Raw genomic sequence first — 141,939 nt, forward strand, 5'->3', positions numbered from 1 at the left:
AGGCTCAGGGGGCCCTTGTGGCTCTGCCCAGCTCCTGCCAGGAGGGGACAGCCGGGGGGGCCGGGCTGTGCTCCAGGGAACAGGGACAGGAGCAGAGGGAACGGCCTCAGGCTGGGCCAGGGCAGGCTCAGGGTGGGCACCAGGAGGAATTTCCCCATGGAAAGGGGGCTCAGGGATTGGGAGGGGCTGCCCAAGGGGGTTTGGTGTCCCCATCCCTGGAGGTGTCCAAGGAAGGGCTGGAGGAGGCACCGAGTGCTCTGGGCTGGGGACAAGGTGGGGATCAGGCAGGGTTTGGACTCGATGCCCTGGGAGGGATTTTCCCACCTCAGTGATTCCATGGTTCTGTGTTTCTCCAGCACACTCAGTTGTTCTTTGAAGCTGGAGCTTAAAAATGTGACTTCAGAAGGAGGGAGAAATCCAAGAAAGAGCCCAAAGGCAGGTGGGCTGTGAGTGTTACCTGGGTGCTCTGAACACCTGAGGCAGAGGAAGGACAGCCTGCAGCAGCAGCACCCTGCCCTTAACATCCCAATTCCAGAACCCCAGGGTGTTTTTTTAAGAAGCCTTTTCTACTCTGCTTCTTGGGCCAGCCAAGGGTCCTGGCTCCCTGGGCCTGCCCTGACCACTGGCTTCTCCTGTGGCCAACCCACGTGTGTCCCTGGCAGCCCAGGGAGCACACAGCTCCTCCCACAGCTGGGCAGGCAATTTGGGAGGGACATATTAATACCAGGGCTTTTAAAGGATGCTTTAAATCCCCTCTCAGCAGGTGTTGCTTAGCTGAGACTCCCCAAGGCTGAGCCTCCACCTTCCATGGGAACAGCAGGATTTGGGTGTGAGGCTCTTGGCCTGTTGCTGCCACACTGGGGCTTGTGCAGAGTTATTCCTGGGGGCTGAGACTTCCAAACTTGTGCTCTGCCTCACACAGTCTCTGATCTGCAGCTGTGGCAGGTGGGACAGCCTGGCTTGTTCTCCATTCTCTGGATTCCCAAATTTTGGACATGGGAGGTTTCTGCTGAAGCAGACATAAAAGTGATGCACAAATCTCACACTCTGTGTGACCCAGGTAACACAGAAGTGATACTGTTCAGCTCTTGGTGTAGGTAAAGGCATCAAGCTGAGCTCAGCACTAAATTAAAAATATAAAAATAATCCCTTCAGTTGGTGCAGTCAGGGGAAGGTGCTGCCTGCAGAGAACTGCTCCTGCAGCCTCCCCATTTGGTGCAGCCAGGGACGTGTGTGTGTATTGCTTAATAAAATCCCAGGTATTTCTCAGTTGACCCTTTACTGGCAGCACCAAGCCTGTTTCTGCTTTCCAGTTGTGCAATCCAAGAGGAAGCAGGAGCAGCAAGGCCTGGCTGCTGTGGAGAGATGCCCAGAGCTCTCCTCTGCTGTCACAGCTGTGTTTGAAGCTGCTCTTTCCCCGTGGAGCTTGGCTGGTTCCTGGCTCTTCCCCTGCACGTTTCAGTGAGAGCACAGCTGTGGCTGGGTGTGCTGGGTCACCTCAGTGCCTGGCACCTGGAATTCTCCCAGCAGCTCCTCACCCATGGAAGAGCTTTGGAGAGAGACATGGTGAAACTTTTCTTCCTTTCAGCTGCCAGGATCAGGTCACTGGGTCCCTCTGACATTCAGAAAGCAGCTCTGCTGCAGCCTGGCTTTTGTTCCAGGTGCACTCGGGCTGCTCTGTATCCAAAAGTGCCTTTTTTCACACTGAATATTGCAGAGCATCAGGTGGGTTCTCCCTGCCCTGTCCATGTGGGCACCACCTGGCAGGGCTCCCCTCCAGGAGGCTCGAGTGCCTCCAGACCACGGGATTGCTGCTGGAATTGAGAAGGGAGTTTGATGGGGCCATGTTTGGGCACTTCCAGCAGGTTTGAGATTGGAAGCTGGGTAGGATTCTGTGAGGAATGACTATTTTCCCAGAAGGGATCCAGTCTTGGTTATCTGGAACTGAGAGAAAAAGAGTCACTTCCAGGATGTCACATGGAGTTTCCTCTGTGCACATTGGAGAGGTTCAGAGGGCCCATCCCTGTGTGCTCCTGGGTTTTGATGTGGGGCTGGAGGCTCCTTGTCAAAGTTCATCAGCTCCTTCTGGCTGTCTGAAGGGTTTTTTTCCCTTGTGCCAAAGGCTTCAGCTTTTCTGAAAGCTCCAGCTGCATGTGCCTCCCCTCCTGGGGAATACCTGAAATTTGGGGTGTCTGTGTGGTGAGGCCACCCCGCTCCCTCTGCATTCCCCACTCGGTTTCCAGCTGGCACTGCATGCTCAGATAGTCTGATAATGCTCTTCTGAAATGCTCCTTTTTGTCTGGCTGTAATTAAAGCCAGAATTTGCCCTTTCTGAGTTGTTATTTCGGGAGCTGGAGCTCGGCCTGTGCTGTTGTCACTCGTGGGTTACAAATGCCATTGTCCCGGGCAGCCGGGCCCGGCCGGTGCTGCTGGAGGCAGCTCTGGAATCTCACTCCGCTATTTTTAGTCGGTGGTGAAAAATTGCTCTTCCAACACTTTTGAATCGCTGTCAGTGCTTAAATAAACCAAAGGGCAGGTCCTGGCTGCTGTAAAGAGCAGGATGAGGAGGTGACCTGGAGCTGCTGCAGGGCTGAGCTGCCAATGGGGGAGCTGGGGGATTGCTGCCCTGCCACAGCTCTGCCACTGCCTTGACACACCCACAGCTCTGATACTGCCACTGCCCTGCCACTGCCACAGCTCTGCCACTGCCCTGCCACTGCCACTGCCACAGCTCTGACACTGCCCTGACACTGCCACAGCCACAGCTCTGCCACTGCCACAGCCACAGCTCTGCCACTGCCACTGCCCTGCCACTGCCACTGCCACAGCTCTGACACTGCCCTGACACTGCCCTGACACTGCCACAGCTCTGACACTGCCCTGACACTGCCCTGACACTGCCACAGCCACAGCTCTGCCACTGCCACAGCTCTGACACTGCTCTGACACTGCCACAGCCACAGTTCTGACACTGCCACAGCCACAGCTCTGCCACTGCCACTGCTCTGCCACTGCCACAGCTCTGACACTGCCACAGCCCTGCCATAGCCACCTGTCTGTCCCCTCTGTGCAGGTGTCCCATGGTCACTGCTATGGTGGGGTGGCGCTGGGCTCCTTGCTCATCTCACTGTGCCCCTTTTGGGGTCAGTTCTCCCCCCTTCCCTCTGTGTCCCCAGGTGTCCCCGTTGGCGCTGCTGCAGCTGCAGCTCTGTGGCCATGCCCTGTGTGCAGCTCTGCTCTCCCCAGAGCCACCATGGGGCCCACCCTGGACGTGGCAGCTCTTGGACAGCTGGGATGGAGGCAGGAGCTGCTGAAGGACTCTGTAAATCTGGGTGAGTGTCCCTTGTGTGGGAGTCTCCCCTTCCACCCCAGCCACCTCCAGAGCTGTGAGACAAAAGCTGTTGCTCGCCCAGTTTCTCCTTTTCAGTGCCAGGGCAGGAGTTTCCTGAGAAGCTGCTTCACCTGTTTGGCCACCAGGTTCCCACATGGGCACAAACCCCTCCTCCCCAGCTAAGGGATCCTCACAGCTGAGTTTCCCTGCCTGGTTGTTCCCTGTCATGTGCCTGGAGAGCCCAGGTGGCTGCTTTGCTTCCCTGCTTCGGCTCCAGGACTTGCTTGGAGTGGGGAACCTTCAAATCGGCTTGGCTGAGGCTCCTGGGATCTCCAGTGTCCCTTGAGCTGCTCTGCTGCCAGCCTGTGGAGGAAAGAGGGGCAGTGGCTCCTGGAAGGACCCTGGTGAGACTGGGCTTGTCTGGGCAGTGCAGCTGTCAGGGAATCTTGGCCAGCCTCAGGACAGCCCAGTGTGGGAGGGTGTCAGGAGAAATAGTTCAGCTCATTATCCAGAAAAGATGTAGTGAGAGAAAATCCAAGGGCATCACTCCCAAAATCCTGCCCCAGGTGTGTTGTGCTGGTGCCAGGGCACATGACAGACAGACAGACAGACAGACAGACAGAGCCTGTGTGGGAATAGAGGTGGGGATGACCAGGGAGCAAATCCTTCCCTGGGACAATGAGTGGACAGAAAACATGGACAGAACCGATGGCTGAGTCCCACTGGAATCAGCCCAGGGGAATGGGGGTTCCCAGGGTTTTTCTAAGCACAGGATTACTTTGCTTCCATACAGTGAGGCTGTGGTGACCCTCCAGGAATCCCTGCCCTGTTGCACAACACGAAGATATCTCCAGGTTGGTGGCGCCAGGACTTTCCCTTCCACTTCCCCCCCATCCTCATCCTCTCCACTTCCCCCCCATCCTCATCCTCGCAGGAAAACTGGCAGAGCAAGTTCTCTGGGACACGAAACGGCCCCACCTCCCTGTGTGCCTCCACCTGAGCAGGGGCCTCATTAGCATTAATTAGCAGCTGTGTCCCTGCACGGCTGCTGTGCAGATGTGACACAGATCTGTCACACACTGGCACAGCCTTGTCTGAGCAAGGCACACCCAGAGACTGCTCCTCAAATTCCTGCAGCCAGGTAGGCATGGGAATATTGTGCTTGAATCATGGAAACATTTAGGGAGGAAAAGACCTCCAGGACTGAGTCCAAGCTGTGCCTGATCCCCTCCTTGTCCCCAGCCCAGAGCACTCAGTGCCACCTCCAGTCCTATCCAGAACCCCCCTGGGCAGCCCCTGCCAATCCCTGAGCCCCCTTTCCATGGGGAAATTCCTCCTGGTGCCCACCCTGAGCCTGCCCTGGCCCAGCCTGAGGCCGTTCCCTCTGCTCCTGTCCCTGTTCCCTGGAGCACAGCCCGGCCCCCCCGGCTGTCCCCTCCTGGCAGGAGCTGGGCAGAGCCACAAGGGCCCCCTGAGCCTCCTTTGCTCCAGGCTGAGCCCCTGCCCAGCTCCCTCAGCTGCTCCTCCTAGGACTGACTCTTTCCCAGTGAGTTTCTATCTCAGAACAAATTTATCAAAACCTGTTTTTTCATCTTATTATGCCTTGGACATGTTGCTCAGTCCTCATGAGGTTTTAAGTTGTGAGTTGGTCAGAAGCAATTTTAATTTACAGGCATAGGGGTTGATATCCTCACTCCTGCTTTCCTTGGTGTTCCACACTAAGGGCAAAATATTTGATATTTTTATAATGCTTTCCTTAATTATTTTCTGTGTTTTTCTCCTTCTCACATCATAGGAATTGCTTTTATTAACCATTAAGAGCAGATTACAGGAACTCCAATTCCATCTGACATCTCCTGCCAGAGTGAGGCCCATCCTGATGTGCAACATCCATTGCTGTGCTGCAGGAACCCTCAGAACTGCCGGGGTGGCCACAATGATTTACCCTTTGTACAGAATCATGGAAGATTTGCCCCCTCCTTTTTTCTCGATTTCATTTTCTCCTCATTTCCTTTGCCCTAGGAATCCTTCCCATACTCAGAACACCAGGCTGTGCTTGGGAAAGCACTGGGAGCCTTGTGCTGTCAGCAAATCCCTGCCCTGGGTATATTTAGACTGAGACATGCTGATTTTTTACTTTGGTGTCCCAAACAAATCTCTGCTGCCTTGGTTGATGTCCAGAGCCAGGGACAGCAGAATGGAGCTGGATTTTGTCCCACCTTTCTCAGTGACACCTGTGTGGGGGTGTTACACAATGGGTATAATTCCACTGCAATCCTTCCTTAGGGGTTCTGATCCAGCCCAGCTGCCAGCAGGGCCCAGTGTGGCAGGAAAAGGAAGGATTGTCCCTGGCAGGGGGGTGTCAGGGTGAGGGGCAGTGCTGCTGGGGGCACCCTGGGGGGTTTGGGGAGCCTTGCTTGAGGCACTTTGGGCAGTGGCATCTCCGCGTTTGGCTTTGTCCCCACAAATGGAAATAGGGCAGCTTTTGGGGCACTTCAATTTGTTATCCCCAGTTGAGCAGCAGCAGGGGTTTGATGCAGAGGGGCATTTGCAGTTCTTGTTTTGCCTTTTAAATGCTCTAAAAAGAGTTTAGACCTCATGGTAAGTATTGTTCTAAGGGATTTTGTGTGATGAAGGACATTTCTGACTCCATGTCCTGTGGAGCAGGTGAACTGTCAGTAAGAAAGGACTTTGCACCATTTCCATTTGTTCATCCTCCATCTCTTCACCATTTGGCAGAGATGTGAACAGGTAACAGAAAAAAATGCTTAGCAGGAAGCTGCAGGTCCATTTTCATGGCAAGCCCAGTGCTGTGCTGTCACAGCAGACTGCTGCTCAGCACAGGTTTGCTTCCCATTTCCAATGCCTATGGCTGCAGTTGGTCCCTGCTGCGTGGCCAGAGGGCAGCCTGGGTGTCCTTGGTCCCCAAAGCACCTCTGGATGGCTCCTGGATGCTCTGTGGCTCCTGTGGCAGAGGCACAGTTTGCCAGCAGGATCCAGACCCTAAAGGCTGAATAAGCTGCTCATTGCCAAGGGTTGAGGTCAGCTACATGGAAATGCTCTGTGGTGCCAGCAAGACCAGGCCTAAGGCACAGATCAGGACTTGTTAAATAGAACTGTTTATTAAGTGAACAGTACAACATGCAGAGCCATCTCGTGAGTCCATGTACCACAGAATCCCAGACTGGTTTGGGCTGGAAGGGACCTTAAAGCTCATCCCATCGCACCCCTGCCATGGCAGGGACACCTTTCATCATCCCAGGCTGCTCCAAGCCCCATCCAGCCTAGCCTTGGGCACTGCCAGGGATCCAGGGGCAGCCCCAGCTGCTCTGGGCACGGCAGGAGCCGATAGGGGCGAGTCCCAAAGGCGCTTTCCAAGCTTCGGGTCCCGCAGCGTCCGGCAGCAAACCCGGCCCTGGCCGTTCCCACACGGCTCTGCCCGCTCGGCAGCCCCGGCAGCGCGGGACAGGAGGCCCCGGGCGCTTCCGCCGCCCCACGGAGGCGCTCGCTGCCGCTCCGTTCCATTCCTGTTCTGTTCTGTTCCGTTTCCGTTCCCTTTCCATTCCCATTCCCGTTCCATTCCTATTTCCATTTCTGTTCCCGTTTCCGTTCCCGATCGGGCCCCTCAGGCCGCCCCCCCCCCCCCCGCATTCGGCGGCCGCGCGCCGCTCCCGGCACCCCCCGCGGGCGCCCCGTGGCCAATGGGCAGCGCGGGGCTGTCCCGGGGGGCGGGGCCGGGCCCCCGCTCTTTCCGCGAGCGCCGTGACATCACGGCGGACGCAGCGCGCGTGCGTTTGCGCGTGCGCGCGGCGGGGGCGGGCGGGCCGCGGCGGGGCCTGGCGGGCGCGGGGCGGCGGCGGCGGGGCCGAGCCGGGCCGGGCAGGCGGAGCGGAGCGGCCGCCGCCGCGATGGAGCCCGACTCGGTCATCGAGGACAAGACCATCGAGCTCATGGTGAGTCACCCCCGGCCCCCGCGCACACCCTCCCGCCCCCTCTTCCCCCCCGGCTCAGGCCCCGACGGCGCGCCCGGCCCGCGGGGTCCGACGCCGCCGCTGCGGGGGCTGTGCCGGGCCCTGCTCGGCCCCGGCCCGGCCGCGCTCTCCCCGCGGGGGGATCCGCTCGCTCGCGCCTCCGCCGCGGCCCCGCGGCCCGCCCGGGGCGCCACGGGCGCCTCCGTTTCATTGAAAATAAATAAATAATTCCAATTAACCCCCGCAGCGGGCAGGGCCGGGCCGGGGCACGAACCGAAAGCGAAATGCCCCGGGCGGGGGGGCTCCGGCTCCAGCCCCGGCCCGGCCGGACCCCTCCGCGCCCCCGGGGGCGGATCAGACCCCGCAGGGGGGGTTCGGGGCCCCGGGCCGGGGCAGCACCGGTGCTGCAGCTCCGGTCCAGCACACACGGAATTACCTAACGAGACCTAATTGGTGTATTGGTTATACTCCTAATTAACGCTTACGCCGCTAAATTCGCGTTAGTGGAGAGGCAGCCAGGTGGGAGCAGTAGAAAGAGGTGTTGATTTTTTTTTAAATATAAACAAATAAGGTTTCTATGGGCAAATATTGGAGGCCTATCATTTTACTGTTTTTAGGCATGAATAAAATTAAGTTAGGAGTTGACATAGAATACTAATCGGTAAATATATCCTAATTTATTTGTTATAAACATAATTGCTTTTTCTCCTAAGCATAATTTGCTCTCATATACAAAATTTCATACAGTTCTCCAGAACTGAGGGGCAAAATGCAAATAATTTCCCTTTAAGGCACTCTGAAGGTGAGCTGGGTTCAGTGGAGACATAAATGGGTTTTTTAGCCAGTGGAGTTGTTGCTAAACTACCTGCTCCAGAATATATGAACTTTCTTTAAGTGTGCCATCTGGTCTCAAAAAGCAGAAATAAGATGAAAAAGAAAAAGGGGAACCTACAAAGCCTTTGTGTATCTTTCATTCTTTCTACTGGTTACTGGGGGCAGGGGCTTAAAAGTCATTCCTAGGAGCCTCCTCCCCTGGTCTGTGATCTCACACTTGCCCTGGGGGACATCAGAGCCATCAGTCCCCTCAGCAGGAAGGGCAGGGCTGGGGCAGCTCTGTGGGCAGCCGGCTCAGGAGCAGCCTCCCAGAGATGCCTCCTAAATTGCCGAGGTGGGAAGTGTGCTCTGGTGGCTTTCTCCTTCCGTGGAACAGTCACCAGCGCTCCTCAGCTTTGGGTTCTGTGAGGTGTTCAAATAGCATTTGGAGCTGGAAGGTTTGGCTTCCTCAGCTTTCAAAAACCCCCACTTCTTTGTGTTTTCACAAGTGCTCTCCCATTTTAGTCTCTCCTCTTTGTGGCCAGGTTGTATGTATCAGGAGGAAGCAAATGGGACTTTTGCTGGTGAGTGTTGTATCCTCCACTTGCTGGAGCTGGGAAATGTGCTAATCCATGCAAACATCAGTGGGGCTTGTAGGAGTTTTAGTCTGTTGTAGGAGGTTTTAGAAATACACTTTTCTCTCTTTCACAAGAAATGGATAAATGTAAAAATTGAATAAGATGAACAATTAATTCTGTCATTTCAAAGAGAAAATGGTGCTCTCTACGATGTAATTATTAGTTGAATTTAATGTTAACCTTAGTAGAGGCTTGCACGGGATCACTTATGTTTGAGTGAAGATGTTTCCCTAAAAGCTTTGCAAATCACTGCTGGATGCAGATGTGGAGGTTTTGCCTTCTGGTGTGGTGCAGAAGGGGAGATTCTCCAGGAGATTTGTTTGAATCCACAGGGCAGAAGCTGTTTGGGCTGTGTGATCTGGAAACGTGGGAGTTGGTCTGTGGGAAACATCCCAAACCCAGGATCATCCCTGGCAGACTTAGGGGGATGCTGCTTTTATAAAGTGTTCCACATTCCTAAAAGCAGATGTTTTATACCTCTCTCTGATCAGGGAGATGGGGTTTGGTGCATTGCTTCCCTCCAGTGCCAGGGATGAATCTGTAGTAAATGCAGGAGCAGAGTGTGATCTGAAAGCTCTGAGGAGCAAATACACCATAATTCTGAGGGGCTGATGGACATGAGGTAATGTGTCAATATGTTAATTGCATGTACGTTTCAGAACATGCTGCTCTACCCATCAACTGTGCCTTCCCTGGATTGATCATTTGCATTTATTTAAAGGAAAATCAGTCATGGAAATAAAACTGTTCTATTTTTAAGGCTGGAATCTCAGAGAAATATTTCAAGGTTTCAGAGTGACAACTTTGATTTGCTGTGTGAAGTTTTAGTGAGTGTTCCAAGCCACTGTGTCCCTCAGGACAGCTGAAGGCTTCCCGTGCCATGTGCTGCTTCTGTGGATGCTGTCCTTAGTCATTTCCAGGGAGATGAGTGTTGAGTGATGCCATTCCAGGTGCAGGTGGTGCCCACCTGTAGGGTGGGATCCCCAAGGGTAACTGGGGCTGACTGGGCTGCCCAGGCTGAGCTCACGGTGTCTGGCAGGGTTGGGGCTGCTTCACTGTGGGCTCAGGGAAATGCTGGGTGTGAGGAGGTAATCCAGAACAGATGGAGGGTCACTCACTGAAAGGGCTCTTTCTGCCCCTGGTTTTGGTTTTCTCAGTGAAATTAGATAACTGTGACCTTTTTGCTCTTTTAAAGAACCAACTGCAATGCTTTGTGAAATAAGTTTTGTTGCCTGCAGATCCAAGTTGTGTTTAAAATCCATGTTCAGTTGCATCAACCCTATGATTTGCATTTACCTTCAATATCTGCTGAAAGCCTTGTGCTCTTCATTTCCCCAGGACCCTTCCCATAATTGTTATTTAGTCTTACCAGCAGCTTTCACAGTGTGGAGGGTTAGCTGCTTAGGTTGTACTGAGGTGGTTGTAACCGAATACAGCAGTGTGGCGAGTAGTTTGGGGGGCTTTTTATACATTTGTGGGGTGGACTGTGTGCACCATGAGATGTGGATGGCATAACAAAATAAATCTGCTGCTCCCTGGCTCCTGGACCTACCAGCCACCTACGGGAGATGGCTCCTGAGCAGGAATCCAGCTGTGTGGAAATTCTCCCACTCACTGAGCTTATGCCCCTCATGTTTCACTGTGGCTTTGCTGCCCAAGCTGCTCTCCAAACACAGGTCCCTGTGCTGGCAGGTTAAATTCAGCATTCACTGCTCTGTGGTAGGAGCATGAAAAGGTTTGGGAAAGGCCATGCCTGGCAATAAAATGGGCAAGCACTTGTTCACACTGCTATCATTTGTATCTTGAAGTTGTATATATGGAAATAATCTTCCTAACACATGGCCTTCAGTGTCAAGAATGCTTCTCTGGCTCTCCTAAAAGCATCCAGTGTTTAAGTACCTTGGTAAATAATAAATGAAGTATTATAATTTATTATCTTGCCAAAAATCTTTCTGTTTCTCCTGGTAGGACTTTGATGTGAGGTGGGGGTGTTCAATTCAGAGGTACCAGTCTGGGAAGGAAGTGTTTCACACAGGCCTGCTGAGCAGCAGCAGCTCCTGCTGTAAATCACTCCAGGGGTACCTGAAGTTCCTTGGGTCACTGCAACTGGAGATGGTTGTGCCCCCAAACTATTTAAAGCTAAAGTGCAAAATAAATCCCAACATTCTGCTTGGAAGCTGAAATACAGCTGCTGTATGTATATATATATATCTATCTCAGTAGGGCTGTAGTGCTCTGGCTTTTTTCTTCCCTGTCTCAGTCATTGCAAGGTAAGCAGGCAGTTGGATTTGTGTGATTTTTTTTTTTTTTCACATACTCTTGGAGGAATCCTTCAAAGAGTTGACTTTTGTAGCGACACAGATACAGGAAATGATCGTCTTTGCAGCTGAAACAAAGGAGATACTGTTCTAGCTAAAATGTGACTGGTTCTTAATTGAAGCCTGGGAGTAGATGGAGTGTTAGTAAGGTATTTGTAAACCTGTGTGTAACTTGGATGTGCTTTCTTCAGCAGGATAACAATCCGTTTGCTTTGCTGGCATCTTTTTTTAATCTTCAGTAGCTAAATGAGCAGAGTTGAGAGCTGCATGTTGGACAGTAAAGCATGCAGGGTTTTATACATGGGGAAATAAGCAATGGCTGGAGCATACAGCTAAAGAGGTGGTGGTGGGATGGATTTGAGGAAGGCACAGCCTTGGGATTAGCCTTGGGGCAGGGGATGTGAGGTATGTGCTGCTGCCAGGCTCTCAGAATGACAGTCCCGTTTCAGAGAGTGCCTTGCAGAGGAAGGATGCAAATCTGAAGAGATTGCTGTGACTTTGGCAGCAGTGCAGAAAATGGGAAGGAAGAGCTTAAGAACATGAATTAGAGCAAGGCAACTGCGCTCAGAGCCAGCGGAGTGGTGAAAGGAGGGAAGTGGACAAAAGAGTGTGGAAAGCTTTATCTTGGGAAGGGTTAGCTGGAGCAATGGCCTGATTGGGGAAATGAGATGGCAGAGAGAAGGAGGCTACAGAGATGCAGAAGTGTGTAAAGTTACCTGAGGTTTCTGATGATGGTGGCAGTAGCCATCAGATAATTCAGGTGAAGGAAAGCTGCAGATGTGCCAATTATGGGGGAACTTCTGAAACTAAATTGCGTTTGGTTCTTAATGAAAGGAAGTTACCAATTATTGTGGAGACTAAGCCCTGGTGTTTAACCAGAGGCTTTTTAAATCTCATTCCAGACTCAGAGATTTCTCACTTCACATTGCAGTTACATTTTCTAACATAACAAAGTTCTCCAAGCTTTGCCTGGTGCTGAGCTAGTGAGGTGCAGCAGAGGAAGTTCCCTGCAGTCTGGAACACGTGCAGGGCTCATCTGGGGGAGTGTGACTGGGCAGCGCTTGGCTCCATGGCTGCCCCAGAGCTCTGCTTGGGGGCCAGCAGCTCCCAGAGTGAATCCCTGTCCAGGTGTCTGTGTGGAACGAGATCCTGTCTCTGCAGGCAGCTGCTGTGGGTGCAGCTGCCCTCTCTGAAGTGCTCTGGGGCTGCTGCTTTGAAAAGCCCATCTGCCTTTGCTGCGTGTCAGACAGTGCCGGCTGTGTCCCTCAGGATACAGAGCTTTGAGCACTGCTAAGATTTGGGTCACTGAGGAGTGTTGTGAGCAGCATCGCAGCAAAACAACCTGCCTTGTTACAAGCTGTACCCTCAGAGAGACCTGGGAATGTTCTTTGAAAGGTGGATGTACCTTTTCATTTCATGGTTTCTAAAACACCTCTGCTGCTTGTTAAATCAGCTTGCCGTGTGTCTCTGGGTCTGCTGGATTTATTGCCTCGCAGTTTAGAGGTCGCTGGTGCTTTGGCATTTCCAGTTGCCCAGCCCTGGGCAGCTTGGAGTGCTTGTGCAGCAGTGTGCTCAGGGAGATTGCTGATGGCTTTCAGATGAAATGGATGTTGCAGCAAATGTGCCAATGCGAGAGGAATGATGTGTGGGAGAGAACAAGAGGCCGTGCTTATGAGAGGGCTGCTCCGTGACAAGGAATTTTTTTTTTGTTGCAGGGCAGAAAATGAATTGAAGGGAAATGAGAATATTGACTGAGTTGTTTAAATTAATGCTGATGGATAACAATTCTTTCCTTCTAGCTTTTTCCTTGGGCGACGTCTTCTTTATACAGATGCCACTGTTTATGTTGTTACATAATCTAATTTCGTGGTTTGATTTTTATGGCATCATTATTCACAGAAAATCCACTTTTTCTGGAAATTCCCTTCCTTCCCCAGTTTGATGTATTTATGAGCTCAGTGGTGTGACATCTGACAGCCTACTCCATTTTCCTGTACCACTTCCATACGTTTCCCAATACAAGCAATGCATGACCCGAGAGCAGATAATGCAAAAATAATGCAATGCCATTGGTGTTTTAACAACAAAAAGCATTGACTCTTTCTGAAAACTCAATTTGCTCCTCATGCAAGCTAAATTAACAGTGGTAACATTTGAAGGCATGTTGGTTCTTTGGTGCTTTGTTAATCCACATCCCCGCAGGACTTGCATCCTTGTACTTCCACCCCAGGAAATTAACAGTTTTGTGTGGGATCAAAGAGTAGTTCAGCTTCCTGGACCCATTTGTAGGGTGAATACAGATGGAAATTTGTAAGATGTAGGTAGGGACCCATTTGCTAGGAATAGGGAGTGATGTGTTTTCTGGGTAAAATGACAAAAAAAGCTTTTTGGGTCAACTTCAAGCTGTTGGCAACACTACAGAATTTTGGTTTACTCACTGACTTAGAGGAGAAGAGGAGAATCACTATATATATATAAAAATATATATATTCAGTGTTACAAGTTTGCTCTGAGTTTCATTCTGTTGAGTTCTAGAATGTGGAGTTTTGGTACAAAAGTTGTGCCAATCTGCACTGTTTGCCTTTTTGAGGGGTGTGAGCTTGTGTATTTCAACATGGTTTGCATGATGGGGCTGTTTTCAAGTCTTCCAGCCTTTGCAGTGAAACCAGTTTTTGATTTTCAGACAAAAATGCCTAAATCTCTTTGAAAATCTATACTCAGAATTTGCAAAACTTAGTATGTTCCAGCTTGGACTTGATAGAGAATCTCATTGGCAATTCTCTTAGGGCAGGGGAGGACTAGCCAGGGAAACTTGTTATTCAGGCTGTCTCCAGCACGCCAGGCCTTCTGGAGACAAAAATCAGACCTGTGCTGTTGCACTTGCAAATAATGTTAAGGTTTGGCTTCCTGGAGAAGTGCCTCTCCTTCCAGCACCCTGCTGGCTCTGCAGTGACTTGGCAAATCAGTACATTTATATAATTTGATAGCTGGCTTCTTGCTGAGCTATATTGTACTCTGAAAATTCTGAGTCATATGCCTTGACATCCTAGCACTTTCCTTGGCAGCCTTAAAAATCATGCATTGGACATGGTACTGGGCCTACAACGCTGCTTTGTCCTTGAAACGCTGCCCTGGGATTGACTGCCTTTGCCAGTGGCTGAAAGCAGGAAATCACCCCACCATGAAGATGCTCCTTTCTTTAAGGAGCTGTGGGCACTCAGGACAGTCCTGTCCTCATGGAGACGGTTTCTTGGCACACCTGGAGACAGTGGCATTTTTTCCACCCTTCTGTGACTTGCTGGAGCTCGAGATGTGGGGTACAGCAGTGGAAGCTGAGGTTCAGCTCTCTGGAGGGGCTGCAGAGCAGAGAGGGTGAGAGGTGGTGGTGATGTGTTCCTCTGGGGATGTTGCAGCATTTTGTTCTCACTGCTGGTAGGGGAAGCTCCATAGGCCATGGCCTGAAGTTTTTGAAGGTCTCGGTGCAAGTTGCATGGTTTGGTCTCTGCAGGCTGAGCTTTCTGTTGCACATGGAGTATGAGTTTTCTGCGGACCCCATCTTCTCTGAGGTGTCACTTCCTAGCTGTTTTAAAGTAGTCACACTCTCACTGTGCTGCTGGCAGGACTGGCTGGAGGCCTTTTATCTCCCTGCTTAGCGAGAGGTGACTTGTCTCAGGAGTAGTGTACAGTGTCTTACTCTCTTCTGGTTCTAGATTGTTTTCCAGAGACACAGCAGTACTGCAAATGTACTGAATACAGTGCTGTGTTCCAATCAGGAGTGTCTTGACAACTCCATCTTTGTGCTGCAGACGTGTAAGGCAAATGAGGTCATTTTGAGCCTGGAAACAGGGAAATAATCATTGGAGTAAAGTGCTTTAGAGGATGTTTATGGCAGACCAGGAGAACTTCATTGAGCTGTCGTGCAAACCTGTGTTCCTGGAGCAGGCCTGTGAGGTGTGAGCTGGTGGTTGAAGCTTTAGGACTTGGCTTTGTTATTTGCATTGTAGCTTCTTCTCATCTTCCTTAATCTTAGCAAAGTGAGCTGTACCCAAAACCACTTGTTTGGGTGACCAGGGTAAGGGAAGGAGCAATTTCTTGTCTGTAAATGCGTTTCTCTGTCTTAGATCCACCAATCCAACGACCCCACTAACGTAGTCGGTCCCGGGCTGGGCAGGTGCCTGGGCTGCCTTGTCTCTAACAGCATTAGCAGTAATTGGGATTTCGTTCAAGAAAGAAGTAGATACACCAAGCTGAAGATGATTGGCTGCTCTCTTTTAACAGACAAGTCTGAGAAGGAAAACCCATTCGAATCCCCTTTCATTCTGGATTGGTGGATCTGAAGCCCAGAAACAAAGTTTCAGGTAAGAAGTCACCCTGTACTATATCTTGCTGCTTCTGCTTAGATGAGTTTGTCCGCACATTCAGTCCCTCGCTTTAACTGCTTCATGTCCCCAAGTGTTAGGGCAGAGTCAGACAGGGCATGGCCCAGAGATACAGGAGCAATACTGGAGGGCATTGCCAGTCTGCTGTGGAGCATCAGTCCGGGAGCACGAGGTGAACTTCTGTGTGTGCAGGAACAGGCACAGAGCCATTGGCTGCCACATCCTGTTTGTGGAAGGGGAGAGCAGCCTTGTCAGTGACTGTCTTGGGCTCCCTGTGAAGTTCAGGGAGCTCTGAGTTCAGTCCCTATCCTTCTGATGGATCCATCAGAACTGGAGAGAACTTCTCTGGTTATTCCTAGGACAATTTCCTGCAGCTTTTCCTGCTAAAATACCATTTGAAATCCTGTTGTGGGCAGCACTTGGAGTCAGTGTCCTAAACCCTTCCTGAGCTGTCAGTGTGAAGGTTTGGCCTCAGCTGTTTTGGGACAGGTGTAGGGCTGGGGTGGCAGGAGAAGTCTCACAGTGACAGTGGGTTTATTTCAGAGTAGGGGAGAGCCATTTTACTTGGAGTCACATTCCTCTGAGATTTGGGATGGCTACAAAAAGTTATCTTAGAGATGGGTTTGGAAGGTGTTTCTGTGCCTCAGGAAGGCAAGCTGGGTCCCTGACTGGCAGGAAAAGAAAATTATGTGGGTTCAATATCATATCTGGTGTGAATGGGAGAGCTGCACCTCCCAGTGCCCAGCTTTACTGTAAGCTGGTGCTTTGATGGACTTGGCAAGTTATTTCTAAAGTCACTGTGAAACAGTGTACCTGGATTCCTGTGGACAGTAACAGCAGTAATGCTCAGCCTTTGTGTGTTCTCCTTTGTAGGCAGTTACTGCAGTGACTGGTGAGGCCTCTGTATTTAACCTCCTGTAGCAGAAACTCTGTACGTGCTGTCGATCTCATGCATGGTTTGAATTCTGCATTTGTTTTCCTGGTGTGGTGTTTTGTGCCAAAGTTATATTTGAATTTAATTGATAAGTACATTTATAATTAATTACTTGTGCAAAGGTTTCCTGGTTTGATTTTTTTGAGTAGTCGAATTTTATTTGGTTAGGGTGGAGAAGTCTGTTTTAATGTGACTCTATTAAATAAACCAGAGGGAGAATGTAAGGGCAATACTTATTAACCTTAGACTGACACATTTCTTGCATTCTCATCTATATCAAATTGAATTTGTTCCACACAGCTATCAGACTCACTTTGGAGTTAAAATTGTAAAATAGTGTCTCTCTGTGGAATATTTGCTGTTCAGGGTGTGCCTTTTTCTAAAAATGAGAGAACAGGGAGGTAGAAGCAAACTTGGCATCTTTAGTGATGAAAACTGAAAAGAGGAAATAATTTAAAATACACTGAGCAGGGGAAAAAAAAGAGGAAGCATAAATGAGTGCTCCTGCTGATCAAGATCCTCAATGTTATTTAATATTGCTTAACTTTTGGAAACATCAGCCAGCCCTACAAAGGCAGCAGTTGAGCTGAACAGGTTGGAGGCTTTGCTCTTGCCTGTGTTTTGAATGTTACATTTCAGAAAGTGCCACGTGAGGCAGAGCTGTGGCAGTATTCCTGTGCAGCCCTGCCTGGCAATCCTGGGTGGTTCTGGCAGCCCAGCCTCCACAGGCATCAAAACTTGAGTGCTTCTATCCTGCCTTGGCTGTCGTAGGATTTATTGTTAGCTCTGTTAGGCCTCAGCCTTGAAAACCTAAGGGTCTGAGACAGCTTTTAACATCTTAGACAAGTTTCAACCATGTTTTTCTCTGTGTTTGATGCCCTGCAAGTTTCTCTGTGTGATGGGCAGTGCTGGGTCTGTGTTGCCCTCTCAGGATTTGCCCTGAGCTGCTGGCTGGAGATGTCTGCAAGTCCCTGTTCTGCTGCAGGGGAGCAGAAGAAAGTGTTTTGCTTTAGAAATGGCCTTTTTAATGTAACACAGGGGATGTTAGTGCAGAAAGGTGTATCATACAACTGTGGGAGTTGGGGTGTATGTACATGAAGGAAGCAAGGGCTAATCTAAATGCTGTGTTTTGGAAAATTGAGATTATTTCAGTTAATGATCAGAGTGGCTTATGCAAACATCTTAGAATTTTTTCCCAGTCCTTTGTATCTTCTTGAAAACGAACTGCTGCATCTCATGAGTCTTATCCTGATTAATAAATTATAATGGAGTAAGATGGTTATTCTATTCAAAGAAAGCATTTAATCTTCTCTCCACTGAACCCATATTCCTTTTGTAGCATTGACTGTGTGTAGCAAACACACTTTGATCTTCAGGAGCAGAGTGGGACAGCGTTATCCATCAGCCTCCTGTGAATTCAGTGTCCTATCTAGAGCATCGCTGTGGTAATAAGGAGAATTTCTCTGGTCAATTCTTTTCCCTTGTCTTGCTTTAAGTTTCCTGATTTCTCACTTAGTGTTTTTCCCCAAATGCAAGAGCTTACGTGCAGATCTCGAATGGCTGTTGGAAGGTTATTCCATTGAGCAGTTTGAAAAACTATTGTGAATGGCAATGATTTGGCTAAATTGATTTTCCTAGTGGCACTGTGACTCAGCTATCGGTTACCTATTTTTTTAGAATTATCTAATAACAGAATAATAAAAGAATAATAAAAAAAATTCACAAGTTAAAATTAGTTTTCCACTCTGTGGGTATTCATTTTTGAGAAATTAATTTTTGCTTTTGTAGCTCATGGAAAGAGAGAAATAAATGCAAGAGTAAATTACGTCTGAAACAACTTTGTTGACCTGGGAGTCCAGTTCTGCTGAAATTGAAGCAGATTGCTGGAATGCACATGTAAAACTCCCCTGGAGTGTGGAAATGTGTTGTATGGATGGTGCTCCAACAGCCTTCCGAATCCCCCCGGCCCGGTGGGGTTGCATTTGGCCGTGGGAAAGGCAGTGATGTGATGGCACCGAGTCCAACAGACTGGTGTGGAGCACGTGGGCACAGGGCATGTCCCCGGGCACAGCCTGGCTGTGGGGTGGCAGCAGGAGGAGCCCAGAGTGCTCCTGTTGGTCAGGCAGCGGTGTCTGTGCCTCCAGAGGTGTGCAGGGATGTCCCCTGCCAGCCGGGCTGTCCCTGGGGAAGCTCGTGTCACCGCTCCCTGCATGTCCCACCCAGTGTTCACACGACCCTTGGATGTTCTGCTTCCCCACCTGTGCACACTCATTCCCAGCCCAGGGCTTCACCACTGCTCTGCTTGGCACTGTTTGAAGCCTGAACAGGAAAAGCACCAGGTAAGATCTGGAGGAAATCCCAGCCTGCAAACTGGGAGGGAGTTGGAGTTGGCTGCTATTCCTGCCGAGTGTAAAATAATAATGAAGGCCTTGAAACAGTGTTACTGCTCATATTTTTTATGTCTTAGTGTGGTTAATGCTGATTTTTGAGGAGATCTGAACTTGCCATTAAGTTGGAGGTGGGAACATAAGGCTTTCCCAGACTGTCAGACTGCCCTCAAATCCAAGTTGGCTTTTCAGAGCACCTCTTGGGCTGCATTAAAGTGAGCCCCCAGCCATGGAGAGGGGTTTAATTAGCACCACTTACCCATAAAATTATCAATATTAAATGTTGGTGGAAATAAATACCAATTGTGTTGGTCCAGGCCAAAGTAAACTAACCAGGAAGTCACCATTGTTGAGTAGCATGTGAATTTCTTATAGCTAAAAAGCTGGAAATAATTGACAGTGAAGGCTGAGGTTATTTGGTTCTACCTTTTTTGTATGTTTTTGCCTTAAGACCAGAATTTCCCAAGCTGTAAACACACCAATAAATTTGGATTCTCTAAATTATCTTGTATAGATAAAATTAATGCAGTGAAAAATTTCGAGGTCATAATTTTAATATTTTATAAAATTTGCAGCATAAGTCTGGGTTATATAAATGCTGTCATTCTTAGTTATGACACTGCAATATTGCCATGCCTGGGTTGCAAAGGTGTTCTAATTCCATCAGAAATACAGGCTATAGGCATTTCTTGGGTAGTTTAAAGGGCTTTAGAGGATAAATATGTGAGGTTTTTTTAAGGGATACAAAAGTGTGAGGATTTCTGTGTTACAGTATCAGATGCATTGGAGGAAATGATTTCTGGGCATGTTACACTGCTTTAACCAGGCTGTGCTGTAACCTGGGAGAAGTCCAGAGTGAAGGAAAACTTTAGGATAGGATAGTTCAGGGCCTGAGGAGGTGTTTTTTATACCTCCATCTAAAAGTTCCCAGCTACAAAGTTGGTTTATTGGATGCACACTGCTGTGTGCTTAATTAATATAAGAAGTTCTTAACATTTGAGTAAAGACATTGAAGCATCTCCCCTTTTTACTGAGGATTTACAGGTTTCTCTGGGAATGCAGCATTTTGTATAGGCTGCTTCAGTTTGAGATTTAAGATTGAAATGTAAAGCTTGAAATGTAATTCCTGGGGCTAGACCACCAAAGCAGTTCTTTGTGTATGGAATTAGCATCAGTCATCTAATAATAAAATTAAAGTACGAATCTTTGCAAGCACAAGGCATTGAAGTGATCAGAATGAGAGTTTGTGTCTGTTCCTGCCTTGCCTGGGGCTCAAAGCCCCTTTCAGCTCTGCAAATAGGGCCTCCAGTGGATCCACTGCCCTCAGAATGTGAGGCAGTTAAAGCTTGCATTGCTAATTACCTTATTCCTTAAAATCTGAGTTTCACTTGGCCTTACCTTAACCTGTGCAGTTCTGATCTCTGTGTTCTCATTTAATTCTGTGCCTGTTGGCCACTGGCACTTTCTCCTCCCAGACTTTATTAAACAGTGCTGCACCTCCCTGGGCTCCTGGTGAAAGAAGGACAGTGCAAAGTGAAGCCTTTGGAACACTTTTAAGCTTTTATTCATGACAGGGTCAGGCAATAACATGTCAGGGAAGCACACAAATATTTGCACGTTGCTGTTTTGGTGTGAAGTGGGACACAATATTTAATTTGTAGCATTGTGCAATAGCAGTGCTGCAGCTGAGTGTCCAGGGAGTTTGTGTAAAGCCTTTCATGCAGGTTTCGTAATGCTGTGAAAAGGTTTTTGTGCGGCTTAACCTTGGCATGGAAATGGCCTCAGTGTCTAATGCATTTTGAATTAAATTTTTAAAAATGTTCTCAACTTACCCATTTTTCTCTTAAGCACTTAAAATTCAGTTTGTTTAGCTAGAGTAGTTCCTAAACTCCCCCACATGACAACCTCTAAACCAGTGATTTTTAGCTTATAATTTGTGGACATCTACAGGTGTAGATTCATTATAAACATTATCCTCAGCTTTGTGTACCTAATCTGAACATCTCAGGAGAGGAGTTTGCTGTGATTTTTATCAATGACTTTTATTAAGTCTAGTGAGCAAAGTGACTTTTTTTGATCAGGCCTGTATGTTTAAAAATGTTTTTGGGCTTTAATCAACACCTGCAGAAATACCCTGAATTTTGCTGGTTCAGTGTTGCAGAATAACCATGAAGGTATTGTCCTAAATAGGAACAAAGAACAAAACAGATTGGAAAGGGAGTTTCTTGAATTATACACTCATTTTTGAGAAACAGATCTATAAAAGTATGTATCTTCAATCAGTGGGTTCTAACAGTACATCCCATCTTTTTTGAAAATATGAAAACCTCTTTTTTTGTGTGTCTTCTTGAAGTTAAGGTAGTTTCCCTATTGTCACTGATTGACTGTCTTAGAAGTGTCCTGCAAACTAAATTTCCAATGTTAATGTGAGGACATATCAAAGTTAAGTAATGCAAAGTAATGACAGATACAGTGGAGTAATTACTTTATAGCTAAATCCCATTTCTCTATAAACATTAAATAAACTTAAAAACTTGTAGTAATTGAAAACTATGGATTTGTTTTGCTATTAATGAAAGAATAATACAATAAAACATAGATATGACTATTTTTACCCCTGTCCATAAGAGATATGCTCCCACTCTTGCCATTCCAAGTGTGTAGCACAGGACATCCCTGTGGAATCAGCACCTTCCTGCTGGGTAAGAGAGGGAAATTTGATGTGTTTTGGTGCTGCTAGGGCCATTCTTGTGCTGGTTTTGCTATAATTTCTCTCCTTGGCATGGAGATGAAAATATGAGTCTTCCTTTTGTTTTATTCATAAGATAGGAAACAAAAAAAAGTTTTTTACCCTTCAGGTGCTCTGGGCTCTCTCCCCCTCCTTGATCCTGGCACAAACTGCTTTCCATGAGGCTTCACCTCCAGTTATTCCACTTTCAGCTTTGACCTGTGTGGGGCTTTTCTTTCAAAGTTTTGGTGTCCATTGTAACTAAATTGGAAGCCTGTGTGGAAAATAGTGAAAGCTCAGTCTCTGCCAAATATTGCAGCTGGGTTTGTGCTCTGCTTGATGCTGAGAAATTGAATCCTTTTCCCTAACTTTATTTGGTGTATGTACTGCTCTGTCCTTAAAAAGAGCTGGGAAATAATATTGGGGAGCTACAGAAGTTTTGGGGAGTCTGTCTGCATCAAATTTCTTCAGCTTTCTCCAAACTTTTCCTAACTTCTCATGTCAGCAGTGGGGAATTTGGTAGTTAAGCTTTGGTGGCAGGAAGAGTATTAAATGTAGCCAAGGGATGATTTGGCTTTAGAATATCTTCAACTCTAATTCCAACATTTTTCCCCAGGTCATTAGGATTCCTTGATTAAGCAGAACTTGGTAATGTAATTTGAGCTTAGTGTGGTTCCTCTCTAAAATGTGCTCCCATTGTCGGGTTGTCTGTCCCAGTGCAGAATAAAGAACCACAGTTTGTTTGAGAAAGCTGAGACACTGGGGAGTGTCAAACCTTAATTCCCAAAGCTCCTCCAGGTGGATTCTAAAGCCTTGCCACCCCAGTGGCACCTCCTGGCCTCCTGTCCCCAGGGGGACTGTGCAGGGCACAGCTGGGCAGGGATTTTGGCCAGGCTGGGTTGCTGGGTGGGCTCTCTGCCCCAGAAGCTCTGCTGTGGGCAGCACTGTGGGTGAACTAAAACTCTCCTGCTGCTGGGAGTCAGTTAAAGCATACAGCTGGGCACTAAAGCCATGGGGTTACAGAGGGGGAAAAGGAGCTCAGGCCAGAGGGGTGGCTTGTCCTTGATCGCTGCACAGCATCTTCAGTGGTTGTTATACCCCTGGCCGCTAACTATGGTGAATGTAGAAATAACATAGATAAGTACCCACATTGACATACTAATGAGTTGCCTGCCTTGAGTGATTTGTTGTGGCATCTAACTGCTTCTTCTCTTCCTTCCTTTTTGTCACCCTGCAGTGTTCTGTGCCAAGGTCTTTGTGGCTAGGCTGCTCCAACCTGGTAGAGAGCATGTGCGCACTGAGATGCCTGCAGAGCATGCCCAGTGTCAGATGTCTCCAGGTGCCTTTCTTCTTTCTTGTTGTAAATGTTATGCTGTTGAACTTGTGTTAAACTCTCAGGACTCTGTTTAATCAAATTGTTTAGTCTGCTAAATGTTTTTTGTGCATCCTTTTCTGAAATCTTCTACTTAACTGCATTGTAGGAGTGACTCTTTAAGGGCTTTCTGTGCAGTAGGGCTGGGGGGGAGCTGTTGTGTTTTATTGCCTGTTTACTGACGTTGTGATATCAGTAGCATAGTTCTGCATGTTGCCTGCTACGTTTTGCTTTCTCGTTTAACTTAAAAATAACATAATGAGCTTTGCTGTTAATGAACTGACCAGCCTGTGATATTTGTGTGATTTAATTTAGAAAGGATAAGCTTTTTATTTGCTCCTAAGCGTGGGCCTGGGTGTAGCCTTACCTTAGTCTTTGCACGTGGTTGAACGCAGAATAGTGAGCATGGAGTCCTGGGCTCTTTGGGTTGCCCTGTTAACTCAGTTTTTTAACTTCTAAGAAGTGAAGAACGAGGGATGGGGGTGGGGGGGTTGGTCTGCATAGAAAACCACTAAATCCTAAGTTGTCTGTTATTTTTCTTCTAGTAAGCTGTTGGAGCTAAGCCTGCATAACTTATAGATGGGGAATTGCTGCTTCATTGGTTTGGGAGGGATTGAAAATGATAAAAGGGAACTTTTGGGACCAGTTAACAATTTTTCCCAGGGTATTTACCTTGGAAGGAAAATGCTGAACATGTGGAGTAACTGTGTGGCACTTCCCAAAGTGTTTCCGAATGTAATATTTTTTTAGCAGAAAACAAGGATTATTTAACATAGTCTGTTTGCATAAGACCATCGTTCAGTGGTTCAAGTCTTTCATGTGTATAAAATGAGTAGTTAAAAGAAATTGTTTTTTTGTGAATGAAAATGAACAATTGAGTTTTGTGTCACTCCATTTGAGGTCAGCCACTGGAGAACATCAGTGACTTACCTTAGAGAGTAACCAGTTATTTTAAAACCTCTCTTCTCACCTGCAAAATGTGGCCACTTGAAATTCAGCAAATGTGAATTTCAGAACCAGAAATTCCTTCAAAATTTTTGTTAAAATACAAATCTGTTTTTCCATTTGAATGCTTTATGTTTCCAATTTTGAAATAGTATTTAAAGAAAGGACAAAAACTCATGTCCAAGACAAACTCCTAGATGGGTAATTCAGTTTTATAGAAATGAACAGTCTCATGGCCAAATCATTGCTTATAGAAGAGTGCCTACAGTCATGCCAGGGCAGAGTCCCAGAGGTTTGGTGTCTGTCTTGGCAATTATCACAAGCTACTTCTAATTTCGACAGGGTGGGATTGTTGGGGTGTCTGCAGGGCCGGGGGTTGGACTTTGATGATCCTTATGGCTCCCTTCCAGCTCAGGATATTCCATGGTTCAATGAAATATTGTGCCAAAATAAAGACTTTTTTCTTATTATTAAGGTTTGATTGTTTCTGTAGAGCTGCAACTGAAGAGGCTTTGAGACTTTTGGAAGTGTCTGTGAAGGATTATTTTTTTAAAAAAAAGTTCTTCTTTTAGGTGTGTGACTCAGTGATGTCGTAAGGGGAACTTGGAAGCAAAAGTGACACCAGCTGCTTTCCCCATTTATTATTTTTGGCACTGTGACTTGCCCTTCATAGTTTCCTGAACTCTTAAGCCCACATAGAAATCAGGTGGGGCACAGGTAGCAGGAGCTCTTGATTCTGTAGCACACGTTAGTTAGAGTGAAATGATTAATAGGAAGTGCTGGAAGGGAAATACAGAAGCTCTTGGTGATTGACAGAAGTTACCTGGGATTGTGTCTGTTGTGTGTGGTGTGTGTAGAGTAACCAGTGAACAGGCCAGAAAGGGGGAAGAGCAGTCTTCACTGGAGCCTTGGAGAATCTCTTCAGGAAGCTCTTACTCAGTCCTGGGGCTTTCAAACCTTTGGGCTTCAGCAGTCACCTAAAGGAAGAAAGAAGGGATTAGGTTTGTTCTGCCTTTCTGTGAGGTTGTTAACAATCATCAAACCTAACAAAGCTGTTTAAAATCAAGCTGCAGCATTTCAGCAAATCCCCTCTGCCCATGGATGGGGAGGTGCTCCAGTTCTCAGTCTGGGTGTGAACTCTGTGCTTTTCCTCATGCAGTAAAATAGCCTCGCAGTATTTTAAACCTTAGTATTTTAAACCTTGCAGTTTACTGGAGAAGTATTTGCTTTCTGTATTCTGTGAGCTGTTAGTGAATGCAGAAGAGAAACAGGTCATTTATTTTTAAAAAAATTATTCCTGTTTGTGGTACTTGAGGTTTCTTCTCATCTACACTGGCTTTTGGTTTAATTGATATTATTAGGAAATACAGTCCCTGGCACTTAACACTTGTTTCTGTTGCATGGAGAAGTACATATTAAGTGCCAGTTCATAATACTTGGAACTGCTGCAAGGCCTTATTTTTAACTGCTTAGTTACCTTTAATGATGTTTTTGTACATGAACAAACTGGTATCAAGTAGCTCCTGTTTTCATTTGCTTTGATATGGATTTCTCTGCAAGATTAAAACCAAAATTCTTGTTTAGGTCTTTAGAGAAACTGGTTCTTGTTAGAGAAACTTGTTAGCAGGTGTGTGATGCAAACCTATGGGTACAGCACCTTCCATGGCTCCATCCTTGGAGCACAGCAGGATTTTGAGAGTGTTTTGTGGTGCTGATTTGGGAAGTGGCTCCAGCAGGGCTGCCAGGCAGAGACAGGCAGGGTTCTGGGCTCTGTGAGTAAACATCTCCAGTGTGATGTGAGCACTGCTCATTAAGCAACAGAAGATAAGAGCCCAGGCATCACTTTGAATTATTGCATAATGTAGGAGATGATGAAATAAGTCTTGGGAAATGAATTATTAGAGAGATATAAATGAAATTAACCCAGTAAACAAATACTGCCCCACCAAGTTTCTTCCCTGTCTTCAGTTACGCCTTTCTTCTGCTTCTGTTTTTTAAAAAATAATTTTATCTCTTTTAAAACTCCACTTAGGTTTCGTTTGGCTTATTTACACCCTCCCAAGGTCTTTGGGGTTCTTAGAAAAGGTTCTTTGTTACACCCTTCCATCTATGCTTTAAGTTTTCAGCTTAATTGCATGCAGTGCCCTGCTCCTCTTTGCCTCTGTGTTCAGACATGGCCTGTGTGGCCTGGAAGCTTTAACAGAATTCATTCACTGCAGGAACAAGAAATGTCTCACTTCTCAAGCTGCCAGTGGGAGATCTCAGCTTGTTCCTCCCCAGGCCAGATTGTAAAGTTCATGCAGTGGCATTTTCAGACTCCTCCAAGCCCATTCTCCCAAGTACTCGGAGGCTTGGGGCAGCACCTCTGCCTTTCCTGTCCTTTATCCTTGCCTTCTGCCCAGTGGGGTGTCCAGCTCCAGAGGTGCTCCTGGACCTGCATTTTCCTTTTCATGGAGTCCCCATCCCCAGAGGTGGCACTCAGTGCTCTGGGCTGGGGATGTGACATAAGTTTCTGTTCTTTCAGTTTAAACACAGAAGTTTTCAGAGGGAAGTTTATTTTTTTATTTATGAATGTTACAATTTAGTATTAACTTGCTTAAGCTTCTGTTTGTTTTTCTTTACTAATTTTGAGCTTCTGTTTCTATTCTGATACCAGAGGGAAGCACAACAACAGAAAGTGTAGTTGGAAAAACTTGTAGTTGAAAGCTAAGAATTGAACTTGAAAACTACTTCATCCTCTTTTTCCAGTACAAATTGAGGCACAGACATGATGCAGTTTTCTTAAAACCACAGAGTGCTGGAGATGGGCTCTGCTCAAACCTTCTCCTCCAGAGCATGAAATCACAAATGGGAGATGATGAGTGGCCTGTTGCTCTGGAGCTTGCATCCCTTTGGAAATGTTATTCTCTGTAGCTGTTGAAATGGGTTGTCATAACCAGACAACTGCTTTGCTGCTTCTGTTGGGTCTGAAGTAATTTACAAATACCTTTTTGACATGTTTTCTGGTATTTTGCCTCAAAACAGTGGAACTGTTACCATTTCTTTTTGGAAACAGTCCAACAGCTCCATTAAAAAGAAATACATATTTGATTCCTTTTCTTTAAAGGAACAGAATGTTCTGTCCAATATCTGAAATATTTCTGCTTGTTCCCTGTGTTTAAACAGACTTTTCAGAGACACAGAGCTTTCAAACCAAGGCCAGCAGTGTAGAAGCAATTAAAACTACCCATGATGGGTCTGGGGGGCAGTGTGGCAGGGGGATGGCCTGGATTCCCCAGTTCCTTCATCTGAGGTAAAAATGACCAGTTTTCCCTCTGGTAATCAGCAGTGGTGCTTTCCAGTGTGGTTCCTTCTGGCTGGAGTCTCCTCTCAGTGAAAAGTAACACCAGTTTGGGGTTTGTTTTCAGCAGTTTCTTGTAATAACTTTTCTTTTTTAGTTCTCAGTGTGGGTGTTACAGATTTTGAGGCCTGATCCAACAGCTCAGTTTGGTGGCAGTTGCACATCCTGCAGGCATTTGCAAAGGGTAGCATTGCATTTTATTCCCCCTGGTGCTTCAGTGCTTGGCCAGCCTTGTCATCTCCACCATATCCCAGCCTGTTTCCTTTGGAGAGCCTAAACTGGGATGAGCATTCTGGATGCAGTCTGGGCATCCCTTCCAGTCACAGCAGCTTCTTGTGGTGCTTCCAGGTGCTGTGGCCAGCCATGGCTTGGTGCTGGATCCAGATACCTCTGCCCTGGAGGATGGGGAAATGTGAAGTGCAGGGATTACTTTTTCCAAGTGTGATTTATTCTCCAAAGGGAAGGGTTCTCATAAGCACTTCTCTGGTGTCCTTCATGTATCTGAGTGCTTTGGGCTTTATGACTTTAGTTTTTAACTGAGCCTGTTCATTCTTAGGGGCAAGAAGGGACCTTCTCTCTTGGGTCAGTTCCTAGTGTTTGTTTGGAAATGGAAGTGAGTTGTTATTTACTGGAGTGGGTCCCAGGACTGAGCTCTGAGCCAGAGCTTTGCTTTCCTCAGCTGAGGAGCAGAAATGTGTCCTTGATGTGTGAGAACCAGCAAAATGAAGTAAATATCTGTGAGTTTTGGTTCCTGATTTGCCTGGGACATGACGTGCATCTGTCATTTGGAGCTGGCTGTGGCTCCTGCTGAGGATTCCAGCTGTATTCCCTGTGATCAGCAAGAGGGGGTGAGGATTCCAGCTGTATTCCCTGTGATCAGCAAGAGAGGGGTGAGGATTCCAGCTGTATTCCTTGTGATCAGCAAGAGAGGGGTGAGGATTCCAGCTGTATTCCCTGTGATCAGCAAGAGAGGGGTGAGGATTCCAGCTGTATTCCTTGTGATCAGCAAGAGGGGATGAGGATTCCAGCTGTATTCCCTGTGATCAGCAAGAGGGGGTGAGGATTCCAGCTGTATTCCCTGTGATCAGCAAGAGGGGGTGAGGATTCCAGCTGTATTCCTTGTGATCAGCAAGAGAGGGGTGAGGATTCCAGCTGTATTCCCTGTGATCAGCAAGAGAGGGGTGAGGATTCCAGCTGTATTCCTTGTGATCAGCAAGAGGGGGTGAGGATTCCAGCTGTGTTCCCTGTGATCAGCAAGAGAGGGGTGAGGATTCCAGCTGTATTCCCTGTGATCAGCAAGAGGGGGGTGAGGATTCCAGCTGTATTCCCTGTGATCAGCAAGAGAGGGGTGAGGATTCCAGCTGTATTCCCTGTGATCAGCAAGAGGGGGTGAGGATTCCAGCTGTATTCCCTGTGATCAGCAAGAGGGGGGAGCAGCCTGTGAAACCTCATGGCAGGTTGGGATCACCTGTGGTGGCCTCCCCTGGCTGGCACCATTTGGGTGCTGCCAAGCACTGACCTTTCTGCTTGTGGGGAAAGAGTTTTGCTGCTACAAACAATCTGATACACACGAGTGCTTTTTTTGGACTTTGTTGTTTTCAGTGGTTTTTGGAGAGCACTAAAGGTCATACACTTCATCCCCAAGCTGCCAAGTGTGCTCGAACAGAAGAGTGACCCCTTTCAGGAGCCTGCTCCTCTTGGTGGGGAGTTCTCTCATTGTGGTCTTCTCTTCAGAAGCTGCCAGTATTCAGAAGTCAGTAGTTGACTTAATCACTGATCTTCATGAGCCAGATGAGGTGGAAGTGGTGAAATGAGTCCCTCTGAGATACATCAGTGCAGAAGGGACTTCTGAACACAGCAAAAGTGATGGGAGCTTAGAGATCCAGTCCTTACTCCTTTGGGTGACTTGCTGGCCTGCCTTTTTTTGGTGGTGTTTCTCTCCTGTTCCATTCAGAGATCCCAGTCTGTCCACTCCACACTGGACAGGATATGTCCCTGTGGAGGCAGGTTCTCCATGGTGAATTCATGGATCACCACAAGGTACTGGATCGTGTCTTGGCAAATCCAGTGCCCGTTGCTCAGAGCTACAACAGCGAGTGCAATGTCAGACATTAATTGTGTCCCTCAGAAAGCACAACACAGTCCCACTAAGCCTGAGAGATTTCACAAGTGGTGGGCAGGAGCTGTTATTGCTGATGGCTCTGCTGAAGTGTCTGCAGAAGGGATGCTGTTAGCCACAGCCTTGTGTTGATGCTTTCTCAGCCTCGTGTGGAAGAGAGGATTTTTTCTTTCTCTGATCCTGTTAAGGTGAAAAGAAATGTGTTAGGAAACGTGTCTTGCTCCCTGCCTGCCTTCTGGCAGTGCCATGCTCGTGCTGGGAGGGATGAAGGAGGGAAATCTGCCCAAGGAGAGGAGGAGATGCAAGGCAGTCTGTTCTGGGTGTGTGTGTGACAGTCCTCTTCCTTGCAGGTCTTGTCTGTTTCCCACAGAGGAATTTTCTAGGAAGCAGAAATGTATAATCAAAGATTTCCTACAAAGGCTGAAATATGGCATTTGTGCAGTGTCTTTGCACTGCAGACTCCTCATCAGACCCCCCTGGCAGGAGGGTGGGTCCCTTGCTCAGGAGAATTCAGCAGCTGTGAGTACCAGTGTTGATGGTTTTGCTGATACTGATGGTGCCACTCTGAGTCTCCATCAGAAGGACACTTATCCTCTCCAAGTGACAGACTCCTGGGTGCTTAGCACACTGCCCATTCCCAGCTTTCCCTGAGCCTCTGTGATTTGCATCTGATGAGATGTTCTGTGGGCCTTTAAGACTCACATTTAAGAGTCTTTACATAGGTGGTTGGTTTCTTATGGCAGGAGAATCCAAATACATAGGGAGGCATCAATACAATACAAGGGAGGCATCAGAGTCAAGGGTAGCACAGCTGGCTGTAGACACAGCAGGGGATTGAGCAAATTGTACCAATCCCCATCTGGCAGGCCTGGAGGAAGTGCTACAGCAGAGAAAGAAGGAACTATAAAGTGAGCTTTTTACTCCTCTGTGTAATATTTCTGTGGCAAAATGGTCCTGTTTGCAAAGCCTCACTGCAGAAAGATTTGGCTTTGTGGTGCAGGATGGTCTTCCACTGTTCCCAAGTGGATTTTGGGATTCCTGAGAAGTTTGAGGTAAAGCTGTTGCCCTCGAAGAGCAATGCTGTAACTGATTTGCGTTGTCCTGAAGTATCTGTGAAATCCTCTTTCAGCCTTGCTGAGTTACCCTTCCCAAAGACCCTTCAGACTGTGGGTCTGCCCCAGGAAGCAGAGCTGGGACTCCTGGGGCTGTCCCTGGGTTCAGAAGCGAGGGCCTGCAGCTTTCCTTCCTCTGCCATCCTGGCCAGGCCCTGGGGAAGGGATTCTGCTGACACTGCCATGGGCACAGGGCTGTTCTTGGGGTGCACAAGGTGTCAGCTGGTCCTGGCTTTGGTTTGCCCTGTGCCACAGCTCTGCCACCTCTCTCACACAAGAAGCTGTGCTGTGACACCAGGCACTGATGATGTGGTGTGGATTGAAAATAATCTTCCCGACCCAGGAACCTGAGACCTGGGGCAACTGTTCCTGCTGTTCTCAAATCCTCTTCTCTTGAGTCCCACAGTGAGGTGCTTTTGTATTCATCTACTGGATCTTGAAGTTGTAGAGAGGGAAGGGGTGCTGACCTTCCAGGTCAGGAACATTTACCATCCATTATATAAATCATGTGAAATCTAAATTATGCAATTGCACATGCCTTTAAAAAGCCAGATAAAATCAGCACTCAAGTGCAGTGTCTGACTATCCCCAGGCAAGGCTGGGTGGATATATTTAAAAAGTATTTGAGTATTTTTTTACAATTTGGATTACTGAAGGCCTTTTCATTTAGCTGCAGTTAGGCTGCAGCCCTCATGGATATAAGATTTTCTCCACGTTCTGGGTTGCTTGGATATCAGCAGTTCCAAACCCACACTGAACTTGTGCATAAATGAAAGCTTGTGTTTCAGGCAATTAGTGAGTGATTAGAATTTCCTGAGGAGTTGTGAAGATTGATCCATTTCTGTGGGCTGCCAAGTCTGGAATACACTGCTCTACATCTCTGGAGGAAACAAATGAACTTCCAACAGGACAGGATTCTTCCTTGGGGTAGCTCACTGGTTCTTGGCTGCAGTTGTGTTGAATTTTCATTGTGGTGGCTGCTTTTTTCTGTATTTCTTTTGTGTGCAAATACCATCTATTTTGCAAAAGATGAATAGTCGAGGTTTACTGCAGGTTTAGTATTTCAGACTGTCCAGTGGCTTTGAGTAACCTTTGTGTAATTTTCAGTGTAAAAGTTTGTGTAGAAGCCTGTTCAAAACCTGCTTAAAGTTTTGCAGTGTCTGAGGCCTTTGAGTGTCCCCTCCCTCTCACAGCTCTTCAAACCCCTCGTGCTGAGGGTTGTGCTTTGGGCTGACAATTTGAGGTAACTCCCTTTAGTTTGATATGGAAACAGCAGGAGAGATCTGAATCTAAATTCCCTCTGGGAAACCAGGAATAATCTTTGAAGTATTTTAACTTTGCACCAGGCAGCCGAGTTGCAAATGTGTAGTTAATCTTAACAGAGGCTAATTTATTTTTGATGAATTTGAACTGATCTAATTGCTAGCTTAGGTTGAAATTTGCTTCCCAGATGTTACTTATCCTACCTTGAATATGGAATACTGTTAATCTTTATCAATTCTGTGGGGCAGAGTGCTGTCTTCTGCCTTGTTTACCCAAGAATGTGGCCCATAGAGAAAAACGTCCAACTTCTGGAGCTTTTGGAATTTGATTTTGCCTTGCCATGGTGTGGAGGTGTCCATAGAGGCCCTGGGTTTTGGGATGGATGCTCCATGGGAATGGCAGAGTTTGTAGGAGGGGATGGGCAGGTTCTGGGCTGTGAACAGCAGTGCTGATGGAGCAGTTGGTGTTGCAGGGATGCATCAGCTGCCTCTGGAGTGTCTTGGCTGCTCCTGGAGCCCTGGAATTCAGCTGCTGTTCTGTGCTCAACCCTCAGTCAGATGTGCTAATCTGAGCAGTCAGCAGTCAAATGCAACTTTAAATAGTTTGTTTTCCTTTTACAAGTCCTGTAAATGATGAGATGAGTGGATCTGAAGAGGTCTCTTTGCATCTGCTCTAAAAGGAAGAAAAGTGATGATAATCTTAAGCCAGTATTTTCCCTTCAAGTTTTCTTTTTTGGATGCTTTTTTAATACAGGAAATAAAACCTAAATCACTTTTTTACTAGACATTGAGACAGTTTCTAAGGTAGTAAATATGACTTAATGTTTTCATTATATATATAAAAAAATCCCAAAAGCTTGACATACCTAATCCTCCTAACTGTCTAACGAAATCCAGTTATTTAGAGTGGCTTTTGATACAGTTACAGGTGCAGATGTTCTGAACAAGTGTGTAACATGGTGTAGTCAAAGCTTTGAAAACTTAAGCTCTGCTTTTCCTTCAGAACTTTCAGTGAGTTTGCTGTATAAGGGACATGGTTTGAAGTTTGCCCTGAGTTTTAAAAGTACAGAGGAAAAACGGTTCTGCTTTGGGATGGATTAAGATTGAAAGTGCAGATTCTGCCTAAATAAGTTTATGTGAATAGATAAGTTTATGTAATAGATGAACCATTAATGCCAAACTACTGCTAATAATTGTCGCTGAGAACTTGTGGTAACTTCTTTATTTAAAAATATCAATTGAAAAAGCAAATCAATACCTTCCTCCTGACATCTATGTACCTTCCTACAGCCCCTTTGCCAGGGCCATGTTTCTAGTTTAAACATTTTACTTTTAAGGAAAAGTTATTCACAGGCAGAAAGGATTTGTCTTTTGAAGTATTTGGCCCGTAGGGCAGTGAAAGTTAATTGTGGGATGTTTTAGGCAAGTGACTGCAAGTGTTATCAGTGATATCAGTGATAAGCTTGGTGACTGCTTTGATACACATTTGAGTATTGAGATTTGCTGCTCTGCCAGGAATGGATTGGGATTCCTGCACACATCAGTGTCTGCCAAGGAAAGCTGAGGGACTGGACAGTGAAAGGAATGAACTGAGACACCTGGAAAACAAACACCACTCTAAGCTGAAGGTGGAATTAAAGCTCCTGGGCTGGGCAGGGGTGGGAAAATGAATCCAGTTTTCCTCTAGGTGAGCCTCAGGTGAGGCTTTGCAGAGAACCTTGATGGCTCCTCTTATTGCTGGCTGCTCTTGTGCAAGCTGGGAGATGATGATGATGATGATTATTATTATTGATTGAAAATTTCCCCCTGGCAGCACAAGCTGAGCTTGTGGGCACCTTAATCCCCAGCCCTGGCTGAAGTGCCAACTGTTTTTGCCATTTCTCCTGCCTCAGTGGTACTCTCTGTCTGAGGGGCAGGTGGACAGACAGTGGTTTTTCTGTGTTTGGGCTCTGGTTTCCATCCAGCACGAGGGTTTGCACCATGTGCAGTTTTGCAGGCCGTGCTTTGGTGCTGGAGTGGTGCAGGGATGAGTCATCAAATTGCTACAATTACACAATTCCCTGCTCATTGTCCTTGTAAATAAAATGTGGTTTTATAGGATGGGTACAGGCAGGTTTGGGTTACTGACTCTTTACTCCAGACACTCCGAACATTAAATGAGAGTTTAGGGTGTCTTTGAAACAGTTCTTGCAAGGAAGGTGTTGTTCATGTGATCCTGCAGTACCTGTTGAGGTAAGGTTGTCCTTAAGACCTAACCAGTTACTGCATATTTAAAACCCAACCAAACCAAATCAAGCCCCCACTGGATGTCTCTTGGGATTGCAGTAATTACATTGTTTTTCTGGTGACATCAGCCTGCTGTGTGGAAATGGAGGCATGCTGGAAAATAGCTCTGAACTTGGACAGAAGTGCAATTGTTTTGTTTCTTATGACAACCTACACTGAACTAACTAAGTCAGTCGGTGAATATTTTTGATGTAAATCTTTCTGAGAACGTGTAATACGTTATTTCAGAAGTTGGAAAAGCCCCAGAGTGATTTTCTTGCTACAGTTCTCCATCGTCTGTGGCCCTTCACAGGCTGGGATAAGGATTAAATCCTGCCCTGCCAGGCAGGCTCAGGCTGCAGTTTGGGCACACAGCTGCCTGTAAAAGGATGTGCCATCACCAAAGGCTCACTGGTGCAGGTGGAGTCTTTGCTGAGTGTTTCATGGAACTGGATCAGAAAAGTAATCCTGAGCTGCTGAGCATTTTCATGTGTAATTTCAGTTTCAAAACAAGTAATGTGCTGTGACTCTGGGTACTGCCCCCACTGACCTGACTTCTGAGGGCCACCAGGGTGATCAGAGGGGGGATGGAGCACTTCTCCCATGAGGAAAGGCTGAGGAAATTGGGATTGTTCAGCCTGGAGAAGGGAAGGCTCCAAGGAGATCTAATTCTGGCCTTCCAGGAGCTGAAGGGAGAACTGACTAGGAACATGGAGAGAGATTATTTACATGAGTTTATTAGTTTCCTGTGAAGTCAGATATACTGAATACTCAGAGATACACAGTTTTATGTGTTTTATAAATATATATATATATACACACACACACACACAAGATCAGCGAGTTAATTTGTAATGAGTTTAGGGTGAGGACTGATACTCTCAAAAGAAAGTTAACATAGTGGTACTAATTGCCAGTCATCAAAGTATTGGTGATTAAGCAGCATGATCTGCTTAGTGACTGCTTGTGGTCTTTGGAACCTGCAGAAATTACTGTTCTGGAACATGTAGGTGAGGAATGGCTTGAGGTTTTCCTTCTTTGAGCAGAGGTAAGAGCAAGCAATTCTAGTTTTGGGAAACTTGTTGCTCTGGCCAAAACCTCCTGCAAAGCAAACCCTTGAGAGGTGTCAAACCAGGGTATGGAAGTGCATTAGGTATCTTCTAAAAACTTACCATCTGTAACTTGTCGTCAAACTTTAGTTTGTAGCAGCTTGAAACACAAACTGGGGAACTGTGGTGCTGAATTCAGCATGTCTTCCTTTTAACTTTTTGGTGGTTAGTCAAAGGCCAAATAAAAATTGATGCCCTATTTTCAGTTACGAGGGTTTTTTTCTAATTTTGCCTTCAGCTGTTGGCTCTTGGTAGACTCTTTAAGTATTTTAAGTATATTTTTGTCTGAACTTCCAGCAATAGCTGCACTAAAATTAAACCTGGCAACTGGGAGAGCAGCAAGCTAGGTAAGAATTGAAGCATGTTCAGCCTAATTCGTGCAGATCCCCAGTGCTTACATAAATAGTTTACTTTAAGCTGAAACAAGCAATTACTAATACAGATATCAAATATAGACCTGGCTATGGTCAGCAGTGTAAACCTTCATGTTTGGTGGACAACCAACTGTCCCTGGGGGCCAAGGAGGCCAATGGAACTTGGGGACATCAGGATTTTTGCATTTCTTCACAGACAGATCTTGAGGAGGGTGAGAAGGGAGAGATTTGGTCGTTGCTGTGAGAGAGACTCATTCCCTTGTTGTACAGTCTAGGTTAGGGGTTCTCCAACTTAATTTCGTATTTGTGCTCCAGAACATTTTTACTAAGAGCCTCTCCATAGTTAGAAGAGGAAAATCCCCTTTTATCCCTGATCAAATATGAAGATCTTGTTAATAAACATTGTTTAGCAGGTTCCTGGGTTAGCAAATGCTGCCCATTTCTCCCCATGGAGATGCTCATTCCATTTGGAAATGCTCTGAAGCGTTTGGCAGTTTCTGGCTCTATTAAAAGCAGGAAGCCATAAGGGGCATGTGCTCATCACTTTTAGCTGGTGCAGATGGCAGCCCAGCTTCCTCCCTTGCTGCTGGCTCCAGCTGTCCCAGAGGATGGCAGATTCCTCACTTGCCCTGGGAGATGCGTGCTGGGACCTCCGGCAGTCCCTGTGTGGCAGAGCTGGGTTCAGCAGGGCATTGAAGCTCCAGTGCTGTGTACTCCACCTGCAGAGTTTGAGGTATCCAAGTATGTATTTGTTATTTTGTGTTGGTTCTTCAGCTTCTTCAAAGTCAGATGTGGTTTGTTAAAGGACATCAGAACCTGTTTAGCTGAATTGTTTTAATTGGTTTTGCTTATTTTGTAACTTTAACTGAAATTTCCTGGTGTTTTTTTCCAGAGAGTGGGAATCTTGTGAAAAGTTAGACTGTTGAAGACTTAGCTGGGTCTTTAACTGAGATGGGAATTACTGGTGTAGTTTCAAGGGCAGTGAGACACAGAAGTTCTTACTTCCTTTCCCTTTGATTAAAGCTCAAATATAAGACTCTCTTTTTTTCAGGGCAGCCCAGCTGTTGTCTTGTTTTGTCCATCCATCCTCTGTATCCTGTGAATCCTTTCTTTGTTAGGGAAAGCTTTATTATCATCAGAGAAACTTAGCAGTGTTGTGAGCCTTGCTCAGTGCTGAAACTCGTGTGTCCTGCCCCAGTTCCCAGGATTTCCTGCTATCACTTCCATAATTGCTCTCCCGATACTGGAGCTCACAGTGGCTGCAGAACAAAGCTGCACCTGGCTGTTCTCCTGCCCAGGCAATTAAGTGACTCAAGGCACTCCCAACTCCTGGAGCCCAGTGCAACCCAGGCTAAGAGCAGCCTGCTGGAAATCTGGAGCAGCCTCCCCAGGTTTGATGGATTTCTGCTGGAAAAGGTGCAGCTTTTCCTGCTCCTTCTGAGGGAGGGGAGCCTTGCAGTGCCACTCACCTGCAGGAAAACACGGAGTGCTTTTGCCCCTCACAACCTCAGATCTGTGGAACTGCTGTACTTGAGACATCAGTTGCTGCTGGTATCCAAGGATCTGAATTGAAACTGTGATTTATGGAGTTTTAGAATACCTACAATATCTTTGCCTTTGGGGATCGTTCATGGTTCTTTATATTTCGGAAGCTTTTCGTGATCTCCAAAAGGAATTAGCTTGATGTAATCAGGCTTGTCAGAACCTCTTTCTCTCCAAGTAACTTGTGAACCTGGTTTTGGCACAGTTTTCTGCACCCCATAGAAATCCCATAAACTTGAGGTATTGTGGAGCAGAAAGACTAAGGAAAGCCTGAAGTTTCTGTGGGACTAAGCAAGGAATGTGGGATACAAATCTCCAGGAAATGAGCTTTTAAACTTGCCCAGCTTGTGGAGCAATGTGTGAATTTTACTGCCATTTCTGGTTACCGTCAGTGGAAATAGAGGCTGGGGCTTTGCTCAGTGTAACTCAATTCAGTTGGGTTTCAACAACTGTGAGGCAGCAACAAAACATCCCAGCTTGGACCCATTGTTATCTCTTGGCTGTTGCTGCTGTTCCCAGTAGGGATGGAGAGCACTTACTCCAGGCTGACTAATTAAGGAATGACAGCTGGTTGGAAATAATCATTCTACTTTTGCAAGAGCCATGAGCAACTTCACAAGAATTCCTGGAAGAAATGAACCTATAAACAAGATGAATTGACAATATTTAGAAGCTCTTGCCCTGTGAGAAGCTGCAAGGCTCTTGTGGGGGTCAGAATCATGCCTGGAGAATGTCTACAGGGGCAGTTCAGCCTTGCTGGGATACTGGGATGAGATGTCAGTGCTTCCATTAGGCCTTGGAGTTGTTCAGCAGCAGAGCTGGGGGAATTGGGGTGAATTCCGTGGTGATGCCACTTCAAAGCCACCTGGGAAACCGGCTGTATGTGGAGATGGGTGGGGTGAGCAGAGGTGCTGCTGAGGGGAGGGAAGAGCTGCACTTGGAGATGCCTATCAGTGTTCTTGCACAAGGGCTGGAGCCTAGGAGCCAGGACTGGTGACACCATCTGTCAGGAATTCTGAAATCCTTCTTCTGCCAAGTGCTGGGAATGGACAGGACAGATCAGAGCTGTCTAATTGCTTCTTCCAGCCAACAGGGCAGGATCCACCCATCACCTCCTGGTCTCCAATTAGTAGGCTTAAGTGTTGGAGAGAGAGATTGGAGTCTGAATTGGGATGTGTGTGATGGGGGGAATGACCCCAAAATGAAGTGCTTTAAGAGAGAAGCAGAGCGAGTTTATTAGAAAGAGACGATATAATAGGGAAAACAAAATATGTATTTGGGAGCAGAAAGGGAAAGGATGAAGGATTTAAAGCTCTAAAATACAGTAAGAAAGTGTGGAATGAGTCAGGGTGGGAAAAGAGTAGATGTAGTAGTAGATGCCATTAAATGAATGCAGCTGTCAACTTCCTGGTGAAATACCTGATTACCATGTTCATTTCCAGCCTAAAAATCAAGCTGTGTTATCTGCCCCCACAGTCATGGCTCAGATGGTGACAGGACATGAGAGTGTCTCTGGGCAGCAGTGCATTTGGAGTCCCCATCCCTGGAGGTGTCCAGCGAACACCTGGAGGTGGCACTCAATGTGGTCTTTCCAGCCTTAATGATTCTGTGGTCCTGTGAGATTCCAAGGCTGTAGCCTCTCCCCACAGCCTGCTGCCCAGGTCTTTCCCTGGGCAGCAGTGGAGCCACAGTGGAATTGAGTAGGGGCACAGCACAGAGGGAAACTCACTTTACAATCTGCTGGTGTGGAAATCTGATGGTTTTGGTGACATTTGTGTCCCTGCAGTCTGTGTCACAGTGCTGCTGTGCTGTAGTTCTCTTGGATGTTCACAGAATGACATCATGTTTAGGAGGCAGTTCTTAGTCTCCATCCCTGGGAAAGCTGGCAAAGATCTCAGATATTTTCTGATAAAGGGAGAAATGCAATGGCGGAGACCTACCATAGCCTGCCGAAGGAAAGTTAGGGCATAGATGGATAAAATACGGGATTTCTGCTGAATTTGCTAACCCAAGCCACCTGTTTGATATTCTCAGTGTTCTTGTTTGTAGCTCCCAGGATCCATGGGTTTATTTAGCCTTCAGCTGCCAAAGGACATGAGATGTTCCTTACTCGTTTAAGGACACACTAATTGGATGCACAGTTAACAACATATAATCACATTAATGAGTGTTTTTACATATTCATATTGAAATAAAATAAAATCAAAGACACCCTCCATAGTTCCCTGGTGGCATGTTTGCTTTCCAGAATGGTGTAACTGGTGTGGGCTGGCAGGGTCCCAGTCAGTGAGGGGCTGCTGTGTGTTCCCTCCTGGGGAGGAGCAACCCTTGCACCCTCTCAACCCAGTGAGAGGGGCTGGTTAGGACTTGTAAATAACTGGGATGGCCCTGCAGAGACTGTGGCTTCAAAAACCATGAAAGGTGTGGCTGTCTGTTCTGTGGATGTCCAGAAACACTAAAATCCATGTTTTTGTAGAGGCACCCCAAACATCTCCTGCCTTTATTCCTTCCTGGATTCCCCTCCAGCCACCTCCTGGGCTTTTACATGTCACTGCCACGTGTGTCATGACCAGGCAGTTGAGTCTTTCCATCACCTGTGGGCACAGTTTTTATCCTGTCATCCAAAGCCCATGTGCCACGTGTTTTCCACACCTTCAGAGAGGGCTCAGGGTAGGCTTGAGCCAAGGCAGCTGGGCAGGGGAGGGAGCGTTGCTGTAGGCAGGACACTGCTCATTTGCCAGATTCTCTCAGTTTGTGCAGCACATCCTTATGGAGGAAAGAGGAGGAGATGAATGCTTTTGAGATGGAATTGTGTTTTGAGTGGGGGTGGATGTAGTTTCTAAGGAGTTATCCATAATCCAAGATGGTAGGAGTAAGGGAATTATTTGACTTACTTCATTGTATGTTTTACCTGAGCTCCTTGTTCCTGTTGAGACAGAAGGGAAGAAGGCTGAAATAATTACAGGTGTTTGAGGACACTCAGTTTGTCCTGGTAACCCTCTGCCAGTCCCATGGGGATGGGGAGGCAGGGCTGGGGGAGCTGGAACTGCCTGGGAACGAGGGACTTGGGGGCAGGGAGGAGGAGGTGGTGGGTGTGCCATGGACAGCAAAAGGGAGCAGCTCATCAACAACGGGCAGAAAAAACACAACTACTTTGGGAGACAGGTGAGCTCAGAGAAACATTTGCAGCTGCAGGTTTGTAGAAATGCTTCCATCTTTTATTGGTGAAGGAAAGGGAGGAAAGCAATAGTAAGGATCAATTCTGATGTGGGGAGAGCATGCAATAAAGGCAGGGGTGATTGCCAAGGGTTGTAGACACAGCCTGGGCAGTGAATTGCAGAGATGTTCTGCAGAGAATGATCACTATTCCTAGACCTGGGAAAAAAGCATATTCTGTTGCATGTAAGTAGTGTATAGTGATTTTATTTTTTTTTTTTTTGCCTAGCTGTATGCAATTTAACTTTGGCAGAAAGTGCTGGTTGAATACATTGACAGGTTTAATTGCTTTGGCTTGAGTAGGATGAAAGTGAATTTATTTCCCAGTGAGAAAAGCGTTGAAAGGCTGCATGAAAACCTGTCAAAGGAAATTGAAGCGGGGTTGGGGAGTTATCTTTACAGTAAATGGAATTGATAAACATGTCAGTTAAAAGGGGAATTTATTTATAATACTCAGGTTTTGTGGCCAGAAGTCTTTGAGAATTCCATTCACTGGGAAAATGAATTTTATTTATTCAATTGATTTGCTTTTTCGTAATGCTTGTAGAGCAAGAAATTGTCACAGAGTAAAAAGCTGAAGTAATATTTGTTCTTTTTTTCCAGAACACGTCAGTAATGGAGGATCAGAATGAAGATGAGTCTCCAAAGAAAAATACCTTGTGGCAGGTAGGACTAACATGGATGTAGAAGGAGAGGTGCCAGGATTTTATATGTTCCTGCTTTTGAGAAATGGCCAAATCTTGGGTCTGCATAATCATCCTTGAATGTCATTGGCTGTATCCTCCTAAAATTAGCTCAGCCTTCAAGTGAAGGATGATGCCAGTGGATAATCCTCAAGAAATTATCGTTTTTGCTCAGAGTCTGTGGTTTGTGCTGACCTTGGAAGGACAATGCTCTGTCAAAGCATCCTTGGGAATAAAGTTAATTTATATTTCTGAGCATGCGACTGTGTTGTTTAGAATGAGAAGTTCAACATGGCAAGGACTCATAACCTGTTTGCTTTGAAGAAGTTTGGGAATATTTTGGAGCTGCCAATTGCTCCCCAGCAGCCCCTTGGCTCCTGAGGGGCTCAGAGGAGCTGGCATCACTCTGAGCTGTGCTCAGTAATTAGCAGTGGCTCCTGCTGGGGTGTTCTGGGCCATCCTGATGTGGAGCTGAAGCTCCTGGGATTTTAATGAGGTGTTCATGTGCATGTCCCAAACATTGACAGGAGCAAAAACAAACCAAGCCCTTGATTCTCAGTTTTTATTTGAGGACAACCAGTGCAACACTGACATGAGGGTCTTGAATTCTTATTTTAACCGCCAGAATCTGAGCAGAACATTTGTGGAGACAAACTGCAATGTGCCTAGAAACCACTGCTTTGAGCTGGGAAAGGTAGTTCTAAAAACAACTACATCCGTGGGGTTTAAGTGGTAAGAGGTGTAAGGGAGGAATTCAAGATTTTCAGTGTAAGTAGGAATTTTGGGAGCAAAGGCTATGAAAGACTTTAAAAAGTCTTTGAAATTCATCTGATGTAACTCATTTCTTGAAGAATGTGTTTTAAAATTTAGTTTTGATTATTTCTTTGCATCTTCTTACATGTTCTTCCTTGAGAGAGATTTTATTAAGCTGTTCCTATAGCTTATATATAAATCTCGATATTTAAATATACACTAACATATAAATAATGTTCTTTTTCCAACCCCAGATAAGTAATGGAACTTCATCTGTGATTGTCTCAAGAAAAAGACCATCAGAAGGAAATTACGAAAAGGAAAAAGACTTGTGTATAAAATATTTTGACCAGTGGTCTGAATCAGATCAAGTGGAATTTGTGGAACACCTCATTTCCCGGATGTGTCACTATCAGCATGGACATATTAACTCCTACCTGAAGCCCATGTTACAGCGGGACTTCATCACTGCGCTGCCAGGTAAATGCAGGGCACAGAGCAGGGACTGCTCTGGGCTGTGCAGCCCCTTGGGGACATCTCTGCATTCCCATTGTCCCTTAGAGAGCCAGTGCTGCTTCCTGCTGCAGAGAGGGGCAGCAGGGTGCTGAATCCCTTCTGTGATTAATTGGGTTGGCCACTGGATGCCAGTGTTGTTCCACGTTAAAATAGTCGGACTGGTGTAGCCCAAAGGATTTGTGCTGGAACTGGAACTGAGTTGTCACAAAAGTTGTGTATCTGCAAGCTTTGGTCTGAACTCTTTTTTTCATACAGAAACTGCTACTGCAGAGGCATTTTAGTTTAGGAATTCTTACATTTTAGTGTTGTTCTGAGTTTCTGCTTAGATGAGTGCATCTAGTTTGTCTACTCTTGTTGCTGACCTGAGAGCAAAAGCACTTGTGGATTTTTATTGTGTTGCCCAGCCCTGACTCCTCCTTTCAGTTACTCACAACCTCTTCTGACACCCACAAGTGTCAGCCTGTGTTGATATGTTCAGATATGAAATCTGTTTTTACACTTGCTCAGTGAATTTTTTCACAAAAACGCAGAGCAGCAATAGTGGATATACAGAATCTCTAGGTTGTAATCTGGTAAAGGCGTGGTTTTTTCAATAAGTTTTTGGAAGAAATTGTATCTCTGGATTCTTGCTGCTAGGGGCAGTGATTCATATGATTCTTGGAAAGGGATAAGTGTGGACATTGTTTGCAGAGTGGGAAATCAGCCTGGGTAGGTGGTCAGTGTGTTCTGTGTGCCCCTGGCAGCCCACTGGCACAGCTTCACCCTGCAGTGTGTGAGCAGTCTGTGGGGTTATCCCAGGAATGCCAGGACAGTTCTGAACACTGAGGGTGGAAGAGGCCATGCAAAGCCTAAAAGCTAAATCCTAAAACTGCAAATCAGCTGCTCCTCCTAGGACTGACTCTCCAGACCCTTCATGTGCAAGTTTGATCTTCAATTAAAATTCTGTTTTGTTTGCTTTTATACCTCAGGGCTGATAGAGAATTATACAGATCTTTCATTTTATATATTTCTGCCTAAGAAAATGTTGGGAGCTTTGTAAGGTGACACTTGTTTACACCACATTTGTATATACCAAAATACATCTTTACAACTTCTGTTGCTTGTCCCCAATGTAAATACTGGGAATTGTTCCCATGTTCAGCCTTCCTTGAAGGTGCTGTGGCGTGCGAAGAACATCTGTCTGAATTTACCCAGGAACTTAATCCCAGCTGGTTGAAATCAATCCTGTGTTGGGCTGCAGTCACATTAAAGGAGAGCTGGAGTACCACTCTCAGGCACATGGAGGGATTTTTGGGGTCATTCCGTGCAGGGCCAGGAGTTGGAGTTGATGATCCTTGTGGGTCCCTTCCAATTCAGGATATTCAATGATGCCTTTTTAAAAGATGGCTTTGCTTGTCTTGAAGTCAAATTCTTTTGTTGTAAATAGGAGTAGTTTTTGCTCTCTGTCCTGACCAATTTTACACCTGTGAGACTGTAGGAAAAATGGAAGAAGAGTTAGATGGAATTGTTTTCAGTGACAGAGTGGTAACTGGCGTGTTTCCTGATCTAAGTGACTGTTTTGTATCTAATGTTGATCACATTTAGAGAGTTGACAATCCCACATTTGGATTTCATTTTCACACAAAGTGATATTTATACACAGACCTTTGAAATCCCTGTGAATTTTAATTGTTTGAATTTATTATTGAAATTCAACCAAACCTTCAGCTGCTCCCTCTAATCAACAACAGCTCTTTTTCACCATTTTCTGTTAAACTGTAAAGACTCTGTAGAGTCATAAGGGATGGGTGTCATATTTTCCTTTGAAAAGTCTACCAATAGATGTCAAATTCATTTTACTTCAGAAAATGGAAAGGTTTTAGTACCTATTTCAGAAATTTTCTAAAACAAATCCCTGTCTTTTAATCTAAAATAGGGACATACAGCTATTTCAGGCCTTAATGTGTCTTAAACTTAGTCCTGCATGTTGTCTGACATCAAATCTAGTCTTGAGATTTTTACTGCTAGCAGAAGTTCACAGGTTTAAATTGCTGCATCCAAAAGAGATCTCAACTGAAATATTTACCCTAATTAACGTAATAGGATCAGGTCCAAAGCACAGACACAAAGGACAGGGCCACTAGACATATGTTATAGTTACCAAAATTATGTAGAATAAATCAATAAATGAGTAAGACTCACATGTATTAGTTTCTGCTTTCTGCTGCTGTTCATTTTTATGAAGGCCATGTGAAATTCAGTGTGCAGTGGAGGACTGTATGAATATACTTTCTTCATGCTCTAAAAAAATAACAGTAGTTCCTTTGATTTGTCAGGACTATTTGAAGCCCAAAGTGGGCTGTCATGAGATAAAGTGGAAAATTAAAAAGGTCATCATCTCCTGGTTTGAAAGATTTTTTTCATGCTTGGCCAAGGGGTGTATGTTACTCATGAAAATTGAGTTATTCAACATCTCAGGTTCAAGGAAATTTTGTGGAAAGCAAAATTGCAGGTCTTTGAAATAAGGAACAGACTTAGCAGTGACTTTTCCACAGGGAAGAATTTCCCTCCAGTATCCCATCAAACCCTGCCCTCTGGCAGGGAAGCCATTCCCCCTGTCCTGGCCCTGCAGTTCCTGGTGAACTTTCCTGTAGCCCTTTCTGACACTGGCAGGGGCTCTGAGGTCTCCACACAACTTTCCCTTCTCCAGGCTAAACATTCTCAGCTCTCCCAGCCTGGTTCCAGGGGGAGCTGCTCTAAGTCCCTCTAGCAGCTCCAAGGCCTCCTCTGGACGTGCTCCAACGGTTCCATGTCCTTGTGCTGGGGACACCAGAGCTGTGATCCCTGCTCCAGGTGGGATTTCAGGAGATCAAGAGTGCAGGGGAGAATCCCCTCCCTGGGCCTGTCCACGCTGCTTTTGCTGCACCATTGTGCTGATTCTCCCTGCAGGGCAGAAGAATGGTCCAACAGGCAGGAAAGACCAAACCTTGGAGATATTTTGGTGCCTCTGTGTGCACTCACCTGTAGCTGGTGCCCCTACCAATGGCAGTGTTCTCACATTGCTGCCATGCCCCAAGCTCTGGATTCTCAGTGTCTTGCAAAGCTGATTTGGTTGTTTCTGTGCACTCACTGACTGCTCTTCGTTTCTTTGTAGAGCAAGGCTTAGATCACATAGCAGAAAACATCCTTTCCTATCTCGATGCCAGATCCCTGTGTGCAGCAGAGCTGGTGTGTAAGGAGTGGCAGAGAGTGATCTCGGAGGGGATGCTGTGGAAGAAGCTCATTGAGAGGATGGTACGCACGGACCCGCTCTGGAAGGGGCTCTCCGAGAGGAGGGGCTGGTGAGTGCCTCGCTCTGGTTGGTAATTGTTGAGGTGTTGTGGGTCCCAGGACCAGGTGAGAGATGAGAATTGACTCCAAGTTCTTAGAAGGCTGATTTATTATTTTATGATATTCTATTCTGTTATATTAAAAGAAAATTATATACTAAAACTATACTAAAGAAAGAGAAAGGAGACATCAGAAGGCTAAAAAAGAATGATAATAAAAACCTGTGACAGACTCAGAGAGCCCAACACAGCTGGACTGGGATTGGTCATTAAGTTAAAACAATTCACATGGAACCAATCAAAGATGCACCTGTTGGTAAGCAACCTCCAAACCGCATTCCAAACAATCAGATAATTATTGTTCACATTTCATTTCTGAGGCTTCTCAGGAGAAAAATCCTGGTGAAGGGATTTTTCATAAAATATGACAGTAACACCTGAGCTCCCCTGCTGCTGCACAGCCTCCTGCACACATCCTCCCATGAGCTCTGCCCAAAAGGAAGGTTACAGAAAATGGGTATTGCTGAGCTCCTGATCTCTGCTGGGGCTGGAGGCCAAAGCTGTCAGCTCCCCTTTCTGCTCTGCCTTTGTCCCTGTCCTTTTGTGCTCCCATGTCTGACACCATTTTTTCTTGCTTGAGTCTGTGCAAATTTGGAATTTCTATATTGCGAGGAGAACTATCAGTTTCATCAGCTCACAAAAAACAGTGCCAGCACATTTGCAGGGCTTTTTCTCAAGTGAAGTATTCCCAATTGGACTTCTTCTGTTTGGTTTGGTTTTGGTGGGGTGTTTTTTGGGTTTTGTTTTTGTTTTTTGTTTTTTTGTTTTTGGTGTGGTTTTGTTTTGTTTTGTTTTGTTTGTTTGTTTTTGGGGGGGTTTTTGTTGGGTTTTTTTTGTTTGTTTGTTTGGTTTTTTTCTTAAAGTATAAAATAGCAGCTTGGGCTGCAGAAGCCTCTCAAAGGGGATAACCCTTGTTTTCCTGTCCTTCCCAAGTTTCTGGAGAGCTGTTCTGCTTCAGAAACCTGTTTCCCTGTGCTCTCTAGTGGTGTGCCTGAGCAAAGGCATGTACAGAGTAAGGGGATGGCACAAGGATGAAACCTTGTGGAGCAGGAAATCAGAACTGGAAAGCACTTTTTATCTTTTTAACCTTGGACATTCTAAATATTTGTCAAATTGCGAAGTCACAAGAGTTGTAAAAGTGATACTAAAAGTTCTCCCAGGTATTTCTGAGAATATGTGCTGAGGGTTTTATTCTGGGCAGGCTTTGCATTCTGGTGAAGTTTGGATTCTTTGTGGTACATTGAAAACTGTTTCTCCTTCTTTCTAGGGATCAGTACCTGTTTAAAAACAGACCAACAGATGGGCCCCCAAATTCGTTTTACAGGTCCTTATACCCAAAGATAATCCAGGATATAGAGGTAGGTGTTCTGATCTATCCTGTCTGCAGGACAGATAATGGTGCTGATTTTGGGGTTTCAGAGGTGGTGAATGTTGGAGCAATGAATCTGTGTCACTGCTGCTCTTGGGATGATGTGAAAAATAACCCACAGCAGGTGCATTGGTTTAGGTATTAACACTGCCTTTTTTGCATTTAAAGAGTTTTGGAACTCTTGTGAGACTATGGATTTTAATAAAATAGCAGGTTTAGGACACACTACTCCAAGAAAATTCCCTGTATTGCTGAATGTTCAGTATATTGGTGATACACTCACTTAGAAGGTGATCTGACATTGATGCCTTAAACAGCAATTATTTAAAATGTAACTTAACACTTCTAAAGCAGTGGCTGACTGTTGCAAATACAGCTTTGGTCCTCATAGGGGATTTTTCCTCTCTGCAGTGGTTTGCTGGGGAGATTCATCAGTGCTATGGTGATGAACCCACAGGGCCATCAGCAGTAAAGCAGCTTCAAATATAAAATTTTGCTTATCTTGTTTTGAGATTTACAGAGCTGGGCTTGCCTTGGTGGTTTTGAAATATTTCTGATAAATCAGGATCATCCCAGCTGTTCTGCCAGCAGGAGAAAATGTGTCTTGCTCTGTTTGCTGTACTCACCACAAAGCTCTGAAGTTACTCCACAGACTGTCATGGATTTATTTCAGGATGGGAAATTATTGGTCTGAAATTCATTAGCGAGGAAATGTGTTTTGATGTTGAAGACAGATGTGAACTAATGGAATCACTGTGTGGAACGGCAAATGACAATTTGTGCTTCTTGGCACTCAGGAAACAAAATTATCCTCAACTCTGAACCCAGCTGTAAAGTGGTTCTGCTGGAAGCCATAATGTATTTTCCAAATATCTTTTTATAAACCTTGCTACATTATTTATAGACATTTAAGGAACTCAGCATGAAATACACCTTAGGCAAAATATGACCAAACTTGATATTTACCTGTGAGCTGAATGATCACTTAGTTACAGGAGGGGAGATGTATTTCCCTGTAAGGAATGAGAGTGATGCTACAATGATAAGAGGCCTGTGGGATTAAGAGCTTTTATTGTGGTATTTTCTTGCTTTCTGCACAATTCTGGCCTAGTTCTGAAAAGAAAATGGGCAAAAAGCAGCATGAAAATGTTTGCCTAGAACACTAAAACAGTTTGGCATTACTGTAACTCACACTTTTAATGTTATTCTTCTGAAACTCATTTGTATAAGTGGAACATTTGTGTAGGCACTGTTGTTATTAGAGATGGAAGGACTTCTTGAAGGTGTTCTGAGGGCTTTTGAATTATCCCAATCTACTCTTTAGTGTTTTGGTTCTTTAGTTGCTGTGGATTTGCTTTCCAGTGCACAGAAACAAAGCTCCTGAATTAAATACTTCTTGCTAGGGTGAAGCAAGTAGGAAAAAACCCAAACCCTTTGTGCTTTTCTCATCCCCAATACCAATAATAAATAGAAAAAATTGCCAGTATTTGAATAGCTGCGAGTGGGAAAAGAGTAGGATTTAAAAATGTATTGTAGCAATGAGTGTTTCTGCCACAGCAGATTTTCCCCTGCTTGCCTATTCCCTCAAGCCCTCTGAAATATTCCTGTTTGCCAGGTCTCTGACCTGGAGTGGGGTTGGTGTTTGTGCTAATAGTCAAGGGCCCAATAATTATTCCACTTCCAAAAGTCTATTAGAATTTTTCAAATAAATCACCCTTTAAAGTACTTTTCACAAATTGCTTCCCTAAAGGGCTGTGAAAAGAAGCTTTCAACACTGTTTAAAATGTAGAGAGTGAGTACCAATAACAACCAAACCTAGCTTTAAGATTAACTTTTTCCTCCTCTTCCTGTTTTTGTTGCTCTTCCACAGTTTTGTATTTCTCCATTCTTCCATGTTTCACAGCAATGTGTAGAAGCTCTTGAATAAGACTTTCATCTTAGATGTCATGAAGAATTTTTTGTCTCTGAATACCAAAATGTTTTTTCTTCAAATATTTGCCTGGATCTTAAAGATCTTCCTGTTTCTGTCAGAGGGTCAGAGTTTAGGGAGCCATATTAGCATTTATAGAATTATATACCTGTTGTTAAAAACAAATCCAAAGGATGGGATTTTTTAATACAGTTAAATATATTTCATGTAGCACAAAAATGTTGTCATTTGGTATTTTACCACAAAGATTGACCAAATCCTGCTAGATTGTTTCCAAGGGTGAGAGTTAGGAATTTACTGCAGCTGGTGCTAAATTGGGTTGTGGGCAGAGATAAGCTCAAAGCAGAATGTACTCTCTGACTGTCAGAATTTGAAAAATAATCTCAAACCTGAATTAACAATTGGACAGAAAAATGAGGAATGATAAACAGAAAATTTGAATTCTTTCCCTTGGGCTCTACTTGCATTGTGGGTCAAAAGTTCATGCAACCACAGAGTGGTGGGAGCTGAAGGTAACACAGGCAGGGGTCTGGCAGAGGGAGCTTCCCTTGCCTCTCCAGAGATGTGGTGGTGCCAGTGTCTGTTTACTTCATGCCAAACACATTTTAGGAACACAATGTCACTTCTAAAGTCATTTGATTTGAAAATAAGAGGACATTTAGAGATCAGAAACGAATTTCTTGGAAAGAGATGGTTATTCCCCACCTCCACTGTGAAACCAAATATTTAATTAGGTTTCATTTCACAAGAGGTGGCCCAGTCCCTCCAAACATCTCCAAGTCACATGTTGAACTGCCAGGGTTCTTTAGGAGCTTTTTTTAAAGGGAAAACCTTTTTTGATTTGAGGTTTTATCCTAGAAAACCAGACTTGGTGTGAGCCTCTGTTTGTGGAGAGCCCTGGCTGGTGTGGGGTCGCCATTCCCATGGGGCCCTGTCCTCGGGCACAGAGCCAGGCTGGGAGCTTTAATCCTGCCCACTCCAGAACCACAAGTCCCTGGAATGTTTCCATATTATTTGTGAAGCTTGGCCAACTATTGTGTTGTCCCCTCAGGATTAGCACAAGTATCTGTTTCTGGTGATGAGTTGAGGAGACTTTATTTCCTAAATGTTCTCCTTATCTTGAAGCACATGGTGAGTGCCCTCAGTTCATTTCCATGGAGACTCGGATCCACCTAATTAAGATGAAAATAAAAATGTGGTTTATTCGAAGACTTTACAAAGATGTGGTGCCAGGCCATCAGATAAACACTCTGTGTTCTTCTGATTTCTGGAAAAGTTCAGGTTTTAGGACTGGAACATAAATTTTAAAGCCTTGGGACAATTTGAAAAGGGAAAGAAGTCAGTTCTTGCCCTAAGTCCCTGCCAGCATTGGGACTTGGTTGTTTATGAAGATTTCAGGGTATAATTTCTGAGGGAAATGGGTTTGTTTAGTACGGCTCTAATTATGATGCTGGAGAAATTTTATGTGCATGTATGGGGAGAATCTGGTCAGCATTAGATGCCTCGACATTTTTTCAGCCAGCCTTTGAAATCTCTATTCCACAGGCTCTTTCCAAAAAGCATTTCTTAAAAATGAAGCTGGCCAAGGAGAGGGGAGGCTTTGGAGCAGGAGGGACCAAGTTCTCGTGGTGCATGGCACAGATTGCAGCTCTCTCTTCTGAGCAGGGCAGAATTCCCCCTTCAGCTGCCCTGGGTTGGGGCCCTGCCTTGGCTCCTTGGGTTCCCTTTGCCCCACAGCACTCCTGCTTTTGAACACAGAGGGGCTGGAGAGCAGCCCTGGAAGGGGACCTCGGGGTCGTTGCTTATCAGACCCTCTTAATTTGATCATGAATGAATTATTAACTCTTCACCTACCCTGGTGACACAAGTTCATTTATTTGTGCCTTCCCTCTGCCATGGTCAAGAGGGATTTTCCTTTTTCCCTTTGAGGAAAGCATGAGAAGAACAAAGGGTTGGATTTTCATGGCCTAATGCATCAGGAGAGATCCCTACATTCGTAACAAATGTGGATGTTCCTTCTGCTTTTTCCTGCCCCACTTGTCCTGCAGGAGAATTGTGTATTCAGAGGGAACAGAAACTCCTTGGTTTATGGGATTAAGATAAACCCACTTACTCTGCAATAACATTCACAAGGATTAAAATGCAATTGTTAGCCAAGGAGCTGAACACAGTGTACATTATCCAATGGTAAAAAAAACCCTGCTCCTAGTAGATTATCCTTAACACTTCCAATGTATAGTTAATGTTCCAGCTGTTACTGCAGATGAATTGCGTTTTTTTCACTGTGCATCTTTGCACCAGAGAATGTATTCTGGCATGGTCAAGTCTTGGCTACACCTCTACATCTTGGACTATGTTCTGTTTGTACTTTTCTCACTAAATGCCTTTTTTTCATTCAAGCCATTTGTGCACCACTTGAGCTGCCAAATGACTCCTGCTGTGGCAAATGCTAGGTCTTTCCCTTGTATGTCCAGATTTTGTTGGTTGTGCAGCATTTGTGAGCTCCTCACTGCTGTTGCTCTGGTGAGCTTTTAGGAGAGTGAGAAGCTGTGGGTGTGAACTCAGAGACTGTTCTGCCTTTTACTGGGGAAACCTGAGTTCAGAGGCAGAGAAGATTTTTGAGGGCATCTGTAGAAAATGCAATAGTGGCTTTTGGATGTCTTGGTGTTGGTTTGGAACCATAAATACACAAATAAACTGTGGGATTCTTCAGCCCTGACTCTCTGGTGCTCATAAGAGGCCATAGACACAGTGGTGTCATACCTGCTGTCCTCCCTGCTCAGTGTATCCAGTTAGGATCTCTCCTGGCAGGAGGGTGCAGATGAAGACTTTCACTCCCTGCACCATGGAGCAATGACCAGAAATTCCCTGTAGCAGAAGCTTTCATGTGGTTGGCAGTTCTTCATTAACCATGTTCCTCTCAGAGGGTCCTCCAGTTGCCCACCCACTCAGTCTGTTCAGTCATCCCAAATGTTATTTCTCTGGATGTGCACATCTGGTTTCACTCCACTGCCCAGGGAAGTGCTGCTGTACATTCTGTGTGTCATGGCTGCTTTCCCAGCATCCCAAGAATTAAGGCAGCGTGAGGGGATTTTACAAGTTCTCCAAACACAGGCACTGTTTTCCCACAGTAGCCACACCACATAATGCCTATATGGAATGACATCTCCTCACAGAACTGAAATGTGCACTTGTATGTGCCTTACTGCCCTCACAGAGGTGCACAAGACTTTAGTTTCCTTTATCTGAAGCCAGCATTTTCTTATGGGGAGCAGCTGAAGTAGCTTCCTATAGTGAACCCATGTGAATTGAGCCAGCTCGTGTCCCCAGTGCCTGGTGAGCAAACTTCCACTGCGTGCTGCTCTGTCTGGGGAGCTGTGACCAGCAGAACACTGGAGGGTTCCCAGTGTGTTCTGCAGCTGTTGGGAGTGGCTGGCACAGCAAGCTGAAGTGTGGAAGTGCTCACAGATCCTTCACAGCTCTTCTGGCACACGCTTGGTGCAAGCTTAGTGCAGACCTTTCCAAGAACAGGGCTTTGGGGAAGCTCTCCCTTAAGACTATTCAGAACTGAGTATCTGAACATAAATAGTTTCTAGAAGTATTTAAATTGGCTGACTGGGATCTCTGATGCCTTATCTCCTGTGCCTCCAGTGTTACTATTACATATTTAAATCTGCTGCCTTCAGATCTATAGTGATATTGGTTCTTGCTGCTGATGCGTGCAGTCCTCTCCTGTTTCTGAGGGTCAGAGGAGTTGATGAGCTGCAGTCATGCCCTCCTAGCCCAGATGAGATAAAGCTTGGGAGCTGCCTGTCCTTCCCCCCTCCCAGCCTGCATTGCATGCTGAGCAGGGAGATGATCTCCCCAGGGCAGTGCCAGCTTTGGGCCCAGTTCCCAGTGTGCCAATCAGCAGGGCACTGGCTGGCCAGGAAAGCTGATCCCAAACTGACACCCTCACTATCCTGATTTTGTTGGTTTCCCTACCAAACTGGAAGGGAATGAGGGGGCTGAGTGATCTGTCAGCTGCTCCTCTAGAAGCGTCTCTTCATATTTGTGATTTAGACAAAGTCCTGGGGCACATCAGGTTTGTATTAGGACTGGGTGTAATTCTCTCCAAATTGCATAATGGGAGACAATTTAAGGAGCAAACAAGTGGAAGACAAAGTGGAAAGTCAGTTTTCCCTTGAAGGAGACATGTTTTCCTAGAATTGGGATGTCACAGTCATACTCCATTTCTGTCTTTACTGCGGGTTCAGTCAGTTTTAATCTTGGAGGAGCTGCAGAGGTGCCTGCTACTGCTTTGGAAGTTAGGATTACATAATAAATATGCTTTTCCAAACAAACTGCCAGTCTGTCAGCTTCTCCCCAGGTTTCCATGCAGTATTTGGGGAGAATCCCAGGGAAATAGCTAAACAGATGGCCTATTCTGATGAAAGCATCCCAGCCTGCCCAGGTGCTGCAGGTGTTGGCCTGGAGTTCTGGGCACACATTCTCTTAGGGTTGTGTTAGGATCTTCCTGTCCAAAACCCCACATTTCTTTGAATCCAGCACTGATTTTCCAACAAGGAGTAAATCTGATTAAGACCTGAAAAATCATGCTGGTTCTGCTGTGAAATAGTTTGCAGCTTTTTAAGGCATGTTAGGTCTCTCTCCTTAAAAATACCTCTCCGAATGAAATTGTTGAGAATTACTCTTCACAGATTTCAAGTGGGGGGAGGAAAGCAAGTTTGGGTTATTTGAAACCTTATAGTTCCTGTTGAGCTTTATTTTTATCAGGATTTTAGATACTTTCAGGAGGGTTTCATATCTCAACACCTCTTTCCAAGGTGTGTAAGTACAATTAATGGGTGATATGGCTGGGTAGGGGAAGGGAAGACCCAGGAAATCCCTTCACCCACATGTTGGAATAAGCAGTTCTGTAATGTTGATCACCGAGGTGAGGCTAGACAAGGCAGCATGTGAGCTCCTGGTCTCATCTTTGCAGCTTTTGTTGGTTGGTCACATAAATGTGGGGGGAGATGGTTCTGGAATGCATCGCTCTAATGGCTCCTTGTGAAATTATCATTAAGGCTGATTGACCATGATTTCCTCCATAAACACAGCTTTTGTCATGACAAATGACAGAAGTGCTAATGGTAATTCATTGTGGTTTGCGTGTCTTTATTGGGAGCAGGAGAAGAGATTTGTTTTATGTCCTTCAGATTCAAGGATGGTGTGTGTGAAAGTGGGAAGCTGGGGGTGTGGGACAGTCCTGCTGCAGCCTGAGGCCCAACTCCTGTTTTTGCCCTCTGGTCAGACTATAGAATCCAACTGGAGATGTGGGAGGCACAACTTGCAAAGGATCCAGTGCCGCTCTGAGAACAGCAAAGGGGTCTACTGTTTACAGTATGATGATGAGAAGATCATTAGTGGCCTACGAGATAACTCCATTAAGGTGAGCACTTCCCTTGGTCCTTGCCCTGGCTGTGACTGGGGTTCTGCCCTGGCAGCTGCCTGTGCTTCTTGGTGTCTCTTCATGGGACGGTGTCTGGTTGGTGAGGGTGGGATGTCTGAGCCTGGCAAAGTCCTCACCTGCGCTCTGCTCTGGAAGCCTGGGGCACTGCCAGGGATCATGTCCATTAACCACAAAGGTTGCCCTGAAACCAGTGTTCCCCCAGGAGGGGCAGGTGTCTGTGTGCCACTGGCCTTGGCTGTGGCTGTTTCATTGCCAGGAATTTGCTTCCATGCTCATCCTCCCTGGCACTTCTTTGGCTGGACAGGATTTGATCTCCTCATGGTGCTTGGTTATTTTTCACTGTTCTCTCAAAAACTTACATCAAAACTTGCTAAAGCTAAAGGAAAGGACAAACCCTACTGATGGGACAGACTCACCCCTCATGGCATCTGGTTGTCCTCCTTTCTTTGCAGCTGTGACAATGTTCAAGTCTTGATCCATGTTCTTGATGTTGATAAGCCATTTACCTTTCTTTTTTCTAACAGATTTGGGACAAAACAAGCTTGGAATGTTTGAAAGTATTGACGGGACATACTGGCTCAGTTCTTTGTCTGCAATATGATGAAAGAGTTATTGTAACTGGATCTTCAGATTCTACAGTGAGGTGAGTGTTAAGTTCTTGTACAAAAATAATTTGAGTGTCAGGGCTGGGAATATTTTCAATAATCTCTAAATATCAGAAAACATCCCTACGATTAATGTGATATTTGTATTCCAGAAGCAAGATACTCATACTTGGCAAAGGATCATATTAAATAATTTTTCTTCAAAATCTATTTTGTTCTTTTAGCATTAGGAATTTTGAAAGAATATGACCTGAGGGATTCAAGGCATATCCTGAAGTTTTGGAGTGGCTGATGGCCAACTATGCAATAATTTCTTCAGTTAGGGTTTCTTTAGTGCCCTGTGACATGTTGCAGTCATGACTCTTACTGAGGGGGTGTTCAGTACACATGGAGCACTGCCTGACGTGCAGTTCTGCTGGCAGTGAGGACATTTCAGGAGCCGTCTTCCTGCCTTGCACAAGCCCTGCCAGGGGTTAGCCAGCCAGAGCTCTCCTGTGGAGACTGGGGCAGGCTTGTGCCTGTTCTCCCTCCACAGAGCCATCACTTCCTTGGGATAACACTGCTGTCTCCCACAGAGTCTGGGATGTAAATACCGGGGAGGTTCTGAACACGCTGATCCACCACAACGAGGCCGTGCTCCACCTGAGGTTCAGCAATGGGCTGATGGTGACGTGCTCCAAGGACAGGTCCATCGCCGTGTGGGACATGGCCTCTCCCACGGACATCACGCTGCGCCGCGTGCTGGTGGGACACCGCGCTGCTGTCAACGTGGTGGACTTCGATGACAAGTACATCGTGTCAGCCTCGGGGGACAGGACCATCAAGGTCAGTGGCAGAGCTCTGCTCCAGGGCCTTTCTGGTGTCCCTCAGTGAGCAGTGTCCTCTTGCTGGCTCTTGGTGACTTTGGGCACACAACTGTGCCCACAACTGTATTCCACAACTGGAATATTTTCATGGAAAAGCAAAGCCCATTTGCTGTTTGAACTCTTGGTCTCGAGATCAGTTGCTCTGTTCAATGTGGCACATCCTGTGCCTTTTTCCAGTGGTATTTTTAATTTCACTTGGCAGTTCTGTCCAGACATGAAATTCCTCAGCAGTGCCTTTCCTCACCATGCCTTCCCAGCAGCTCAGCCAGGCTGTGCCATGTTTGAAGGATTCAGAGGCTGAATTTGAAGGCTGTGACATACCAGAAGATTTGAGTTACCCAGAGTGCACTAATATAACAAAGGCATTTCCACCCTGCCCTCTGTGAACCAGAGCTGCCTTAGCCTGGGCCAAGAAGTTCTTGGCAGTCCCATGTCCAAATCTCAGCCAGAGATCCTGCTGCACTCTGAGTTGGAAAATGAGGCACTTTATACTCTGTGGTACAATTTCAATTACAGTTCATTAAAAATGGGTGAAGTTGATTGAATCCTTTAAGGTTAAGACCAAGCTTAAAGGCCATTTGGACTTTCTCTTACTAAGAGCTTCCTAATAATTTCTTTGGTAAAAAAGTGTGAGGGGTTTGTGTTTGCTAACTCCAGTTTTAAAAATTATTTTTAACTTAGGAAGTGTTATCAAGGTTTTGAAATAATTTGGAACAGTCTCTGCCCCCTGAAAATATTTTAGACACAACCCCCAGCTCTTCTCAGTGCCATAGCAGTGCCTGTGCCTCTGTCCCTGCTGGGTCCCCACTGGTGCCCTGGGCCCTGCTCTTGGCCTCTGAAGATGCTCTGTGGGTTTTCCCTCCTCTGTGAGCCTCAGGCCCCTCTGTCTGTGAATTCCTCGTGGTTTCTCATGCGGAAGAAGGGCTGTTTGCTGCAGCTCTCAGGGGGTTTGTCCTGTGTCCCCAGGTGTGGAGCACCAGCACGTGCGAGTTCGTGCGGACCCTGAACGGGCACAAGCGCGGCATCGCCTGCCTGCAGTACCGGGACCGCCTCGTGGTCAGCGGCTCCTCGGACAACACCATCAGGTGGGTGCCACCAGCTGCTGGCCTGGGCAACAGGGGCCTTCTGTCCTGAAAACAGCATTTCCCTCAATTCTGATGCTGCAAAACTTCCTTGGCATGGCTTGCCATTGGAGCAGATGGTTTGTGAATGGGGCTTACCTCAGTGTGGGAGTAAAGTTTCACAACCTTGTGAAAGAGTGGGACACTGAGGCTTCAGAGTGAACAAAACCTCCTATCTGCTGCTGTATCGCCTTGTCCTCTGCTGGGAGAAATGGAGAAGACATTGCTCCCTGGTTTTCTTATTTTCTGAACTTCTAATCAATGGCTTACAGAGAACAGAAAAAACTGTTGGAATTTCCCAGAATAACACACATCTGAGCTTTACTTGCATGTGATTCTGAATGCTTAAAATAATTTTAATATGTGTACTGTAGCTGCTCTGAATGACACTTTTTTAAGAAAATTACATACTTCCCCCCCCCCCCCCCCCCCCCCCCAATAGCAAACCAGGCAGTAGATGCTTAACCCTGGGTGTGGGAATCAGCCTTTCTCCTATGTTCTCCCCAGGCTCTGGGACATTGAATGTGGTGCCTGTTTAAGAGTATTAGAAGGCCATGAAGAGCTGGTTCGGTGCATCAGGTTCGACAACAAGAGGATTGTTAGTGGAGCCTACGATGGGTAGGTCTGAAAGCAGTTCCCAAAATTTAGCCTTTCTCTTGTGGGGCTCTCAGGAGTCTGCAGACCATTTCTGTGGGCTGATGGCAGGACTCCTCTCCAGAGTACTTCTGGCTTGCTCAGTGTCTGCAGTGCATTGTGGATTCATGGCAGTTACATCCATATCCAAATTCTCTATTTCTTTCTCTGCCTGGAGAGTTACTGAAAACAATTCTGGAACTGGGTTTGGCTGTAGCCTTTTATTTGGGCTCAGTGTCTGCCTGGGGTTGGTGGGCCCAGCTTCATTCCCACATTGCAGGAGGGGTCTGTGTGTGCATTGTCAGCTTGTCTGTCACAGAGCCATCACTGGAATGGCTGCTGCAAAGAAACTCAAAACTACCTGGCTTTTACAAGCTTGAGCATTAGTATTTCTCACAGTGTCCTTGATCCTGAGCAAGTAGCTGTAGGGAAAACATGGCAAGCTTTCTGAGGCTTTGAATGTTATTTTCTATGTTTTCATAATTTCTTTCTTCTCTTACTTTTAGGAAAATTAAAGTTTGGGACTTGCAAGCTGCTCTTGACCCTCGTGCCCCAGCAAGTACGTTATGCTTGCGTACGTTAGTGGTAAGTAAAAATTAATTAATTTGGAGCAGTCAGGGGTGTTTCAGTGCATTATTTTGGGATAGGTGGGAATGTCAGGGCGGTTTATGAAGTCTATAGTGCTTAAAAATAAAGAAAAATTTATTATCATATCCTGAATGATTTGCATCTGAGCTTAAATGAAGGATCAAATTTTTCTGGTTTGAGATTCTCAGATACTCTTAAAAGAAACAGAAATCATCATGATACTGTATCAAATCACTCTGGTTATTGGTGTTTCCCTAATATCACTGTAGAGCTGCTTTTAAATTTCCTCCTATTAAAAAAGGGCAAGAATCTTGTGACCCTTTCCCAAACTTTTTTCCTAACCCTTCACTTTGGAAGGAATAGCTGGGAAGGGGGAAGGAGGCTGAGTCCAACAGATTGCCACAGGAACTCTCAGGCCTTCAGAGGACAGTCACATTTAAAGCTTAAGTTGCTTAAGGTATATTTTTCTTTGTAATGAGGGCTTTGGCTTATGACAGCAGACTTAATTAAAAATAGATGGGGGAATGCATTCCTTATTCTTTCCACCCAAATGTGTGTGGAATCTTACTTCAGGAGTCAGTTTGACAAGCCCATAGCAACTCCGAGTCCTTGACTGTAGGTGATGCATGTGTTTGGCCTTTCCAGCACCTGGAGAAGGGCTTATGTGGCTGGACATGCTTCTCCTTTTTCTTTCTCTTCAGCAGTCTTGGTACAGAGATGAGATTTAACTATTCTTTTATTTAGTTTTAGTGAAAAAGTTGTTTGTTTCTATGTTCTGTAGGTATCCTGTGGCTTAGGTTGGGGTTTGGGATCACTCTGCCAGCTTGGCTTAGTTCTTCAATAAAGGCAGAGTCCTCACTTTAAATTTAATGAACATGGATAAGCTGGACTAAAGGGAGGGCATTTTCTGGGCTTCTTGGGCCACTTGGAGATTTGTTGGAAGAGCTGCTGGAGCATGTGCTCCCCTTCTTATGGCAGAGTTTGAATTCCTGGCTGCTGCTGTGTGAGCATGAGGATCCTCTCAGCAGGGTGGAGCTGTGATGTGCTGTTTGGGGCTGCACAAAAACAGACTCAGCAGAGAATTCTGCAGAGAAGGAGCCCTGGCAGAGCATCAGTGCCAGCCAGGGGCCAAAATTGCTGCTCCTTGGTGGACAGACAGCTTCTATCTGGAATAATCTCAGCCTGTGGCTGGGCTAGGCCCACTGAGGGAGGCTCAGGGTACAGCACTAGATTTGGGAGCCGTGTGTTTCTGTAAAGAGTTTACATACAAAAGCAGCTTTTCTTGTATCTGTGTATAATTATGAGGGTTTTTTAGTCAGCATAGCAGAGTTTGAACATACCTTGTGTGTCCAGATCCCTGTGTGATACCAGTGCACTGCCATGTTTTCCTCTTGCCTTGCTGACTGCTTGCCTCTTGCCCACAGGAACATTCAGGACGTGTCTTTAGGCTCCAGTTTGATGAATTTCAGATCATTAGTAGTTCCCATGATGATACAATTCTGATTTGGGATTTCTTAAACGTGCCACCGAGTGCCCAGAACGAGACCCGCTCTCCATCTAGAACATACACCTACATCTCCAGATAACAGTCTGCACTTTACTGCCCTCAGAAGGTAAGGCTCTCTCATTGGCCGGGGCTGGGAAATGTCTGAAACATTCCCTCTGCCTGCAGCTTGGCTTAGTCAAACAAGCTGAGGTTTTCCTTAAGAGAATTAAACCTTTTTATGCCACTTCTTTCCCCATCTGGTCTTTGTGTGGTCATGCTCCAGCATGTCTTGTTGGCTTCTCCCTTCTTATATAAATTATGGTTATAATTGGGTGTTCAGGCATGTTAGAGAGAGCTGTCATGCATTCACAGCATTGCTGGCAGTTGAGGAGCCTTGGTGTGTGGCACAGACATTCCAGCTGTCCCATGAAGTGGGAGCTGGTGGGAGCTCTCCATGTACCTGCTGGCTGTGGGGAGCTGTGCAAGGAGCAGTGCAGGGATCTGAGCCTGGGGCAGGAACAGCAGCTCTGTGAGGAGCACAAGTGGCAGGGAGAGCTCTCAGAGCTCACCAGCACAGCTCAGAGCTGTCTGAACCAGAGCCCAGAACTCGCTGGAGTTTGGTTCCCTTTGCCAGTCACTGCAGTCAGTGCTCAAAGCCCTTTGTTGGGAGTGTGGATTCTTCTCTCTGCCAACAATTGCACTTCAAACTACACCTGCCTGTGAGTGCTGGGGCTTGGAACACAGGCACTGCCTTGCAGAGCACAGCAGGCTCTGCCAGTGCTTCCCAGGAATGGAGACACCACAGCAAGAGGAGCTGGGAGTGACATTGCCCCAACAGGAAGGATTTACTTTATTTGAAGTAGAGAATGAGTACTCTGTTTAAATGTGGTGTGGAAAGCCTTCCTGTAAGAAGGGATTTTTATTATCTCTCTGGATACATTTGTCCCTGCTGTGGCAATGTATTCCCCAGGTTTTTGCACTCCTGCAGGACCTCTGTCTGGCTGGGAAATCCCTTCCCTTGTGGAGACACACTTTGAGGTGCTCCTGCTAAAAGATGAGTTTTCTTTCATCTCAGGAAGGGTTAGCTGCCTTCCCTGCTACCGAACTCCTTTTAAAAGCACCAGGGCAGCCTCCTCTGTGGATCTGACACTGGGATCTGTTGGCACATTGCTTTGCAGGGTCTGAGCCAGCAGCTGGCCATTGCCAGGCTGAGCTGCCTCTCAGCATTCCTGTACTCAGGCCCTGGAATAAGAAAGAGCTGTAATGCTGTGAACGTGGGCCATGTGCAGAATCCCAGCTAAACCTTCCCTCCACAGCAGGTTTTAAGAACCCTGCTGCAGGGGTAGCTTAGTGAAAGTCATGGAGTGGCTCATCCTGCCTGGGGCAGGACAGGGACACCTGGAAAAGCTGCATTTTATAAACAGTCTCCATCTGCCTTCCAGTCCTGCATCAGTGCTTGCTTCTGTTAACTAAAAGGATAATTTGAGATGGACAAAATCTGTTTTTAAAGTACAGATTGGGCATAGGTCTTTAAAAGCCACATAGAGGGTGTCTTAAGCACAAAAAAAACACAGAATCATGGACTGTCCTGATCTGGAAGGGACCCACAGGATCATCAGTCCAGCTCCTGTCCCTGCCCAGACCCCCCAGCAATCCCCCCTGTGCATCCCTGGTGTCCAAAGGCTCCTGGAGCTCTGGCAGCCTCGGGGCCGTGCCCATTCCCTGGGCAGCCTGGGCAGTGCCCAGCACCCTCTGGGGGGGAGAAACTTCTCCCAAAAGCCAACCCTGCCCTGGCTCAGCTCCAGCTGCTCCCTCAGGTCAAGAAATGAGGAGTTGTATAAAATTCCTGTCACTCCTTGAGCCAGCACCGTGCTGGTGTCATTTGGCCACGTGGCACACACAGCTCCATCTTGGGGGTTTGTCAGGGCAGTGGGAGATGCTTTTGGCAGGGGGTTCTGCTGCTCACACCCTGCACACTTGGCAGCTGAGCACAGCTCAGTCTGCCTAGCCCAGGAGGCACAGCTGGGACCACACAGCCCCCAGGTCCTGTTGTTGGTAATGACAGTCCCTTAACAGCTATTTCCTCTACTGCAGAGATGCTGTGATGTCACTTTTTGACATGTTTGTCTGACTTCAGAATCCAAAACGCCTAAATCTACATAAAATTATGGTCAAACAGCTAATATTTCATCATGACATTTAATGAAACAGTTTTATAAGCTTTCAAACATCACAGTCTTGTGAGTTTTGAAGCAGCCCTGCACACGTTTTTACAGGCTTTGCAATGTGAGGCTCTTCAAAGTGGATCAATTTTGACAGTCCTGGCAGTTGGCTGTGAGAGTTTTATTGCTTTCTGTTGAATTCCTGTTGTTTATTGTAACATGATAAAAATTGTTACCATATGATAGTTTAATATTCTGGTATTAAGCATTAGGCCTTGGGCTGAGGGAAGGGAAGTCAAGAGCAAGTGCCTAAGGATGTTTTAACCTTTCATGGGAATGTCAGATCAGAAGAGGGAAGTTCTCCCTAGTCCATTGAAGATGGTTTTGGGAAGTGGCAGGTAAAATCAAAGTTCAGATTTAATTACACTCAGACCTTACACTGCCTCCAAGCTGATAACAGAGCCATCAGGCTGGAAGTGGGATTATCAAAGTATTTGAGGGTTTTGTCTGTTTTCCTAAAAGCTGCTCATGTATTAAAGTAGCTGAAATTGCCTCTTGTGCAGAACTCTTCCTCTGCAGTGTGAGGAAGAAAGAACCATCCCCTGGCTATTTTGGGTTGGGTTCAGGGGGCTGAGCTGTTGGGTCCCTGGCTGTGCCCACCAGGGCTGGGACTGTGGCTTTGGGAGAGGAAACTGCCTGTGGGTCACTGCCAAGGACCAGAGCCATGCAGAGCCTGGCTCTTGCTGCAGTGGGGCTCAGAGGCCTGGCCAGCAGCCCTGGCTGTCCTGCATGAGTGTCACCTCCTGCACGTGCTCTGCCCTTCCCCTCCTAGACTGGATGCAAAGGATGCTGTGGGCCTGAGCACCTGGGGATGCTGCTTGCTCTGTGCCTCCTCTCAGTTCACTTGTCTTTTGTCTTTTTCAGGGTTCCACAGTCTTGAACTACTGGATTTTTGGCTACTACATGCCTGAAGATGATTGACAGCTAAAGTCAGAATTGGTTCTAGATGCTGTGTAGATGCAAAGCAGCACAATTCTATATCTAAATTTCTTAATCTTTCCTGCTCTCAATGGTCGTCTTTGAATTTGCTACAAATTCACTGACTTGGAGTAGATGAGTTTCAGAAGCCTATCCTTCCCTGCTGTGAGAAATCCAAAGCTTCACATGTAAATTGTCCGTAGAAACTGAACTCTGATGGCTTGTTTTTCAGATATAAATCAGAAGTCAAGAAAGGACTTGGCCTAATTTATATTGCTTTGCACTTTTGTCTGACTTTAAAGGAAAAAAAAAAAACATTCTCCAGTGAAATTTGGGTGCCAAACACATGCCCAGAATGTACAGAGCTTTGCTTTCCAGTCACCACTGTCCTTTAGGCGTTCCCCATGGCAGGTTCAGAGCCCGTTCTGTTCCATAGGTGTACGTTGGACTCTTAGAAATATTTCTGAGTTGCTCAGTAATATTTTTGGATTACAGTTTACTTGTTTCTGCACCAATAATTTCTTTTAAATTAAAGATTCCCTGTAATTCAGGCTAGGTTATCTGAACTAGTTGTATAGCACTGTCTTTTCCTTTGCCCTGTGCTCTGTACTCCCCGTCCTGCGCTTCCTGATGTTTGCTGTAGTCCCCCTCCTTCCCTGTGTGCTTCCCTCATCTCGGATACTGTGTAAGCATGTAGATACCTTGTACATACAGCAGAGCCTCTGGTGCCAGCCTCAGGGTGTCCTGACACTACACACCTAACACTCAGCGTGGTGGCACTTGGCAGCAGGATGTCCTGACCCCTGGCACTGGTGGTGACATGATTACCTAGACACTGTCTCTGCAAAAGGAGGTTTTCAGTATTCATTAGTTGGGGTTTTGGTTTTGTTTTGGTTTTTGTTTTGGTTATTTTTTGGTTTTTTTTTTTTAATGGGAACTACATATTTTAAAATGTAATTTCTAAACTTTTTAAAAATTAAAAACTGTTTAATTTATGTTCTGTATCTTATATTTTTGTGCCGCGGGATTTGCAGCTGTGTGTCTCTGATACCAGTGGGGCCTCACAGCCCCTGCTGATGTCCTCGGTAGCATTAGTTTGGCTGCTCAGTGGAGAAGATACCATGGGCCAAAGTTCCATTATTTATGTTTGATTTGTGACACTTGGTGACGGTGAGAGGAGCTCGTTCCAGTCACCGCTCTGCTTCCTGTGCCAGTTCCGTGCTGGTGTCCCAGGAGGATCGGCTGCCGTGTCCTGGCTCCTCCATGCTTTTGTTAGGGAGCCTCCATAGCTGCTTTTTCAGTTCTCACAGTGTCCCCCGTCATCTGTGTGGTCACACAAAACCCCTGCGTTGTCCTGGGGCCAGGAGGAGCCGTGGAGCAATGCCAGGTGGATTTGCTGTCGCGTGCGGGGCCGGCGCGGTCCCGGCTGTGCGGGAGGGCTCGGCTGGCACGGGCTGTGCTGCCATCCCTGTCTGTGTTCTGTGCTGTTCTGTGCTGGCAGCAGCTCTTGGCTCTGTGGGGGTGTTGCCTTTCCCTGTGCAGTCCCGGGGTGGGCCAGGGGACAGCGGGGGAGCTCGAGGTGTCACCAGCCCAGCCCCTCGCAGGGGGCACTGCAGGGGCTCCCCTCCCCACCCTCCCTCTTACTCCAGCTATTTATTCATCCAGATGAGCGAATGTGATGAAGTCCAGAAGAGCAAACTCGCTCCTGAGCGTCCATAAGGTCACTTTTTGGTAAGCTTGACAGTAGTTCGTGCAAGTGTCTTACTTTACCCTTTCTCATCTAATAGCTTTAATATTAAACTGTTTAAAAAAGATCTGTTGCAGCCCTGAAGAAAAAGGTTCTTTGTTTCTGAAGAGCGGAGTCCTTTTTTTAAAAATGCATGTGTAAGATTTAAATTCCTGTTTTTCCTTGGGAGATAATGGTATTTGGACATGCAGTCTAAACTTCTTTGTGCTTTGTGTAACATAGCAGTGGACTTTTGTGATTGGCACCCAAGGAACTCGACTCCTGGGATTCATGGTAGTGATCCTGGCTGCACTCTGGACTTTGTTTTGCTAACCATAATTGAGCAACTGTACATTACTGCGATATTAATGTTTCAAAGCACTGGGATAGTCTAATTCTAACTTGTAATTATGTTTGCCAATTATCTGTTTGGAAAGTTGATGTATGAACAGCTTCTTGAAACTGTTAAATTGTACAGATATCGTTCATGATCTAAAGCTTTGTACTGTGGAATGTGCTTAATAAAAAAAAGTTTGAACTTAATTTTTCACATGAATGGATGAGTGATGTCACCTCAGCAGAGTTTGGGTGTGAGTTAAGGATGGGTTGGAGCAGCCTGGCTGGGGGGTCCCTGCCCAATAAATGCCCCTCCAGCCCAACCCCAGTGGAAGACACAGGGCATGTGGAGCCCAAACCCATCTGCCACAGCCCAGCTCCTGCTCTGGCACAGGGGCTGGCAGCTGCTGTTCCACCCTTCCCTTTCTTCAGGACAAACTGGGACGAACAGTGAGATGTGGAGCTGAGCTCATTCACCCATCACAGAGGTCTGAACCTCACTGCCTCTGCAGGAACATCACAAGGAATTTTTCTTACTTTACCAAGAATGCAGATAGAATTTTTAAAATACTCCCCATCTCCTGGCTTGTTGAAGCAACCTCCATGCCTTGAGCTGTGCAGAGTCTTCCAGGGCTCTGACTCAGGAAAAGCTTTGCCTTGGGCTTTCCTTTGCTGTGCAGTGACTTGTTCAATGCTGGGTTTGGTGGGTGTTTCTGGGAGACACTGCCCTGAAAAGGTTTTGGAGGTGCCAGAAACTCCACTGTAAGTATGAGCAGTTCTAGCTCAGCATTGGCAAATCCAGGCCTCAGGAATGACTCCAGTGCAGATGACTTCTTGCTATCCTTGCCCCACTCTTGATTCTGGATAGGAGTGTTGGAAGCAGCATTGCTGCTGTCAGGCTGAGGCTGCCCCTGCAGCTGAGTGAGTCCAATCCCCTCTGGTGCCAGGAGTGCTCTGTGGAAGCACAGCCTGGCCGAGCTTGTGACGGGGTTCTGAAGGCCTTGCTGGATATCATTATCCAAATAAGCCACAAAAGCTCTGGGATGGATCTGCAGTGTAAACCTTGAGGTCAGGCTTTAACATTCCAGCACACCTGGGTGGCCTTTGGATTTGGTTGTTTTGTGGGTTTTCCCTTGCAGCCTTTCATGGTTGGCTGTGATTCCCACCAGAGAACTTCCCAGGGAAGTTGTGGAGGCCCTGGGTGCTCCCACCCATCCTGGGGGGATTTGAGGCCCCTTTGGACTCTCCCCACACACTGTCCTGAGCATGGAGTGCCCATGGGGCCGGGCAGTGCCCTGGGAGGGTGGGCAAGGAGGGCAGGGCTGGACCCCAGGGACCCCCACAGGCACTGGGGTCTCACTCAGGCCCAGCCTCTCCTGCCAAGTCCTTCCCAAACTGCCTGTGGATGGGGCTAAAGCAGCACAATTCCAGAGGGGAAAACTCCATCCAACCTGGCCTTGGGCACTGCCAGGGATCCAGGGGCAGCCCCAGCTGCTCTGGGCACCCTGTGCCAGGGCCTGCCCACCCTCACAGGGAACAATTCCCAATTCCCAATATCCCATCCATCCCTGCCCTCTGGCAGTGGGAGCCATTCCCTGTGTCCTGTCCCTCCATCCCTTGTCAATTGTCTCTCTCCAGGTTTCCTGGGGCTCCTTCAGGCCCTGCAAGGCCACCCTGAGGTCCCCCCAAAGCTTCTCCTGTGCAGGTGAACAATGGCAGCTGTGCCAGCCTTTCCTCCCAGCAGAGCTGCTCCATCCCTCTGCTCATCCTGGAGCCTCCTCTGGCCTGGCTCCAGCAGCTCCAGCTCCTGCCTGTGCTGGGCCAGGGCTGGGGCAGCTCTGCAGGTGGGAAATCACCTGAGCACAGGGACACAGGGAATTCCCCCCTGCCCTGCTGCCCACGCTGGGGAGATGAAGGGAGAGAAAGGACCTTGGAAAAGACCCTTTTCTGTTCTCCATCCCAGAAGAGCTTTTGCTAAAAATTCCAGGAATTTTCCAGGCTCAGTCTCCAGGATCACTCCCCGGCCTGGCTGTGCTGCCAGACACAGCTTTGCCCGTCCCTGCAGTGGGAATTGCTCCCGTGGGAAGCTGCTCTGGCACCCAGGCTCTCTGTGGTGTCTGTGTGGGCTGTCCCTGTGCCACAGTGACAGGATTTGGGGCTGCCCTGCCCCGCAGCCCCCAGCTGCTGCTGCTCAGCAGGGCGGGGGGATGGAGCCAGCATTGGGTTCTCCAAGCTCCAGCTTTTCCCTGGATACTTTAAATACATTTGTGCAATGCTCTGTGGTGCTGAAACAGAACTCGAGTCACTTGTTAATCACTCACACACCAGGACCAAACTGTTCAGAGCTCCTGCCCTCTGCAGAGCTGTTCTGCAGCAGAACTCAATTCAGGGCAGGGGATAACAGAAATCAGCAGTGATTATCCAAGCCTGTAGGTAACATCCTCTTGGAACACCTCTGGGCACTGGAGCAGGGTGAGGAACTGCAGGGAGTCGAGGCCTCTCTGGTTTAGGCTGTCTGAGCTCACTCAGTCTCCCTGAGTGTTTCTATCATCACCAAACGCGTGGCACATGCCCACTAAAATCTGTGAGCACTGACTGAAATGGTTCATTTTTGCCCTTAGTACTTTTGTTTTGTTTTAGTAATGAGATTATTTTCTTTAAAATGTTTAAACAGTAATTTAACAGATCAAAATTGCAACTGAACCAGAGATCCCACAGTATTTTCCTTGGGCTTTGAACATCTCAGCACAGGAGCTGGGTGCATCCAGCCAGGCTCCAGGGATGAGAACCTTTTGTCTTCCCTTAGGAACGGCCCCGCTGCCTTCCCTGAGCACCAGCAGCGCTGTGGGAGCGCTAATTGGGAACCGTAATTGGTTACGGCTGCCTCTGGGAGTGTTTGCAGGGACCATCCTCTCTCCCGTCTCGTCCTTCCCAGCGTCTGCTCGCGGCTGAGCCCGGAGCAGCCCCCGGCCGGATAATCCCCGTGGCACAGGAATTCAGGGATGCTCTGTGGGGTTCCTGTATCAGCACGGGGAGGCTCCGCGCTCGCGGTGACCCCGCCGCTCTCGCAGGTCTCTCTCGCCCCTGACGAGCTCTGCAGGTCTGCAGTCCCCACCCTGCAGCTCCTCGGGGATGGACTGAGTGGGAAAAGGCACTGGGAGCACTCTGCAGACACCTCGGCGGCTCCCAGTGCCGGGGCTGCTTTGGACGCTGGCAGGGACATCCCGCAGGGACATCCCGCAGGGACATCCCGCTGGCTCCTTCCCAGGGCCCCGGGCACCCCGGCTGGCTCCCAGCCCTGTCCCCAGGCCCAGCGGCTGCCACGGGAAGGTCCGAGCCAGCAGCGTCTGGTGTGGACACAAAGCCGCCCCCCAAACCGGGGCTCTCAGGAGCGGGGAAGAGGAAAGAGGCGCCGGGGGTTGCCCCAAACCTTTCCTTTCCCTTGGGTACGGATATCGCCCGGGCTCCGCATGTGGAGCCTCGGTTTTAGGAGGGGGCAGCGCCTGCTCCGCCCGACCCCCCGCACTTCCCCAGTCCCGCCCGCTGCTCCTCGGCGGGGCTCCCGTCCCTCTGTGCTCTCTGCTCCCCTGATCCCGGCTCCAGGGAAGGGGGGAAAGGCAGGAGCAGCCCCTGGGCTGCCGCAAGCACGGCAGGGCAGGGAGATCCTGACTGCGCCAATTCCTTGGCGAGGTCGGTGCGGCTCTGGCTCAGCCCCTCCTGGGCGGCGAAGGCCGGGGACAGCGGCAGGGACAGCCCGGGCGGGCGGTGCCCCTTCCCGAGAGAGCCGGGCCGGGCTGCCGAGCACAGCACAGCCCCTGCCCGGCCCGGCCCGGCCCGCCGAGCCCAGCACAGCCCCGGCCCGGCCCGCCGAGCACAGCACAGCCCCGGCCCGGCCCGGCCCGGCCCGCCGAGCACAGCACAGCCCCGGCCCGGCCCGGCTGCTCCCGAGCCCCTCAGGAGCTCCTGGCTGCCCGGTCCCGGCCGTGGCTCCATGGAGCGAGGGGAGTCCCTTCCCTCGGCGGTGGCGCTGCCCCTGCTCCCCCTGGATGTCCCTCGGGAGCGAAGCGACCAAGGCCGAGCCCTGGAGCCACCGGAGCGCGGCCACCGCCGGGCGATGCTCTGCCCCTAAATCACAGCTCGGGACGCATAATCCTGACTTCACACTTTTTCCCAGACAATATCTTTCCATATAATCTTAATGATTCCTGCTGCAATAACAAATAGGCAGCCCTGAGAATAACTTCACACTTAATTGCTCGTGCCAAGAATCTCACCACTTGGCCCTTCTCTGGGTGTTTTCCCTCCAATCCATCTGCACAAACAGAAGTGGGCCAGTTCTGTGCCTCAGGAATGAGGAGATAAAAAGGCAATAATTTATTTTTCCACCAAAGCTAGAAGTATTTTATAGAATTTGCTAAAGTTTTTGTTTCAGGAAATTTCATCATGTCTCCAGGAAAAAAAAAAAGCGCCTAATTGGCCTCAGATTTTCTAACTCCCTTTTCATTTTTGTAATATGAGGAGGTCTAGGTCATCTCAAGGTCACTGCAGTTAGTGTTGCTTTAGTGCACCTCTGTGGATACCTCGTTTCTGCAGCAGTTTTTCCTTGAAAAACAGCCCCAGCCTGCTGCTGTAACAGCCACTTTCCTTGGCAACCAGTTGCATTCCTTTAGCATATGGAAATATTTTTTAAAACACATAACATATAGGGGTGCTTGTAGGTGAAATTTGCCAACAGAAATGGAGCAAATTCTTCTAAGCCCGTTGAATGGTGCTGTAAAAAAAAAGCTTTTAACAGAAAGCTGCCATTTCCCATTATCTACACTGGGATCTTGATGTCAAAATAAAATGCTGGTGGTTATCAAATTAATAAAAATGTTTTGCTTGGGAAAAATTTAATTTTACCACCCTCCCAAGGCTTCCTGCTGTGTTGCCATGTTGGTTTACATGGCTTCAGGTGGTGAGGTCATTCCAGCCTGATTTTTTTGGTCTATCTCGGTAATGCTGTGGATTCCAAATCTTTTGTTTTAGAAAAACTTGTTATGTGGTATCTTGAAAATGTAACAAATGCTGAGTCTGCAATACTGGAGAAACAGAATTCAAAAGAAAGAAGTGTTTGTACCTGAATGACCAGATTTTTCTGAACAGGTATGGCCAAAATGAGAGGAGGCACCATCACAGAATCCCAGCATGGTTTGGGTTGGAAGGGACATTAAAGCTCATCCAGCTGAGCTGGATCCATGCCCTGAGTTGCTGCTCAAGGCTTTCCTTCCGAGGGACCAGCCCAGGCTGGAATTACTGGAGGTTTCAACTGCAGATTTAAAGCAAATCTGATGCTTTCTACAAGTACCCCCACATTGCCTCCATCTGGGTTGGTGCCTTTGTGCTGCTGCTGTCAAAACCTGGCAAAATTTTGCAAATTCAGCAAGGAAAAGCCCAAATGCAAGTGAAAACTGGAGGGCAAGCCTGGGCAGGTGTGTGGAGGGGAAAGCTCCTGGTCCCTGATCCTTTACAAACAGAGTATTTTAAATTTGCTGAGGAAGGGCAAGCTGCCTGGATCTGAGGGGAAGATAAACAGAGAGGATGTAGCAGTGAGATCCTCAGGGATCTGCCACAGCCCTGGTGCATCTTCCCAAGCCTTGGGAGGTCTCAGGGAAACAGGGAGCAGCTCCCAGAGCTGGGCACAGCCACAGGGCTCCCACAGCTGGGCCAGCTGCTGCATCTGCCAAGTTCCTGGTGGCAGCTCCTGGCCTGCCAGGCTGGGACAGGACCCCAGAACTCGGTGATGTCACATCCAGGAAACTAATTACAAGCAGGATTCCAAAAAAGTTGTTGTGGAAGTGGTTGTGTTCCCATAGGAGATTTTTTTCCTGGCATACGTGCTTCAGCAGAGTGCTGGGCTGGACCCTGGGGCTGAAGGATGTCTGTGTTTGTGGTTAAAACAAAGGGAGAGCCTGTGCTGCAGCTGGAGTCTCCTGCTAGGGGTTCCTGGTTCCCTGCTCTGATCTTGCAGCCCCTCTGGCAAGGGTGGGGTGTGCCTGTGCTTGTTCATTCTGAAAAAACCCCAGTGTCTTTTCCCTAGCAGCACCCTTATTGCTGTGGGAGGAACTGTGCCCAGTGCCTGGGACATCTCCCACTGTCCCAGGCTGCTCCAAGCCCCATCCAGCCTGGCCTTGGGCACTGCCAGGGGCAGCCACAGCTTCTCTGGGCACCCTGTGCCAGGCCCTGCCCACCCTCATGGGGGAATTTCTTCCTCAGTAATCTCAACCTACTCTCTTTCAGTTTGAACCCATTCTCCCTTGTCCTGTCACTCCAGTTGCTGATGAATTTGTCCCTCTCCAGGTTCCCTGCAGCCCCTTCAGACCCTGGCAGGGGCTGTGAGGTCTCCACACAACCTTCCCATTTCCAATCCTCACACCCAGTTGGATTTTTGGTGAGCATAGCACAGTTTGCTTGCACCTCCTGCTTCATCCTAACACCTTTTGCCATATTAGGCAAATAACAGAACTGGAAAAGACACCAGTAACAAATCCCAAGTTTTTCTGTGGATGATTTCCTGCAAACACTCATTTCTAGGAGTCTGCTGGCCAGCACTGGCTGAACACCCAGCCCAGTGAGCTTCCTTCTCAGAGTGCAGGTGAATTATTTGCCATGACTTGCCCTTGGCTATTTTTTGAGGGTGATTAATGATGTACCTTGGGTGCTCTTCTCTTGTTTTGCTTTTTGTCTCCATGACCAGAGAACTGAAACAAGAACAGTGAAATGCGGAAATTCAAGTTGCCACTTGGACTTCCAGCAGGAATTCCAGAGCCAGCACACATCCATGTGAGAGCTGGCGAGACTCCCTCCCTGCAGTGCCTCTGTGACCTCCTGGCAGCTCCTCAGCCCACTGCTGAGTGTTTAACTTGTCCCCTGTGACACAACCCAAACACGCTGGGCCATGCTCCTTCCCAGCTCCTGCAGGCACAACAGGCATCCAGATGATCTTCCTTTTTAAGGAAAATCAACACTTTCAGGAGCCTCATGGACTGGACGTGTGTCCCTTTCCTCAGCCAGGGCTGTGGTGTGGTGTGAGGAGAGCCTGGAATTCCTGTGGGCCACAGGACAGGGACTGAGGGCAATGGCAACACAAACCCAAGGCAGGCTTTAATTCAGCTTACTCTGAGCCAGTTCATGGTCACCTGTGCCACAGCAGGGCATTCTTTCTGCAGCCCTGAGAGCAGCTCAGCACACATCCAGCCCCATTCCCAGGAACCCAGCCCCCAGGGTTGGCTGGGATGTGTCTGGGCTGGGAATTCTCCCCAGCTGAGCCCCTCAGCCACACGGGGCTGGTGCTGCCAGCCCTGCCCAGGGAGGGGCTGGGACAGGTTTGACCTGCAAGGGAAGGCATTGCCCCCAAACCCAAGTCAGATTTCAGAGGCAGTGGCCAGTGCAGCAGTTGAAAGCCCAGCTCCCAGCAGGTTGCACAGCTGCAGAGAGGCCATGGTGGATATGGAAATGCTTTCCTTTTTCAGAGCTGGCAATGAGTTCCATGACATCCCTTTGTGATTTCAGGGCTGGTGGAGATGTGGAGCTGCATTAGCTCCTGTCCCAGCTCCAGGCAGGGAGGAGCTGAGCTATGTCTGCTGCTCACACACAGCAGAAGAGCAGGTGGGTTCTGGACTCACACATCCACAAAAATGGCATTTTGGTGCCACAAAGGGCTGTCACAGCTCCTGTGAAAAGCCTGGGCTGAACCTGGAATGGCAGAGCCAGGTTGCACATGGAGATGGGGGTGTGGAAGCCAGACCCAAAGGAATGGATTTTGGGGATCTTGCAGCCCAGGCTGCATCCCTGTCCCAGGTGGAGACTTGGATCTATAAGCAGAGCCACTGCAACATCTCACCTGTGGGAGCTGATTCTGCACCTGTTTGGTTAAAAACCATCAGCAATGCCCTTCCTGAGCCTTCTCTGTGCTGCTTCCCTTCCTGCAAAACAAACAGGAACTGGGCTGGGGGGAATGTTCTCGTGGCAGTTCTACACAGAACAAAAATGCACATACGACCTGGCATCTGCTTCTTTTCCCCAATAAACTGCAAAATCAACACACACAAATATGTTTATGTGAACGGGCCAGAAAAACAGCTGGTTCATCAAAGCAAAGGGGCACGCTTGGCTTTGCTGGGCCAGTGTTCAGCGGGCTCCCATGTATTTATAAAGTGAGAAAGTGGAGCATATTTGAACATGCAGGTGTATAAATATTCCTGCCAGACCTGCTGGAGTGTTTGAAGTCTCCCTGAAGCCGCTGCTCTGACTCACCCCTTCCCAGGGAGTGCTGCCCTGCGGGGAGCTGCTCTGCCAGCCTGGACTGGCCCCTCTGGCAGCCCTGGCAGCCCTGGCAGAGAGATTGTGCCAGGACAGCCCCAGCTGTGCCCTCCGGGGCCAGGGCAGGGGCTGAGGCTGCCCTGCCTGGGAGGGTTGGGGTGGCTCCACAGAGGTGCTGCAGGCAGATGTGGGGCTGAGCATTTGTTTCCTTGGCCTGGCACCCGTGGCAGGAGGCTGCAGCTTCCCTGCCAGCGTGGAACATCCAGCTCAGCTCTGCAGCCTGCACTCCCAAACCGGGGGCTCAGGGTTGGAACCCCCCAGTGATCCTGAGCAGGGAGAGCAAAGCAGCAGCCCTGGCATGGGGACACAAAGGGCAGATGCAGCACAAATATTCTGTCAGGTGCTTCCCAGCCCTGCCTGCCTCTGGATGTTGTCACTGCTGTGCAGGGAAAAGTAAATCCTTTCATAATAGAACACATGCACACCTCCAGCCCAGGCACACACCTGCACAGCCAGAACCCAGCACAGCCTTCCCCACAAAGCTCCTGGAAGCTTTCTGTCACTGTGGAGCAATCTGGGACTTCATCTAAGCTGCAGCCAGCCCAGCACAGGCTGATGTGCTTCTACAAAATGAGTTTCCTAAAATGTATTATCCTTTTCTGTGTGTAGCTGGAGTGTCCAAAGCTAAATAAAACAATTTTTATATTTTTCTCAGTAAGAGCTTCTTTTTTTTTTTTTTTTTTTTTTTTTGTCAAACAGGTCTTCCACATGGAAAGTTTAGACTAAAATCATAGAGTGGTTTGGGTTGGAAGGGACCTTGAAGATCATCCAGTCCCACCCCTGCCAGGGCAGGAACCCCTCCCACTGTCCCAGGGTGCTCCAGGTTCTGTCCAGCCTGGCCTTGGGCACTGCCAGGGATCCAGGGCCATTTGGGTGTAAATAGCCTTAGACTGAATTTTGCTGTAGAAAGTTGAGAATAATTGTGTCTGTGGTTCCTGGTGAAGGCACTCCCTAATGTGAACAGTATTTCCACCAGGATAAAGAAAGTCAGGAATTTTACCTTATAATGTGCGCTGAAGAAATGACCCATGGGTGTTACCTGAGTGGACTTTCCAATCTTAGAGTTTATTTTCATTATATTATCAGAATTTTCTAATTCTGGTGAGCTCTATGGAAGAGCTTGTCCAGCTTCCACTGACTCTCAACAATGGAATAACAACCCCTGACCTGGATCCATTCCCACATCCTGCCAGTCCCACCTTCACCTCGCTCATCAGGACACTGATGAAAGCCACTAGATGTCACTGCTATATTGCACTAATGAAGTTAAAATAATATTTTTCTGGCAATAAATGTTCTGACTCATAAGGAAGTTGGTTTATAAAAGCTGTGGATAGTTTGGATTCCTTCCAGTTACAAAACAAAACAAAACTTCTTTTTCTTTTCTTTTTTATTTCACTAAAAATATTGGATCCAAGTTCAAAACTCTCATTTCACAAATAACATTGATTTGTATTTTAAAAGGAGGAATACTTTGAAGTTAATACCAAGTAAAGAAACGTGGTCTGTAGCTCTGTGAACTGAGATGATGGGAAAAAATTATATCTGAAGGTCTGCAGTGCTAAAGACAGGGCTTGACTAAAGGCAGGGCTGGAGATGGTCAGGAATACTCCTGTTCCTGTGCTCGGCAGAGAGGGAGGCAAAGGGCCTGTGAAATAACATAATAGCAGCAATAACATTGTATTAATGTGCCTTTCATGTCCCAGGCTTCCCAGTGCAGGGCAGGACAATCCTCCCCTCACTCAGCAGCAGCAGGAGCTGCCCTTGGCAGCTGTCAGAAATCCCTTGGGAAGGGCTGCTCCAGCCCCAGACACCAGGAGGGCCTCTGGGGAGCAGGGGAAGCGTTTCAATGGGCACCTCAGGCTTTGCCCACAGTGCTGAGGCTCGCTCCAATTCCTTCATCTGGCTCTCTCTTCTGCAAGGGAAGGTGCTTTGGGCTTGGGTTTCGTGTTTTAAGGCTTTGGTCATTGAAAAAACTGGCAGGTGAGCTCAAAATTTAACTGCTTCTGGGAAGAAATTCAATGTATCCCAAGTGGCCACCTGAGAATTCCTTCCCCAAATGAATCCTTGTTTTTTTCTCCTGAGGTCACCTAGACAAGAACTGACTGGTAATGAGATCTTCCTGAACCCCTGATAGTGGAAGATGCAGAGAATGTCCTGAATTCTGCTAAGAAAATGCTCACTCTCATCTGTCATGGGAAGCTCTTTTTTGGAGATGAAGAATGAAAAAATGGGATGGGATGGGATGGGATGGGATGGGATGGGATGGGATGGGATGGGATGGGATGGGATGGGATGGGATGGGATGGGATGTGAGGGGTATTTTTGTCCCATGGAATTTCTTTACCTTCTCTCTACCAGTAAGTGAGCTGGACACGTTCATGCCCTTTGGGAACCAGCATTTGGGTGTGGGTATAAGAACACAAATTAGAAGGCCATTTTTGGGCCTGTCCCCACCCCGTCATGATTTCTTTATCCCAGTAGAAGGAGCTGAAGTTATTGGCAATTTACTGAGAACTATTTCCTACTGTGAGGAGGAGCCTGAGTGCAGCTGCAGCTGAGCAGAGCCCTATCCCTGTGCCTGGGAGCAGGAAATGTGGCTGCTCTGGGATTCCTGCCCACGAGGATGGAGAAGTGCCATGCTGTGGGTACCTGTGGGAAGGAAAACAATTGAGGTCCTTGGCAGGAGTGGGTTTAGTCTATGTCCTCTGTGGAATGTGGGTGTGAAATGAGTTTACCCCATGCTCTGCGTTTTGACCACACAGCAGCAGCTCCTTGGCTGTCTTGGACCAGCACCAAAGGGGGGTAAGGGGCTTTCTGAAGTGGCTGGGCTGGGCTCACAGCCTGAGACACAGCCCACTGTGCAGGGGAAGTGCCTCCTGTGTGCCTGCTCTGCCCCAGGGATGCCTCTGTTTTCATGTAATTGGGACAACTGGAGTGGGTGAACTTCTGTTTTGGGAAGCACTTGGGGACTGATGGTGCTGTATCACTGCAGGTTCTAATTAATCACCTGACATCCAGCAAAAAACTCATCCAGAGCCATGCCCAGACACCCAGGGTAACTGGGACTGGAGGGAAATCTCTCCTGATGGGCAGTGCTACAGAGTTTGTGTGTTCCACGTCCAGGTAAACTCCCAGCTGGAGCAGGACTGAGACAGAGAAACACAGAAAGGCAAGAATAACTCACTTCCCTGGCTCAAGTTACTGACAAAGGCATGAAAGCCTCAGCCTGGAGGATAAATTATGAGCTATCAACCCAACCAGAGCCATAATAAGAAGGGAGGAATCAGATGAGTAAGGCAATAGGGGAAAAGCAAACACTGTGAGTAATGGCAAGACAAGGTTGGTTCCCTAGAAGTTGTCTGACCACATTAGATAGCACAGCTCAGTGGCTGGGGCTGGGCCCAGTGTCTAGAGAATAAATCAAATGGGTTTTTTGTTATTGATAAAACATTCTCTCCACAGCAGATGGATTTAATATTTCCTGGATCCATACTGTTGAAGCCCAGCAGTGGGGATGCCTTTCCAGGTCTGCACTATTGATGGCTTTGTTTCCAAGGGGTGCAGACTCCCAGAGTTCTCCCAGGACTCGTTGCTATAAACTGTGAAGGGAGGATTTTTGTGTGTGTCTCTCTCTCCTTTGATTCCTTCCTCAGTTTATTGACTTTCTTTGCTCCTGATCCACTTCACTTCCCCTGGCCCAGTTAATTCCTCCCACTTCCTTCTCTCCCCTGCTCCTTCTTTCCTGGCACTTCCATGCTCTCCCTGCTCAGGGTGTGGGGACCACGGATTGGGAAGAAATCCTTGACTGTGGGAGTGTAAGGCACTGGCACAGGGTGCCCAGAGAGCCTGAGGATGCCCACTGGGTTCTGTGCAGGAACACATCCCGCTGCCATGAGAGCCTGTAAATCCACAGGAACAGAGGTACAAGCACTGCCAGCTTCCTCAGTGGAGCTGTGAGATCTGACCCAGGCTCTGGAATGCGGGAGGTGCAAAGGGCCTGGACTAAACCCCCACCAAAAGCCTTTTGCCCATGGGAATTTGCATTCTGCCCTCTCTCCTCTTTCAGCACTGAACCCAACCTTCCATTCTCGGGACAAGCTGTGCAGGCTCTCCCTGTTCCCTGCCAGGTGGAGTCTGCAGGGGCCCAGAGTGGTTGATTTGGTCTGGGATTATCTTCAGATGGAGACTTTTAATTGAGGACAAGTGTAGGACCTGGGACAGCCCATGAGAGTGAGAGCTGCCCCCGGCCTGGCCAAGGGCACCATTCCCAGCACAAGGAGCTCTAATTACACAAGCAGTTAATTGAAATGGCAGGAGGACTGAGTGCCTAGGGGGCAAGGTGAGCGCTGGATGTGGAGAAAATACAAAATGGTCCTTAACTAGCTGTGAATCTTTCAAAGCCCATCTTTACACACAAAATATATTGACCATAAATAAGTCAAGAAAAGAGCAAACTCTGGGGCCAAGTGCCCCGGCAGTTCTGTAGGACCAATTCTGCCCCCATCGTGAGCCTAAGCTTAGATTATATTTTTCAGCAGAAAACCTCTATCTACAATTAAGAATCAAGTTTATCCTCCCATGCTTTTTGCTGACCTTCAGCAGTAGAAAAGGGAATCACTGCAAAATTTTTTAAGTAACAGAAAAAACCTTAGCTGCTAGGGATTAGTGGTTTATTTATTTTCTCAACTAATTCATTAAGAGAAGCTGAATTTAATGTCTTACTCAGCCTGTAAAGCCTTCCTCCTCATCTCCTCCAGCCCACTTCCTCTGAGTTCAGCACTTCCTGCAGGTAGATGTGGTGCTCACTGTTGTTCCACAATGACTAAGATCTTTAATTGTGTTATGGTTTAATAACAACAGGAATTAGGTTTGCTGCTACCAAAACCATTTCATTATGACACATCCAAAGACACAAAACCCTCTTGTGCAATAATAAGGGGGAAAAAAGAAATCTTTCCATCCACTTGTACAAAAGAAGCCTCAAGAGATCAGTGCTATAATAAGAAGAAAACAAACATGATTCAGTTTAGAAAAATGCAGCTAATATGTCTAAAGGAAACTGCAAGTACTTAATCAAACAAGGATTTGGGAAGCAGTGTTGTTAGGCATGACCTGGGAGTTGTGGGAGACAGCAAATGAGATATTAAACAGATAATTAGGCTTTTTGCTGAAATGGCACTGTCAGCATGGGATTTAGGGTCTTGTGTTCAGCTGTGTGCATCCCAATTGGATGGGAGGTACAAAGGTGTTGTGGGGATTGAGTAGCCATGAAATAAGCACACGAGGGACACAAAAGAATTGGAAAAGAAATGGGGGAAATAATTCATAAAAAAGCAAATACTGAGGGTTTGACTTATGGATGGCACAAGGAAAGGTGAAGGAGTTAAAACCTGGGAGAGCCCTAAAGGGAAGAGGAGCCACACAGGGAAACACATGAGGGAGAATCTGAAGGGTGTGAGGAAAGACAGTTATAGGCTGACAAGCAAGAAAGGACTGAGACCTCTTAGCACTCATAACAGCTACTCCATCCTTTCCTTTTATTTAGAATAAATATATGGCAGAACCAGGAAACACTGGGCTAGCAGCTGGAGTAACTTTGGGCAGGAAGAGGAAGGAGGCTAAGACAGCAGAAATGAGGTTGGCTCATTTGGCTTCTCACAAATGAGGAGTCCTAGGTTGACTATATGATGCTTGTATTCCCAATTGTGTGTTCTGTTTATGCTGAATAATAAGTATTGCACCTTTAAGACTTGTTGCAGAGAGTGAAGGGGGGAGAGAAGAAGCAGCAGTTTGTTTTCAGACACTGCACTCACTCCTCCACATTCCTGCTCCTGGACTGTGTTGTCTGGGGATGAACAGACAGCGGGACAGAGCTCTCCTTTGCTTTTAGTTAGTTTAGCTAGTTGAGGCAAAGTTCCCTGGACTGTGGTTTTTTTTTTTTCTTTTTTCCCTTTTCTTTGGCCCTGTTTAAACCTGCTCTGGACTGAACACCCAGGGGAGCACTGGCAGCTGCACCTGTGCCCCACCGGGCCGGGCCTGGCCCGCGACATTTCCAGCACTGAGGGACTGATCAGAGACTGAGTGAGCTGAACTGCAACCCGAGGAAGGGACTTCGCAGTTTGTCATCTCTTTTGGAGCAGCAAGGGGTTTTATTGTTTAATATTGTTTAGGTTTTATTGGTTAATAAACAGCTTTTTTCCACTTTTCTCCAAGGAGGTATTTTCTCCCAGACCGGTTGGACGGAGGGGCCGATTGAATCTGCTTTCCTAGAGGAGTCCCTCTGGGGGTTCTCTCCCACATTTGCCCTGAACCAGGACATGAGGTCAGTCTGTTAGCTCAGGGCTGATCCAGTCTCATCTCACTGATGCACTTTGGTGTTTTCATGTCCCAGCTCCAGTTGGTCCAAAGGCTGGGCCAGGTTTAATGGGGTTTATTCAGTTCTCTTGTGGAAGTGCTGTGAACTTCCTAACTGGTGCAGTGGCTGACACTGGAAAGATTCCAATTTCCTCCAAAGTTTGGAAGACAGGGTACAACCTCCCCTCCTCACCAGTTCTTCCAGTCTTGAGCTGCTCAGAGCTCTTCAGGGCTGCTGCTGCTCCCGAGGGAGGGATTCTAAGGTGCAGGGCACATGTGAGCACAGTGTTTCTTCTGCAGCCCCTCTGGCCAGGGATCAGAGATGAAGAGGCAATCTAAAGCTCTTATTGATAGCAAAAAGTTAAAGGAATCTTTTCAAATCTTACAGTGAAAGGTTCACTTTGATTCAAGTCTGACTTTCTCCAGCCTATTTGCATAGCTTTCCCTATTACAGAGGGTATCAGATGAAAAATAAAATTACCGATACCTGGGAGGTTTTGGGGCAGCTTGTGACCTCTGTTTGACCTGAGTGGGAGCCACAGATAGAAAACTGAAAGTTTGCAAGAGCTTGTGGAGCATGGGAGCAGAGTCATAACCTACAAGTTCCTCTTGGTGGCTCCTGGACCTGAGAGTGGAGCAGAGGGAAGAGAATCAACACATCCCCACACCTCCCTGGGAAGGGAGAGCTCCCTGGGAATCAGCACCTCCGTGCCGGGTGCCAGCCTGAATTCCTGACATAGCAGCCTTCAAGCCACAGGCAGCTGCCAATGGAGCTCTGGCCCAGCCAGGCCAAACAAAAAGTTCCTCTTGAATATTAAAATTAGAAATAAGATCTTGCTCAGTTGGACATCACATTGAGAGCTGTGGCTCACACAGGGGTGGGGTGGCTCTGACAGGTTTAGGACTCTCCCCCCTCCTTTCCAGGGCTGCAGGTACCTGCCCTGTTCTGACCTGTCAAACTCAGGACTGGCAGCTCAGGACTGCCCAGCACAGGGGCTGCCACTGGGGAGGAGCAATGCTGGCTCTGCTGGGGCATGAAAAAAGCAAGAGGGAGTTTCATTTTTACTGAAAAGCTTTTTTAACAATGCTTTGATGATGTGCTGAACCTCTAAATGTACATGTTACTTCTATCTCTTTGGGGACAGAGATATAAAAGAAGGGGATGAGGATCCTGGGGGAAGCCAAGCAGCAGAGCCTGGTGTCCTGTGGAGTTGTCCAGCACAACAAACAAGTAAGTGACTTAGAGAAGAGTAAGTCCTGAAGTTTAAATACTGTTTGAAGCACAAAAAGAGTCTTTGTTCCATAACTCCCATCAGCAAAATGGAAAAGTTCTCTGCCTGGATGGAAATCCCCTGTGTCCTCACGTGCAGGATTTTGGGAAGAGGCAGAGGGTGGCAGGCACATGCCGAGAGAGGCCCTCGGTCTGTGCCTTACCCAGCTTGGTCACCACCTACCTACAACAACAACATGGCTTGGGGAGGGCAGACAGTGGAGTCTGCAGATGGAAATAAAAACCAGACCTGAAGCTGAGGCTTGAGTGACTTTGGCTGTTAATGACTTGTCCCCGGGGCAGGTGAACTGTGATGTGCACCAACAGCAAAATTTGCTCTTTCACAGTTCAAGTATTTTAGCTTCGATTAATAAAAATGCAGCAGATTTTTGCATCCCAGCAGAGCCTGATTTCCCTGTCACTGTGGAGCAGTGAGCAGTTAAAGCTTCATCATCATCTGAGCCTGGCTTGGCCAGGGAGCTCTGCAGCTGCAGCTCTGAGAGCAGCGTTAGGCCTGGCTCTGAGATACAACTGCAGTGGGACTTTGTGGGGTGGGAGGGGTGGTTGTTAACTTGAATTGCAGACTTCTGGGCTCTTTTCTCTTTGATTCTTGGTAGTGAAATGTTCTTTCCTCGCTAAACCTTCGCACTGCTCCAGTTCAGCCCCATGGGTGTGCAGGGAGCTGCTCTGCCCTGCGTGGTGCCAGCTCCCTCCTGCCACAGCTGGGATGCTCCTGGGCATGCAGAACCAGCAGGGTTTGCCACTGGGTGAGACTTCCACATCAAAGAGCTTTATAAGCAGAACCTCCGATGTGTTTGAGGTTTGCCCATCACTGCAGGATACTTCCCAAGAGCATATTTGCTCATTAAAAAGCAGCCAGACTTGTTCCTGCCGGCGTTCTGGTTTGTTTGGATCCCAGGCTGCCTCCAGGATCAATGGGAGTGTGCTCTTGGAAAGGGCTGTGCAGTGATGGGGAAACCTCAAACATTTTGGAGGTTCAGTTTGGAAACCTCTCTGGTTTGGAAGTCCACCAAAAGCATGTCATGAGATGGTTGGAAGACTGGGTGGGGTTTACATCTGAGGATAGAGTGCAAAAGTGAGAATTGTTTAGCTTGGAAGAAGAAAGGGTTGGAGAGTATGTGAGTGAGGTGTTTAGGAAAGGTATTCAAGAAGCTAATCCACTCCTCAAGTTAACTTTTGTCTCTAACATGAGAGCAAGGGGTCATTTAGCAAAAAATGAAACAAAAATTATTTTATCATGGACCATTTAACTGGACTACTTAGAAGTCCTCATCACCAAAGGCAGAGACAAGAACTGGTACAAACAGCTTGATTTAACGGAAATGCTATTGATTTTGAGATGGTTCTGTTCCCCTAAGCAGTTTTCCCTCTGTGTGATTTGCCTGAGAAGGTTTTAAATTAACTGGGCTCCTCAGCACAGCAGGGACAGGAGCTCCTGGAGCTGAGCAAGGGCCTGGAGCATCTCAGTGCCCAGGAAAGGCTGAGGGAGCTGGGGCTGCTCAGCTGGAGAGGAGCCCCAAGGAGAGAGAGGGGCCTCAGCCCAGCTGTCCCAGTCTGTCGCTGTGTGTCTCTGTGTCCCCCAGTCTGTCCCTGAGTGTCCCTGTCTGTCTGTCCCAGTCTATCCCTGTGTCCCCAGTCTGTCCCAGTCTGTCCCAGTCTGTCCCTGTGTCCCCAGTCTGTCCCTGTGTCCCCCAGTCTGTCCCAGTCTGTCCCAGTCTGTCCCAGTCTGTCCCTGTGTCCCCAGTCTGTCGCTGTGTCCCCCAGTCTATCCCTGTGTCCCCAGTCTGTCCCTGTGTCCCCAGTCTGTCCCAGTCTGTCGCTGTGTCCCCCAGTCTATCCCTGTGTCCCCAGTCTGTCCCAGTCTATCCCTGTGTCCCAGTCTGTCCCTGTGTCCCCAGTCTGTCCCAGTCTGTCCCTGTGTCCCCAGTCTGTCCCTGTGTCCCCAGTCTGTCCCAGTCTGTCCCTGTGTCCCCAGTCTGTCCCTGTGTCCCCAGTCTGTCCCAGTCTATCCCTGTGTCCCCAGTCTGTCCCTGTGTCCCCAGTCTGTCCCAGTCTGTCCCAGTCTGTCCCTGTGTCCCAGTCTGTCCCTGTGTCCCCAGTCTGTCCCAGTCTGTCCCTGTGTCCCCAGTCTGTCCCAGTCTATCCCAGTCTATCCCAGTCTGTCCCAGTCTGTCCCTGTGTCCCCAGTCTGTCCCTGTGTCCCCAGTCTGTCCCTGTGTGCAGGGCTCAGGGCAGCCCCAGGCTCTGCTCCAGGCCCAGCCATGGCCCCAGAGCCACGGGCAGGGCCTGAGCCCAGGAGCTGCCCCTGCCCAGGAGGCAGAGCTGCTGCCCTGGGCAGTGCCAGCCCTGAGCAGATGGTGCAGAGGCTGTGCAGTGTCCCTGCCTGGGGCCATGGCAGAGCTGTGAGCACACCCTGCTGTGCCCTGAGCTCTGGGATGGCCCTGCTGGAGCAGGGAGGTGACACCAGGTGAGCCCTGGGGTCCCTCAGCCTGACCCACTCTGGATTCTGGGAATTAGAGAGGAGAATCAGCCCTCATTGAGGACTTTTACAGCATTTCACTCCACAGATTTCAATCCAAACTTCAGGCGATTCCTCAGTATCTGACCTAGCCCAGATTTTTATGAGGCTTTGACAGAAACAGTCTTGGGACTGTTCAGACATTCAACAATGAGTTTTTTGAGTCTGATGGGATTTTTGAAAGTACTTACATGACAAAATCCATCATCGATGGATGGAAATGGTGACCAGGTGGGTGTTTTTATCTCAGGAGTTTATACACCAAAAATCCCAAAGTCCTCTAATTAGCCTCCTGATAACACAACAGGTAACCAGCACCCGCTCCTCTGGAGGGGACCTTGTTCATTTTTAAGATTGTCAGGCAGCAAGGACAATGTTAAAGTCTGCCAGGGCTGGAATAGCACATGGGGACTGGATACAGCAATGGAGCCCCTCCCTGGGACAAGTATGCGTCGGGATTTCCCGGGCTCATGGAAATCCCTGTGATGAATGAACTCACCACTGGATGTCATTGTTTCTCTATAGGAACGCGTCGGGGACACTTTTATTTGGCAGTAAAATTGTTTTTATTGTCTGGGTTTTTTCTCCCCCAAATAGCAAACCCCACATATGGGACATTCAGGTGTTTGGCACCTCTTCCACTTGGCTGCAGCCAGCCCAGGACCCAGATTACGCCTCTTGTTTTGCTAGGGCGGGGCGGGTTTGCAGCCCTGGGATGGATTCGGTCTCAGCTCAGCCCCGCAGCCTCCGGGCCAGATCGTCAGCTGGTGTAAATTGTGCTGCTCGCAGGATTCCAGCGGCAGTGCCAAGGCAAACAGCCGGGATCCAGCCCGTCCTGCTGCTCTGAGTCCCCTCCAGCCCAGCCAACCCTTCCTGCTCCCTGAGCACCTCCCGCGTGCCCCGGCTCCCACCTTCCTTCATGTTCTCTACAACAGACCGAATCCTTTTTTTCTCCTTCCTAGCTCAGTTCACCGTTTGAAATATCACCCAAATTATGACGTCAGTCGATTTTCCATGTTCTTTCGGCTCTTGGTTGTGTTATCTTCAAGATGCTCCTTCCAGGTGCAAATCAGCCTTAGGGAGAAGTGGTCAGCTGGAAAGGTAAACAAGTCATATAAACATAACCCAGAATCTTGTCCAATTTAACATCCACCTTGGCTTTTTGGTTGTTCTGGATTTGTTTCTGATCCTGTCTCACTGTCAATTTTCCACAACAACTCTTTAATTTTTTTTAAATCTCAAAATATATCATAGAATCATAGACTATCCTGAGCTGAAAGGACCCACTGGGATCACCCAGTCCAGCCCCTGTCCCTGCCCAGACCCCCCAGCAATCCCCCCTGTGCATCCCTGGTGTCCAAAGGCTCCTGGAGCTCTGGCAGCCTCGGGGCCGTGCCCATTCCCTGGGCAGCCTGGGCAGTGCCCAGCACCCTCTGGGGGAGGAACCTTTCCCTGGTGTCCATCCCAAAGCTCCCCTGCAGCCGTTCCCTCCTTCCCTGAGCTCTGCCCTGGGTTCCTCTCTGCAGCTGCACCAGCCCAGTGCCCTCAGCCCTCCTCGGGTGGCTCCTGCAGAGCCTTCCCCAGCCCCGGCCCCTCCTTTGGGCCCTCTGGAACAGCTTTGGGGCTCTGATGTTGTGGCACCCGAAGTGCCCCAGCCCTGGAGGTGAGGCTGCCCCAGCCCAGAGCAGAGCAGGACAATCCCTCCCTTTTCCCTGGTGTCCCCAGGACAGGGATGTCCCTCCTGGCTCCAGGGCACTGCTGATCACATTTGTGCAAGTATAACTAACACAGAACATTAAAACTGTCTGGTATTTAAGTACTTACATTTAGTATATATATATATATATATATATATATATATATATATATATATATATATATATGTATATAAAATGTAATATATATGTTTATAATAGGTACATTTAGTATTTAAGGAACATGGGCTTTTACCTTATTAGTTCCTGACCTGAATACATATAAGGGCTGGCAGAGGTTAATTTTAATGCAGGCACGAGGTGATAAGGCTGCCATGCCTCCTGTCACCTGCTGTCCCCATGTTCTGTGCCATTCTCCAGGACAGAGGGGACATTTGGGACATCTGCTTCCTGCAGGGTGAGGAACCAAACACCACGGGCAGAGCATTCCTGAGCAGGATCAAATCTTCCCTGTGCCATTCCCTGACATCCTCTGCCAAGGTTCAGCCTTCAGCAGGAGGCTTACAGAGCTCTCATCTCTCCTTACCTAGAATGAAAAGTGAATTAAACCAGTTAATTATTCATGGAGCAACAGACAAGGAAAACACCTTTGAGCATCACTCTGCTAAACCAGACCAGTTCTTTTTACTTCCTTTGTATCTCTCATGTGTCCAGCAGCTCCGGTGGAATGTGGGAGGAATTTCAAACATTGCTTTTCTGGTTTCAGGTGTGGCCTGCAGGAGACTGAGAGCCTGCTTGGTCAGAGGAGCTGTCCATTGTTTGTTAATAAATTATATTTTTAGCAAACCCTGCCACTTCACATTGAGCACTGTTTTCCTCAGAAGGGTGCATTCCAGTCTCAGGGCTGTCTGCACTGCAGTCAGTGATGGATCTGAGTGCATCCTTCTTTCTACACCAAACCAGGAGCTGTTCTGTGAGCAAAAGCATGGAAGGGAAAGGAATTGAAGCATCTTGTTTCACTCAGGGCTCTGGAAGAGATGGAGAGCCTCAAAAAGAGGGCACAGAAAATAATCAAACAGTTCTGTCAGACAGTCTGCATCCAATCTATGAGAGATTTTTGGTGTAAGTGAAGGTAATTTGTAATTAAACAGAGAGATGATGGAGCTGTTTGTGGGCTACAGGAATTTAGGAGATCTGTGAGGTAATGAACCATGCAACTTCAGAGTTGTAAGGATAGATGAATTATAATGAAATTCTTAATTTCTGTGCCAAATAAAAACAGAAGAACACACAGTCTTTTGGGATGGGATAAACTAGAATTTTTTTGAGTTTTAAGATCAAAGTGTGTTATAATTTCAAATGAGGCTGCAATGACGCCACATTCTTACCAATTAAATTGCTGATTTGTGTGGGTTTGGGATCTTTGGGTTAAAACCACATGAAAAAATATTCCTAACTCGTGCTCCTGTTACCTGACTTTGTCATGAGGGCTGCAGCACAGAGGGGTGTACTCTGCTCAGCCTTCACCATGGGGATTCATTTTATATCCTTTTCATAATTTTATCTTCTATCTGGACAAACGGTGTCTCTGGCACTCGGATGGATAATGAACAAGGGGCTGCTTGGAGTGTCTGATGGAGCAGAAGTCCTGAAGCCTTGATGGGTAAGTCTTTACCTCAGAGTGACTCTCTGAGGTTATCTTGTGTAACAGAGGAGCCCCATGAGCAGGACATGCTCTTGTCAAAGCCATCTGTGCCAGGCATCTGAAAAAATTCATGCTCAGAAGCTCAGGATGTCTCACTTTGGGTGCTGTGGGTCTATTCTGCTCCTCCACAGTGCCAGGGAGGAATCCACTACGAAATTACTTTGGTTTTTCCATAGGAGTGTGACATCCAGCCCCTTTCAGGTGCCTTGAAAAATGCCCCTTCATGTCCTGCTGGGGCTTAATTAAAGGCAATTTGTTAATTAAAGGCAATTTGTCTCATTCCATGTAGAACAGCTCCCCTTGCCTCAGAGCCAGCTCCAGGAGCCACAGTCCCTGCTGGATGCTTTGAGGGAATGTCTGATGTGGGAATATGCTGCCAAAGGGAACAACAGCTCAGAGCCTCAGCTTGTTTGGTAACAAATTCAACCCCTGCCTGTTTCCCCAAATTGCAGCTGTGACCAGGACATTTTGCAGCTGCTGCACCATTAACTAGGAGTTCATGGTATTGTCAATGAAAGATATGAAAGAAATAATTTTCAAGTGGTAGGTTTGACTTATCTTCTTGTTCTAGGGACTCTAAAGTGGATTTCTGGCCTGTTCACTCACAGCCATGCCAGACTCAATCACCCAAATTAAGCCTGTTCCCAACTGCCTGAAACTGTTTCAGTGTCAGGAGGTCTCTGTAACACTTCTCAGAGCTCTGACCTAGCAAATGTGCCCTCTGGAGCTGCTCTTTTGATTTTTTCCTAACACCTAAAATCCAATTGCTTGAAGCAAGTGCTTGGTCAAAGACCCAGTGAGCAGCACAGCGTGGGGGGAGAGGCCAGAACAGACCAACCACTGCAGGGACTTGAGGCTTAAGCAAAGCTGAGAGTAGCCCCAAACATGCTGAGCAGTGAAAATGACTGTGCCACTCTTGAGGTTTAAATCCAGATTTTGATAATGACTAGAAAGGGCAGTGATAAATTCCTCTTAGATGTAAAAGGACCAGACACACAATGTTCTCTGTGGCTTCTCTGGAAGTGTGTAGGAGCTCTCGTGTTATGTGGAGGGGCAGGAGGAGCAGGAGGTGCTGGAGCTGCACCTCTCAGGCTGCGATCCCTCACCAGCACAGACCCCTGAGCCCACAGCTTTCATTCAAATCACAAAGTGTTGCTCAGACTAATTCAGAATTGCCAGTGCTTGATCCCAAAATCTTGCTAACAAGATTTTGGGATCCAGGAGGCTCTGGCAGCACGCTGCAGGCTCCCAGTCAGGCTCCCTGGCTTGCCTTTCCCAAGGGAGTCACACACAGTTTTTGCTCTTCAAAGCCCAGCCTCCAATTTAGAAAATGTGCTTTTTCATTTAGAAATTGTGCTTTTTCACTGAGCCAGAGAGTGACTGCTTTGCTAGCAGCAGCTGATAGCAGAGCACCAAGAGGGCACCAGGTGAGCAGCATCCCCTGAGCGCCCTCAGAGCCTCGGGGCAGGTGCCCAGGGGCTCCCCTGGCAGCCTGGGCCCGCTCTGCCCTGCAGTGCTCTGCCATGGATGGTGCTGCTTTTCTTTCTGACGTGGTTCCATGCTTGACACTCCCCTAATTTGTCAAGTTGGACCTCCTAGGTCATCTCTGTGGCAGATAACCTGCAGGTGCTTTGAAGGGCCACCTGCTGTGTCAGGGGATGTCTGAAGGCTGGCAGGTTGTATCCCTTTGTTAAATCTCCCTTCCTGAGGTGCCTGGATGTGCTGCTGTGTGTGCTGGGAAGCAGCAGACCTGGACAGCACGGAGAAGAAATGATGCACAAAGCCTGTGAGTTTATAAACTCCTCTTTGGGCCAAAGACTTCTCTGAGGGGGATTACTGTGAGTTTTAACTTCTGCAGCTGTTTCTCTGTGTTCATAAAAATTCAAAGCTCCGTCTCATGTTACACCAGGCTGAAGCAGCTGTGTTCATGTTTCAGGTACTGCCCACTGCAAATTGCTTCTGGTTCACAGCAGCAAAAACATTGCACAACTGGGATGAATTTGTCTTCTAGTGAAGCTCCTGGTCCTTATCACTCTGAGTAACCAGTCCAAAACTCCTCTGACTATCGGATCCTCTGTGATACTCACTCCTTCCACTATTCCAGTTCTCACAGTTTCATTGAATCTCTTGGAGTTAGATTTGAATTATGATGAAACTCATCAATCATCACACCCTGCTCTTGCCTGGGGGAAAACCCTGCCTGGGTTGGATCCCTTTGCTGCTTCCTTCTTCCAGGTGGGTGCTGAGGAGAGCAAGCAGTGCTCTGACCTTCCCTGGGGAACCCAAAGGAAATGTCAGATGGAGAGGGGGCAAGAGGGGGAAAGCCCAGCTTCACACCTGCTAAAATACCTTTGGCTCTCTATGGGCATCAGGCCATTCTGCTGAGTGTTGTGAAGGAAAACCAATGGTGTCTTAGAGGGACAGTGGCTTCAGCAAAACAGAAGCTCAAAGACAAAATATTGGCAAATGATAGAAGATAATTAAGCAACTGTGAGTTTTGGGGACAGTAGCAGTCTTGTATCATCAGACAGCACCTCATGCCAAACCACAACCCTTCCTCTGTTCCAGTGAGGCTTTCTGTGAGTCTGGGAGAGCTGCCTCAAACTAGAGAGGAAACAAAGAGTCTGAATGTCAAAGTGTAGGGCACCAGCTGTTTTGGAAATGCCTGGTTTTCTCCCAAGCACAGCAGTGCCAGGAGGGAGCAGCCTGGGGACATCTCCAGGAGCTGTGTGGGGACCTGTCCAGCCCTGCCCCAGGCCCAGCCTGCCCTGAGGGACCCTTCCCTTCACCCAGTGCTGGCAGGGGACAGGAGCCTGCTCTGGGCTGCTGCAGCCAGGGGCTGATTGCATCTATTGGAGCTGTGCAACCTCAGAACTTTCTGTTCTCTGTGTCCACTGGGGTTTGCAAAGCTGTTATCTTGTACTTAGTGATAGCAAATTAGTATTTTATGCAGATTTAGCATCATTACCCAATTTGTGTGTAAGAGCATCTGCCTGGGTAGACCTAACTGAGGTTCTGTTTTATAAAAATGCACATGCCTTCCTTTCCTCCTCCATTCTCCTCTCAGACAGTGCTTCCCTGTCTTGGATTTTTATTTCCTTGTCCTGGTGCCAGGGTGGCATCACAGCCATTCCCTGTGCCTACCCTGGTGGATGCTCACCAAAATCTTCATTGCTGTGTTTGGATTGTCTTCAAGAAGGAAGCCCAGAACATTCTCTGGGCTTCTACTTATGGAATCAGCAGATCCAAGGCTTGCCTTAGTTTTCTCTTTGCTGTCATGTTTTACATACAATGCAGGGTCCTGTCTGCACTTCAGGTGTTTCAGCCACTCTCAGCTTCCACCTCAAAACCTGCTGCTTTTAGAAATCTGTCCTACCCACTCTTTTAAAAAATATTTTCTGATGTAATGTTTCTTTTCTCCATCTTGCCAATAATTTCTGCCTTGTTGCCTTTATCCCTGCCACGAATTTGACACCTTTGTAATTTAATCTTGCAGTCCATGTCTTGGTTTGCTCATGTCTGGAACATGCCAATGACATTACCCTGCTCCCTCAGCACATGTGCTTCTAATTCCCTGTATTGTCACACACCAGTTCCAGGATCACGCTAAGGGTTCAGTCCTGCCCTGTTTGCTGCAAGGAGGAGAGGGCAGTGAGGGTAATTCCTTCACCCTCCCTGTGGTACCAGGGCAGGGCAATTCCTGCTGGACTCTGGGGCTTCTGTGATAAAGAGTCCTTTGCTGATGAGCTCCTGTGAGGAAACCAATCTTCCAGGAGTGTGTAATAGTCATGGAATCAGAGAGTCATAGCAGCATAAAATGATAGAACAGTTTGGATTGGAAGGGACCTTAAAGCTCACTTCATCCCACCCCTGCCATGACACCTCCCACTGTCCCAGGCTGCTCCAGCCTGGCCTTGGGCACTGCCAGGGATCCAGGGGCAGCCCCAGCTGCTCTGGGCACCCTGTGCCAGGGCCTGCCCACCCTCCCAGGGAACAATTCCCAATTCCCAATATCCCATCCATCCCTGCCCTCTGGCAGTGGGAGCCACTCCCTGGGTCCTGTCCCTCCATCCCTTGTCCCCAGTCTCTCTCCAGGTTTCCTGGGGCTCCTTCAGGCCCTGCAAGGCCACCCTGAGGTCCCCCCAAAGCTTCTCCTGTGCAGGTGAACAATGGCAGCTGTGCCAGCCTTTCCTCCCAGCAGAGCTGCTCCATCCCTCTGCTCATCCTGGAGCCTCCTCTGGCCTGGCTCCAGCAGCTCCAGCTCCTGCCTGTGCTGGGCCAGGGCTGGGGCAGCTCTGCAGGTGGGAAATCACCTGAGCACAGGGGCAGAATCCTCCCTGCCCTGCTGCCCATGCTGGGGCTCAGCCCAGGGCTGGGGGTTCTGGGTCAGGGCAGGTCCAGCTCCCACCCCCAGCACCCCCAGGTCCTTTTCCCAGGGCTGCTCCAGCTGCTCCTCCCAGCCTGGATGACCCCAGGGTTGTCCCAGCCCAGGGGCAGTTCCCTCACTTGGTGTTGTTAAACCTCATGAGGTTCCCTTGGGCCACCCCTGGAGCTTGTCCAGGTTCCTCAGGTTGTCACCCCATCCTTCAGGGTGTATGAGTAGGGTCACAGGTGCTGCCTTGTGTGGATGCACCCCTCAGGTGTGGGTTGTATTCTTTAAACACTGACTCCTGCAGGGATTGGGGGGTTCTGTTCTGCTGCTTGCACCTTTTGGCTGCCAGAACCCCTCTGGCTGCTGCTGGGAGCTGCTTTCTCAAAAGGGGCAGGAGATGGCAAACAATGAGTCTGCCTCTCCTCCCCTGTCCTTAGTGCATGTCCTTAATGCATTGTATAACGTGGAGCAGTTATCCAATCCAGGGCCTTCAGAATTTGTTTCCAAGGGCTGGAATTTCTGCTTTGTCAGAATGGTCTGTGAGTGGGAGGTAATAAAGGCTGCAATGTGACTTCATCCCTCTGTCACAAAAATAATCTCTCCTTTCTGTCAGGCCTTGTGCTTTTCTGCCTTTTGCAGGACAGCCAGTTTGAAATGAATGTGATAGAGATGTAGCAATGAATGACACAGGTTGTTGGGTGGAGCAAGCAGACTTTGTGGTTGCTTAAACCTTGTTTCCCTCAGAAAACAAACCTAAAATCAAATGCCTCCCGGCATGGGAGGGCATATGAAAAATATTTGCATAAGGAATATACAGTTCCCCAATTGTGGCATTTTCCATGTCTCTCAAAACCATTTAAAAGTTCCTTCCTAACCACCAGCTCTGTGGCTGTGGCACACTGGCTGGGATTTTTGGCCAGCACTGCTGCTCTGCCTGAGGAGAAGGTCATGTTTCATTCCCACAGCAGAATTACCCATCCTTGAGAGCCTCCAGAATGATCCTGACCATGGAAGCCTCTCTTGGCTTCTGAGCTTTACAGAATCCCAGAATCACAGCACGGGTCAGGCTGGGTCACCTGGTGTCACCTCCCTGCTCCAGCAGGGCCATCCCAGAGCTCAGGGCACAGCAGGGTGTGCTCACAGCTCTGCCATGGCCCCAGGCAGGGACACTGCACAGCCTCTGCACCCTCTGCTCAGGGCTGGCACTGCCCAGGGCAGCAGCTCTGCCTCCTGGGCAGGGGCAGCTCCTGGGCTCAGGCCCTGCCCGTGGCTCTGGGGCCATCTTGCTTTTATAGCATAATACAAATGAGCAGAATTCCTTTGTGCTTCAGTGAGCAAATGTAATTGCTGGCAGATGTGAGGTTCAGGTTAGCACTCCCAAACTGCCCCACATTTACAGAGCTCCCCCAAACCAATCTGCAGCCCCTGACTCTGGTTCAGCAATGGGAGAGCAAGGGCTGCACCACTGCAACTCAAATGGGCAGTGGAGCCAAAGCTGCTGAGGATCAGGGAATATCCTGAGCTGAAAGGACCCACTGGGATCACCCAGTCCAGCCCCTGTCCCTGCCCAGACCCCCCAGCAATCCCCCCTGTGCATCCCTGGTGTCCAAAGGCTCCTGGAGCTCTGGCAGCCTCGGGGCCGTGCCCATTCCCTGGGCAGCCTGGGCAGTGCCCAGCACCCTCTGGGGGAGGAACCTTTCCCTGGTGTCCATCCCAAAGCTCCCCTGCAGCCGTTCCCTCCTTCCCTGAGCTCTGCCCTGGGCTCCTCTCTGCAGCTGCACCAGCCCAGTGCCCTCAGCCCTCCTCGGGTGGCTCCTGCAGAGCCTTCCCCAGCCCCGGCCCCTCCTTTGGGCCCTCTGGAACAGCTTTGGGGCTCTGATGTTGTGGCACCCGAAGTGCCCCAGCCCTGGAGGTGAGGCTGCCCCAGCCCAGAGCAGAGCAGGACAATCCCTCCCTTTTCCCTGGTGTTCCCAGGACAGGGATGTCCCTCCTGGCTCCAGGGCACTGCTGACTCACATTTGTTCCCCTGGCACCAGCCAGGACCCTCAGGTCCCCTCTGCTCATTCCATTCCCACTGCTCTGCTGGAGCCCACCCTGCAGCATCCCCAGGGCTGGCAGGCAGCCTTGGTGCTCCTGAGGGAAAAATGCAGCTTTGGCATTTCTTTATGGCTTGATCATCTAGAGATTTGTCTGGCTTACTCTGGATGCCGTGCTGGTGTATTTTTGGTAGTTCAGGATCACAGTAAAGTTTTCTGCAGAGCCTTTCCTGTTCAGGGATGTTGAATCTTATATGGAACTGTGGCTGTAAGAAAATCCTGTTGTCACTGAAGCACTACACAGAAAGAGGTCTGATTCAAGACATTGTTACCCCACCATGTATAAGCAAATTCTGAAGAAATCCGTGTGTGTATGTACACCAGATATCAAGGATAATACTGTACAAATTCTTAATTCCAATTGAATATTTTAAGACCCCTCTGGACATTTTGACAAAATTGGGTGCTACAGCTCTTGTTTGTCTAAAGCTGAGTCAGGTCTCATTCCTTCAGAAACCTCTAGAATTCAGGTAGGGAGAAATGACCACTATTTGAATTTTCAGAGCAGTGCTTTGAGAAAAAGAAACGTGCTGGGGTTCTGCAGTAAAAATAGGATTAGCACAGATTTTTAGGAGAGAGGGTAATGGTTACATCCATCAACCAAGGAAAGATCCATATGTGTCTATCTTATGTATAAAAACACAAGCTGGAAGGGTAGTAAGAATGTGTCTAATATCTTAGTGTTAGATTGAAATGAAATGAAATGGAATGAAATGAAATGAAATTAAATACTCTGAGTTAGAGACACCTTGGCTGCAGCTCTTGCCAGGGTATCAGAGTGGCTCTGCCAGCTCAGCTTTCCTGGGAGGAATTGCACTTCTGTAATATCAGCCCATGGTGGTCCAAATAACCTAAAGAAATGTGGATGTTTTCTGTCATTTTTCATACAGCTGGGGGTTTTCTCTCCTCTGAAGCACAGCACATGCTCCTTCTCCTGCTGGAACTGAGCCCCCACTGTCAGCTACAGCTCTGGGGCAATTTTCATGCCTGCAGTGAGCTGCAGGAGATGCTCCTGATCCCAGTGGCTCATTCTGGTTTGGGCAGATACCAGATGGACTTTGCTGCTGTGAACAAAGCTCTTCCACACGATTGAAAATAAGTAGGATGCTGAAAATCACAAAGCTCAGCCTCAGCAGCAGCTTTGAACAAATCCCCAAGGTGTTTATATGCTGAGGGCACCCTCAGTGTTCCACACAGGCCAGCTGTGAGCAGCTTTGTGCCATCCCCCCAGCAGGGGTGATGGATGGAGGAAATTGTGTGCAAACACCACCACGATGTGGTGACACTGTGAGCTCCTCCTGGCACAGCCCCCGTGGAACAAACCTCCCTGGGTTATAAGGCACAAATATGAAGTCTTTAGGAAAGTTGGAGAAGTGCTTTACAAGAACCTTTATTTTTCCTGCCGTGGATGCCTTTCCTCACAGGATTCCTTTATGTCACTGTGCTCTGCTGAGGGGAATAAAGGAGTCACTGTGTGTTCAGCTGGGCAGAATATTTCATATAAATTTGAAGGCGTTGCTTCTAGAGAGGCAAACTGAAGAAGCACCAAATAAAGTAGAAATGCTTAATTAAAATGAATAGGGCTTAAATTTTGCTGAAAAGAAAGCATTTAATCAGCTGAGAACACTGAGAGCTGGGATTTAGTTCTGCAGCAGAAGAACCTTGAAATCCCCCTGGGATTCGCTGCCATTGTACAGGTGGCAGAAGACAACGTGCAGAATGAGACAGTGCCTGCCTGGAGGAGCCTCCTGGCCCTCTGAAAAGAGCAGGAGAATGGGGTGATGGTATTTACACCTGAAACATGGGGAGCAGAGGCCCGGAAGATGGAAAGGAATAAATCAAAGTTTGTAACCAGTAAAGAACTGGGAGCAGATCTCCTGCATCTCGGGATGCTGCAGTGAGCTTAGGCCAAAAGCTCATTCAGCCACTTGGTAAAGGCATTTGGATTGCTGGGAGAACAAAACATCACTTTCAGTCATTTATAGAAGATTTATTTTTGTGCTTTTAGGAAGTTAATAAATCAGGCTCCTTCCCTGTCCAACCCTGGCCTTTGGCACTGCCAGGGATCCAGGGGCAGCCCCAGCTGCTCTGGGCACCCTGTGCCAGGGCCTGCCCACCCTCCCAGGGAACAATTCCTCCCAGATATCCCATTTACCCAACTCTCTCTTGGTTTGAAGCCTTTCTCCCTTGTCCTGTCACTCCAGGCCCTTGTAAAAAATCTCATGTGATGCCAAATCCTGAGACACCAGGATGTCCAGCTGTCTGTTTTGAAATTAGTTCCTTTCCTTTTGAAATTCTGAGTATTAATTATTGAGCAGATCAGCTGAGAATTCTTTATTAATAATGTTTATTTATTTTATATTTATTTAATTTTAATAAATAATTTAATATTTATTTGATTTTATCTGGAAACCAAGGCCTTGGGGAAAAAAACCAAAAAAACCCAATCAACCAACCAGCCAACCAAAAAAAATCCAAAACAAAGCAAAGCAAAACAAAACAACCCATCACCTTGGATCAGCTCTAGAGCTGATTGAAACCTGCAAACTAAAAAATGCCCACTGAAATCTGAACCTTGCGTGGGTACTGGGATCTTTTGAAAACATAAGGCTTCTCCTAGTTCATATCAGACAAGTGAGACCTCTTTTTCTAAGCAATGCCTCCTGTTTCTGAAGGTTGATGCAAAGAACTGTGCTGGAGTTTTTTTGCAGACCCCAAACTTACAAACAGTCTGAAATTTAAAGATATATAAGAAGGTTCAAATACTTATGTACAATATTCCTAGAAAAACAGACAGAGCAAAGCCAGTATGAAATTTTAGTCTTAAATACATTGTAAATGTTACTGGTAGTGCTGCCTGTAATTAAGCTTGCCTCACATTTCCCATTATAAGCCCCAGTTTTCAGTGGCATAAATCTGTGCCAGATTTTAACTGTTTGGGCTGAAACTTTCCATGCTGAATGTCTGCCTCAGATGAATTGTTTGGAAAGCTTCAACAAAAAATGGTTTCACCATTTCTGGGAATGAAATTAAGAGAAAAATATTTTCTTTTGCCCATGCAAACTTAATTCTGGCATTTCCTAAGCTTTGAGTGCTGGGGCTGTAACCTTGATGTTTTTATATATGTATGTTTATGTTTCCTTCAGAAAGGGAAAGTTTATAAAATAATGCCTACCTGGGTATATTTGGATAGCCAGGCAACTTTGAACTCAACATGAAAACTGTCAATAATTTAATTAGCTTGGAAACAATCTAATTACATTGATTTTTTGTTTATCCCCAGGCAAATTGCTTGAGGCCTGACTTCAATGGGCCTATCTTTCCTTAGGGACTGGACTATGGATTATTGGTCTCTTAATTTAACTTTGAGTTCAGTTCTTAGATATGAAGTGTGGAGGATGCTCTCTTCCTCCCTGGCTGTCAGGCTGATTTAAGGCTTACAGGCCATTTTTGAGTTGATTTGTTGGAATGCACCCTCCTCTCACCAATTCTAGCTCAGCAGGAGGCTCAGTTCCTGGCTGTTGAAGGGACATTGTCCCTGACGTTTCCCTGCATGTCTGCAGATGCAGAGGCCAACCAGAAACCTGAATTTATCTGCATCTCTGATGACTTCCACCAGCCAACTTGCTATTCCCTATGAGAAGCAAGAGCACCCCCAGCAGCCAGGACTGCAAGAGTGGAGTTTTGCATGGTTTAGGGAAGGACCAAAGGCTGAGGAGGCTGAGCCTTAGAAAGGCCAAGCCTGGCTCAGGGCTGGCTTAGCAGCATCCCTGCCCCATGCCCTGTGCTTGGGCTGAGGAGAGTCAGGGGGCACTTGGGGTGGGGAAGGGCTCGTGCAGGGGTGTGTGGGTCTGTCCTGCTGAGCAGGGACATTGGGGCTGCTGGGAAGGTGCTCAGGAGCTCCCAGAGTGACCTGGGCCACTGACAGCCAGCTGATCCAGCTAAGGACATTTATTGTAGTACTACCCTCAAGGTCACCTTTATTTTTCTTGCATCTTTGACTTCACTCACTGGATAGAAATTTTTTTTATGGAAAAAAGAGACTTTCATGTTGAAGTGTTCAAAAAGCAATTAAGATGGATTGTGTTTTTTGAAGAGGAATCAGACAGGTGTGAAAATTCTATCACTAGTTGTGTTAACATTGTTATTGCCAGGGATTTTTGGTCAAACTGCCCAGGAAATTATTTTGAAAAAAAGTGGTGCCAGTTTGATCCATTTTTCTGTTCTATTGGCAAGGGCTGTGACAACGATGAAATAATTTTCTGTCTCTGTGCTGCAGGCCCGAGGCAAGACTTTCTTCCTTTCACAGCTTCATGTGTAATTGTCTTTAACTAAAATTAACTGTAAGTCGCTGTACTTGGAGCAAAAGAACATCTCTATGAACAGCCTTATCTTCCCCCGAGGCTGATAGTGACTGCCCTCAGCCACAACTGCTGCAGCTCTCCCTCTGCTAGTGGGGCCACTGTCTATCGAAAAAAGGGGAAAAAAGACTTTGCCCCAGCCTGTCGATCAGGAATTACCAGAACAATGAACGGCATTCCCACTCCAAAGGCTCTGGAGCTGCCCAGCTCACAGTCGGTCCTGCCGGGCAGGGCTCTGTCCAGCAGCCGAGCTGCTCTGGGCTCTGAGCTCAGGGCAGGCAGCAGGGATGCTCCAGGGAAGCTGTGCAGGGATGCTCAAGGAGAAGATGTGCAGGGATGCTCAAGGGAAGCTGTGCAGGGATGCTCCCAGGGAAGCTGTGCAGGGATGCTCCCAGGGAAGCTGTGCAGGGATGCTCCCAGGGAAGCTGTGCAGGGATGCTCCAGGGAAGCTGTGCAGGGATGCTCAAGGGAAGCTGTGCAGGGATGCTCAAGGGGAAGCTGTGCAGGGATGCTCAAGGGAAGCTGTGCAGGGATGCTCAAGGGAAGCTGTGCAGGCATGCTCAAGGGAAGCTTTGCAGGGATGCTCAAGGGGAAGCTGTGCAGGGATGCTCCCAGGGAAGCTGTGCAGGGATGCTCAAGGGGAAGCTGTGCAGGGATGCTCAAGGAGAAGCTGTGCAGGGATGCTCAAGGGAAGCTGTGCAGGGATGCTCCAGGGAAGCTGTGCAGGGATGCTCAAGGGGAAGCTGTGCAGGGATGCTCCAGGGAAGCTGTGCAGGGATGCTCCAGGGAAGCTGTGCAGGGATGCTCAAGGAGAAGATGTGCAGGGATGCTCAAGGGAAGCTGTGCAGGGATGCTCAAGGAGAAGCTGTTTGCAGGAATTTCTCTGGGAATCTCCACCCTGGTCCCAGAGCAGCTGCATTCCTCCTCCCACATCGCTGGATGTGGCATTTCCCTGAGCTCGCTCTGCCCAGGGCCTGTTTCTGGGCTTTGTTCTGTCCCTGAGCTCCGGGATTGCTCAGGGTCAGGAGACCTGGAAAGGTCCTTTTTTGGGTACCTGCTGGGCAGCGTGTTGGTCCCGGCTGAGGGATCCCTCCTGCAGCTCCTGTTCTCCATCCAGTGGAATACTGAACCAATTCCATGCCTTCACTCACTGCACCTCAACTCCTTCTGCAAGTGAGAAGGTTTGTTTTGGATATGGTAAAACACATCACTTGAAGAGGGGCATGAAATGCTTCACAACACTCATTTGTTGGGGGAGAAAAAGTGAAGGAAAATGATTTTGTAAGGGAAAGAAATGTAGGAAATAATTTTCAGCTCAACTTGAGGTTCATGTCCTTCACTCACAGCAGACCTCTAACATGAAATGATGGGAAAGGTCCGTGCTCCCCTGCTCACCTGGAGGGGCTCCTCCTTGAAGCTGCTGCTCCCATCATTCCACCCACACCCCAGCAGCAGCTTGCTTGTGTCACTGAGTTCCCAACCTCCAAAATTCACCTTGCCCTTCTCAAACCAAGCAGGAGGTCCCTGCCCTGAACTGCCACTGATGCTGTTCCATCCATGACAGCCTGGGTGGGGCAGGACCGGCTTCCCATGGGTGTTTCCCATCTGGTTGAGGGTTTGGGTCCCCTCTGATGGAAATCCCTGCACTGTAGTCCAGCCCAATGCAGATCAGCCTTTGCATGTATACCAGGATGAAGAATACCCTGGAAGGCAGCATCAAAACATTATTGTAGGAGGTTAAAGCTCCAAAGGTTCCAGCAAGGGTTCCAGAATTCAAGGGGCATTTGGACAATGCTCAGGGTGGGATTGTTGGGGTGGCTGTGCAGGGCCAGGAGTTGGGCTTGATAATCCTGTGGCTCCTTTCCAATCCAGGATATTCCATGATTCTCTAATCAATGGGCACCTCCCATGCCTGTCCTTGTGGTGTGTCCACTGCTTTTGGGAATTTAGGGCATGGACTCCAGGTGCTGCCCTTCCCCAGTGTCTGTCCCCTGCCTGTCTGTGGTGAGGGAGCTGCACTCCTTGACATGATTTGCTCATGAGAAATGCCTGTTGGTCATCAGTCATCTCTGCCTCTGGCTTCAAATGTTTGTGTAGTGATTTGTTCCAGCATTTTTCCAAGAACTGAAGCAAAGTGAAAAGGCAATTGCAGCAGTCTCTGGAATTTTCAGATGCCAAGTACCCTGTGACACAACGCATCTGGGGCGGGTCAACTCCAACAGTGGATCCATTTATGTGCCCTCAGCTCTTCTCTCCAGTGCTAAACTGGACCTCTTGTCTCTCTCCTTTCTCAATCTTGTCACTTGAGTGTTTGCTGAGATATTTAATTGACTAAAATGTGACCCAACCAACAAAAGGCTGGGACTGATAGGAGTAGTTCAGTGTTTAACATGAAGTGTACAAACCTTACTGTAAATTAGGCTGGTGCAGCTTTTGGCCTCTTGTCACTGCTTATTATTGTTGGTTTGTGTTTAAAAACAATATTACAAATTGCAAACAGAATGGACTTGTTAATTAAGGGTTGTTTTGTGGAACCAAACATCAAATAGCCTCCCCGTGCAGGCTGTAGCTGTTCCTGAAACCCATCCGTGTCATATTTCTCTGCAGAGGTTGAAATATGTCAGGCAGGTGTTTCAAAAGTCCTTCTGCTGCAGGGAAATACACTCTGATGTAATCTGCCTAATTTGACTCTTTGAATTACTTTCAGGCACACTTGCTGTTTGTAATGGAAATAGCTCCCCAACCACTTCAGAGAGCACTTTGTAATGTGAGCTGGTAAAACTCTGCAGGTGTAGTGGTTTTTTATTTTATTTAACATCTTAGGTTTGTTTACTTTAATGTGTTACTGAAAAAGTGGCATAAAAGTGGTTTAACAAGTCATTTTTCATTTGAAAAATGTTTTCTTCTTAACAAATTTAACATCCAGTATTCTGCAATAGAACTACTGACTCCAGGAAATCACATTTTGCCCAAGAGAGTTTGTTTCCTGAGGCTGAAATTCCCCCAAGACTTTTGTTTGGGATTGTACATACCTGAGGCCTTTTGGCATAAGCATCAATTAAAAAATGGGAAATGGTGTTTTCCTTGCTAATTCTTGGCTACTGAATGGAGGCTACTGAAAGCCCTGGGTTTAATTTAATTTATTTTTTGCTTTGGTTTACTCCTCTCCCCATACCCACCCTCCATCTCCTCATATGAGTTTATGAATTAACCGGGTTGTCTCAGGAAAAAGGCACTGAGATGTCAGAGTTTATCATCTGAGCTATGGAGTTCACAGAATCCCAGGATCACTGAGGTTGGAAAATCCCTCCCAGAGCATCGAGTCCAAACCCTGCCTGATCCCCACCTTGTCCCCAGCCCAGAGCACTCGGTGCCACCTCCAGCCCTTCCTGGGCACCTCCAGGGATGGGGACTCCAAACCCCCCTGGGCAGCCCCTCCCAATCCCTGAGCCCCCTTTCCATGGGGAAATTCCTCCTGGTGCCCACCCTGAGCCTGCCCTGGCCCAGCCTGAGGCCGTTCCCTCTGCTCCTGTCCCTGTTCCCTGGAGCACAGCCCGGCCCCCCCGGCTGTGCCCTCCTGGCAGGAGCTGGGCAGAGCCACAAGGGCCCCCTGAGCCTCCTTTGCTCCAGGCTGAGCCCCTGCCCAGCTCCCTCAGCCTCTCCTGGGGCTCCTGCCCCTTCCCAGCTCCGTTCCCTGCCCTGGACACGCTCCAGCCCCTCCAGGGCTCTCTGGCCATGAGGGCCCAGAACAGGACACAGCCCTCGAGGTGTGGCCTCTGGTGCTGAGTACAGAGGGACAATTGTTAACAATGGAGTTCATCAGTTATACCTGACCAAAGATTGTACATTTTAAGCAAATTATAATTTAGAGAAGTAGAAAAATGCCTGTGATGTTAAGTTTATGTTCAACACACAATCCCATTATAGTATCAACACACAGACCCATTAAACTGGAAATAATCAAATGAAAGCTGATAATGAGCAGCCAGAGCAGCCACTCGTGTCCAGGAACTGCCTCATCCTGACAGGGAAAATGTATTTCCAGCATGATCAGTTTATTAACTTTATTTTCAGTCACACCTAAGGCTGTTTTTCAGTGGAGATAAAAAGATGAAGAAAATCAAGTGTGATGTTTTAAGGAGATGCTATTTTTCCCTGATATTTCGTTGTGGGACTTACCATGGTACCAATTTCAGTACATTATTTTTTAAATGGTCCCTTGCTGTATTTCATAGCTGGGATTGCTTTGAACACTCCAAGTTCACACCAACATATTCTAATACAGCCTTTCCAAGGCTGCCTTTGCACCTGCCCAGGTTCAGAGCACTGTCCTTTCAGGCTCAGGAGTCAGCTTTAAACATCCATAAGTTGGTTATTTCAGAACTTCAAGCACTGCTCTTGTTTTTCAGTCAAGGCTACCATTTTGCCCTTGCCAAGTTTGGAGTTTTAAATCAAAGCCATTTTTGAATTATCCAAGCACCAAAAAAGAAAAAAGAAAAATATCTGAAAAATAAAGTTGACAGCTGTGAGGTTTTTTTTCCACATTCATCTCCCTCAAACAGCTGAATGGATTTTATAAGACTTTCCAAAAATATCCCCCTCTACGCTAAGGGCAGAGTTAGTTAAACAGCAGAAAAACTTAGTAAATCTACTACAACTCACTTTCTGTTTTGACAACTCTTGTCTCTTCCTTGCTTGCCCACTGAGGTAATTTACGCTGGTGTGTTTGGTTAGTGCTCGTGTTTCAGGGGTGGCTGCTCTCCCTCTGAGGATCTGTGTTTAGAAAAAGGTTCCCTGCAATCCATTATTTTCCAGAGCAAGGAGCAGGGTGTTAGTCAGAGGTCAAAGCAGTGACTGGAGCAGTCACAACTTGTGAACATTTTCTAGCTGAAGTTAAGCCTCGAGGAGTGAGCCACAGACTGAAAAAAATACTCAGCAAATAGAAATTGCACCATGGCAGCTGGAGAAAAACATTTCTAAAAAGGGTTCTCTTCATTTTGTGAACAATAAGTACAATTATTTTCAAACATGATGCAGAGGGAATGAAGAATAGTTCCTATTTCCCAAAGAATTGATTTGCCAGCTCTGAGTGTGCCCAAATGAGGGACAATTCTGTCCCTTCAGTTAATTTAATGGGGAGTTTACAAATGGGTCCCAATCAAAGTTCCCATTTTCTTTGTATTCAGTGACAATTTGGGGTGTGTGAGAAGTGTTTTCATCCCTGGGAGCTGGGTGTGCAGAGCCCAGGATTGCCTTGGGAGGTGGAATTAGGGGGAATGAGGAGTTCCCAGCAGGCAGTGCCCCCATCGCCCCTGGGAGGAGCCAGAACACAGAGGGGAAGTTCCACGGAATCAGCTGGTCCTTGTTCCTGCAAGGGCGCATTTTATGGCACCAGGCACATCTGGGGAGCACCTCATGCTCTGCAGCATCCACAGGGAAGGATCTGCATTCCAAGCTGGGCTTGTTTTGACTTGTAAATCTGTTTTTATGAGGTGTGTGTGTGTGCCTGCCCCAGGAGAGGGAATGCTCTTTCCAAATGGGCATTTGGATACCACATGTTTGGAAAATGTTGGCCATGGCTCAGGAAAAGTGAAGTTCTTCCTCTGTAGACCTTCCTCGTGACAGGTTTATCTCTAGAACACACTTCTGAGGCATGATGAGCAATAGATTAAAAGCTTCAGTAGCTATCTGTGAGCTGGGCTGAAATTAAGCTGTTCTTTAGGTCTGGAAACTGAGGTTCAGGGCTGTCTGAAGTATTGTCCTTCCTTGTGTTCCATCAAACCTACCCTGAAGTCAGCAGAAACATTCCTGTGTGGTCAGGTGATGTGGATTTGGGATATATGGGCTTGGTAACTGCATGGCAGCCTTAGTGTGTCCTTTATTAATGGAATGCAAGAGTTTCATTTGTAAACTAGAACTCCAGCTGGTCTTCAGCTTGATTAGGGACTGTGGGATCTCAAAGAAAAGTCAAAGTCTATCTTGGGTTAAACACACTTAGACCAGGATTTGAAATTTGCATTTTAGTTCCATTAGTATCTTTTCTGTCTCTTTTAACAAGATCTGGTAACTTGCAAGGTTTCAGCATCGAGACTCATCAAAGCAGATTAATAACACCACAGATGTTTTATTTTTGTATGTGGGCAAGATAATATCATTAATATCTGTCTGTCTTTGTCTGGGTCAGTGTGGATTTTGCAGAGAGGACTACATTAAAAAGAGATTACCCCGCCATGACCCACAGAGTTTCCCTTTCCACCCAAAAAAACATGGGAGAGAGCCAGTGTGCTTCAGTTCAGATATAAATGGATGTGCTTCACCAGTGCCCTGGAATGCTCTGTAGCTTTCAAAAGAAAATCAGAATTCAATGGAAACTGTCTGCTTTCCTGCAACATCAGGGCTGTGGTTGCCCTGGGCTCATCTCCCCCTGCTGAGCCAAGGCTCTGTGAGCCAGGCTTAGCTCCTGTACCATTCTTAGAAAGGAACAGTCTGCTCCAAAGCAGGGGCAGGGATGGCAGCATTCCCGTGCCTTTCCAGGGGCTTTGGATCCAGTTCTTCCTAAGAATGCTCAGGGTGGCACTTTTGAAGGTTTCTATGCCAAGTTGAAAACCACAGCCACACGAATTTGCTGTATTTGCCCTGAAGCCCAGGGAGGGAATCAGCCCTGGCAGGTGAGCAGCTGAATTCCAGGCAATGGGACACAGAGGGATTTGCTCTGGGCTGAGCTTCATTCCTAAATATTCCCGTGCAGAGGTCTGCCCTTTGTCCTCTGCAGCAGGGGGAGCTTTGGGGAAATCTAAGTTTCCCCAGCTGAGAGAGGCTCTGGGGCCTCCCCTTTTCCCTGTAAGCAGAACCAGTTTGCTCTGGTACTTTGAGCTGTTTGTAGTGTCAGAGGTGTGGGATGGGTGGTGGGGACCAGAGCTTCTCCCAGTGCTGGGGCCACCAAACTCATCCACAGGATTCAGGAAGGTGCCGTCTTAGAGCTTTCCTGGCCATGGCAGCTCCTGGTGTTGAGTGGTGGCTTCTTATCTCCTTTTGTCTTTGTAAAAATCTATTTGTAAAATTTCTCTTTATAAAATTTGTCTTTGTAAAACAACATCCTGTGTTCCAACAGCCTGGACAGAAATGGCAGAAGGTTGAGGGGCTGCTCTGAAGTGCTTGAGAGCCATAATAAATCAGGGACAATTAGAATTTAATATACCAAAATCCAGCAGCAAAAAGTGGATTAAAATCAGCTTTGGAAATCATTCCCCAAAACTTGTATTTTGTGTCTGATGAAGCTTTTTTTACACAGGACATTGTGCTGCATTTCTGCCTTGACTATATAGAGAACAGTCACCCAGCCTGCACCTTTCTGGAAGCTGGATTGGACCTCAGACATTCAGCAGATCCAGTTTGGAGACAATCCACTTCATAGCTCTCAAGAGCCAGTGTACAGAAGACCCCCAGAGACTCAGTGAATTTCCCATTTAGGGAGAACACCCCAGGTCTCTGCTGCAGGGCTCTGGTTCTGTGGATGTTCTCTGATTTGTCTTGGCAAGGGAGTGGGGGGAATTTGAGAAGGTAGCAAATTGCAAGATTATGTGCAAAGCCTATGATTTCAGTGCACTAGAAAGGTTCTCCTCGTTTCCTTTCCTGCTCTGCTCCAGTGCCTGGTCCATGCTCTGCTGGCTGTGTGCAGGGATTAGTGTCACACACAATCCATCACAAACCCAACATGTGTTCTCTGGGATGTACCACATTTCCTTGCTTATAATCACACTTTCATTGTGCTCTCCAGTCAGAGGAAAAGCTCTTCCTCATCAATATTTGGTTGAGCAGACTTGTACCAGATGTAGATTAGTGTGGGCTTTTTTCCATCTGGGATCAATCAATGAGATACCAGTTTAGTTTTAAAGACAATGGACAGATTGTATGAGGTATTTTGTACCTGTGGAGGTTGTGAATACCTCTGGTGCTGTTTATTCATCTCATCTCACTGGTTTTCTCTCTGCAAACTGCTTTTCTGTCAGTTTGAATATTTTTAAGTGGATGTGGAAGAACTCTCATTCTTCTTTCCAAGGAAAAGGCACAAACCCTAAAACTGTGCATGGCAATCACAATTCTGATCTGAGAGTACAGCCCTGGAGATCTGCAAAAAACAAGGTGAAAGCCATAGCTCTACATTCAGCACTTCCTTGGAGTCTACAACTCTTGCTCCATGTATTTGCCAATGTATTCTGAAAAGGCCCCCTGGCTGTCCCCTCCTGGCAGGAGCTGTGCAGAGCCACAAGGTCCCCCCTGAGCCTCCTTTGCTCCAGCTGAGCCCCTGCCCAGCTCCCTCAGCCTCTCCAGGGGCACAAGTGACCTCAGTGCCTTTGGGAGAGCCATCCCTGTGCTGCGAGCAAGAGGCACCTGGAAGAATCTTGCGAGGAGAGGCTGGAGAAGAGTCAGATTCCCACCAAAAACCCCAACCAAAAACCGATGTTTTCCCCAGTTTTTCATAGCATTTGGACTTGTGCTTTTACTATTCAGAGTAGGAGAGGGCTCGTCCCAGGGCAGTGGAAGCTGTTTCCTCCATAGGCAGGGGATGGGTGTGTTTGCAGCCTGAGGATTTGGGAACTGGTGATTCCTGCCTTCCTCCATGGGGAGCAAAGTCCCCACACATGGCAGGAACCCTCTCACTGATATTTCCACACAGTGAGCTGGGAAAGGCATCCCTGGGGTGTGGATCAGCATGGCTGGACAGGCAGGACAGGCAGTTCTGCTGCCTGACATGCTCCAAGACATACCCAGACATCCAAATTGCCTCTTCCTGAGAAGGCCAAGTGCTCTTCCAGGGGCTGTTCTGGGAAGCCATGCCCTGGGTGTATAATTCCGTTTGGAATTTCAGGATCAGACATAACACCGTTATCCACTTCAGAGGAAAAGCCTTAGAAAAAGGAGGGAGGAAGCCGAGTCAATAGTTGGAAAAATGAAAAATGTTTAAAATACTTTTTTGGGGAAAAAAACCCCAACCCAAACACTCAGTGAATTCCACTGGGCTGCTGGCCAGTGTTGGAGGTTTCTCTTCCAGAACGTCTGAGTGCCCGGGAATCGCCACATGGCCCTGGGAGCTCCGCAGCCACACGTGGGGTTCCGTGCATGGCACCACCTGCAGATGGAATGGCTGGGGAACTCTGCAGTTTCTAAAGCTCACCTCGTTGCAGCACAGAGCACAATTAGAGCTGGACAGACAGTTCCCTGCTCCCAGGAGAGGGAATAAACCAGTGGCAAATCCACACACGGCACCACTGGAGCTGTCTTGGAAAATTGATGTATGGACTGGGTTTTGGAAGAGGTCATGGCCCAGGATAAGAGAGAAGGGAGAAAAATATGCAAAATGAGCAGTAGTGAGCTCTGTGGATTTGTTTGTTTGTTTTTTAAATAATCTGAACACAATTGAAGTCAATTTTGCCATTTCCAGCATCTCTATCTCCCTGTGGACAAACATCTGAATCTGCCTAAGTACCTCCTTTTTTAACATTTAATATCAAATTCTTTGGGTAAAATTGCCTAAATACAACCAAAACTCTTTTAGAGGTTGAGTTCTTTTCCAAGGAAAGCTTGAGCAAATCCCTTTGATAAAGGGATTTGGCCAGGAGCAAGGAGGAAATGTGCTTTCTGGGTGACAGTATGAGCAGAAGGGTTGGGATTCCAGCTCTCTGCTCTTCTAAGTTATAGGGGTTTTTTTTCTGAAATTAAAAAGAATTTTGTGTGTCTGTCATGCCAATCCCTTCTGAATTTGAGTGGATGTAAATGAACGCAGGAATCGTCTTATTTATCATCTGCTTAAGCAGATTTGAGATGTTTGGCTATTGTTTAATCCAATATATGGCATTTTTCTGGATTATTGGAGCAAGATGCAGAGCTTTTTGTCTTGCTGGTCTCACAGGCCTGGCAGCTGGCTGGTGGGCATTGTTGATAAATGAACACTGAGGAGAACGTGAAAGCCTCAAGAAAAACACATTCTCATTTCAGCCCCTCTTCTCCCCCAGTCTAACTAAGAATCCTAACCAAAGCCTTTGGGACAGCCTTTGAATCCAGGTGGTAAAAGGTCCTTGTGCTTTAATGCATAACCATAAATGTTGTCAAAGCTCAGAGAACTCTGGCCCCATTTCAGAATCCAGCCATAGGATGTCTGCTGGATGCAGTTCTGGTGATTAATTGTAGGTTATTTGAGGTATAATGGGTTCTAATATTAAAGGTTCATCAGCTGTGGAGCTCTTGGAGGGGTTTTATACATTCGGCACTATGAGCTCAGAGAGTTTTGCAGTAAACATTGTCTAGGACAGAATATTGAAGTAGAACCTCATAATCATTGTGGAATTTGAGCTATGAGCTGTGTCACCTTGTATGTGACTGTTCCAGGGGAGTCCTTCCCCATCCTCACCCTCCTGCCTGGCTTCCCCACCCTGAAGGAGCTACAAGGAACATGGACAGAGACGATTTTCAAGGAATGGAGTACAAGGACAAGGGGGAATGGCTTCCCACTGCCAGAGACAGGGCTGGACAGGATATTGGGAATTAGGAATTATTCCCTGGCAGCGTGGGCAGGCCCTGGCACAGGTGCCCAGAGCAGCTGGGGCTGCCCCTGGATCCCTGGCAGTGCCCAAGGCCAGGCTGGACAGGGCTTGGAGCAGCCTGGGACAGTGGGAGGTGTCCCTGTCATGGCACAGGACAAGATGAGCTCTAAGGTTCCTTCCAGCCCAAACTGTTCTGTGATTCTGTGATTCAGATGAAGAGGGATGATAAATTTTAATCACACTGTGGAGCTGAAATCTGCCAAAGCATTTCTGGTAAGCAAATGCCTCTGGCAGATGTTTTAAGCCATTTCCAGTGAAACCAAACATCTGTTTGTTGTTTTGTGGAACAGTGTCCCGAGAGCCAGGTTCTGCCTGGAGGAAAGGGTGTGTTTGCACACCTTGTGTGCTCTTCAGCAAGGAATTGTTCACAGTTGCTCCTGGATGCTCGAGGAGGGAGCAGCCAGAGAGAGGCAAGCCCAGCCCATGGTGGGGTCCTGAGCCAGCGGGTTCCTATAGCTCTGTCTAGACTGAAGAGGTTTGGAAATCTTCAGATTAGCTTTGGATAAGCCTCTGAACTTCTGGATGTTTCTCCCAGCCAGATCAGACCTCTAAAGAGTTTGAGGTTTGTCCATTGCTAATTTTCATGTGCATTACATTAGAAGCTCTGGAATGAAAATATTTCTTATTTTAAAAATAGAAAAATTAAACCAATAAATTAGAAGGAAAAGCATGCTGAAAAAAAATGTAGAAAACAGATGAAAAGCAAAAGGGGAAAGAGAACTTCGTAAAAATACCCTAAATGCCAGGCCTTTCAAATATGATTTCCGGCATATTCCACTTTAAAAAGCACGATATTGCAGCACGGTCTCACATGCAGGGCCAAAAATATGAAAGAAAAAAGCCTTGTTTGATCTCGAGAGCTGAATGGATGTCATCTGACCCATCCCAATCTGCTCGAGAGCCGGCCGTGTCAGCTGATTTTCCACTCGGTGTCCGCACCCCTCCCTGCCCCTCCCCACCCTGTTTTTGGGCAATAGTGCTGACAGGCTTCCTGCCCTGGGCTCTGCAGCATCCTGGCACCCGAGGCCTGTGGCTTGGGCACAGCACTTCAAAAGCAGCTTCTGGCACAGGCAGGAAGTATTTTGAAGTGAGCTTGGAGGCTTCCCAAAGCGACCTGCTCCAAGCAAGCCCAAAGCTTACATTATCTGCTGTAAGGGACCCAGCTCCTTTCAGGAGCCTGCCAGGGCTCCATGGAATGACGTGTGGCTGCTGAGAAACCCTGACAAATGCAGTGGCTGCTGACGAAAATACAAAGCACCAACACGATGCAGAGGGAATGGCTCAGGGCTGTGTCTGCTCCTCATTGCCCAGAATCTGGAGTGCACCCGCTGTGTGCTTTGCAAATGGCAAAATGAACTCGTCTGGTGATTGCTCAAAGCCAGTGAGTCTGCTGGGAGCTACAGAAGACAAAAGGGAGGGAAACTTTAAAAACAACATCTGCTTAATATGAAGAAGTTGCAGCCACTACTAGTGCATCTTCTGGAATTAATGTGTCATACAATTTCTCTCTGCTTAGTGAAAGTTTGTTAAATTAGAAGGATATTGGGAGCTTAAAAAAAAAGAGAGAGTAAAAAGCAGAAACACATTGTGTTTCAATGCAGAAGCAGCACTTGCCAGAGTCCTTGAGCATATAATCATGAAATGGAGTAGTAACTACTTTATTTTCCTCCCAGTGACTCTCCAGATGCCTCATTTGCAGTTAGAAGCTGATTGGTTTTCTGCTCAGTGGCTCTTTTTTCACAGTAAATCAGTTGAGAGGTGGCTGCTCATGACTCTGCAGTTCAGTGGAGTCAGAAACACCCTGCGCTGGAAACCATCAGGACAAGAGCTCAGGAACAAACTGAGCTGCCTTCCTCCTCCTCAGAGACTGTTTGGCTGAAATGCCCTCCCGGGGCTGGGTTCCAGGGCTCACCATCATTCCTGCTGCTGGGAATGGTGACATGGGGACAGGCCACCCTCCACTCACCTCACCTACTACTCAACACGTGAGCAGCAGCAGGAGAACTTGACCCTGCAGGGCTGCTGCCTCAAGAGGTTGGGTTGGTTTCTTTAAAATCCCTCAATGCACTCATTAGTTTGCCTGCTGTAAATGAGCCTGGATAAACGATTTGGGAAAAGTTGACATCTAAGTAAAATTGAATAAAAAGCAAAGTACTTTCCTCAGTCTTCTATTTTCACTCCATGAGTGGTGAGTGGGAGAGCCAAAGTAGCAAGTTAATAAGGTTCTCTAACAAAGTGCAGTGAGCAGCAGGTCAGCAAAGCTCCAGCCCTTCAGAGCAACAGGGAGCTTTATGAAGGTGAGGGATCATGTGTCACCAGGTGCACCCGTGAGTTTATCTGCTTCTGAGCCTGTGTTATTTGTAAAGAGGGAGCAGCCAAGGGGAAAACAGCTCATGGCTCTTCACCTGCCAAGGAAAAGCACAAAAGGAGAAAATTCAGCAGCCAGTTGTGAGTCCCTGCTCCAACAGAAGAGATGAGAGTGGAAAGCTCAGGGGATACCCAGGGTTGTCCTTCATCCCTTGATGTGCAGGTCCTGACTGTATTTATTGCCAGTGTGGGGCTGAATGGATATAACCAGGTTACCAGGCTTATCTTTCTTTCCAGGTCAGAATTTCCCCCCACCCATCCTGTATGACCCCTCCTGTATCTGTCAGATAAACTCAGCAGACATCAGTGTGTAGTGAGGTCTCAGCTTGGGATACTCAGCTTTAGCATGGTTTAAATAATAACAACTGTTTGATCACATTGCTGCTCAAGTGGTCACTTGGAAAAAAAAAAAGTGTTTGTGGGAAAACTCACACTTCCTTCCCTTTGTAGAAATTCCACCAAAATGATCTAAAAATTACCTGTGCCTACAGAGGCTGTTTTTTTTTTTTTTTTTTTTTTTTTTGCCAGGAAACTTCAGCATGGGAATGGCTCCAAGTGTGTGTGCACAGTGGGATGTGCTGGCTGCTCCTGGGCTGAGGGACAGCTCTCACACACTTGTGTTTCCTTACACAGGGAACCCAGGGAACCAAACCCTCTCAGTTACCAAAATAACCTTTCCTGACTTCCCTTTACACTCTCAGGGCTTGTTTGTGAACTTGCTTTCTCAATATTCATGAAAAATTGTCATTGTCCCAGCACTGACAGGAGCAAACCACAGCAGGGAGTTTGTGTTGAGCCTCGGGCAGTTTCCTGCACCACATTTACCCTCTGCTGACCTTCTTGTCCACGCCCTTAATTTGTGTCTCTGCCAGGAATCCTCTCCCAGTCTCTGCTGCATTAAATGCACCTTCCCAGCCTTGTGGCACTTTTAAAGAGCCCAGCTTTGCCTTCCCTCCTTTAAATAGCATTTTCCATTTGTTTCTTATAAAAATCTGTCATATCCTGCTGCTCCATTCATTGACTGAAGTGCCTTTAACACACACCAGACCTTCTGACACTTTGTTTTTCTTTCTATCTTTCTGCTTTAACATGGGGTGACCAAAACTGGCAGAAACAGGCAAAAATCTGAGCAGAGATGTGCCCAGTGGAGATTTGTCATTTTTATTCTCTATATATAAACAACCCCCCTGAAATCCCTCCTCTTTTTTGAGGATAACTGAGGTGTGATTTTTTTGCCGTATTTCATTGTTTCATTAAACCATGAGCAATCCCTTCTGTGGGATCTTGGACCAGGAATAAAAGAGATGCTGAGCAGGGCCAGGTTATCCCATTCCAGCTGGGATTTCCAGCCCCAGCTGGATCCTGTCCTGGTGTGCCCCAGGCAGGAGCAGCAGAGGCTGTGGCTGAGCCCTGCTCACGTCAGGGGGAGACACAGTGACCCAGCCTGTGTTCCTTTGCCTTCGGTCACCAGTTTTGTACAGGGAAAAACATTTCACACCATTTAGTTGGTGTTTTCTTCTGACTTTTCAATGAGGCTTCAGGGCAGATTAAATACTAATTTTGAAATTAAGAATCAAGGTCTTAATTTTCAGTTGACAGAGATGGGGAAAGTATAATTTTACTCAAAAAGTCAGTTTTGATTCTAAGGCATGGGGGCACTTTAGAAAATTTTGCTGTTATTCTTTTCAGTGCACTGTCTTCCTGCTCCTAAAATGTGAAAACCACATTTTATTCTCTGCTGTATACATTAGAAATTGCTTCAGATAAGTGTAAATTTAAATTCTTTTACTGATTTGTGTAGTAGTATTTTGTCTATCAGTTCTTTAGAGTTGCTTTCATTTGGTAATTCAAAATGCCTAACTGATTGAACATGTTTTTGTTTGTTAAAAAGAACATAATTCTCAATGTAAAATCCCCTTTCTATGGACACACAGCAGTGTTCTTGTTTTTAATTCCCTTCAATATTTCTGCCAATAGAATACTGTGAAGGAACTGGAGGTAGATTTATTAATTGTTGTTTGATAGAGTCAGGTGAAGCTTTGTGAAAATGCTTCCTTCTAAACTTGTCCCTCACTTCAAGAAAGACCTCGAGGGGCTGGAGCGTGTCCAGGGAAGGGAGCAGTGCTGGGGAAGGCTCTGGCCTGCTTGCTTTGTGCAGCAGGGAGGGAATAGGGACAGTAAATCCCTGAGCTTTTCCTGAGAGGAGAGCTGGCTGTCCCGAGGGTGACACCAGGAGGTGAAGGAGCTGTGGGGCTCTGCCCTCTGCACCCAGCTTTGGTTACAGATCATCTTTTGCTCCATGAGTGCCTGAGAAGAACAGCTCTGCTCCTGCATCTTTTGTTACCCTGCATTGCTTTCCAGTGAAAAAACCCCACAAACAACCCCAAACCAACAACCCATCCCCATCCATCTGCCATGGCATGGCCAGTGCTCTTACAGAAGCTCAGCTTGAGTTTAAAGTGCCTTGTTAAACTTTTCCCCTGACTCTCAGAAGTCTAAAATGAATGTTCAAAGGACACGGCAATGGCAGGGAAAAGTGAGCTTATTTAGATAGTGGGAATGTCTTTCCTGTGCTAACAGCAGTGAAAAACCACAGATAAGGCTGAAAGTCTCAATGTTAATTAGACAGGAATTTCCTTAATTTGTCAGTCTGTTTTAAAAGTTGTAAATCCAAGAAGCAACAGATGGCTGAGGAAAAATGAGAACAGATTAGGACCTACATCCTCTCTGTAATGCCAGGTATTTTGGAAAATATTTCTGAACACACAACTTAAGCACTTTGATTGTTTGAGCTGTAGGGTTTTTTATCTGCTGTCTGTGCTGAGAGGCACTGGAGCACACACACCAGCCCTAAATGGATGTGTAATCCCATAACCATTCCCTGCTCTGCAAAGCTCTTAAGCGTGTCCTTCAGTCCCACAGAGATCAGGGGCTTTGAACACATGTTCAAAGTTAAAGCACATGTTGAAGTGCTGGTTAAATTGCTGTGCATCCCTCACAGTGTGCATTTGTTTCTGCTTAACCTCTGAGCTTTGTGTCCTAAGCCAGCCACAGAGAAGGAATAAAATGTTTGTAAAGGTGATGTCAAATATTCAGTCTCTACTCTGAGATAAATAGGACCATCCCCTAAAATGAGCTCTGCTCATTTGCTTGTGCTGCTTTAGTGATTCCTCAATTTATATAATTTTTCTCATCACTCCATGAATTATGCCTTTGCAGAAACTGAAAGGCCAATTCAGAAAGATAAAAAACAACTGTTGGGGTCAGTGAGGAAATCTGTGAAGTTCTGAGAACAGTTTCTGGGGCTTGCCAAATTTCCCACATTTGAAAAATATGGAGAAGGAATTTGAAGAAGTTCTTATCACTTCTGCAATCAGAGTCCCTAATGCTGGCAGGTTTTTTTAACAAGTTCTCATACACTACTGAAGGCACTGAGACAGGGGAACACATGGTGTGTTTTTCAGTTGGGGGGAAGAATGCCTTTCCTGGCACTCAAAAAGAAATGTGAATAGATGAGAACATATTACAGATTGCCAGCATCAGTGAGGAGCTGATAATGATCTTCACTGCCTGAAATAATAAAAATGAAACATATAGAAAAGAGACAAAGCCCTGCATTTTATAGCATGAACAAAAGTCCTCTGAGATATTTGTGTGCCATGGTGAGAAGCTTTTGAATCAAAATTTTGAAAAAGAAAAAATCTACTATGGGGAACACAGGCAGATTTGAGTGGAGAAATATTTTGGAAATTTTTGTACACCCTCCTTGCAGTGAAATGCTTCACTCAGCAAGTGGCCCAGCAGGTTGATCCTGCAGGAACCCAGGGACTGCAGTGAGGTCCTGGTGCATCACAGAATCTTGGGATGGCCTCAGTGAGAAGGGACCTCAAAGCTCCTCTGGTCTCCTCTGCAGGTTCTCTCCCTGGGTGCAATGGACACCTGTAAATACCTGCATCTGTAGGCTGCAGTGGGACTTTCACTGAAGGGAGGAGAGAGGGAAAATCAGAATCTTTAAGTCTAAAACCCCAAATCAAACAGGATGGTCTTTTTAAGACAACCCGGTTTGGTTGTAATGGTCTCAGAAACCTTAATGATGGAAATATTATAAATGTATGGCTGCATATAAATGCTTGACTGGATGGTTCCAGCAAGGTTTGCTGTTGAGGCTGTTCTTTACAGGGACTGAGCCTCCATCCAGGGAACACAGGGAGAACATCCAGGCTCCTGTGGGATCAAGCAGGGGCTCATATTTTGTCTTTTCTGCCTGCTCCACCACACCCCAGCCTGAGGTGGGACTGGAAAGGAAACTTCTGGAATACACGAGGAAGACCATTCTTGTGGGATTGCCATCCCAGCCAAAACCGAGAAGCTTTGGAAAACTTGCCAAGGAGGAAAAAAATCAGACTGCTCGTGGGAGTTTGCCAGCCTGGTTTCCAGGCCAAGGGGATTTGGAGCAGCATCTGGATGTTTCAGAGGTTATCCAAACCAGGCCAGGAGACTCTCACTCCCTGTTCACGTAGGAGTTCAGCCCTCTGAGCTGGGCTGTCAGTGAGGATGTTCCTGGACTGGAATGCTCAGCAGCAGCTCCAGCCTTCCAAGAGCAGTGGCTTATTTCCCATGACCAGAGGAGCTGCTCTACTGCTGTCCAGCCGACCACAAACTAAGTTAAAAAGGCTTCTCCCTGAAAACAGAGGAAAACAATGCACCAAAAAGCCATTCTTGGCTTTCTTCTAGAAATGTCTCTATCTCTCATCCTTTCCAAAGGCCACATAAAGCCAAGCAGCTCCTGTCCTTTCTTCTTCAGCTCTTAGTGGGATGTAAATTAGCATCCAGCCTAGGTGGAGGTGTGGCAGCAGAAGATGTGATCCTGTGTGGTTACAAGGCATTGTATGAAGCCATGAGCTCAAATCCAGTAGGAATTTCTAGTCTTGCTGTAATGTCAAAGCAGAGGGAATATACCTATTTAATAAATGTAAATACACCTATTTATCCCTCCTTTTACCATCTGGATGGGATCATTCTTTGGTAGTCCCAACACAGGCTAATTACATTCAGTTTTTTGCATGTTTTGGGTCTGCTGCCAGTCGTTATAAAGACACTGAGTGATTGGTTCATTGCCTTCATCTCCTGCTGCACACTGAGTAAAACAGCTGTAGTGCTGCCAGCTGGAGTTAGAGAAAACTATTGAAATTTAATAGGATTATAAAATAGTCTACTTTTATCCATGTTTACTAATATCTAGGGGTTTTTCCCCCCTCTTTAACAACGGTTCAGCAGGACTGTGTTGTTACTGGAAAGGAAATATGGAGTGTATGGACAGGGAGCCTAGCAGAGAATTCCTGCCTGCAAGCAGGATCTCATGGGCTGGTACTGAGGGGGCACTGGGTAAATGGATAATCCCAATCTGCCACAGGGGTGTCTTGGGCTACTGCCATGACTAAATTAAGACACGGAACAAAATGCACTTGTGAGAGGAGGCTCAATTCTCACACAGACCTGATTTGTCCCTTTTAAACTCACCAAATGTGTTGCTAAGGCTGAGCCACGGGGAGTTTATCTGAAAACTCTGCTGCATTTAGGAGAGTGGCAGGGAAGCTGAGCTTGGTGGTCTCCCAGGAGAGTTTAGGCATCCTGCATTGGAGAGGTGACACCCTTAGAACCTAAGACAAGGCCAATATTTAAGGCCCCTAAGCATGTACTTGGTTTCCTCTTTATTAATATTTGAAAGCCACTGAGATATTCTTGTTGGATTTCAGGAACTGGCTTTGGAGTTCCAAGAAGCTCAGTGAGGTTTGGTTGACTTCAGCATAAGAAACGGAGCAGCTTGAAGACTTGACCTGGAAGTTTTCTCTGTGTTTGTGACTCAGAGATGGAAAGAAAGTGTTTATGGTTTAATTTCCATTTAATGTTCCGTTGTGGTTCTTGCATACTCCATGGGCCTTGGGTTTACAGTGGAGCACCTATGGGCTCTTCAGAAGGCTCTTCTGGCCAGGTAAAAATGTGCATTTCAGGAGCAAAGCACATCTGTGCTGCAGCACAGGGTTCAAAGCTGGGGAGGAGTTTTTGGGAGCAGCTGCAGGTTGTCTCTGGTAATTAGGAGCAGAACGAACTCCAGCACTTGACACAACAGGTTCACACAGAGTGATTGGGTAAAGAAACTTAATGTCTGCTTTTAATAACAACAGCAAGTAGCAGAGGTGGCAAAGTATTTTTAATGACATCATTTGCCCAGCTGTTTTACACATCTGTAATGTGCAACGTCGCTCCCATTCTGTAACACTTCATCCTTGCTCTTCCACACCTTGGGGATGAGGGATAGGGTTACCTGGCTGGATGGAGCAGCCTGGGAAACATTTGTGTTTGTGGGTAGCTATCAGCAGTGCTGCTGTGAAAGCCTTGGCTGCAGAGCTCTGCATTAGGTGTGTTTTTTTTAAAGTGCTAATTACTTCACTGTGAATTTGGCACTGAGGCATAGGGCCCCGTGCTCTGGGCCAAACTTACAGCTAGGAATGAAACATTTGCAGCAGCTGCAAAAATGTTTTTATTCATTTAGGGCATGCTAATGTTTTATAGCCATGAATAATGACAAGCAAATAAATCATTCATTAATTTGTAATGCTGGAGCTTCCCCTCAGATGTGATGTCTGCGGCAGTGATGGCAGAGGAGGAGGAGTTTGGTGGCTGCTCTGTGTTTATACAAAGGGACAAGAATTGACTGCAGATAGAGAATCTGTTCCAGCTCTGGTTAAATCCAATGGGATTCCCTTTTGAGGTCCTTTCTCTCCATTGTATGGATGGAGACACAATTTACAAGAGGTTGCAGTGAGTGGACTGCAGTGAGGGGGGGACTTTCAAACTGAAAGAAAGTGGGTTTAGATCACAGATTAGAAAAAAATTTCTCCCCTGGGAGGGTGGGCAGGCCCTGGCACAGGGTGCCCAGAGCAGCTGGGACTGCCCCTGGATCCCTGGCAGTGCCCAAGGCCAGGTTGGACACTGGGGCTTGGAGCAGCCTGGGACAGTGGAAGGTGTCCCTGCCATGGCAGGGGGTGGAATGGGATGAGCTTTAGGATTCCTTCCAACCCAAACCATTCTCTGATTAATTCTATGATTCTATGAAGAATTAAATTTCTAAGTGCATATTTCTCTTTTATAAACCTTAGTGGAAAACTCCAGGAAATATTTTTTTCAAAATAATTTTGGGAATCGTCATCTCTGAGGATCAATGCCTCTCGTGCTCCTCAGCCCAGGAAGGTGAAAAATGCAGCGCTGTGAAGCTCAGGTGTGTTCCTGTCAGTGCAGCCCAGCAGAGCAGGGGTTAATGCCCTGGAGTGTTCCTGCAGCAGTGCCTGGATCCATCCCGGGGTGCAGGGGCTCAGGGATCCATTCTGGGGTGCAGGGGCTCAGGGATCCATCCCGGGGTGCAGGGGCTCAGGGCTCAGGGATCCATCCCGGGGTGCAGGGGGCTCAGGGATCCATCCGGGGGTGCAGGGGCTCAGGGATCCATTCTGGGGTGCAGGGGCTCAGGGCTCAGGGATCCATCCCGGGATGCAGGGGGCTCAGGGGTCCATTCTGGGGTGCAGGGGCTCAGGGCTCAGGGGTCCATTCTGGGGTGCAGGGGCTCAGGGATCCATCCCGGGGTGCAGGGGGCTCAGGGATCCATCCCGGGGTGCAGGGGCTCAGGGACTCAGGGATCCATCCCGGGGTGCAGGGGGCTCAGGGGTCCATTCTGGGGTGCAGGGGCTCAAGGCTCAGGGATCCATTCTGGGGTGCAGGGGGATCAGGAATTCTCCTGCCTGGAATGCAGCAGTGCAGTTTGCAGAGCAGGGTTGGCTGCCAGGCCATTTAGCAGGCGGCTGGTTTTGGTGAAAAGGCAGCTTGAAAAGTTAAAACCTCCTTATTTTTGAAAATCAGCTGGAGAACATTACAGTCACGCAGAACTGAAGGCAGACAACTCGTTAAAATTAGCATGGGCTGTAATTAAAAACATGCTGGGGGAAAAAGACCCTGAGAAGAAGCAGACTCTTGGAAAGCTCCTGACGCTGCTAGATGTTGAAATGGAAACGAAACTCGCTAATTGATTTCAATAATTGCTGGGTAACTTCACCCTGCAGGAGGTACCAAAGGCCATGGTCAGCTCTCAGTCTGGGAACAAAGGGAGGACTTGGACAGGAGAGCAGAGACTCGTGCTGGGACCAGAGCCACTCCTCCTTCCCAAAATCTTGCTGGGCTTTGCTTTTCTGTACCACAACTTTGCTTCTCGTGCCAGGCAGTGCTGCCATGGCCCAGGAATTTGCTTGGCTGTTGGCATTCCCTCTCCAGGAGTCCTGTGCCACCTTGGAGGGCAACCTTGGCCCGTGCCAGGTGCAGGGTCACACCTGGGCCACATTAAAACTCCAGGTTACACCCAGGGAAGGGATGTTCATGGGGAGGAATCTCAGACCTGAGTTCAGCCCTGCTGTGGCTTCATGTGCTCACCATGGGTGATGCTGACAGGCTTGAGGGAAGAAAGTGGAGAAAAACTGGGCATTCTGGGCCTTTGCCAGCTGGTGCTGGGATGGGATGGGTCTGGGGTGACCATCCCAGCATGTTTTCCATCTCTGCATTGCTGACTACAGCACTGGAATTATGATTTGCCAACAAAATGTCATAAATTCCCTCTCAGGCTGCTGCTCTCACCCCTTTGCTGAGGGTCAGCCCAGCGAGGTGTGGGGCGAGAAGCAGCCCTGGGGTCCCCAGCAAAGGCAGGGCTGGCAGGGCTGTGGGGTCTGCAGGCAGGCAAGTGGGAATGCTGCTCGTGGCTGCTGCAGATGGCAATGCAGATGCAGGATGGAGAGCCAGGGGGCACATCTGGGAGCACATCCCTGCTCCCTCTGCAGCTCCCTCAGGCTCAGGTACCTCCAAGAACTGGGAGTGCAGTCAAATCAGCTGTCAGCAGGTGCATGTGGACTGTCACTTCTAAAATAATGGGCTGCCAGCATTTATACCTGCATGAGGAATTTCTCTCCTGGGTAATAGAGTATTTTTCCATGTGCTCTAGAAAATACACTTTACTTTTACAAAAATTGCCCTCAGAAGCACCAGCAGTAACCTTTCCTCAAAATAAACACCATTATGACTGGAACACTCCCTCAGACCCTCCTGCATTCTGCCTTCAGACGAACAAAGAGCACAAGTGAATCCCCTCCTCACTGGGGCCTGATTTTGGGTTGGACAGCTTGGACTCGATGGTCCTGGAGATCCTTTCCAGCCTTTGGGATTCTCTGACTTCTCCCCACAGCACAGGAGGGAGCAAAGGGCATCCCAGGGCTCCTGGGGTAGAGACCAGGACTGGTACTCAGCAAACTTTGTCCGGATCTTGTAGAAAATAGAGTGATGGAAATGAAAAATAAGAATTAACTGCTGGGTGGTGTATTCCTGTCTAGGTAATTTGTTGTTTAATGAGGGATTTCTGGGGCAATGATTTTTTAAATGAAAAATTATTTACCTAGAGCTGGTAGATTGTAGGAATCCAGAACGGTGACTTGATGAGGTTGCCACCTTTACGTGGTTTGCACTAGATTTACACAAAACTTCCCAGTATGTTATAAATATAAATAAATTCCCTTTACTTAGTGTGTTGGGACTGTTATATTGCAAACAATGGGTAAAGATGTTGAAGAGAATGTTTGAATTTTCTACGTTGGGAAGACATTTTGTGACCCACTCAAGGCAGAGAGGGGTTGCTGTTTCCAGTTTGATCCATGGTAGGAGGTCTGATGTAAAAACAGGTGAATTAGGCTTCAAAAGCTTCCAATCAGATAAAATGCGGAACAGATTAAGTGCAGTAGACTGGCACTGTTTATTAGAAAATGGCCTATGAAGGAAAATTGGCTGAACTTTAAAGAGGTGCTGGAGTTGGCTCGGGGGGAGTGAATATAACTTTACATAAAACTAAACATAAAACTTTAAGCCCAATGTGGATGAGTGATAAGTTGTTAAAGTTAATTGTGAGTGAAAATAGAGCTCCAAAGCGTGCAGGGGCAGGGGAGTCTGGGGCTGGGGGATTGTAGGGACAAAGCTGCTACACAAATGGAGCATCTGAGGGGCAAATGGAGAGGGAGCAGTTCTGGCCATTCAGCTCAAGAATATTCTGGTGGACAAAGATGTGGAGTGAGGCACAGGGATTGCTCTGGGGATACTTTGTGTTCTGGGAGAAAGACTCCAGCAGCTCCTAGGGATTCAGTTCCATTTATGCTGTGCCACCACAAGGTGCAACTCTTCCAAGGAGCTGCAAACAGAATAAATTCAGTTATTCAGTGTATGTACATATTGTTAGTAATTAACAGTAATTATTGTACCGTAGCATTTCTAGAACTGGTCCAAGGGTCCCTGTGTGATCACACACTGTGTGCTTTGGGCACTGTGGGTGGGTTTGGGTTGCTGGGTGGGAGGAGGAGGAGCAGAGCCTCCCTGAGGGCAGTGCTGCAGTCAGGGGGAACTGGAGGCACACCCAAGCACAGTGGGTTTATAGCATCCAGAAGTGGCAGGGTGATTTTATGGAACACTTGAGGGACAGAGGTCATAAAATGAACCATCTTCACCTCCCAGCTCACAGCTTCTTTCTCCTCTATTAGACAGGGAATCACCAACTTTGCAGAGCAGTTGCCATGGGATACTGGACAGCCTCTAAATGCTGCAGCTACACAGAGCTGCAAAACAGACCTGGCTGATATTAAAAGGTGCTTTGGCCAAGTTTCTGCAGCATTACAAAAATAAGGAAAATAAAAAAGACATCTTAAGTGAGGTTCCAGGAGGAGGAAGATGCTAAAACAACTGGAAGAAAATATGTCTTTAATAGCAGTTTTTTCAAGAAATGTAGATAGAAAATAGCTGGAATATAATCATATTAATAAATTTTTCCTGCCACTACGTGATACGTTGTCAGCCTTTGCTACTTCTGCTGGGTGTTTTATAATTATTCCAGAATCAGAAATCCTTTTTGATGAGACTCAGTTACACAAAAAACTGTACAAATAAACAGTGGAGATGCTCAGCAGTAGCATCAGGGATAGAAAAATTTTGTACTCTGAAAAGAGAGGAGTTCCTAAAAAATCCCATTCATTTGTGAGACAGAAAGGATAAAACAGATGTGTATTTATTCAGTATTTATAAGGCATGTTATCCTTCAGCAGGAGCTCATGTTCTGCACACCAACCACTCAGAGAAGTGCCTGGTTGGTATCCTCAGAGGGAAAAGCTGTGTCAGAATTTGCTGCTCTTTCCAACAGAATGCTTTAGTGCACAAACAACTCTTATTGTAATTTATTCTTTGAGGATACTATATATGCATATATATATATATATATATATATATATATATATATATATATATACAACGTTTTAATAAAATCAAATTAATTAACAAAATAAGTGTATTGATGACATGTATTTCCTCCTAGTTTTCTCCTCTGTGGTGTTTCCTGAGACACCTGCACTGGTGATGCTCTAATGTGGCAAAGTGCAGGGGCCTGGTTTGAGGATTACAGAAGGGAATATTTTTGGAGTCCCCTTTTTAACATTTTCTTCTTTTCTCAGCTCTATTTGCTCTCCAATTTCTGCATGTAATGTAATGTAATTCCCTTTCCAAGTAATTTTTCCCCTTTTTTATTTTTTCTCTTTTTACTTCAAACAAGAAGAACTAGTGATTTTTTCCCCCTTAATGCCAGGCACCCTGATTAACCTTCAAAATGAACACGTTAAACATGGATTTGGTTGTATTCTGGTGGGTGATGAGAATTTGGCAAGGGCTTTCATTGGTGTCTGCACTAGACTGGAACTATACTGGATGCTTCCTGATGCTCTTAATCCATCAATATTTTCCTTCCAAGTCTTTGAATCAACTATTCCCCTGCTGTTCATTCTTTCTGGCTGCTGGAGATGAGGAGACTACACCAGACCCTGATTTATAAATCAGTCCCAGTGATTTTCAATAATTCAGATTATTTTTGCTTTTAAGCTGAATAAGAAGGATAACCCATTATTCTGTGTTATTATTCTGTTTGTCTAGCTTCTCCTTTGTGTAAAGCCAAGGGATGAGGAGTGAGGTGCTGCAGGCTGGGGGGAGACCCCAGAGCTTCCCACTCAGTTCCTGTTCCTTGTTATGTAACAGGAAGTTCTGAAACGTGGTAAAAATCCACTTTCTAACATCCTGGCATATAAATGAATTGCCTTTGCTTCCAATCCAGGCAGGATGGTCTCACATATGTTTTTTGTCTCATATTGAAAGGATTTGTGCTGATTTGGCTCCATACCCCCACCCATGGTTTTGCACATTGTCTTCATCTTTATGGTGGGGTTGGCCTATGAAGGAGGAAGACAAAACCAAATTTGGGTTGCAGGAGCAGAGACATCTTAGAGGCTCTGTACAGGGCAGGTGTGCTGAGGTTTCTGGTGGGGTGTGATGGTATTTGGGACTCATTCAGAGCCAGCATGGGTGGGGGTGTTACAGACCAGGCTTTTCCCCAGGATTGTTGTTTACCTGCTGCCAGGCAAGTCCCCTTTTCTCTTCTCTCTTTTCTCTCTTTTTGCTGTTCATACAAGTCAGTATCACAGAATTTCTAGGCTGATTTATTTATTTATAGTACAGCTCAAACTGAGGGGTCTGTCTGTGGTCTGAGCACAGATGTGCCAGGGCAGGGATGGCTTTGGGGTCATGGGCCAAGGTTTGGGGCTTTTTTGGGTTTGTTTTCCTTTGTTTGGGTGTGGGGTTTTTTTGAGGAGACAGGGGTGCTGTGGTGTTTTTTCCAACTAGAGAAATGTCTCTCTTTATGCAATTTTCTTTGCTATGTTTCCACTAATGTGCAAGATAAGATTAAATGACTTCCCAAACCCTCATGTCCAGTCCTTTACTGGAGAAGAGAGCACATAACATCATTCTCTACTTAAAATCATCAGACTTTGCCTTATAATAAATTATCTTGGGTTTTTTTTATACCTCCTATTCGATTATAGCCCCTTTATCACAGCAACTTTGTAAAACCAGAGCCAAATATAGCAATCAGTCTTGATTTTACCTGGTATTTGTTTCAGCCAGTTACCTGCCACTCAAGGCTCTGTGCCACCTGCTGGGGCAGCAGAACAGTGGTGACAGTTTTCATGCTGGCTGGTGCAGGACCTTTCACATCCACAACCTGTCTGCTGTGGATGGTTTGCTTTAGCTGGCTTTTATCACCACGTTAGGAAACACCTCTGCAGGTTTTTCTGACACCTTATTGACTTCTCGGTGTCCCTGTTCAAGCTCTGTTGTCACAGGAAGGTTTGATTTGTTGCTACTCTGCCAAACAGAGATATCCCCAGGAAATTTCTGAGGGATGACAGTGTGCCTGTCAGAGGGAAGCAGTGCCTTGGCCCTGCCCTGTTCTGAACTCTCTCCTGTGGCAGGAGGATGCTCAGGATCCACGGATGTGGGAGCCAGGGCTGTGCTGAGGTGCAGCTCTGCTCTTTTCCTCAGCCTTCATCCCTGCTCCTTTCCTTTGGCCTCCTCACCCTAGCTTTGCCATCCAAGCTCCCTCCCTGGCCAGGAGGTGCCCTGGCTGCTTTTCCCTGCCCAGCTGCTCTCCGATTGCCACCTTGCTCTGTGCCTCTGCTGACACCTTGACACTTTGTCCCAAGCTGTGCCACTCCCTTTTCTCCTCAGCTGGCTGTTCCCTGCCTTTCCCCATGATGGATGGAGGAGCGGGGAGGAGCCCATCTGGCGGGGCAGCGCTGCCCGGCCTGGCCGCGATTTGTGATGTGTGGGGGGGTCCAGCTGCAGGGCTGAGCTCACGCCTGGCCCGCAGCCAGGGCACAGCCTCAGCAATCCAAGCAGGTGTTGGGGACAGGTTTGAAGTGCCAGGGGCCTGGGCTGTGTTTGGTTTCTGCACCAGGACTTGTGAGGGGATGGAGCACCGCGGGGCCTGCTCGGAGCCCTGGGAGGGTTTGGCCCCTGGACAGAGCAGCTCGTGCTGCTCCGAGAGCAGAGAGCTCTGGCCAGCAAACCCCAGGGTGCCTCTGCTCTTCCACTCTGAGACAAGGGCTGAACCCAGCCCTGCTTGGTCAAAAAGTCCTCATTTGGTAATGGTTTTAAATCTATTGTACACTTTGCCTAAATGAACTTCATCTCACCAAAACAAACCAGAGCAATTATTTCAACAAAGCCCACAGAAAACACTGGCATTCACTCATGGAAATCTCCTCTGATGCCATTGGATTTGGAGGTGATGTGATGTGAGAGGTGTTTTTAGATGCCGGTCCCTCCCTGCAGAGCTGCTCTCCAGCCTGTGCTGGTCACCCTGCCTGGGTGTGGAGCCCCTGCCTGGTCCCAGCCTGTCTCCTGCTGCTGGCACTGCTCCCTGCCAGATGTGGGGTTCAGCCCCACTTCAGTGAAGGTGTGTACTTTACAAAATACCCTTTTATCCCTATTTGGGAAGTTCTGAAGGCATTCGCTCTAACCTCAGCCCTTGTGGAAGCCTTGTCAGTAGTAGAAGCTTGTTCTAGCAGGATTACACAAGCAATTGAGGCCCCTTCATCCCTGGCACAAATCCTTGTCTTGGCTGAGGTCTAGGGGGATCTTTTCTATGCAGGAAGAATCTGTTCTCTTGGCACAGACTGAGGGTCCTGGAGTGCAGAAAGGGCTCCAGCCTCATGCCATGATATCCCAAGAGATCCTCTTTCCTCCCCTCTGTGTCTTGAAATGGTTGGAGCTTTTACCCTTCTGGGTGATTTTGCCCATTTCCTCAGATGGCATGGCTTGTATTGGTGGGTGGCAAATTAAACAGGAAACTAAGAGCTGGGGTGAAATTCAGCAAATCATTTCTTAGTCCACAGAGAAAAACGTGGTCCCAATGGAATCATTTCCTTACGAGAAGCGGGAGGGATTTTGCCAGTCCAACGCTTTGCTAAAAAATCTGTTTTAAGAAAACTCCAAGGAATTATTTTTGCATTTTTCTTTATGCAGTTGTATTTACCTGTTGCTTATGTGTGTAAATGTTCATTTACTCATCTAAGAAGCTGATTTTTCATGGGAAAAGCTCTGCTTTTCAGCCTCAGCTCTTAGAAGCAGTGGACTCAGGGGCCATACTGGTGCATGCCCTTGCCATTGCTATTTTCTGCCCCTACTGTGGGTCAGATTTTCACTCTGTGCTGGCTGAGGGGCAGCTCTGGGCTGTGTTTGGTGTCAGGGCTCTCCCAGCTCGCTCCAGGAAGGTTTTGCTGCAGACACAGCTCAGGGACCCAGGGCTCTGAGCTTGTTTCAATGCAGCTCAGGTGCCCTGGAGCTGCCCCCTCCTGCCGTGGCTGCTGGGCTCTAGGAGCTGCAGAAGAGCCCAGCAGAAATGAATCCATCTCTGACAGAGCTGGATCCAGCCCAGGCCCAGTTGGCTGCATGGTTTTCTGGCAAAGGCTCCTTTCCCATCCATATCCATTCTTACATCGTGAGCTTTCCCCATTCAAATGTTTTGATCTCACGGAAATGTTTCAGTTCAATATTTCTTTCACAATGCCATTTTCTGAAAATCAGTATGCTCCCCTGGAAATATTGGATCGTGCCTAAAATACATTCTCAGCTGGGAAATACAGGCAGAGAAATGTCAACCAGCTCCTCTTCAGAGAGGGTCCATTCAGTGTCCATGATCTGCAAAGCCTTCTTCATTCTCAGAAGAATCTACTTTGGAAATTGGACACTTGATCTCCATTGTCACCTGAGCACCCCAAAGCTTTGGAGTTTCCTCTGTCCCTCTGCCTGTGCTCAAATAAAAGCCAAGCAATTTGTTAAAATATATAAAGGCCTTAAAAATACACATGCAGATTATCCATGAGGTATTTGCCATCTGAAAGCTCAGTCTGTGCAATCAGCAGGCTGCCACACAAACTGGGAACTCTGGGATGCTGCTGGAAGTCTTTTCTTGTGGAAAAGTCATAATCCCTTCTTAAAGAGGTGAGTGTCAGGATGGAGACAAGAAAGGAGAAGGATATAGGAAAGGCATCAAGCTGAGAAAAGAAGAATGAAATGGGTCCAGGACAGAAAGCTGGGGAGGAGAGAGGGAGGAGGAAGCTCATTGAAGGTTTGTTGCACTTAGCATTAGGAACTGCTACAGAGCACACAGGTTGTAGTGATTTTCTAATACTGAGTAATATGTCAGAAGGGCTATTCTGGATTTAGACCAATATATACAGTTTCTTGTCTAAGCAGAACCATATGCTCAAATGAGAGATTATTTTATTTTACTAGGATGGACAGTAAGTAGAAACACATTCCAGATTTCAGGAGGTTTCTTCCCCCCTTGGCAGCCACGGTGCTGCTTGTGCTTAATCTTTGGTTTTTCAACTGTTTGATAAGTGCCTGTTGCTTTACAGGGTCCAATTCCCCCTCCATCCTGGTGTCTGCTGAGCTGTGACTAATGACTGTGTCAGACAGCTCGTTCAGCAGGTCACCCTGCCTGGAGCTGGTAATTGTTGGTAATAAAACAAATCAAACTGATATGCACAATATGCAACACGGTGCACAGTAGAGATGCAGCTTTTTTGTCCTTCCTTCAGTTGAGACTTAATGTTCTGTGTTCAGAGACTGACCTCATCCAAATCCTTTCCTTCAGCCCTGAAAGCAGGAAAAAATCCCCAAACCTCTTTGTGGAATGTGCAAGCTGGTGTTTAATACATGAGCCCATGCACAGCAGGTTGAGCAGTAAAAGCACACAGAGATTTCTATAATTTGCCATTGGGAAACAGCCCCACCCCTCCTGTCACAGGCACTGGTGGTTATGTCTGCAGCTCTGGGGCTCTGTAGGTAAGGTGCCCCACTTCTCCTGCCTTGGTGCTGACCTATCCCTGGCTCTAATGAGACATTTTTGGTCTGACCCAGTCTTGGGATGGGTCTCTGGCTGCTCCTCTGGGATCTCCCCAAGGAGAAGAGGACCTGGTGCCTGCTGAGCTCGCTCAGCTCCCAGGTGCAGGGGGTCCTGTGCCCAGGGCTGTGTCCCAGGGCTGTTCCTGCCTTCCTGTGGATTCTGCAGCAGGAACTGCTGACCATGGAGTGCTCACACCCAGTGACTCTGGTCAGCCAATCTGGGGCATCTACTGACATTTTTTATGAAGGGATGGTGTCCTAGGCTGGACCAGAAGCAAAGCAACTGGTTTAGCTGAAAAAACCTGACTTTTTTGGGGGGGTCTTGAAAACAAAGGCCTCATCTGTTACATGTGTTGTAAAGTGAATCATCCCCCCCTACACACACACACACACTTGCTGTTCTATCAGAAGCAAGGATGATGGTATGAAAATGGCTTTTAAAGGGATTTTGTAATTAAAAAAGAAAAGCAAGATAAATCATGGACATATTTGCCTCAGTCAGGAGGATAAACAGAACCATCTACAAGGATATTCACAGGGTAAAACCCAATGTCACACTAAAGCTCTTTTACAACCTATCAGCTGCTGGGTACCATCTGCTTGGCTGTCCCCAGCACCTCTGAAGTTATTTGGGTGATATTCTCTGGAGATGTCTGTTTCCCACTGACCTGCACTGAGGATGATCCCCTCTCACCAGGGGAGATGCAGAAGCCTGGTATTTGCTGATTTAGCTGCGCACAAGCAGGGAGTGTCTGTATCTTTTTCTCATAACTTAAGGACATTTGGCTGCTGGTCTCTGACAGCAGAAATACTCCAGAGGTCACTGCAGGCAATTTTTCACTTTCCCATACTTCATCAGCCTTTCCAATGCTCAACCTCCTGAACGTGGGGGGAATACAAGGGTGTTGGGGAGGCAAATTTGTGTTTTAATGCTACACCCACCTCACTGTGGAAAGGAGATGAAAACAGGTTAATTTAGAAATGCTGTAGACTCATTTCAGTTTTTGACATGAATTGCCAGGTTCCCAGTGCATTGATGTTCACATTTGTACAGACACGTAGAGCTGTGCATTGTGTACATTGTGCATTAATTCTTGTGTACAGTGAGACAGAACAGTCAGTGCCAGCACAGCAAAATCCCCCGATGATGTTGAGGCTTCTCAGTGACAAATATCACAGAACGTTTCTGAGACTGAAGGGTTAACACAGGGAGCTGCTGGTCTGGGCTGTTCCTGGGAGCTCCATTACAAGGCCTAACACCCTCTTGAGAAGTGGAGTGGTTTTGGAAAATGGCATGTGTCCTGTGGTGTGGGTGAGTAATTGTGGTGAACAGCCCTAGTACCTACTCAGGGGTTTGCTGCTTCCTTGTGAGATTTGCCCTCCTTCTGTACCAGTCTGGGATCCTGTACCTGGGGCTGTGTGTGCAGTTCTGCTCACAGTGATCCCATGCACCAGAGCAATTCCCAGTCCTGATCCGCATCACAACCCACTCCAGAAAGATGGAATCTTCGGGAAAACCCATCCAAAGCACTCATGTTCCGTGGGGCAGAGAATTCCGGGTGTTCCAGCGCGGTGCTCTGCCTCTTGTGGCGGTGAGGACCCGCCTGTCGGTGCCACTGGAACATCACCAAAGCCTGGCAGCCCGAGGGACGTGCCAGCCCAGGGCTGAGCTCCCAGCTGGGCTGTGGGCTTGGCACCCCGCTAAAAACAGCTCCAGATGTGCTGATAACAACAGCTCTAGGTGTGCTGATAATAGCAGCTGCAGATATGCTGATAGCAGCTGCAGATGTGCTGGTAACAACAGCTCGAGATGTGCTGATAACTACAACTGGAGATGTGCTGATAACTACAGCTGGAGATGTGCTGATAACTACAACTGGAGATGTGCTGATAACAATAGCTCGAGATGTGCTGATAACAACAGCTTGAGATGTGCTGATAACAGCAGCAGGAGATGTGCTGAAAGCCCAAAGCTCCCGGCTCTGTCCAGCCGCAAACCGAGGGAACTGTCCCGGGAATTGCAGGATTCTCCAGGAAGTGGCTGCCGAGGATTTCGGCAGCACTCCAATCGGTAGGAATACTCTGTTTAAAATGGTTTCAGGGAAGATAAATATTTGTGTGTGCTATCTTGACGTATGGAGATAAACACAGTGGTTCTACACAAATATTGGTTTGACCTCAGATTATTTCATTAGCAGCAGCATGTGGGGCCCGTTCAACGTCCCTGCAAGCAGCTGCTACCTGTTGTGAGCATCCCAAGTTTGCTTTATGGCTGCTGTCGAGTGTCTAAAAGTAGCCATGTCTTATTCTGTGCATTTCCTGGCCTGTTCCAGCTTGCTTTCTTACAGAAGATCTGCTGGGATGGGATGTTCCAGCCTGGGGTCCATGGGATTTTATTCTGGGTTTTAGAGCAAAGGGAAATGCCACATGCAGTGCATGAGGGTTGCACAAGGCGCTCTGCAGAAATAAAGGGGAATGCTCAGTTGTGGATTGGGTTGTAAGGGTCGTGGTCTCGGGGATGTACAGGTGGCTGTGACAGGAGAATGAGCAGAGTGGAATGGGCTTGAGCCCACAGCGGCTGGGGGGAGCCCAGCTCCTCCTGGCAGCCCTTCTCCCTAGACTGCAGCTTTAATTAATTCCCAATCAGGCTCACCATCTAGGCTGGCTTGCCGAGGGAGGGAGGCCGTGGACATTATAGCCTGTGGATATGAAATACTGCGGGTTTTACCAAAATTCCCATTTCGAACCAGCACGAGTTAACTGTGGACAGCAGGGGTGGATCGAGTGGAGCCTGTGCTGGGCACGTAGAGCCTCCCAGTGTTTTAAAAAGAACAGTGAGATGTTGTCCCCCACTTTCATCCCTCCTCATAAATTACCCTGAGATCAACCCCAGTACAGACAGTGGGGCTGTAACCCAGAGTCTGCAGGCAGAAGAGGCCAAACTTGACTGAGTCAGCGCGAAAAACTGAGTTAACCCATGGAGAATCACAATCTGCACAGAATTAATTCAGCTTAAGCTTTTCCCCCTGGATTTTTATAGTAATACCAGCAGAACATTGCAGCATTTGGACAGCCATAAAACAGAAATGCTACAGGTTGAAAAATACTTCAGGCTGCTCCTGAGATGAAAGCAAGCCCTGGATAGCTGGGGAAGTGTCAGGCAACCCCCAGCATGGCACGGGCTGCTGCAGCACAGAGGGCTGGGGCTGTCCCACACACCCCAGGTGCTGCCCCACAGATTCCAGGGGCTGTTCAGGCCCCTTGGGAGGGCAGGTGGATCAGGAGCAGCTGTCCCAGAGCGATGGAGATGGGCATGGGCTGTCCAGTGAGCTCCTCAGCACATGGCTCCCTGCAGGGACCTGCAGCCTTGCTCCTCACCAAGTGATCAAGGCAGGAAAAGCAGTGAGGTGCAAATGAGAAATATAAGCTGAGAGCATTATTGATAGGGCAGCTGCAGTCCCCACGCTGCATGAGTCATGTAATCCACAGGCTGCTCAGCCTCACTGCACAGAGAGGTGCGTGCAGGATGGTTTCAATTTCCAAGCAGGGCTTTCTGACCACTCATGCTTTTGAAAAGCAAAGCAAATATCTTGGCTCAGAAATGACTGCAAAGCAGAGCTATTCTGCTCTTGGCCCCTTGCCTGCTTGCCCTCTCAGAGTGGAGCTTGTGCATTGTGATGGAAACATAACAGTTCCCCCCTGCCAGAGAACAGGTCACTCCTGCTGCCTCTGGGAACCAGGAGACACTGCTGCAAGTACCAAACCTGAACCAAATGGAATCAACGAGGATGAATTCGGGAGAAATTTGCAATTTGGGGTTACATCCGAATTCCTTTTAATAGGAAAAATCTTTTGACTCGATTTCAGTTCCTGTCCTGGTGAAAACATTCCAGAAATGCTTATTAAAAGAGAAATTAAACCTGATTTTGAGGCAAAATGCACTTCTTAAGAGATGCTTTGCTGGTGTTTTAACCACAAACCTTTACACTCTGAGCATGTTCTCCTACAACACTGGATGCTTGACATCCCTTTGTACCAGTATGTGAGGAGCACTGGGAATGAGGCCTGCAGGTTTCCCTGCTGGGCCACTGCCTGAACAGCAAAGCTCTGGTGCATGTAATAGAAAATGGAATTAATCACTTGATGCTGGATAAGTTGTGAGTTTTATTAACCACCGGGTTTTCATCAGAGTTATAATTTTGATGTGTTCATATGTTAGTGAGGACAAAAGAGGCTCCTCCATCCCTGGCAGTGTCCCAGGCCAGGTTGGACAGGGGGGCTTGGAGCAGCCTGGGACAGTGGGAGGTGTCCCTGCCATGGCAGGGGTGGAATGGGATGGACTTTAAAGTCCCTTCCAACCCCAACCATTCTGGGATGCTGGGATGATTTCTGTAACTCTGGACTTGAGTGTAGGAGGAACCTTTCTAGACATACCCAGGTGTGGCCCTGAAAGATTATTGCTGAACCTTTTTTTTTTCAGTAGCACTCAAGTGGTAGAGCTGGACAATGAGTTAGCTCACCTGAAAGCTGAGGAGTTGTTCTGCAGCTGAGGGTGAGATTCAAGCCCAGTAAAGCCAGTTGGTCATTCAGTTGTGATTGGGGGATATTTTGTGAGAACCACAGAAGTTTGGCCTGTGGGTTTGGATTCTTTGCAGAAGCACTTTGAAGCATTAAGGGGAGGGGAGGTGCTGGAAAATGTGAGCCTGGAGAATACACACAGGGCAAGTTCTGCCTGTGTATCCTCAAGGAATGAGAAACCAGGAGAATGTACCTTTGAGTGGGCTCTGGAGACTTCAGTCCTGTCTAGGTATAAAACAGCTTAAGGAATGTCATGGACTTCACAGAAGGGCAATGATTTGGGGAATCTACTTAAAAAAAAAAAGTATAAAGTGCTATAAAACATGCCTTGTTTCAAGAGAGAACTATGGAAATAGAACAAGATTCACAAGTAATTCATCTCAGGCTGTGGACTGGTGAGTATGACTCTGCAGCAAGAACATTAATATCTGTTAAATTCTCCAAATTAGCTTAAACATTCCAGAGAAAGGATGTAATTCTCAGTTGTATAGGGAAGGAATTCACCCTTCCCCCAGTCTTTCTGCTTCCCAGGGACTCAAGAGAAATGCTAATATCAAGTCAACCTATTTTTGTTCCCCCCTTTTGTAATGGGGTCCAGATTGGTGGTGACTGAAAGCCAGTCCCATCAGAGGAGTTTTGTGTGATGGATCAGGAAGGGCTGGTTCCAGCCTGGTGGTGCTGAGTGCCCAGCCCAGGCTGGCAGCTCACTCAGACTCCACAGAGCTCCTGGATTTTGGTTTACAGGAGGTTTTGTGGGACATCCTTCACCTCTCACTGGAGCAAAGCTTGGGAGCTGCTCGTACTGCAAAATAAGAGAGATGTGGTACTACACTGAGTGAGTCTGATGTATCACAATTCCTTCTCTTCACATTTATTAATCAGGGTATTGCCAGCCTTAATTAGGGAATTAAAAATTATTGGGGAAGATTTTAGCTTGTTTTGACTAAGGGGCTGTTGGAAGATGAAGGAAGAGAACAGATTTGTGTCTGTGACGAAGCACAGTGAGGGATGGGGAGGAGAAGCAGCAGGAGAGGCTTTTCAGGAGCCATAAATGAGTTGAATAAACAGATCTAAACCTGTCCTGCGTACCTGGGCTCGCATTCAGCCCTGAGGTGGTCAGCGGTGCCATCTTGTGTTAAGTGGGTGGTATTTTTGGAAAAAGATGGATACAGGTTCTTCAAAGTCCTTGGGAAAGGGGTTTGAAAGAGCCATTGAAAACTGCTGGTGTGAAGCCAGGAGAGCAGTGAAGCCCACAGGTCTCTGAGCCAGAAAGGCAGAGGATGCCCTGCTGTCAGACAGAGAATGATTTCAGCTGAGACACTCCTGTGCAAGGAACTTCACCAGCAGATTTTTTATTTAAGTTGTGCCTTTGTTCATCCTGCTCCAATAGCAACATAGTGCATGTGATGGATGCATGTGGGCTTCCCTGAACACAGGGGAAGTTTGAGCATCAAAAGCTGTTTAGAGGCATTTTGGGGGTTGAATAACCAGAATAATTTTCAGCAGAACTGAAGTGGGTTTGTTTGTTGTAACTGTAGACCAAGTTAGAAATACTTCTCTAGCCTGACCTGTCGTTAGTTTTAGGAGTGTTTTGACCTTGGAAGGAGATTTCAGAGCTGATGTCCAGTCCCTGCCGTAACTTTCAGCCTGGCAGTTTCCCTGAGGCAAAGCAACTCAGCCAGGCTCCAGAGCCAGAGGTTTCTGCACTGAGATCAGTCCCTGCACAAATGTCTGTGCAGTGAAGCCTGACTGCAGTACGTGAAGAAATCCATGGAATAAAACCTTGGGGAACATGTTTGACCTTCACATAACCAAGAGGGAAATCTGGAAAACACAGGGCCCTGCAGATGATTTGGGGTTTTTGGTTGAGTGGTGTTTTGGCAAGGAAAGTTTATAACTGTTCAGGGAAGGCAGCTTAGGCCATGGAAGAAGTGGGAAAATCACTAAAAGATGCTGGAGGATCTATGGGATTAACATTTCTGAGTGGGGAGGGTTATTCTGGATGCAGAAGTTGCTCTAGGTACAAATAGCAAGTCAGACAACAAATCTGTTGGTGGGAGCTGCCTCTCTGGGAGCCCAGCAGAACAGGATGCAGGCAGGGAGTAACAGGAAGTAAAGAAGTAAATAAACCACATAATGTTGTAATAATGGATGGGTGCTGCTGCTGCCATAGGAATGATGGGCTGCTGGGAATGGCTGGGCTTGGAAATAAGAGGGGTTTGCTGCTAGCCAAGCAACTGGGAGCATTTGTTCTCTCCAAATCACTGGCATGAAAGGTTTTATTTCCTGTGGCACATTTAATAAAATTCAAGGCCAAATCTGAATTTTGGGGCACATGGAAGTAAGTATTTACAGTGTAAGGGGTCCACACGGACATTTGTTTTTGCATAAACCCACAGAGCGTCCTCCTCCAGCCTCCCTGGGAGATGTGCTGGAGCCCAGCCTGGGCAGGGGGCTGCAGGTGCCTCCTGCTCCTGCAGCTGCAGGGACTCGGCAGCAGTGGAGCAGAAATGAAGCACGAGGCTCCCAGGTCTGTGCATGGCTCAGCTGGTGCCTCATGGCCCTGTGAGCCCTGCAGGAAGGAGCAGCTCCAGCTCAGGGCTGCTGTCCCTGCCCCTGGAGCAGGCAGAGCTCCAGCTCGGTGTCCCCGGGGATCAGCGCTCCCGGGCCGGGTGCCAGCCCTGGCTGGGGCCCAGCTGTGGCCGCTGTGGAGAGCAGCATCCCTTCCCAAAGCAAACGCCCCGGGGGAATGCCCGGCTCAGCTGCGCTGGAGATGCTGCGATAGCGTCACCCTGGCTGCCGGCCAGCCCAGCAGATGATTGATTATTTCTGTAGGAATCTGCTTTTAAAGCTTCTCCTGCAGTGTTACGGATGATATCACTCGGTGCTCGCACTAACCAGACCCGTTTCAGCCTCTGACTGTGTGCAGAGGTACAGCTTGGCAGAATGCTCAGGTCCTCTCTGGTTATTGGTGAGGGTTTGGAGCTCAAACCTCTCCCTGATGGGTTGCAAGCATAGAATTTGGGGTTTTCACTGTGTGTTCTCCTTTTCTTTTCCTGAGTGTATCTGGGAGGGGGGACCCAAGCATTTTTTGTTTGTTATGAGCTGTAAGTGATTGCAAGTAATGTGGAAGGATAAAAGATGGGTATTAGAGGCACAAAGGGTACCCAGGGAAGTCACCATTCCCTCAGGTGGGTATAGGGTAGAAGGCTCTGCCTCTGGGGTTACTGCTCTGCCCCAAAGCTGGCTCAGTGCAGCCACTCCTGTGTCTGAAAACAAAGGGGCTCCCTGACCCCTTGGGTGATGAACATCACATGAAAACAAGACCCTTCTTGGGTCCTTTGATCAATGTGCATTGATCTCAGTGTGCAGGTTTGGACTCAGCTGCTGTAAGGACATTATTTGAATTTGGAAGCAGCAAATATTTCTTTATTTTATATAAAATAAAGAAACTCACTTGTTTCAATGTTTAGCTGCCTCCCAGTCTTTCCCAGGGACAAGAATATTATGATTACAACAGCATGAGCTGCATGATGCAGACTTTAAATCAGTGTAAAGGTGCTGTGGACTAATCGGTTGATTTCCATATGGGAACAAAATTGTATCAGAGAGCATCTTCCTACTGGTGTAATTCCAGGCACAGTGCTGTTTTCAATAATGTAATGATGATAATTGGTGGTTTAAAACTGACAAGGTCAATTTGCTTGGCAGCCATTCATTTGGCAGCCAGCTTGACAACATGAAGGATTGACACAAAATAGGGCAGAGAGATCATGTCCTGTTCGCAGGTCTGGGAACAGCCCGGGATTTCAGTGCTGTTTAGTCAAGTCCTCTGGCACAACATCTCCTGACTCCGTTCTCCAGCCAGTGTGCCACATGGCAGGGCCAAACTCAGTTGCATCCCCAAATTGTTAAACTCTCTAGCAGCAGGTTCTGCCAGGCAAGAGAATCAGGCAATGTGCTGCTATTGTCATTCCAGCCTGTTTTACTGGATGTGTGCAGGTTCCCAGTGTGGAGGGAAGATGATCATTTAGTGGATGTTAATGTCTGGAAGAAATACAGCTCCCAGTTCAGCAGTTGTTCTGCTGGTGCTAGATGCTGAGTCCCAGACAGGAATGTTCTGGGAGCTTTCAGCTCAGGGAATAGGGAAGAAAATCTGCCTTTTCCCATTTCAGCATTTCCCACCCTCTGCAAACCCAAACCACTGTCTCTGCACTGTTAACAGGGAGATAAGGAGGTAACAACACATTTATTTCCCAATCCACTATAAACAAGGAGCAGGTCTTGCCATTACAGGGTGACCCTGAGGTGGGAGTATCTGTACAGCTCAAACCTCACAATCAGTAGAGATTAACAATAGTAAATCCTGCAAACCATGCAAGGATGGCCCTAAGTAGAGCACTACCCATTTAATTTACAAAGTTTCTAAAACATCTTTGAAATGAAATTATTTTCTGTTCTCTGCCCAAGAAATCAGCACACATTTTTATCCTTTTTGCACTTCTGTGCTCAGGAGGGGAAGTGAGCCCCCTGCTCTTGTAAGTAGAGATTATTTCATCCATAGATTTTGGCCAGTAAAAAGAGATTAATTCTATTTTTGCGTGTTAATTTGATTCAGTGCAGAAATTAGTGAAGCAGATGCAACCCTGATTTGTTTATTTGGCACCTTGGGGCAGGGGCAGTGCTCATACTGAGCATCTCAAACCCACACACCAGCACTGCTTCACCTCCAGGCCATGGGGCCTCTGCTTTCATTTTCCCTCTTAAAATCACTTCCATGAAAAGCCCTGGAGCAGCTCTGGGATTCCAGTGCAATGGAAAATGACCCCCAGGTTGCCCTCTGGCATTCCCTGGGATGGCTCAGCGTGGCACTGCTCCTGCTGGGTGTCCTGCACACACCTGAGCCCAGCTCCTGGCAGGGAGGGCTGTGAGCCAGGGGCTGTGCCAGCTCCCACATCCAAATGTTTCCATGAGGGGAACCCCTTTGTGTTGCCCATCTGGTTGTCAAACAGGACCTGGCTGCGGGCCTGGAGCTGGCACCAGATGAAAAATGTGCACTTTAAACATTTCATACTTACACTGATGGGAATGGGCAATTCCTCAGCACATTTTCTCAACATTTTTAAACAATAAATGTCAACCTCAGGGCAAAGTGAGGCAGATTTCAGATTAAAGGGATGGAGTTTTCTTAACTTTTATAAATCCCTTGGTCCCAACCTCCTTCATGTTCCTCAACACAACAAACATGGAAACGCTGCACTGAATGCAACAGGCACTTTTGTCAACACAAGGTTTTCCTTTAATATTGTGATAGAAAGATTTCCAAAATAGATTTTCGTGATGGATTCAGGACTTGGCATGCCAGGGAGAATCTAGTATTCTCCTCAGCAAAGCTAAAAGTTTGTGTGAGAAGACCGATAATGCCAGGCAAAAGAGCCTTTCGGTCCCAAGAGAGCTAAAATATTCCTTTGTTTGTTTTTCACCCTTAATTACTTTTCCTGTCCTGGTTTAATCTGTAGTGCTGAAGCTTGTCAGCACCTATAGCCTTTCCTTTAGGATTGATGTCTTGGGAACTGAAATAAAAGCAATTTCCACGTGGTGTCTCCCTGCCATGGCTGCTGCCTGAAGCCCGATGACTTTTCTTTCAAAAGACCCAATTTTCTGCACATATAAATGGAACAAATCTTAATTGCAGTCAGGAGCTTTATGTTCCTTAACACCAAGGCTGAGGCTTCCATCACTGAGCCTGATGTTCTGTCACTTGCAATAAAATCTTTCAGTTTCTGTTGGGTCTCTCATTTTCCAAAGAAGAAATGTCTCAGAAAGAATGAATGCCTCAGAACACTTGCCTTGATTTTGACTTAGTAGAATCTTAAGGCTACTTCAGATGTAAATTGTCGAGTTTACAGCTGAAGGGAGAAATTGTCCTGAGGAAGAAAATGAACCTTCTATTTGGAAAATTAGTTCTCAGAAAAAAGCATTGCTCATAGTGCTTTTTCCAAGTGAAGTGATTTCTTGAAACATGCCCTGTGTGCTTTCCGTTGTGTCAGCTGGCACTGCCACGCACCAGAGAAGTTTCTCAGGTGGCTTTCAAGAAGCTTTTCTGTACCATCTCTTGGAGAGGGCTGTACAGCCAGGTTTGCTCAGCCAAAGTGGGACTTTTAGGCTTTCATTTTTTCATGGTTTGGTTCCCTCTATTGTCCTTAGCAGAAGTTTCATGGTAACTTGCAGTAGAGGGGATTTTCAAGCTCGTGCCACGTGCAGTTTCTAAAATGAAAAACTGTGAGCTTCAGTTCTGGAGAGCTCAGCTCAGCATCACAACCAGGGCTCAAGTCACTCGGGGGGAGAAGGCTCCAGGGAGAGCTCAGAGCCCCTTCCAGAGCCTAAAGGGGCTCCAGGAGACCTGGAGAGGGACTGGGGACAAGGGATGGAGGGACAGGACACAGGGAATGGCTCCCACTGCCAGAGAACTGGTGGGTCTGGTGCTCTTGAGTGTGGGAAGATACTTTTCAGGGAAACACACGGAAATATTATGCAGATGTTCCTTTAGTTTTTTGTATTTCCCACTCCTCTTCACTTAAATACCCCTTTAGTTTATGCTGGCATTGACTGATGCAAACAGAAACAGAGAGAATATAACTCCTGGAAAGCCTGCAAGATGCTGGTGCCAGACATTGCATTCTCATAATGCTCATGTAATGTATAACCAGACCTCTGAATATTTTTTAAAGGCCATTTGTGAATAGTGAGGTGAGGACATTTTGCATTTGGGCAGTCAGAAGTTTTAGAAAGGTGCTGCAAGGGAAGATGTCAACAAAAGCTGCTGCAAAGTTGTGCTTTCACTTCACAGGGCTTTGAGGGGATGCATTCTTGGGCCTGGTTCATGTGGGCTCATTTCTCTGACTCAAATTCACTTTGAATTTGGGCATCAAAGGGATTTTCAAATTCTAGGTCAAACTCATTAAAAACCCTGAATCTCACCTGGTTTCAGCTCTGTAAATGACAAGAAACAGTAAATCTGCTGCTCTGCTTTGGATACCAATCCATAAATCATGGGGTGGGGTATTTGAAGCTTGGCCCAGAACCTCTCTGTCCAAGAGCCAGTTGTTGCTCCAAGAGTTCACGACTTTGTTCTAGGCAAGCTCACAGATATGGGGGGGTTTAGTGGCACATGGAACACGTCAGATTTTTTGGGAGATTGCAAACATAGCACCCAGTGTTTGGATTGGGGATTTTGCTAGCAGAAAGCTGCATCTCTGAGACTGAGCCCAGCTGCCTGACCAAAGAGTTTTCCAGAGGTAAAAATCCCAAGCATCCCTTCCCTGTGTCTCTGGGGAGCCAGGGAAGCACAGGGACCCCTCTGCCTGCTCCCCCCTGGCTCCTCCCAGAGGAATGGGGGCTTTCCCGGAATTCCTGCCTGCCTGTGGTTCCTTAGTCAGTCCTGCAAAAATGTATTTTTTATTGAATGTTATTCTAACCATAAAACCTTTAAGTTGTTCAAATACTTTCCTTTGTACCATAGACATCTGAGACTATGAGACATTAACAAGTAAATGTATTTTTTTTCCAACTGCTTCGATCTGCTGAGGAGTTTTCTTTGGACTGATCTGCCCTTGCCTTGTGGCAGAGGAAACAAGCCTGGGATCTGATATTGGATCTCCTCAGTAGCTGTCTGCCCAGCTTGGAGGTGTAGGTGTGTTTTACTTTGAATTCAAAAAGAGACTATTCCTTGGCAACTCCTTTGCTCACACAGGATCCAGAGATGTTCAAAGCCAAGAGATACCATTCTGATTCTCTTTGAATCCTCTAGTAAGCCTATAAGACTAGCAGGAGTAGAGCACATATTTTAGTAAGACTCAGCTGAAAGATTTCAGAAGATAGAAGTTAGCCTTTTCCATAGTTACTTTAAAATTAATATACTGAGCTCTTTGATTCTTGCCACCTCATGTCTGCACTCAAGCCACTAGAGCTGACTTTATAGTCACTATATTTTTATTATTTTTTTAATGGCCTCACCTGTTGAATTGCAAAATGTCCTAAATTGCAAAATGCAAGAGAGTGTTCTTGCACCAGATCAGTTATGAGAGACAGAAAAGGCACTGGAAGAACCAAATCCATTATTGCATTTTGGGGTATGAGGGGGCACACCCCAAATTTGTTCTGGATCTCATAGAAAGACTGACCTGGTAAAAGATACACCTGAATGGTTCGGTGGTCCCTAAATCAGAGACCTGATTTTCTGATGTGCTGAGCCTCTTGGAAGGCATCCAAATCAGTCTTTTTTAGAAACCTGTGAGTGCAGGCAGGTGTTTTCAGGGGTCACCTCCATGGAGGACAGGTACACAGGCAGGAACTGGGGAACTGGGTGTAGGAACTGACCTTGGTTACAGCAGTGACAGAGCAGGCATTGAAAACTGAGTGTAAACAAAGTGACAAGTGATCCTTTTAGGATGGGTTCCTGCTCCTGGGTATCACAGGGCTGGCTCAGAGTATTTAACAGGAGGCCTTAAGCTGAGTGTGGGAGTTTGGCTTTACCCCAGAAATCCTGGGGGATGATGGAGGTGAGAGAACTTCAGCAGATGCTGCACACGGTGTTCAGGGGTGGCCACTGCTCTTTTCTCAGACACAGGACAGGTTTAACCATGAAGGCCAATTTTTCCCTCCAAGAGAACTGGAAGTAGAGTTCTAAAGTTACACCTCAGAGGCCTTTGCAGTGTTAGATTTTCATTGCTTTTTATTCAACTGAGGTTTTTTAATATGTTGTGTAAGAAGTTCAGTGTGTTTAACATCTGATTCACTCTGTATAACACCTGACAATTTGCATTTGACTTTTTTGCCACCTCTCCAATGGGAAGTGTTTGAATTTTTTGAATTTTTTACCAGCAATTTACTTACTCAAGTGCTACCATAACAGATAGAAACTATTACTTCCCTTTGATCCAGGGTGATGTTTTGTAAAGTCTGATTACAGCAAGGTCTTTAATTCCAAGCCCTACAGTCTAGGGCCTTTTACCACATAACCCTGACACAGATCTTGACACTAACCCTCTAATTATTTTTCATGCCACAAATGTTAATATTTACCAGGGAGAGTCAACCTCCAAACCACAGAGTGTGGTTTGCATTGTTGGTGGTATGAATTATACATCAGCTAAATAAAAATGTTAACCTTCCTCTAGCGTAATTAGATAAACAGATCTCGCTCCTGAGCACAGCTCAGACAGGTCTGTAAACGCAGAAATGTTTCTGAATCCTTCACACGAGAGAGAGCTCCGGGACCTGGAGCCCAAATCACACCCCAGGGTCTCAGTGAGCTCTGGGAAACCGCTGGGGCTGGAGAGGCACCAGCGCCGATCCTCTGTGCACAGGCTCCCCCTGATGGAAATTAAAAATACTCAGCACCGCCCTTCCCCTCCCGCTCGGACAGGGCTCGGAGCTGCTTCGTCTGAAGCCCCTGCTCGTGTTTTGACAGTCCTCGTTTGAAATGCAGATGATTTAAGGCGCTGGCTGCTGCTCCTGTGCCACACGGCGATGATTAATGGCTGGTGTATGTTCGTGCTCAGCATGGTGTGGGCTGCTTTCACGTTGGGGATTTCTTGTGGCATCCTGTCAATGAGGAAGGGAAGAGAAGCTCTCTGCTGTGGGAAGGACTGAGGTGTCACAGTGAGAGCTGTGGTCCTGCCCAGACCCCCCAGCAATCCCCCCTGTGCATCCCTGGTGTCCAAAGGCTCCTGGAGCTCTGGCAGCCTCGGGGCTGTGCCCATTCCCTGGGCAGCCTGGGCAGTGCCCAGCACCCTCTGGGGGGAGAAACTTCTCCCAAAATCCAGCCTGGCCCTGCCCTGGCCCAGCCCCAGCCACTCCCTGGATCATGCTGCTGGCCAGGAGAGTGAAGAGATCAGAGCTGCCCCTCAGGAGGATGTTGAAGACCACAATGAGGTTTCCCCTCAGTCTCCTCCAGCTGAACAAACCAAGTCCCCTCAGCTGCTCCTCCCCAGACCCTTCCCCATCCTCATGCCCATCCTTTGGACACTCTCTAATGTTTCTTTATATTTTGGCACCCAAACTGCCCCAGCACTGGAGGTGAGGC

The 141,939-nt window shown here is 47.4% G+C and overlaps 1 protein-coding gene across 4 annotated transcripts; it reads left to right on the forward strand.

Annotated features, from left to right (window-relative positions):
• The first annotated feature begins 7,127 nt into the window (after nt 1-7,127).
• FBXW11 (F-box and WD repeat domain containing 11) lies at nt 7,128-64,937 on the forward strand. 4 transcript variants are annotated; one of them, XM_077186284.1, is made up of 15 exons: nt 7,137-7,284; nt 15,350-15,429; nt 22,737-22,838; nt 40,759-40,821; nt 41,846-42,071; nt 45,241-45,427; nt 46,743-46,833; nt 54,071-54,208; nt 54,754-54,872; nt 55,410-55,659; nt 56,667-56,785; nt 57,329-57,439; nt 57,961-58,039; nt 59,467-59,655; nt 62,615-64,937. In XM_077186284.1, the coding sequence occupies exons 3-14, from the start codon at nt 22,788-22,790 to the stop codon at nt 59,626-59,628; spliced, it is 1,596 nt and encodes a 531-aa protein (XP_077042399.1). In that variant the 5' UTR covers nt 7,137-7,284; nt 15,350-15,429; nt 22,737-22,787; the 3' UTR covers nt 59,629-59,655; nt 62,615-64,937. The 4 variants fall into 4 exon arrangements, with proteins under 4 accessions (XP_054498701.1, XP_077042399.1, XP_054498702.1 ...); XM_054642727.2 differs by lacking the exon at nt 22,737-22,838; XM_077186283.1 differs by lacking the exon at nt 15,350-15,429 and having other exon boundaries at nt 7,138-7,284.
• Nucleotides 64,938-141,939: the final 77,002 nt, after the last annotated feature.

This window comes from Agelaius phoeniceus, chromosome 15 (assembly GCF_051311805.1).
Source record: "Agelaius phoeniceus isolate bAgePho1 chromosome 15, bAgePho1.hap1, whole genome shotgun sequence".
Lineage (NCBI taxonomy): Eukaryota > Metazoa > Chordata > Aves > Passeriformes > Icteridae > Agelaius > Agelaius phoeniceus.

What these genes read in the sequence shown, in the direction of transcription:
- FBXW11 (XM_077186283.1), top strand. Translation starts at nt 7,240, where the DNA reads ATGGAGCCCGACTCGGTCATCGAGGACAAGACCATCGAGCTCATG. An exon ending in ACAAGACCATCGAGCTCATG is followed by an intron (nt 7,285 to 22,736) that starts GTGAGTCACCCC and finishes GTCACCCTGCAG; the next exon opens with TGTTCTGTGCCAAGGTCTTT. An exon ending in AGAAAAATACCTTGTGGCAG is followed by an intron (nt 40,822 to 41,845) that starts GTAGGACTAACA and finishes TTCCAACCCCAG; the next exon opens with ATAAGTAATGGAACTTCATC.